A 104,461-nucleotide genomic window follows, 5' to 3' on the forward strand; every position below is an offset into this window, starting at 1 on the left:
TCTACACCAGTGATCTCAAACTGGCGGGCCGCGGCCCCTGAGACAATTTTTACACGAGCCCCTAACGTATTTCGTCTATGCATTTCTTGTAAATACAGTTTTTATAGTTTTATAGACATAGAGATATTTGACTGAATTTACATGAGAGATTATTATTGAAGAAAAAAAAGGATGGAATGAATACATCGGGCGTTACTTTATGCGTATATACTAGGCCATCTTATTGTGGTAAGGTGAGAGAACTTTCAACGTAGGTACAATTAGCACAGTTCATTTTTCATTTTGTGAGTGTGATCTCAAACCTTTTTCAAAAGCGAATCATCCTTTTTAATTCATCAGTAAACGCACAGTTTCTTTTTGGCATTTGGAAGATTAAATTAGTTCAATGTACAGTGAAAATAATCGCAAATGCCGTCTCGCCATTTAAACTCTACTAAGAGAGGACATGAGTAAATATGACGTGGCTGGTATAAATTTCAGTTTTGCCAGTTCTAACTTAAAGAAAATATCTAAAAAAGGAAATAAAAATATCTGTATCTCACAAGTTATGCTATTACAAATTTTGTGAAAAATATCTTGATGAAAAACTAAGACATCCATATTCATTAGACCAACTGCTATAATTTTTGTGGAAAACATCTAGACAGCATTAAAGGTACTTCGGCCTAGATACAGTTTTTAGATTGGAAGCAGTAAATCTAGCAAAGGGGATATTTTAATTGCCAAATCGCCGTTTTACCCGAGGCTGCGCTATTTTTATTAAAGAATTTTAAAATTTTACCAAATATCCGGGATAAAATGACAAACTGGCTGGGACGCAAGGACCATATCATCAAACCGGGACGTCCGGTAAGTCTATTAATAAATAAACATCTGTTACATCTTAAATCAAAATGTAAAAATGCGAAGTGGATAAAGAGCAAAATAATTTAAAAAGATACTTTTTTAGATTTCTGTAATTACTGAGGTAGACCTTTGGTTAATGACATATTTACATAGGAAATGATGCGGCAATTTTTTTCCTTTACGTCTGAATACTAGACGTTAGAACTTTTGAACACGGTTTCATTACGCATGATTAACAGATGAAATAAAATCTCTAAGTACAATTTGAAAATTGCACTTCCAATTAAACGCACTTTGTAGTTCGGTAGATGAACTTTATATTGGTGTTTACTCCCACACATCCTACCGATTCGTTGAAATAATTTGGAATGCTGAAGACAGATATTGTTGCATAAAGAAAAAGCTTGCAGTCATATCCGATTTTAATATTCCTTTTTATTCTTGATATGTGCAGCCACATATTACTCGATGCAGTAAGAGCGACTTTTCTTGAAGAACTTTTACATTTTTGAGTATATTGCTATTAGGAGAGAAGCAGCTGCTACGCAATAACAGTAGATAGTAATGCATACAGTAATGCTGTAACAGTATTATGGTAAGAAAGGAGCAGCTGTTTAGCTAGACAATCAAACACAGAGTAAATGTGATATATTCAGGATGAATTCCTGGTTAAGAATGATTTAATTTCGGTTTATTTTGATTGGTTTATAGTTAAGCTTCTAAATAAAATTATTATTGAGTGAAATCTTATGTAAGACTCTACATCATTAGCTTTATGTAGGAGTCATGTGGCATGGATTTTGATTTTTAAATGACGCAGTTTAGAGAGATTTATTATAAGAGGTTACTATTTTTTTAACAGGAAGAGGAAATACTTAAGTTAAAATAGAGTTAAGGGACTATTACAAAATAAAATTAGAATTTTGTTTTACATATTTTTTAATCTTACAGAATTAGTATCATTATTATTACATAATAAATGTTGCAGTTCCTTACGAAATTACACCTAAGCAATTTACATAGGCGATTTCAGTAAAATTCAAGTTACGCAAAGGTTTAAAGAGCGCATTACTTAACTTAACTCGGGAAGTTGCTGCCAATCACAAAGAAAATTGTTGATTGTTACCTTTATTTCTGTTATACACGCATGCTACACTCGCACGCAAGCTTGGTGTTTATATCTTATATATATCTATTGCATTTAGATATAGCCTCTTAGAACATACGCGAATGTGCAGATAGAAAAATATATTAAAAAAGGTGGGTATTTATTAGCTACTACAAACAAATAAGTATCCGCTCATCTATAACAAGTTAAAAACTACTGTATAAAGCGCATATATCGACGGCTTCTCAGTATCCATTATTAGTTATAGTTTGTGGTCATCGTTTATTCAGATAACTTATATTTTCTATCATTAGCACATGCCTGATGGGGTGTCTGAAAACGGTCGGGTCTTAGGACGGAAACAGATATCTTGAGAAACGCCTTTAAATTGTTGCCTGCTAAATGTCTGCTCAAAGCAGGAGCTTGGAAATGCTTACGTCAGTCTATATTCTCTCTATATATAATATACACAAACACGCTCACACAAATACTCTTACAAGTCGCAAATATAACATATAAAACATAGTGACTGAAAATGAAGAAAACTCGTATCGGGAGCAAGTTCAAAGTCGAAGCGAATGATTGATTGGTAGGTGGAGCTGAGGTCGGGATCAATGCTAGAGAGCTGCTTCAGACATCGACTGTTGCTTCGCTCGTAGCTGGTAAGTCGCTTTCAATCTTCCCTCTCAAGTATTTCGATGAATGGAATGCAGTTGATCCTTTTTTCGGAAAACATTTACCATTTAGATGCTATGATATAGATATGTTTTAACTTATCTGATAGCGACATAAATTAGTAAGCAGATTTTTATTGACACCGCATACGCATGTTTTGAAAGATACCGGCTGCATTAATTTTTTGTTCTATTACATGCTCGATGTATATCAATGTATATATATATATATATATATATGTATATATATATATATATATATTAGAAAAGCAAAGTAAATGATACTGAAATAAAGAATAATATATTATTATGCATTTTTTTAGTAGAATTTAAAAAGTTTTTTGTAAAAATCTTTTCCCCGTAGCGCACGTTTTGCTAAAAGATACTGTACGTTGTTCTACAGTCATTCTTCATTTTGTAATACCTGAGAAAAGCTGTAACAAATCACCAGATAACATATACCAGTAACTGCTGCCTGCCAGTAATTATATTTTAGAGCGTTAGAAAAATGTGTTATATTTTAAAGCCTTAGAGCATTTTGTGAAGTTTTTTTCGGTATCGCAGATAATGATGTGTCAAATAAGTATTTACTACACTTCTTATTTTAGTTCTCGGGTATTATATGTTTGCAATCATTGCTTGATATCTTTATAAACAATGTATGATTTTGTACATTGCTTACATTCTTGAAGTGCATCGCACATATTTTTAATAAATGTATTATGTCAGTCGTTTAGTGATTCCTACCCCGCTACCCCTTCATTTATGTCCGATTCAAAAATATCGACTTTAGCAACAAGTTATTGCACTCACGGTTCCATGTTTGTTAAAGAAATATTTTAAAATATTCGTCAGTGGCGGGCATTCATTTCACTTTCAACGGTGAAGCTATTTATAGCTTTATTTGAAATTTAACCCGCACAACAATAATCGTGATAAAAATACTAGTATAAAATGCATTCAGTTTAATAAGTCAGGAATTTTACGAACTTAATTTAATAGAACAAGTTATAGTTTAATTTATGGAACATATAAATTACAAACTGTTTAATAAACACTTAATTTTTTTGTCATTTGTTTCGATAGTTTCACATTTTAAAAAAGAGATTTTTTTAAGATACTTGCGAAATATATCAATAACTTCTCATTCTCATTTATTATAATAAATAAAAACAAAAAATATACGTTTAGTGTAGAAAATTGTTTTTGTGAAGATCATTTTTGATGGGAATAATTGTTGTATTCAATCATTTCTTATTGCATTTTATTAGAGTTTTCAACAGAAATAATATTCATTAAATGAAAGAATTTCGCGCTAAACTGAATTTCAGGCTCGATGTGAGAAATCCCCAGAATAATTTTGTTAACTATGAAATCTACTTACCTCGGAATTTCAAAATTTTCTGTAACTGATTGAACTGTTTATTTGTACTGATTCATTAAAGTAACTCCTTTTCCTGTCATACAGTTAAATAAAAAAAAAAAAAAAAAAAAACTGTTAATCTTCTATATGTTAATATTTTCTAAAGCCATTCGTCATTATCAGAATAGGATTTTAAATTATATTCGTATACTTGAACATGAAAATAAAATTAAATATATTTAAATGTTTAAAAGTTTATATGTTTAAAAGAAATATATTTAAAAGTTTTTTTTTCAAAATTGTATCCTTTTTTTTTCAAATAAATTATTTAAAAAAATTAAAAAGTTTTAAATACTTAGTTCTTTTCATTTTTGTTATTAGTAATTTCCTTTTAAGCCAATATCTGTCCGAGAAAATAAAGATCTTATTTATTTAAATAAATCGAAATATCGGAAACTGCTTTAACGAAAAAAGATATTTTGATTTCTTTCCTCATAATCCTTCGAAGCCAACAGGTTGGAATTACGTGAAACATTGCTGCATGGCGGCATTTAAAGTTGAACACAACGTATCTTTTTACATTTTTAGCATGAAAAATGGTTACATTTACTTTTAGTAGCTGTAATATAGAAGGCTTGATTAATCTTCAATAATTGTGATTAAAATCAACTTTTTCAGCAGAATTTCACCTAAAAGATTATATTATGGCGAGGTGTTGACCTTCAATAGAAGGATAGCTGTAACCATGACAACGGGTCGATCGCATCTCCTTTCTCATTATACGATGAAATGCACATTTTCGAGCGCTGCACGCGAACCATTACGATAAAAACTTATCAAATACCGAAGATCTGATAATTAGTCAATAATTTATATTACATTAAAGGTAAAAAATAAACAAAAGTCTCGCTTTGACTATTTCAGCATTTTGGTTTTCATCTGTTAAAAAGTGACAAGTAATTTCATTCAAGTAAGAATGTTTGATAAAAATACTCCAAATGCTAAATTATTTGTAGTTTGTGTAAAATAAAATGGTCTCAAGGCCTTGGTACTGCATCACTCATTTTTAAATGCATGATGAGTAATTTTCATTTCTGAACTATGTGCAATCATAAAAAGTGAGACTTTTTACTGATATTCAATAAAAGAAAATAAACTATAACAGTTTTTAGTAGAAACCAAACTCAAACCTTTTTTATTGCAGTTTGGCTCTCCACATTCATCCTAACATCTGAAATGTGTTTTAGTTTTCCTAGTTGACAGTTATTAAAATAAGCTGCTTTGCAGAAGAAATCATCAATTTAAAGTAATAATACTCGCGTTTGGTTACAATATGAATTCATAAAACATATACAATATGAGCCCTATGTTACAATATGAATTCATAAATACAATTCACTAAAACATTGTACTGTTAAGGGTTATAATTGATTTTAATTGAAACTGAGTTTTTTTTTAAAGGGGGGGAGGGAAAAAAAGAGCACCTTGAAAGCAAGCGTTTGTGTTCGTTATGCGAATTTTGTGTCCTGTCAAATCACAAAGTGACACTTCATTTGTGAGAAATATTTGTTGCAACAAATAAACTTTTTCAGGCAAAATTTTATTTGATTTGAAAATCAGATTTGAAAGACCTCTGCTGATTGAATAAACTGTATTACCTTATTACTATTTAAGCTAACAAGTATCATCTGAAATGCTTTGAAATATTATTTGTTGGAAGGGATATAAATTAAACGCTTCTAGAAATATTGAATCTAGTATAGCATCCTGCTTTCAAACTACTAATGTAGAAATTCATTTAAACCATAACATGCGGAGAGGAGGTACTTGAAATGAACCGAAAGTTGCAACTTAAAACTTTATGCTTAAGTTTGTTACGTATTTATTTATCGTATCTAATCAATTATTTTATATTCAGAATCTAAACTGCGATTTCTCCCTTTCCGTTTTTGTGCCAGAATGCTAATTTTATTTCGCGCGTATTCAAATGAGATAGAAAAAAATAGTATTTAAAGGGAGGATGTAGGTTGCTTAGATAGAACGTGTTCCGCCTGCTGAAGGCCACGTTACTAGTTGAAGTTCTACGATAGCAGTCTGTCTTTTGCCTTGCTTTATTCTTGCCAATAGTGCTTATCACATCGGGTTAGATTTGAGCCAACTTGAGAGTTAATCATATCTGTGTAGCGTTTGGCTAACTTATGACTCAGCTCAGTTTTAATTTGAAATTCCTTACCTCTGAGTTACTCCATAAATTCTGGCTGGTTTCGTAAACGCAAAGGCTGCCTTCTGTTCAACTATTTGACTTCTTAATAATAAAAAGGTCTTTTACACCCTTCTTACGTTCTCTGTTTGATTAAAAAGACACAGCGATAATAAGCTTAGTTCTTCAAGAGTCTCGACTCGGAGCGTGCTTCCCAAAATAGTGAAACTCCATAAGTTTATTCTCTTAACTTTTTTAATTATTCCCCCTTAAATTTGTTGTTTGTTAATTAGTTTTACTCTTCCTCATAATGTCATGCCTCTTGCTGTTTTGAGACCATGGTTCTTTCGATATTCATATGGTCAGTAGCAACAAAACACATTGCGATAAGAATTATTTTGCAAGTTTTAGAATTTGCATTAAAATATCATCGTTATGCACCATAGTCTTGACAATATCCAACTACACCGTACAGAAGCAATCTAACTTTAAAAAGAAACATGAGCTTACGTTATGATTCTTATTTTAGGAGCAAAATAATAGCTCATATTGTTAACATTTTCATGAAGTACATTGCATATTTTGCTGCAAGTTATTTCAAAGAAATTTGCTGCTGTTTTAATTTGCTGATATTTGAATTTTTGTGATAAAATTCATTTCATTTAAATGTATAGGCAATACCCTACATTTTGAGGGAAAAAATGGCTTAAGATTTTTCATTTCCTATGTATAGAATTAATGAGAATCTTTTTAAATTAAGAAGCTTAAAATGGTAAAATATATTTCATGAAGCTTACTCAATTTTATTTTCATTTATATTTATGTGCTGCTGATCCAAATAAAGCATGTTGTGGACTTGTGGATATATATATATATATATATATATATATATATATTTGAGACCAGATAGGTCTTTCGTCTAATTAGCAGTTCGCTTTACATTTTCTTTTTCAATCATATATATATATATATATATATATATATATATATGAGAATATGAAACCAAGAAACCAAGCACTGTTTAGTCGCATGGCCGAGAAAAACTGCTACGTAGATGATGACTGGAGGAAAACTCACAACTGGCTTAATTGTTAAAACGTTATTTTTATTTTGAACAGGAACAATTCTTCAGAAAACATTTTTCTTAAAACTGGTGCAACTCTAGGTGTGCTAAACGCTCCCCACAGTTTCTCTATAAGCAGCTTACGTTTTAGATAATAGAAAAAGAAGCTTAGCGAAGAGACGTCACTTTCCTAGGCAGAGCATGCAACAAACGAGCAACGCAGTAAGTAGTATTTATAATCTCGGAATGCTTTGTTTTAATCTTGAACAACGATTGGACAAAAGTATACCTCAATGTGATTACTGCAGCGAAAATCCAGATGCCTTGAAGGAGGCTGAGCCTTAACTGAAAATTAGAAATTTAAAGGTCTGTTGCGAATTTGATCTGATTAAGTTTAATTTGTAAATAAATTTCCATCATATTTTTATATCTTGCATGTTCCCTTCCCTTCAAGGTTCCCGTCATTTGTTTCATGAAATTTCTCATGTCTGAATATATGAAAACACATGAAAATGTAATTTATAAATAATATGACAATAGAATATATCATGATCTAATATCAAAATGTTACATGATCTAATAACAAAATATTATATGAAATGTAATATTGTGTAATAGTATAGCTAAGTTGTAATGTATTTTGTATAATTTCGTATGGGATCCAGATTTCAAAATGTTAGGCAGAATTTTCTCTGTTTTCATCTCCGTGCGTTAGGGAATGTACACAACAAATTGTGAACGAGAAAAATCTGGGAAGAAGGAAAGGGTTGGATGGGAAAGGAGCCACATTCACAGAAGTTCAAATTCGGGAGTAAAAATTCTCGCAATAACGGTTTAAAGTCTTGATCAAGTATAAAGGTTACAATCCGGTTACAAATTTTTCAAATGTTTAAAGAAATTTTAATTAATAATTTGGGAAAAAATTGATTAATTTTGAATAGGTATTTCTAACTGTTCTACTAACTACTTTCATTTGCTGGGTTAAAAGTTCTGAGCCTGCTAGAATGGACAACATCTGATTTCTTTTCAGTAAGAGAAATGGGTTCATCTGTTTTAAAGGTAGCTTCAGAATATTATTTTAAAACTTTGGGCCTGGAAAAGGGAGAAAAAGTTTTTTAGTTAGGGTAATGAAATTCCTCATACATGACTAAATCACCAGGCTTCAAATTATTTGCTTCAAAATAGAAGTCATAACTATTTTTGTTTACATTATGATAATCATCAGACACTTTTGAGCAATTTTCCTAGCCTCTTCAGATGGTGGATACAAGTCTTGATTTTCAATTAAAAGATCGTAAGATATTTTTCCATATAATAAATAAGATGGCTAGAATTTTGCCACAGAATGTGGTGTATTATTCTAGTCTTCAGTATCCTAAGGAACAGTTTTGTCAATGCAATATTACCTTATTATTCTAGTCTTCAGTATCCTAAGGAACAGTTTTGTCAATGCAATATTACCTTGACGAGAATTTAATTTACATTTTAGTATAATTTAGTTATAATCGATTACTCTTTCTCCTCCACTTTACCCTTAGTTTGGGATATGTTACACAGTTACAGAGTTATTAACTACTGCTAAGTAGTTAATAACTGTGTAATATTTTTTTTCTCTAAAAAATGCTTAAATTTTGTAGAAGTACTTTGGGACTGAATTTGAAAAATTTGTCTTAAACAATTTATGTAAGTATCACGATTTTAGAAGCAGAAGTCCATATATATCGAATAGCATGATCTATGATAATGTGAATATACTTCTAGTAGAATTATTATAATTTATACCACGAACAGTATCACATATAGTAACTCAAAAGTTTCACATACAGATGGTAAAGTTTACATTTAACCAAAGTTCTTTTATTTACTTTCCTTATTAAACTGGCATACTTCACAATGTTTACATTAATTTCGAATATCTTATATCATTCCTGCCCAATAGTAATGAAGTGACAGCAAATTTAACATTTAGGAGACACCAATATGCTCAAATTCAAAATGAGCTTTTTCAAGTAATTTAGTACGAAAAGATACAGGAATTATAATTTTATACAGTCTTTGTTTCTTTCTAGTTAACACATCATTAATTTTCTCATTCTTAGGGTTACAGACATTCTAACAGTAAAGGTCAGATATTGTAAATAGTAAGTATGTCTGTAATTCATTTCAATTTCTTCATTATGGTAGTATTTCGTATCTGCTAAATCATAAATCTTTTCCATTTATTTAAAAGTAAAATTTTTAGACCTTTTCCTTTCATTGACAATATTTCATTTGATTTATAGGTTATAGCTTGTTTAGGCGAAGCTAAGTACTTCTTATCTTTATAGTTTTCATAAAATCTATAAAAAATCCTCTTCCTTCAATTTTAATACTCTTTCTATATAATCTATGATTATTTTTATATTTTTTCTATATAATCTATGATTATTCGTTTACTTATAGTAAAGATCAGGCGATCCTAAATATTTTTCAAATAATTTTGGTCTACTTTAAGAATAAAATTATATGCAACTTATTGATTATTTAACCAATGAGGTCAATATCTTTATTACATATGAATATTACTAATTTCATCTAATTTAAATGGAAAAAATACCAATTTATCAAATATTTTTGAAATCATACTACCTTCTGGATTTATGTTATTAAATGAATAAATAACCTTAGTTGATTTACATTTACATAAGCGTATCTTACTATATCACAACGAATTTAAATATTATCATTTCCCTTAGCCATATTAGCAATATATTCACCTTTTATCTCTAGCAACGTATACGTTTTTTTTTTTTCTTACAACCTATAATTTTATGAAATTCGCCCTTTTATAAATTAATTTCCCATCTTTCAGGTAATTTAATAAACATTCTTTGTCTTGCTTTTAGAATACTAAATTTTATTGGAGGATCATTTCCTAATACAGCAAAGCACACTAGGGCTATCTGCCTAAGGGAAGGGATGCCTTCCTGGAGGACTTTCTAAGGGAAACTAGCTCGTATACACGTTACACATAGGGAAAACCACGAAAACGCCCATGCAGCCAGCCCATTCGCGGAATTCGAACCGAACTACCAGTGTTCAGCGACTTTACCGCTCGGCCGCTGGTGGTCTATGTATTTTATCAAATTGACTCTCTAATTGTACATTTACCATCAGATGTAGTTATTTCTTTAAAATCTATTGCAGATTCTGTGGTAAATTTATTATTACTGTAATTTTTGCTTATATTACGCCAAGAAACATTCATTAAAACTGAGTTTAAGGCAATTTTTTAAAAACATTTTAATGGGTGTGTATAGTAAACAATAAAATGTTCAGATGTTTCGTAATCTTTAGAGTTATGAAAAAACAATGAGAGAACGGGTACAGCCATTTATTATAGTAGTAAATTCTTCTTATCAATCCATGTATTAAAAGGTTCCGGTTAACCTAGCCAATTTACTAAATATTTACAACCTTTTTTTCATATTTTTTCAGTCTTACATATATATCATCTTTTTTTATTATATTTCACCATTTCATTGTCATAAAATATTCCTTCAGTTTTACCCTCATTTAAATATTTTATTCTGTAACTGTACGCAAGAAGGAATAATAAATATGGGAATATTTTTGATTCTATAATGTCTGAAACAATAGAAGTCTCTTCTTTAAATATTGGTCCTCTCGTATAAAATGTTTTAAATTTAGATATTCTAACACGATCTTCTATTTTATATTTAGGCCCTTTAAAGGTTTTTGGGTTATAGGATCTGCTTATAATTTGTAATAAACTTTTAACTTTTATTTCGTTTTCAGGTTTACTAGCTTGATAAGGTGTCATTTTTATAGAAATATGATATGAATTGTTATACTTTTTAAGCAATTTAGGTAAAACGTCGATATACGTATATCATTTAGTGTTTTTTTACAAGAAAGTATTTCATAATTTTTGTTTTGATAGTTGTATTAAAACTCTCTGCCTATAGTAGACAATTTCTTTATTTTTAGTGATAAACCATTTAATATCTTTAAATAACTTATTTAAAACTTTGCACTGCTTCTTCAGATGTTTTTCGTTTTACAGAAAAAGCCTAAGCATATTTATTAAATGCATCTAGAACTGTTAATAAATATTTAGTTCCATTATTATCTTTACTATAATTTTTAAGAAATAGTAAATTAGCATCAGATTGATTATTACTATTAGGTATATAAACTCTTCTTTTAAATTTACGAATAACAGATTTATTTCGAGTATCTGTGTATATAAAAATATACTCTTGTGTATATAAAAATGCTTCAGTATCTTTCTTTGGTAATCTTGCTTTCCTTTTCAGTTGTTTAATTCCCCAATATCCTGTTTCTGAATTATATGTTTCTTTTAGAAGCCTTTCGACTTTTTTTGGTCGAAAAGTACTCTTTTTACTTCCCCATTCTACACAATTGGCTAAATTGGCCAGATATAGCCAAGATGGCGACTATTTTGGCAATTAAATATTGTAGCCAAAAGTCGCCAAACTTGGCCAACATTTGAGGACATTTTGGTCCTGTTCCTGTATAACTGTAAATGGTATTGCAATTGAATAACTGTAATTGAGGCTCTGTGTAACTGTAACCGTATTCGGCCCTCATATTCCTTCAGTAATTTCGAGAAAGACTGCAGATTTCTCGGCGGCCGTGGGAAAACTATATAATATCGGAGAGAACATTAATTAAGTAGTTGTTAGTTGAGAGCTGAATTCGGAGTATTGAGAAATACGTGTCAGCTTCGCTCTTTAGATGCGCTTTACATTGCGTTGCGTGTAATGTTCTTAGTACTTTAAAGTGTAACTAAGGATTATACTATAAGATACTGTGAAGAGCTCTACGACTATTTTTGTAGAAAGTTCCAAAACTGCGAAAAAAGAAATTTTATCAAATTATCATCGGTTCTGTGTGCATTAAATCTGTTACAAACCCGTATGTACGCAACAACAAGAAATAGACAAGAAACAGATTTTCTTGATCTACAGATTTTTCAGTACAATAAAATTAAAGTGTTTGATGAATGAAGAGAATTTAAATTTACTACTGTTGAACTAATTAATTGTTATATCAACGTATCAAGAAAGTTATTAGCAATAAAATAATCAATGAAATTAGTACAATAAAAATATCTGCACAGAAATAAACTACTTAAAAAATGACCTTTTTACTCACACAATTTCCTTATAGGCAATGAAATTCCTCCCCAGTTTATTAATGATTCACTTAATAAAGCAGGCGTTAATTTTCAGATTTAATCTTTAAACTAATAATTTATGATGGGCTTCTCTTAGATTGTCCACGGAGCATGAGTACAGATGTTTTCTTAGCTTTGAAGACTTGTATATTCTGTATTTAATTGTAAATTGCTCTGGCTACTTTCCTTTTATTAACAAAAAGCCATCTAGTTTCTAAAGGCTCAGATGTCACTGATTCTGGGTGAAAACTTTTGACTGTTATTCTTACTTTTTTCCTATTTTCTTGACTTTGAGCTAGAAAATATTATAAATTTTTAATTCTGATTCATTTGTTATCAAAACAATTTATTGTAAATCCAAAACAATTTATTGTAAATCCAAAACAATTTATTGTAAATCCAAAACAATTTATTTGCATAATAACCAAAGGGAAATTATTCGCTATTCCTATCTACATATAACGTTTTCAACACTTTCTCAGACATCTTTCAATGGTAAACTAAACATTCCTGAAGGGTCGGGTTCAACGACGCCTTTTTGTTTAAACGCATATAATTTTCAATAAAATTCTGTAGTATGGAATTTAAACTGTAAGTTAGGATTAAATTTATATATTTTTTGGCCTACATTTTTGTTAACGCATATAATTAAGACATTATAATAAGTGCAGGAAATTTGTATATAATAGTTAAAAATTATAATATTTGTGTGCATTAATACTTCTAAATTCTCCATCAGTTTTTATAACAATATTTTTGTAACTATGTTCCTTTTTTGATCGCCCTGGGGAATTACATTCATGTTTGAAAGTTACTAATAATTCATTTAAACACAAATTTTATATATTAGTTTTTCGCTATTAAAAGAATTCATTTAAACACACAAAGGAAAAGAAACTCGATCATACCCAAATTATTGCGGATTTTTGGGGGAAGGGTTGATTCCCCTTGATACGTCAACCGTCTTCCGGGAAAGCATCAATAATTTATTTGCTTTTTGTCGTATGTTCTGCTATACCTTATTTTTATGTATATACTATTCTTCTTATTTTTTAAGATGTACGATATTAATGCATACCATTACAAATTCTAAACTTCTTTCGGGTTTATTGCAAGTTTTTGATAGTTTTAACACAGTTCTCTTAAGTAATAACATTTTTTAATTTCACTCTGCAGTAGTTTTACATTTCATTTCCTAGGAGATAATAGTAAATAAGAAATTGATAGTTAAATTTATATAGATCTGTATATAATTTGTAAAGAAAAACTTTAAAATTAACGAAGTTTAAAATTTATTAAATTTAACATTTTTCTCCTGGTGTTAAAAGTAAAATCTTGCGCTATTGCTGCAAAGATAAAATTTAATTTCATAGAGTATATATAAATGAAAATTAGTTCCTATGAAATTTGACATGAAATTTAAAAAGCAAATGTATACTTTGCAATGCAAATGTCTTTGGAAATTATTATCTGGAAATTTGTAAGTAATTAAAATGAAATTGTTAATTAAAATTTAAAATTAAAGAATAAAACAAGATAATTATTGCTGATTCCATGGAAAGATTCCGACTTATCAAGGGAAATAATCACACAACCATCATCAATTCATGAGAAGCGCGATTCGCCATTTCGCATATTTGAACAAAATGCCTATTCCAATTTTGAATTTCTATTCAGTTTTATAAAATACGAATTTAAATCTTAAAAGTTCAGATATGTTAAATAATTCTCCTACCCACGGATATACAATTTATTATAAATAATTTCAAAAATAAATATAATGGTCATACAAAATAATACTTAAAACTAAAAAATAAGAAAAATATATGAAAAATGAAATAAAAATCAAGATACAATGGAAAGAAAAAATAAACAAATAAAAGTCAAATAAACATGTAATTTTTACATATTAATAAACCAAAATTAATTTTAAACTTTACTTACATTTTGCTGTAACCAAAAAAGGATTTCAATATAGCGCTGTCATAGCAACAAGCTTGAGAAGCTATGCTTTGCCACGATTAAAGTCTGGGAAAGTCCATTGTACTGTTATTTTATAACTGCTTATGACTGCTCATGTATCGCATGAAATCGAGACAGGAAAGGGTTGCCATTGGCACAAATTTTCTTGTAGTGTAGCAATTCAGGAGGAAAAAAGAAAAGGCAGAACATAATGGTTAAAAACTGTATGTAACTGCAAAAATTAAGAAATGCAAATCAAAACTGATTTTATAATTAATTCTGGATGAAAGTTAATGCAAAAGAAAAAAAATTACATCTAAAAAGGATGGTTGCCAGAATATTTACAGAAAATATTTTATGCAATTTAATTACAAAATATACAGATCTTCAAAGCAAACAGGGTATCCTTTCTCACCCTCTTCTACGGTTTCGGAGAAGCTTATCATTACCTGTTTGTTTAAAGATTAATTTGATATTCAGCGCCAGCTTTTTAAAGAAAATAATTAATAAATTGTGTGGGTATGCTATTTTCTTTAATTACTTGTGAAAGTGAAACAATCGTTTTTAAGTCATCAGCATCTGTATAGGTTTTTTTAATCTAGTAACTTGGTTGAGTATTGTGTTACCGATGACTTTCCTAGAGATATTGGATTTCCAATTAATAAGCTTAATTACAGATTCTTCTTTTATCAAAAATTTAATTTTTTTATAATTAATAATACAAAGATTAAGACACTCTATTTCTTGTTGATTTTTATTGGTTTTATTAACTTTTAAGCAAAAAGGATAGAGTTAGAATTTTTATGACATCATAATGATTAAAAGTAATTGTATCGTCAACATACCTGTAGGTGTTTGCAAAAAGTTTTAAACTTGCTTAGTCAAGAAATTGTTGAAATTGAAATTTTTAGTAAAAAGTATAGATCTAAAAGCTGTGTCGAGAAGTTTGTTCCCATAGGAATGTTATTTATGTGTTTAAAAATGGTGTTAAATTTAGCATAGTTTTAAACAATGTGCAGTTGAGGTAAATATTTCTTGTATCTAATGTAATTATTGAAAGCATTTCTGGAAATAATTTTGAAAGTTACAACAGACTGCTGCATATTCCTTGTGAGGGTAGTGTAGTATACAAATTTTCAAAATCCTAGCAGTTAATTTGTTTAACTTCTAGTTACTTAACAGTAGAAATAATTGTTAAGTTATTATTTATGCTCTGACAAAATTTGTGTTCTTTTTTTTTTTCATTAATCAAGTCATTAACCTTTTTGAGGTGTTGGGCAAACAAGAAGTCAATGTACTTTTTATAATTTTTAGTTGCATTGGCAATAAATCTGAATATAAGCTGCGTTTTATGGAATTTAGGAAGATGATAGAGGTTAGGAAATTTATTGTTTTCCCTTAGGAATTGAAATTTTAAGTTCGCGGTGAAAAAGCTTTAAGATTGTTTACAATGGAGATTTCTTTTTCAGTGGTTTTTTTTTTAGTAAGTAATGGGTTGATTGAGTTCTGCTTCTCCTAGTTGCTTGTAATATTTTTTCAAATAATATTGAAGTTATTACTTGCCTTATCTACTTTAGTGATAGTAATGTTTTGCTTAAGTGCATGGATTTTGCGCTGAATCCTGTTTCTATTTAAATCCGCCTGAAAAATTTAACTTATTAATTTGTTGTTTGATTTTGTTAAAAACCTTGTCTTTCCATTTTAAGAATGCTTTATTTGATAGTACTTGGTAGTATATATTCTCTATTAGCTGTTACATATTCTATCTGTAGTTATATATATATATATGTGTGTGTGGGGGGGTGTTTTTAATCTTTAGTCTGTTCGTCATTTTTGTATTGTTTTAGACTTTGTTTTATTTTTGCATTTTCTTAACGATTCCAGTTTAATTATTTACCATCCAAATTTTTTTATTTCCACAATAGTACATATTTACTATGTCATTTCACTTCACATTTCATAGGAGGAGATTGTTTTTCATTTACTTATTCTCTATTATATTGTTCCGAGCTTACGGGTTCGTAGTGGATTGAATGCACGCAGAACCGACGATAGGTAATGACAAAATTTTTATCAAAAGAGACACTTTACAGTTCTGAAACTTTCCACAAAAGTACTCGTATAGCTGTTCTAAGTATCACAGAGCAAAATCATTGCTTACACTTCAAACTTAGAAAGTTAAACACAGCGAAATGCAAAGGCGCATCTCAAAGGCGAAGCGCTCACGGGTATCTCGATACTTCGAATTCAGCTCTGAATTAGCAACTCAAAAGTAATGCTCTCGTCGTGTCTTATATAGTTTTTCTACAACCGCCGAGAAATTTTTAGTACCCTCCACTTGTCGTGCTATTGAAGGTATATAAGGGTCGGATACGTTTATATTTACATATAGGGATCAATTATAGTTATTCAGTTACAGTAACAATTACAATTATACAGGGACTGCAACAAAATGCAAAATGGTCGCCAAATTTGGCGACTCTGGGGAATTTTTGCCAAATTTGGCAACAAAAGTTAATGTTAAAAACCATCGCCAGCTTGGCGATACCTCGCCAGTTCAGCGAAACAACCATTTGCTCATTGTTAAATTGACTTGCCCCCCCCCCCCCCGTAATCTTATTTTTTCGCCAGAGAATCGTCTCTTTCAAGCATTTGAAGTTACATTATACAAAAAAAAAAAAAAAAAAAAAGAATAATTTCACTAAAATTATTTACAAATGTACAATTTCCGTAACAATATATATATATAACGCTTTGTTACTCATATAATTTTATCCATTTTAAAATTTATTTTTTCAGCTGTCCGGCTTTGTATATCTTTTCGACGCGCTTTCCGCTTAGCACCGCAATATTGTAATTTTAAAGACATCAGATTATGTAATTGATAAGTTTATCTTGATTAATGTTTGAGTTATTTATTTAAGTTAATCGTTAAGAAGGAATTTTAAAAGCGCTAAAAGAAAGGAAATTTTTTAACTTGATGAATGAATACAGTAGCCTTGTGTAAAAACACAGCTTCTCCTACAAAATTTCACGCAGAGTAAAAGAAAATATAGCGTGCCATATTTAACTAGCACGTGTCTCCATTATTAGAGATTAGAGCAATTTTTATACCGGAAATAAACCACCGGTAGCTGATAGCGCGTCTGTTCGTCGAGTAGACGTTTAGAATAAATTGGACTAATCTGACTTACTGTGTGAGCTTCATGCTGGACGTAAAGCTGAAGGTTGAAGGGCGCGTGATAACATAGTCGAGGAAGCAGGAAAATTGAGGTATCAATTTTTACTAGATCAAACTTTCAATGAGCGCTCTCTTGACGCCATTGAACTATGATGAACTAGAAATCTTGTCGTTTTATCTTTCTTTTCATCATAAACAGTGACTGATTTATGAAATAACAAAGATTTCCTACTTCATAAATCAGCTGCTATTTACGATGAAAAAGGAATTAAAGACTTTAAAAACCAGATGAAATAAGTGATGTATAGTTGAATTCGAAGAGGTTTCAGAAATGAAAATTATGTCCAAAATTAAGGTTAGCATATTATTCAGTTTTTTAAATATTAAGTTCTGTGTGTTGAATTACTAATTGTTGATGGCTACTTTTAGCTGTTTAGGTACTTTTTTCCATTTATTATGATAACAATATTTCTCATAGTTGTTGCTCTATATTTTATAATTAATGCTCATATTCGATATGCAAAGTAAAGTGTGTAAGGAATGTATAATAAGACGGGATGAAAAATCACATTTTAAAAAATTCTGCTATCGCTATACCTCGGAGAAGATGTGCATCGCCAACTTTGCAAAAAAAAAAAAAAAAAAAAAAATGTTTTCGTACAAAAATATATCTTTCGTTCTTGCATTGAACTAAAAGTTTTAAAAAATAGCAAAAATTTGCTGTCTGTCGTAATTTATTTATAATTACTTATAAATTATTTTATTAATATAAAATTACTTATTTTATAATTAATTATTATAGAAATGCAATTGCTCCTAATGTGAATTTTAGGAAATGACGAATAGGAAAACGTTTTAAACCTACAATACTAAATTCTTCATTGTTTGCGCAAAATCTAAAAATACGCAATTTCTTGCAAAACCACCAATATTTCGTTATTTCTGATAATTTTACTTTTTCTTTTTTAGTAAACAAACGGTGAATATATTTATACTTTTTCATTTTGTAATTGGAAAGAGTTCAACATAAAAGTAGGCTTTGGGAAAAATTCTGGCACAAGATATCGTCACAGAAGGGGTCGTCCTAATCAAGCCGTCTCTTGCGTCAGGAGCACACAATTTTTTAGATACTTCAGTCACTTGTTTCACAAACCGTTTTACAACCTGTATGAGAAAAAGCAAGCATTTTAAATCCGATTGCGGCGATGTGCCAGTCTTTAATAATTTTTTTTTTTTTTTTTTTTTTTTTTTTTTTTTTGTCTTCGTAAATAAAGTTCCGTAAGAGTGGATGAGGAGAGGTATTACATGTATCCCACCAAATCGTGTTGACCTGTTCTGTTGTTTCGAAGTTGTGTTTTGGCGCAGTGAAGTTTCGAATAATCTTTTCCTTGGAAAGTGATCGAGCTTTTAACAATCGGAGCCACCCTAGTTCTCTAATATGTCTTCTTTCATCCATAAACATTGCAAGGATCAAATTTTTGGAATGACAAAGAAAGCATTCCGCTGAATTTCTTGATTGATGACGTGCAGTAAAGTTTAAGTTAGATATTGGATGGCTTTAAAACCGGTCTTTGGACCATCTGCGAAACTTTTGCTAAATTTGATTCTGAACCACAGAGGAGTGACATAATTCAAAATAAAAAGTATCAACTGCCTAATTAATCAGTATGTTTTTTAAGCTGATGTAATATCTGAGAACTTTGTGTACTATCACCTCGAGTGTGAAAGCCGACCGTGATCATGAGCTTCTAAACTTCTAAAACTGAATCTGCCTTTTTGGCAGCAGAAATGTCAATTAAGTATAACTCATCTTTGCTCAGTACTTTTCTATCAATTTGAGATATAAAGAATTCAACATGTACAAAGTGAACCATGGTAGGTTTACACAGATAGCGAGTTTTTTCTCAGGACCACTGAATAATTTTGGCCTTGCAGTAACACCATCCAAGCGATGAAATAGGAGACAGAACTGTAGTCCATTGAAATGTAGGAGACATGTAGCCCATTGCAGTGGTCCTCCCAACGTTCAGTTTGAGCTGGTGGGTAATACCATTTTCCAAACCAGTATTAATTACAGTCCCATTGTTCCCTACCACATCAAGTTCTTCAAGGCAAATCTCACACCTAGGCGAATGGAAAATTACGGTAGAAGCTATATCTTTAGCGAGTCCTGGTTGAGGGAGAAACATGTCCGGTAAATTCTGATCCTGGTTCTTGTATGAAGGAATAATAGTCCTCTTTTTCAATTTTTCGAAAACGCTTTGAATTAATTCTTTTAATTACGATCATGTCGTCTTTGCTTGCATCAAACTTACATACCGCAAGCCCTTAATAGATTGATTCTAAAAATCAATTTTGCTATTACAAATGCTTCCTTTTCCTATTTTGTTTCTGCCAAAGACGTAAGAATTGTATGAATCAGTTATCACACACATAGTTGCATACTATTTACAATACATATTATATTTACAATTACACAACATAGTTACATAGTATTTGATAATTATATTCACTGTTTAAAAGGGTTTGTAGCAGAAATTACAAAATATTGCTATTTTTTTTTAAATGTGCTTTTCTAGCTTTTTGCACAGCCAATAAATAATCTGAAATTACAGGCTTTAAACTTTTCCCGTATTCCACATGACCCAAAATTCACGTTAGGAACAAGGGCTTTTCGATAGTAGTAAGTTTAGTAATCATAAAATTTGACGAAAAACAGCAAAATTTCGCTAATTTTCAAAACTATCAGTGCTAAACTCGAAAGATTATATTTTTATATGAAAACTTTTACATTTATTTTTCATAGCTAGGAGATATGCAGTTTTTCTGGGGTAAAGGGATAGGAAAATTTTTTAAAACAAGTGTTTAGGAATGAAAATGCATTCTTTTAGTTTAAGACATCTTTCATTAGTTTCACATTTGTCTATATTTCTCACATTGGTTTTCTTTTGTCTCAAACTCTGGAATTCATATCTACGTTGAATTTATTTTTATTTGACTTACTTTTATTTACACTTACTACATATGTAATAACTAATTTCGGTTACCATCAGAGAGCATTAATTCCAGAGGTAAGTGATAATCCGCTTCGTTATTAATACACACACGTTTTATTTACAATATAATACAATTTTTACAAGCATTATTATTAGGCACACGTCTTCATCGTTATTAGGCTTAACACTTTCGTTCTTTCATCAAACTAAAGTTAAGTTACAGAATATCAACAGAGATAAGATGTTCGGAGCGCCACCTAACGACGCAAACTGTCAATTTATAACAACATATACTCTTAGAATTTAAATGATATTGTAAATTAGTTCGCAGCAATAATAATTAGTTTTAGTTTTATTTCTCTGCAATTAAAATTTCTCAGTTAAATTATTAATTTAAATTATATACTTTCTTTATACGAATAGAGAATATTTGTTATATTAGAACAATGGTATATATATAAATCTAATACATATCCCAAATCGCGCTTTCGAGACATGAAAAACGCAATTTGAATTTCGTCAATCGGCCCAGTTGAACGGGAGATACAGAACTGTCCCCCCTTTTTATTTTATTCATTTATTATTTTTTTTTAGCAGTGTACCTCTTGCTTTTTGATTTTACACCTGTTTTTTTAACTGAGATGACTATCTGAGTTTCATATACTTGTTCATCTCAGCATTCATCATTTTATTATTTATTCATTTATTCATCATTATTATTTCATTTGATTTTATAAATCTGCTTTTATTTTTATACTTGTGTTTAAAGATAACATGGAAGTATCTAACATGAGTTTGGCATCTATAACTTTCAAGTTTTGTGCCAAACAATGCTCTATGAACATGACCTATAATTTTAAAAAATGCTTAAATGTTCTAATTTTGTTCCCAAAATAAATGTATAAATAGCACATTACTCTGGTAATTCTTTAATTATAATAGCTAATTCTAGCTTAGCGATTACAATTTCGGCCTGCGTCAACAATCGCTGGTATGACTGAAAACAAATCGATAATAATGTTTCACCAAACAATGACCTTAGCCACAGCTAACGGCACTGTTATTTTAAACAAATTTTTGATGAAAGATACATGCGACAATGGTACATACGACAATGTTTATCAGTTTTTCTTATCATTCAGTTTCTGCTAAAGCGTACAGTTCTCTTATCGGATCGGATATAGCGAAACAAACTTCTGGTCCCTTGAATTTCCTTATAGCGGGAGTCGACTGTATATACTAAACATTTGAGGTTTATTGTTAATTTCAAACAATGATTTACCAGTTACAGAAACTGTTAAATGTATGTCCTTTCCTATTAAATATTGGTGTTCAAAGCAGTTTTGCACTGCGTACTTTCTTATTGTTATTTCCAGTAGCTTTGCATTGCTTTACTTTCTTATCACCGATATTATCTGGAAGATACAACTTTTTTAATGTAATTTAGTTTTTCAGTTAAATACACTGACTACCAATAAGTATTTGGACACCGGTGATAGAAAAGAAAAACTAACTTTATTCAAAATCAATAGTTGGTAGAGCCTCCACGAGAGGTAATTACAGCGTGGACCCTCCGGGGCATACTTTCCACAAGTCTTTGTATGACAGCTAGCGGTATTTTCTTCCACTCGGCTTGGAGAAGACATAGAAGTTCCTTCACCGATTTTGCACGAGTAGTGCACCCCTGAATTCCGCGATGCAACTCGTCCCAGAGGTTCTCGATAGGGTTCAGCTCTGGACTCTGGGCAGGCCAGTCCATTCGATGAACTCCATTGGCACCATACCAAGCCTTGGTTAACGTCGAAACATGAGAACTGGCATTGTCGTCCTGAAAGTAACAGGGGTCTCACCCGTAAAACTGCCACAACGTAGGAAGCACATTGTCATCCAAAATAGTGCAGTAGGCATCGGAGTTGAGCTTACCATGAATGGGGACCAAGGGTCCCAGCCCATACCGGGAGAAACACCCCCAGACCATAATTCCACCTTCGCCGAACTTAACTGTTGGCACAATGCATTCTGGCAGGAGACGTTCTCCAGGTAGACGCCAGACACAGACCCTGCCATCTGAACGGTAAAGGGTGAACCTTGATTTGTCACTCCAAAGAACCCGTTTCCACTGATCTCCGGTCCAATTTCAATGTGCTTTGCACCACATTAACCGAGCAGCGCGGTGATCAAAGGCTTATGGGCAGCAGCACGACCATGAAAACCAAGCAGATGTGCTTCCTTACGGATGGTATTCATTGAAACAATACTCCCGAATGCCTGTTGAAACTCCTCGCGGATGAGGGCTATCGGTTGGGTGCTGTTCTTCCGAATTTCTCTGAACAGCACTCGCCGATCTCTATCCCCCCGTTTCGTTGGTCTACCGACTCGGGGCACATTCCGACAATAACCCCTCACCTTCCACTTCTTAATCACATAGGCCACTGTCGATATTAGGTACTTCAGATCGCTAGATATGTCCCTTAAGGATCGGCCACATTTGTGATACCCGATAATTATACCTTTCTCAAAATCAGAGAGCTCCGAACTGCGAGGCATCTTGCATGCGACTAAAGCCGATGCTGTTTCCTACACGATATATACCGGCGGAGTCCGTGGCGTACCTTGGGATCGCAGATATCGTCATTTGCATAGGTGTCCAAATACTTATTGGTAGTCAGTGTACTTGAAAGTGAAAACACGAGTGTCTACCTTTGCAGCCTCATAGCCCAACTGCGCAAATCAAGGTTCCCCCCTTTGACTGCTCGGGAAATTTAACGAACTCATAAAGCGAAAGAAGTATTCCTCTCCCCTTAGACACTACAAGAAGACTCCTTCCTTTCAAAAAGCTGAGGTGTACTAATTAGTTTTACTTTTAGAAGCCTAACAGGAACAGCTAACAGGAAAAAGAAATACAGAAATGGAATTACATGTCACAAGAACAAGTGAAGCACATCTAATAAGCAGGCTAATTACTTGAATAACAGTAATAAAGGGAAAAGCTAACAGAGAAAATATAGGGTCATATAAAAAGTCTCCGCAGTTTTTTGACACTAGATGGTGTTGATGCGTATATAGCCGGCAACATTCACACGATTGTCTCAAACGAACATGTGCTAAAAAGGTGACCTTCAGCTTCCATTGTTTGTGCAAATAGTTTACTAATTCGTTGCGCATTTAAAAAGTTATATTGATTTGAAAATGGGTGAAATAGCTGAAGAAGTACGCTACACAAAGCGTTTTTACTATGAAAAAGTTAAAAATGCAGCGGAAACAGCCGAAAAATTTGTGAAGTGTACAGTGAGAATGTTGTGAGTGGACGAAGTACCCAGGAGTGGTTTGCTTGATTCCGTTCCGGAAATTTCGATGTCAAAGATGCACCTCTCTTTGGTCAGCCAGTCACTGAAAACGTTAATGAAATTTTGCCACTGGTGGAGCAAGGCTGACACGGAAGCTGTTAGGAAATAGCGGGGGGACTAACATCAGCCACATGACAGTTTGAGATCATTTGAAAAGAGTAAGCTAAAAAAAAAAGCTTGATGTTTGGGTGCCACATGAATTAACGCAAAGAAATTTGATTGACTGAAATACCATAAGTGAAATGCTGCTGAAACGCAATGGAATCGAATTATTTTTTGAAGCGAACCATTACAGGCGATGAAAAATGGATGAAATACGAAAACATCAAACTCAAGAGATCACGGTCAAAGCCTGGTGACCCTCTATAGAGAACTTCAAAGTCTGGATTGTCGCCAAACAAGGTTATGCTGAGTGTTTGGTGGGACTGGAAAGACATTATCCATTATGAGCTGCTTCAACTTGGCGAAACCATCAATTCGGCCCTGTACTGCGCACAACTCGACCGTTTGAACGAAGCAATCTAGAAAGAGCGACTGGAATTGGCCAAAAGAAAGGGAATTGTGTTCCATCATGTTAATGCGCGGCCATACACATCTTTGACGTCTCGGAACAAATTGCCGAAACTTAGTTGAAAAGTTTTGATGCATCCACCGTATAGCCCGGACTTTCCACCGTCTGACTATCATTTGTTTAGGTCTCTGCAAAATTCTCTTGATGGTAAAAAATTGCCTGACCGAAGCGCCGCTGAAAATCACTTGACCAAGTTTTTCGACGATAAACTATAGAAGTTCTAAACCGATGGAATTATGAAGCTACCCGAAAACTGGCAAAAAAGTCATAGATAATAATGGTCAAAAAGTACTTGATTAAAGCTGATTTTCAATAAAGAAAATTTTGGTTCAGAAACGTACCAAAAAACCGCGGAGTCTTTTTATATGGCCCTAAAAACACAAATATGACGATTAGAAACATCTTTCGTTAATTCAAATACTAGTGGAAATAGCAAATATAAATCAGATAGTTATAAAGCATGCGAATTATATTTCTTATAAATTATAACTTTTAACGCTATCATTGATTTAATATCTCTCTTTGATAATAATAGTCATAGTGTCTTTACTAGACTGGAAAATCTAAATATGGTTAACTGGCGTGCAAGCGATTATTCGGTTCCAGTGTATAGTTCCGGAGTAAACACGTTAAAGGCTATTACTTAATACTTTCAGGAATAAACATATTAAGCAAATTAGATGGAGAGATAATCCATGATTTATCGATATCCATTTAAAGTCTATGCTTTTGGAAAAATTTACGAATAATTTGCATGAAGAATTACAGAATTAATTTGCAATTACAGAAACCGAGTTTATTCATTTATTTATATTTTCGTATTAGAAGGATTTGCAAAGAGATACGCTGAGGTAAAGGTGAAATTTACCAATGAATAAAACTTTGTAGTATTTTTAAAGAATAAATTTTAAAAATATTTTTACTTCATAAACTGAAGTTTTTACAATGTATTTTTCCATGTTAAATATGCACAAAGAAAGAAAGAGCTGGGGTATCTCTGGGATTTGAAACTGCTCTCGAACTACCTATGTTTAGTGACTTTACCGCTTGGTTGTAAGACCGCTTGAAATTAGGTTGATGAGATGCTATGTGTTGAAAAATATATTAAAGAAAATAGAAGACACCGTACTAGTAAAAACAAAAGTCTGCTGAATTATAGATTTATTTGTTTGGTAAAGGAGTTAAACATATCTGTATGCCATTAGGAAATATTAAGCGTACAGTATAAAAGCTTCAGTGAAGAAGGCAATGGATATCCAAATCATTGTAATCTGAATGTATAGCATTAGGATTTTTTGCTGTTAATTCCAATACTGCTGCAAAATTTTATAAAAATTATGAATGAGCTATATTATAATTCTCATGAACTCGTTGCATTATAAATAATAACAGTTAGAAATATTATTAGCGTGATTTAGCAGCCATCTTTCTTGACAAATAATTTTAAATAATTAATTTTACAAATAACTAAATCTGAAACTAGATTGGAAGATAAGCTGCATATTGAAGATTAACCTGCACCAAGGTGTTAAAAACACCATCTGTTAACTAGAGTTATGATGAAAGCGTTTATGAAAATTATCATTTATATATAATTACAATACAGCAATATGCAAATTCTACATACGTGAAAACTTACAACAATATACAATACAACAATATCTGAAGAAGAAATGGATGAAGGAAAAATTAAAATCTCAAGATATGGATCTAAGGGAGTTCGAAATTTTTTTTATTAATTATGAAAATGCTTCAGATGCTCATAATTATCATCTATTATTAATTAAATGTATATTATAAATCAAATGTACGCCAAAGTAAAACAAGACTAAAGTACGGTTAGAATAATTGGAAAGCAGAATAAATATTTAAAAGTTCCTAATATTAAAATATGGGATTTGTAAGGCAGTTAAATGGCTTATATAATAGGAGAAAAATAACTTGAATGATTAAAAGTGGAAAGCTTAATAATATTGGTGTGAATTTAGAACAGCTTAAAAAGTCTAATTTTTAGATTTAATAAACGGAATTTTTGAAATAAATTAGAACTAGTTACCTAAAATGGCAAATTTGAAAAATAAAACCATTCTACTAAGAAGATTTTTTAATATTTATCTAAACAAGAAATCTGATTAACATGCTCTACAAATCCGATTTTTGAAAGGTTGACTTTATATTTATATATCAGTTTTATGTATGTCATTAATCTACCAGTTTTAAGTATGTCAAAATTAGTAATATATATATATATATATATATATATATATATATATATATATATATATATATATATATTTTATTTACTAAATAATATTGATAAATTGATTATATTAAGTCCTAAGTTTAATTAAAGTAGAATTATCTTAAAAGAGTGAATCCATACTAGTAAGTTATATTTTGAAAGATGTTTTAAAGTAACTTGAAAGTAAAATGTCAATAATGTTTTAATGGAGACTGGAATTAAATCATCATGAAGAACAAAATTTCAATTGTAAAAGGAATAAATTAAAGGCAAGAATTAAATTAAATTAAATGCATGTAATCACTGTCATTGATCGGAAATTAGTTGACTTTTCAAGGGGAACAAACCAACTCCCGTTCAATGAACAGTAATTAATAAATAAATACGAAGGTGTTTCGTCTTTACTCGAGCATTAAGGCTAAGCCAAACCGGCAATTCAAGTCAGGCCAAATATTTCCGTGAATAGAAGGGATTATGAACCAATGCTGATATTCAAAGAACTTATTCCTATGAAGCATTTTAGCCAATTCAATTTTAAGTGAAAAGCAATTTCTGCAGTGAATTTCGAAAAAAACTCGAGTAACCGTCCCCCGACACCCTCGTGTTTATGCATTATTTTTGATTTGTTTTTACAAAGTTTGCATTATTTATCTTATATTTTGTAATCTTCTAATGTTTATTTCAACTTTATACTTTGAATTCTATTTCATAATGACAATTTCCAATGTTTAATTTTTACAAATAATATTGAACTCAAATGCATATACACGAGGGTGTCGGGGGACGGTTACTCGAGTTTTTTCGAAATTCACTGCAGAAATTGCTTTTCACTCAAAATTGAATTGGCTAAAATGCTTCATAGGAATAAGTTCTTTGAATATCAGCATTGGTTCATAATCCCTTCTATTCACGGAAATATTTGGCCTGACTTGAATTGCCGGTTTGGCTTAGCCTTTAATGCTCGAGTAAAGACGAAACACCTTCGTATTTATTTATTAATTACTGTTCATTGAACGGGAGTTGGTTTGTTCCCCTTGAAAAGTCAACTAATTTCCGATCAATGACAGTGATTACATGCATTTAATTTAATTTAATTCTTGACTTTAATTTATTCCTTTTACAATTGAAATTTTGTTCTTCATGATGATTTAATTCCAGTCTCCATTAAAACATTATTGACATTTTACTTTCAAGTTACTTTAAAACATATTTCAAAATATAACTTACTAGTATGGATTCACTCTTTTAAGATAATTCTACTTTAATTAAACTTAGGAGATAATATAATCAATTTATCAATATTATTTAGTAAAGAAATTATTATTAACTTACTTTGCAGCAATTGCGCAAGTAGTAGTAACTTGTTTTCGCAATAAATAAATTTAAGATCATACAACATTATACTATATATATATATATATGCAGCTAAAATCTACAACTATGAAAATTTTTGAATTCCTGTGGGGAATAAATAAGATCTGACTCATTATTCTTTTAAGAATTGTAAAAGTACAATATGAGTGTAAAAGAAATTCATTTTTGCTTTAGCATATACCAGATTTTAATTTAATATTTGTTTTCTGTGTACAATGTTTACAATATCTGATAAAAGATCTTTAAAATATCTGATCTTTGCAAAATTTTTACACTATCTGATATCTCAATCAAATGTCCCATTTATAAAGATAAATGACATTTTGTAGCATCTATCTTCTTGAGACTTCAGGTTCTTAGAAAGAGTAGGGAGGAAGAGCAAAGTGGCGCAGTTCGTGGGTCTTCTTTGTTCACCGTTCGTATATAAGGAGGAGCTATCGTTCGTTGTAGAGGAGTTGGCACTTAGATAAGGATGGGGTCTTGAATTAAATTTCGCGCAGTTCATAGCCTACCCTTTGCAATATAAAACGTAAATAAAAGTTTTTTCATCAAAAGATGACATTTATTCACTCATATTTAAAATATTTAAACTAAACAGAAATGCTATTCTCAGAACTGAACTTTGCTTACCTACAGTAAACATATTTCGCTTTTTAAAAAAAAATAAAAATGGTTTGGTTTGGTTTATTTTTATCATGCCAAAGCTCTCGAGAGCTATCTATTTAAGAGGGGAGATACTTTCGTGAAGGAACTGTCTCTTAGGAACACGTTACACATGAGGAAACCAAGAAAACTCCCATGTAGCCAGGCTGTTAGCGTGGAATCGAACCCACGTCGAACTACCAGTGTTTAGCGATTTTACCATTCTGCCGTTGATGAGCAAAAATAAAAATAATATCCTCTGTTGGCCTGTTAAAAGTTATTGAATTTAAGCTTCATTAAAACTTTTAAAACTGTTGAAAAGTTGATGAAAGCCAGTATGGGTGTTGCAATGAAAATTTACCATTACCATTTAACTTTAACTTTTAATGTAGATCACATTACAAGTAAAAGTATTAGAAAGAAATTCTGAGGCCGCGATACGTTATATATGGTATAAAAATAGTATTAATTACGCTAATGTTATAAATTTTACGAAAACTTGCTATTCCCCCCCCCGAAAAAAAAAAACAAATTACAACGATATCATAGTGCTTTAAAATGAATAATTTTGTTGTCCTCATAAGCAATACCGTGCTGTAATTTTGAAATTAATTGAAGCATCTTATGCCTCAGGAATTGGCAGCAGCTTCCTATTTCTCCTGCACAAGACTTTTTTTGCAAAGTGCTGAAGGAATTAAAAACTCAGTTGTTTAAAAATTGGATTAATTATATTTATTTCAGCAAAAAAAGTCTTCGAAGCGTTATGTTGACAATTAACGTACCTCATTATAAATTGTTATTTCTTAATATTTTAAAAATTTAAACTGCTATTAAATATGCATTTTGAGTGCTATTTTTTTTTCCTTGCAAGAATATGTTGCTAAAAATGGTTTAATTGTTCATATGTCCTAAAATTGAAAATTTTATATGATTTTTGTATATATACTATTAATTTTAATTTATTTTCTTTGACCATCAACTTATTTCGTTGGGAAGTTTCTCCGATAACACATTTAAACTGCTATAGTATTCGAACAGGAAAAAAGAAATTGAGATGCACTTTAAGGAAAATAAAATTAATTTTTTCTGAGCAAAGCCAAAATCGAACCAAAATTACAAATGTTTACAAGCAATGTTTTAAATCGATTCCGGAGAATTTGTTACATACTGGGGAAAGTACAAATATTGCCAGTGAAATTTGTTCTTCAGCTAATAGAAGCCAAGCAACTTGTTGCATTTGGGAAAAACATATGTTGTCAAAAATATATGTTTTTCGGCCTGGATAGAAATGAAGGTTAAAATGAATGAGCTATGTTGACCCAAATACTGTTCTGCATCGAAATGAGCTTGCTACTTGAGTTTTTCCGTTTCTGGTAAGTGGCATAAACAAGAACAATTTCTTTGACCATGAAACGACTCTTCCCGAAATCTGCCAAATAATATTTCATCTAGTAGAAAGTCCTCTCATGTTTAATTTAAATAAATAAAAGCAAAACCAGGATTTGAACTCATCAAGTATGTTTCAAGAAATATTATTTTAAATTTAGTTTCATAGAAGATTCTTAAGCAACACAGGAAGCACTAAAGTGTATGTGCGTGGGGGAAAAGGGAAACACGTTTTATATTATAAAGTGGGTTGACAGTGTTTTTTTTGTGATAACGGGTTTTTGAAGCATGTATGTTTGGGAAATAATGATAAAACGTCAATTTGAGTACAACCCCTCACAAATGTAAATGGCTGTGCAATAAATTAGATTAGTGAGAATAAGCTCTCAAGGCTGCAAGCTTGTTCTTGATCCCCATTGTAGTGTCATCCATTGATATCGGTAAGTATCCATTTCCAATTTCGAAGAATTCGCCAAATCAACGTTAAACTGTGATTATTTTTAAGTCTGCTCATCTCTCCGTGACTTAATTTCATGCAATTCTTAACGTCTCTCGCCGCGTGTAGAAACGAGAAATGAAACGTGTTTATGCTTATAACTTATGCTACAATTGTCGACATTTTTTTAATTCGGCCAGACAAGAAATTTGTAAATATGTTAAGTTTTCTTTACAGCTGCTATTCTGTATGATAAATTAACTACTTTTTTTAATTGATGTTTAAAAACAAAATTGATCAATATTTTTTCCCAAAATTTACAGATGATCAAGGGACAACATGGCGGCCTTCGTCGCCAAGCAGATGATGGGCAGCAAACTGAATGCAGTTAAAGGTAAGTAAAATTGTATGTTCATGAACCTGTTGATAATTTTGAATTAACTAGTATATGAATTCGCTTTTATCAAAATTCATTTAATAGAAATAGCTGATAGTAATGAGTATATATTTTTTGATTCGAAGAAGAAATATACTATAAATTATGATGTTAAAAACAAAGTATTTATTTCAGATTACCTTACATAACCTTTATTATTCTGTTTATTTCATGAGTACGTCAGAAATACGTACAGGTAGCCAAAAAAAGAAATAAAATCTTCGGAGATCAATAAGCGAATTATGCTTCTGTCTGATTATACTAATTCTCTTTGTAATTAAGTTTGCACTCTATTTAAATACATATTTTTCAGATTTTACGCCTATTTATGTATAAGTTTGCGCCCCCTTATATATTTTCAGATTATAAGAATAATTGCTAATCTTAAATTCGGACTAAAATAGAGCATGCTTTCTCTTTCTCAAGCAGTGAATTTGATAATATTTTCCTCTTGCATGAAGTTAGTAACAATGTTCCCATTCGAGTGCAATAGTTTAATTAATTAAACCATTGCACTCGACAGGATAAAGTCGCACTTTAGTTTCAGCACGGTGATTTGTATTTTAATTTTTGATAATATTTTCCTATCCCATGAAGATAGTAACAATGTCCCCATTCGGAGTGCAATGGTTTAATTAATTAAAACCATTGCGATAAATGGTTTAATTAATTAAACCATTGCACTCGACAGGATAAAGTCGCACTTTAGTTGAAGCACGGTGATTTGTTATTTAATCCTATCTAGAAATGCTGGTAGCATAAAAATTTAAGTTGTATTTTAATAATAAATTCATCGTTAATTTGAAATTTGGAACATATAGGAAAACTCTTCGGGTTGTGAGACCGCATTATGATGGTTAAGGGTTCATCTACCCGAACCAGTGCTATTAAATATTCTTAATATTTTTGGGATAGAAAATTTTATGCACTGTAACATTTCTTTTACGGAAGTGGTGACAAAAAAATGCCTTAAGGAAAGTGAAAGTTGATTACGTACGATTAACTACAGTGTAATATTAATTATTTATTAAAGTATTTTATGCATTAATTACAGTTTTTCATTTTGTTTTTTGTTGCTGAGAATGCTTTTGCAAATGAAAATGTACGTTCAGCATTTGCTTTAATGCTAAAGTAAATCATTTATATAAAATAAAATCTTCAAATATTTGAGTTTCTGGGTAAAAAGGAAGAAATTTTCATGAAAGAAATAGTTTCAGATTTTAGCAAAATATTCTAATTACTTCAAACAGGATATTTACAGCTCTTAGTCTTTTCTATTTCGTGATAATTCCTACTTCTTTATAAAAATATTTGTAAATTTTCATTTATACTATATTTTCGGATTTTGTTTCTGAGCATATGACAGACTACATTAGAAAATGCCCTTTACTCTTAGAGTTTTCTAGTTACGCTTTCAATATAATAATGAATATTCAGTTTTATATAAATAATACAGTATTAGTCTTAGGGATATGAGGTTCCGTACGCAGTGAAGTCTTAGAGATATGAGTTTTCGTACGCAGTGAAACTTTTTCTTTTTGCAATAGTTACAAAAAACTTTTTACATTTTATAGGTTGAATAAAGCTGTACAGACATTAGGTATTTTTTGGAAGCAGGCAAGATGAAAAATGAGCAATTGCCTTTGCCGGCAATCGAACCACGGACCTCTGGAATACCGGCCCAGCGTGCAGAACCACTGCACCACGAAGGCACGCTGAGAGGGCGGGAGAAATACCTTATAACGCTTCGGATCCAAAATATAAAAATAGCTCATACACTTGCGTTTTCAGAGGTTCAAAAAATGCTGATCTGTTTAGTAAAAATATAGGAGACGTTTGTTTTTCGCATGCTCTTACAAAGAGATCTGCTGCTGGAATTTCTAACAGAGATTTTTAATATTAATTTTTTCAACTTTTTTATTTCTTTTTTTTTTTTTTTTTTTCTTTTTTGAAGGAAAGGAATAATCTGAAAATAATGACTGAGTCTTTCAAACACATTATTCTGAAATGTGATAATTGGATTAAGGAAGAAAAAAAAAATATTTATCTTTCTCCTGAATTTATGATGAAGTTGCATGTTATTTCTTTTGCAGCAATATCTTCCGTTTGTTTTATTAGACCATTTTATTTTAAATCGAAATCGATAATTTATCATTGAAATGCATATTCCAAGTATATGGATTTTTAAAACTCTGGGCATCGATAAAATTTTATTCAAAATATATACCGACTCGAGTTTGCCTTTTTGACTAAATTTAAGTTTTAAACACTTAAGACTCCTTGTTTTAAAAGCAAAAAAGAATGATTTCTTTGAAAATATCGCAAAAACACTATTTCTGCAATTTTTTGCATTAAGTAAAGTCAATAAAAAATAAACGAACATAAAGAGAACACAAAGCATTCCAGTTTACATCTGGAACTCGCAACGAGATTTTTCTTAGGATTAATAGCCAAATTCAGTGTCAGAAATTGTCTTATAAGATATACTTGTTGAAACATTTCTTTCTGTTTTGGCAGGAGAAGGTAGTTTAATTATTGGGCTATAGTTTAATGAAAAGAAGATGTCTCTTTTGTCCTTTTATTGACCAGTGATATCGAATGTAATTTTACTAGTTACTACAAAAACTTTGTCCTTTTATTGACCAGTGATATCGAATGTAATTTAACTAGTTACTACAAAAACTTTAACAGGCAAAAAGAAGAAAAAGAGAGTAGGTTCATTGTTCCTCTAACGTAAATCTAAATTCTTTAGTCGGTTCTAATAACCCGGGTTATTAGAAGGGAAAATTTTTATTCTCGTTAACAATTATTTTCTCATTTGATATTTAAATTATGTGCTGAGTAATACTTTAAAATAAAAGTATAACGAAAGTTGTACTAGTATGATGTACGATGTTAGTACGATGTTTTGTGCCACGACGTTTTCGCCTTGCGTTGTTTTCTCCGAGACGTTTTCGTCCGCGATGCTTTGCCGCAATGTTTTCGGTGGACACCGATTTAGTTGCTATAATCAAATAAATAAAACTTAGTTGAAATTTTTCTGGTAAATTTTTCACTTGAAATGTTCTGTATATCTTAATGTTTCATTGCTGGTTCATCATTTAGATTAGTGTCAAATGAAGTGTTTTGCTTATTACTGGAAAAAAATCAAGGTAAAGAATAGAAAAAGAATACTTATTTGCAACTGAGCTCTTTTAGAAATAAATCCAAGCACTGCATAGTTATTGCCGTTTGCTAGTTTCATTTTGTCGAAATAAAACGAAACCTATACTAAGCACTATTATAGATGATTATCGATTTATTTCGACAAACTGAATCATATATGACATTTAACTAGTCAGATCGCTAAATGCCATACCTTATTTCAATAAGTGAATTATTATATTCGGAACGTAGTGATTGTCAGTATGAGATATACAATGTATTAGGTAGATGGTCGGTGAATGAAATAGAATATAATCTCACGTTAAAATATAATTTCACGTACAAAGGGATTATATTAAATCACTTTCTGCCGACGACGAAAATTCAGCACGGAAACCTGTAACTAGTAATTGCGCTTTGTCTTTGATAAATAGTTACGACATCAAAAAGCAGTTCCTAAGAAATACTGAAGCATCTTTTCTACATGAAACATATTATGGGAATATTTTAAATCACTAACATTTTAAAAAGCATAATTCAAAGTGCAGTATAAATAGAGTAATTATGCTAAAATTTGTTTAAGTTTTAATCAAAAACTAACGAATGAAATGTATTTCATTCTCAAGCAACTTTTAACAAATTAATTTTGTCACATTTTCGTTAGCTGGATGATGAGAAGTTATGGATTACGTTCCCCAACCAGCCATTAATTGTCTTTCCTTCCCGATTTTATTTTTCACTTTTAGGTTAGAAAAGAGGTAATGTTAAATACAGGACGATACATCAAATCGTAAGGCACTCTTATCAAAAATTAACAACAAGCCTGAGTAATAATGAGAAAATGCATTATGTTCGCTTGTAGAAAATGCATCGAAGTGCTAAGAGGTTGTAAGTAATAGGATGAGGAAATATTAGGAAAGCTATTTATAGATACATAGGGCGTTGTCAGGAGATATATATCCCCTAGTGTCTAGTATCTGTTGATGAAAAGTGGTACACGAAAGTACGTTTTTTTCAAAGAAAATGCTTGCATGAAGAGATTTTGAGCGAGATTAGAAGCGATGTCTTTCCTCATCTGCTTTCAGACTTATCTAAATAGTTTTGATATCAGATAGATGAAGAAGAATGCTACCGATATCAGCAATGCCGTTAGAAATTTTAGAATAATTTACTAAAACAGTGGCAGAGGCTGTATTTATTTATTTCCTCATGGAATTAGTGATTAATGAACCATTGCTGAAAAATTTACGAACTAACGAAATATATTTTCTCAGATTTAGCAGTATGATTTAATCTGCTGCTAAAAGCATCACTTATATAAGATTTTGACTCAGTAATTTCTAAAAATTTAAAAAATCAATCCACCTTATAAATAAGTGATGAATAATGTACTGGGTATTAAACTTCCACGCAAAATTTTTTAATTACTTCTGTGTTTATCTGGAAAGTCAGTAATCACAATTGTTATGAAATTACAGTTTTAAGAAATTTGAGAAACACAAGGAATTATCCGATTCCTTCAAAGGAACTTAAAGGTTTACGAGAAATTTCTTTCCCAGTCTTCGATTAAATAGTCAGTGTATCTGAACCAAGTTACGATATTTTTTATGTTATGAAACAAGAATTATCCCCTCACTAGCTGATGAATGTATTCGCCTGTAATGTATGGATGTGAATTCTGAAAATATGAGCCTACTTCGGAAATAATACAGTTGGTCATTTTTTCAGATTATATAATACTTTTTAATCTCTTCAACAGTAAGCAATACTAATCCGATCGTGGATATTTTTCTTGGAAAGCATTGATAAAAATATTTTTCAGTGTTATGTCGAAATTATCTTGTGTAATAATGAAAGACCCGAACACTCAAAATAATGCAATAGTCGTCTTAGAGTCTAAATGCCACTCTGAATCTCAAAGGGAAGAACTTGACTTAAATATTTAACGAATGTAAATAAATATCATATACACTGAACACACTGAAACCTGATAGTTAAATTTTTGATAAAAGCTGATATATTCAATAAGCGAATAGTATGAAGAATCAAAGATTTACAGTCATAAAGTTTAATCTAGTTTCATAATTTATAAATTTAAAATAACTTCAGTTTCCTAAATAATATATTTCCCACTTCATTATCTGAAAACTTTTTATTGATTTGAAGGTAAACCTTTGAATGTTTTTAAGCTTATGAAGATTATACTTCTCTGTTCTGCGATTTAATTCTGTATGCGAATGATTGTCTTTTTAACTGCCGCCAAATAAATGCGATGAAAAAAAAACTTATCTTAGACTTTTATGACTTTAATGATTTGAATAATAAAACACAAAATGTGTTAAACTAAGGAATATTCTGTTATTTTGTAGAGTTACTCTTTAGGTAACGTACACTAAGTCAATACTACAATTAGACTTAAGCGAATTATCGCTATGCTTAGAATGCACACAGAAACGTAAGAAGGATGTGAAAGACTCTTTTATAAAGAACTCAAACAGTAGAACAGAAGGCACTTCTTATGTTTAAAAGCCAGCGAGTATTTATGGCGTAACTCAAAAGGCAATGAATTCAAATTTAAATTATATCTAAATCACGAATTTAGTCAGAGGCTACACAGAAATATTTCGCTCGCGAATTGGCTCAAATCTACACCGGTGTGACAAGCAGTATTGACGAAAATACAGCAACGTCGAAGACAAACTGCTAACATAGAATATCAATTAGTAGCGTGGTCTTCAACAGGAGAAACGCGCTCTTTCTAGCCAGTCTGAAACTTCCTTTTAAATCGCTTTCTACCTCCTTTAAATAGGCACGAAGTAAAATTAGCATTCTGGCAGGAAAACGGAATGGGATAATTGGCAGTAAAGATGTGTAACACAAAATAATTGCTTAGATAAAATTAAATGCTTTACAACTTTCCCTGCCAGAATTCAAGTAATCGCAATGAAGCTCTTTGACGACCTTGTAAAGATCTTAAATTTTAACTAACCATGATACAACTTCTTACAAGCAATAGAACATACAACTATCTTAAAGTTAATCTATATGACAAAGAAATGGATCTCCATAAAATAATTTTCTTCAAATTTCAGTCACTATAAATCAGTTTCTGATTTCCTTCCCGTCATCTGGAAGAAAAACGATTTTAGCAGAAAAATTCAACACGTTACATTACTTAAATTCGATTCAGCTGTTCTGAAACTTTTCTTATTTAAACATTTCATAAGTATTTTTTCATACAATTTTATCAGAACTTTCATTCATTTTCATTTATTCTAATTAAATTTCTCTTCCCCGCTGCTCTTCAGTAAAATGTAGTGTGATGTATGAGCAAGTGTCATTTGCATAAGTGTAGGAACGCTACCGTCTAACTCACATCTTACATGTTAGAAACTTGGACTCACTAGACTTCAAAAATACCTTAATTTCAAAACTGCGTCTAATCTGCTAACAAGATAAATAATTAAACTTTGGTGTTTGCTCGAGAGCCTGACCTTTAATTTCATGCGTACCGCTAGCTTTTGCTTTTAACTTAACTTTCTCTAATTTTGCTAGCTTACGCCTAAACATTTAATTCACACTGTGAGACTTTAATTCTGACAACTAGAAGCCTTTACTTTATTTTAACATATATATTCACAGAAATTTTAACTTTTTCAAAACGAAAGCATACTAAGTGAAACATTTACAATACATTATTTTAAGGAAATTCATTTGAAACGTACATCATATTCTCATAAATTGTTGAAAGTTCGTTTCCAATTTCGCCAAATTTTCCTCAGTCTCCTAGACTAAAACAGAATTTCTATTTTAGACTAATTTAAAATCAGTGCGAAAAAATTGCTATTTAAATTCTGAGCTTCTTGCTACGAAACTGAAATGACCACACTTGGGCAAAATTTAAAATAAATAGCAGGTGCTGCACTTTTCGGTATAAGACAGAAATTGAATCTGCGAAGAAAAATAAATTTCACTTATCATTTCTTTTCGGAACTCCTTCATCCGCTTGGTAAACAAGTCCTCCCACGAAGAGTAGAAATTGCACTCTAATTACTCTCCGGGGCTGTGACTCACAATTTGGTTGAATGTGCCGTTTCCTCTACTGGGCTCCTTCCCGAAATCTGTCCTACCTTCAAATTTAACCTATTCAAGAGTATATTAAACGATTAGCGGCAAACTTCTTTCGTTCAGTACAAATCCACAGTAATAGCCTCATTAGCATCCTCAGACACTCCCCGCATCCCGGTGAAAAACATGGGTACCCATGTGACGCATCCTCCCTACATAAGAATTACAACCTTAATTGACTCATTCATGCTAAATTGACTCTGCGGTCTGTCACCCGCTGCTTCATCTTGTAATGACACTGACCTCACCCCCCATTCGCCGCCGCTAGCGCGGACCTGACTCTCTCTCCTCCCTCCCACACCTCCTACTTCACTGTTCCTCTTGCTTTTCCTCCCAGATTATTATCAGAAGCCGAGTAAAAAGATGTTTCTACATCTTGATACTCGAGAATAAAATACGATCTGTGTGTGGAATCTGTCCTCCTTCCTCGAGAACTCTCCAGCTCCTCTGCTCGCTTGTATGTTGGCGATATGAACCAGACCTTGAGTTAAGTTTTAGGGAATGTTGTATGAATTCGAACTTGAAGTTTGCCCTGGCCCTCTCAGCTAAAACTTAAAACTTTCGAGGCTTCCTCTGCGGTGTTGGAATTTCTTTCGCTGTTCTCTTCCTCCGTAGAACCTTTGGTGCGGTCCGACGTTGCCCTCTCATGAACAAAAATAGTTTATTCAACGGGGTAATGAGTTTTCGTCCCAAAAATAATTCTGCAAGATTCTTCCCTGTCGTGTCAGGTTTAGCGGAGCTTAAGGCGAATAGTAATTCATTGACACAGCTATCTCAGAGCTTATGGTATTTACATAGCAACGTTTAATTTGTCAGGTTTAGCGGAGCTTAAGGCGAATAGTAATTCATTGACACAGCTATCTCAGAGCTTATGGTATTTACATAGCAATGTTTAATTTTAACTATATTCTTATTTACCAGCTCCGCTATGTTTGACTGCGGCCGATAAGGTACCTGCGCCGTATGCGCTAAATGCCGTATGCGAAGCCCTGCGCATAGTCTCTCAAATATTTGACTAATAAAGTATTTATAATTTTCCGCGATTACTTTTAACGAAGCTCCATATTTTAGAAAAAAATCTGGAACAATTTTAACCGAGGATTTTCTTAGGGGGACTCTTTCTACCCACTTAGAAAAATGATCTAAGGGAACGAGTAAATATCTATTTTTATTTATTTCACTACGTGGCTATGAACCTAATAAATCTATTCCGGTTAACTAATTTGTGAAAGTAGTTTTTATACTATCTAACGACTCGGTCGGTTTATAATTAGCATCGTTAAGTACCTGGCAAATATACCGCCACCTGATGTACCCGTTTACAAACTTTTTCAATTGCCGAAAATATACCGCTTCGCCAACTCGCTGTACTGTTTTCCTTATTCCAAAGTGGCCTGAAATTGACGAATCATACAACTTTTGTAAGATGCTTAACCTTAAACTAACTAGGCTAACCCGCCTAAATTCGTAATTCTGATTAGTATGTTTTACGTAAAATAAGAGAATATTGATAACCTCATAATTCGCCACTCTATTCCCGATTACCGTATTGATATGTTGTCCAAAATGAGCAGGATCTTTTAAATAAGCACAAGTGACTTTATATTCGGGATCCCTTTGTAATTCTGCAACAACAGTTTCACTCGAATTAAGGATTTTTGCAGCAAGTAGAGCACATTTTATTGTATTCCACTCGATATCCAATTTTATTCTTCATAATGCCACCACGTTTTTTTCCTAGGAGTATGTTTAATAATTACGTTGAATTCTTGAAATTTAAGGGCACATATAATCAATCTCGGCGATAAATTCTTTCCTGAGTACAAATGACCCGCACCTGCATGGTCGGAATAAATTGAGATGGGAGCTTTGCTAAAATATACTCTAAATTCCTGCACTGCTAACAAAACTGCTAGTGTTTTTCTTCAGGTAGCGGTATAAATTCTCTGTGTAGGATTGAAAGTTATGCTAAAATATGCAATCGATTAATTAAACAGTTTGAGTTGAAACGGCACCCATTGCGTTATTGGAGCCATCGGGCAGTTCCAAGTTTTCATCGCCTTCAGGAAACTTTAATACCGCATTAATGCTTATATGAGTTGTTCAAAAGCAGTACTTGCTAAGGCTGATAAAGTGAATATTTTTTTCTTTCTTCTAAGAATGAAGATAGTAATTTCTTTGCAGTATTAGGTAGAGGGTAACTTTTGATAGCTGTTATTTTTTAGTTTTCAGGTTCAGTACCATTTTTCGATGTTTTATATCCTAAATAACGAAGTTTTGTAACCGCGAAATTGCACTTTGAGGCATTTACTTTTAATCCTGCTTCGCTTAAAAGAGAAAAATATTCGTGTAAGTCTTTAATGTGTTCGTCATTCGTCTCACTAGTAATTATTATATCATCTAGGTAAATAAATGTGCTTTTATCTAGGACTGGTCTCAAAAGAGTCTCCATGGCCTTTGAAAATTCGCGAGAGCTCTGCGCATAAGCCGAACGACATTCTTAGAAAAGCATAAACGCCCGAGTTTGTGACACATGCGGTTTTCGGAAAGTCTTCTGTCTTTACAGGAATTTGACAGTATTCCCCTGATGCGAAATCGAAAGTAGTCATATACATAGTAGATTTCAGTTTGCGAATAATTTTTTCAGTTATGGGAAGAGGATAAACAGAATATTTATCCGAATGTGAATCGACACGCTTTTAAAATCTGTAGGTCGGAGATTATTTTTCTTCCAGCATAAAACCACCGGGCTAGCGTGAGAGCTACTTATCGGAATTATAATTTTATTTCTTAGCAGCTCTTGTATGTGACCTTCTATGATTAGCTCTTTTAACTTTATCGTAACGATAGGGCTCTGCTCTTAGAGGGGCCGCGTTTCCGGTGTCGATACTATGGCTCACAATCTGAGTGTGGCCAGGCTTTTTATGGAATAAAGAAGAAAACTGACTTACTAAATTCTCTAACTTTTCTTTTTTCCCCCCGCTGCTAAATGGTTTAGGTCAATCAACGGTGGCTATATTCTTATGTCTTCTAGTTTCTGCATGTCGACCTGCAGAGTGGATTCCTGAATGTTTAATTTTGCACCCTCAGCTGTTAAGAAACCCGTATCCAAAATTACTGACGCTTGGAGACATTTTATGACAACGAATATGATCTTTCGCTGTTCATTTTTAACCTGAATGTCCAGTGTTCTTTACCTATGCACGTGTACCGTTTGCTTTGAGCGGGAATAACGTTTGCTCCCTCTACGTCGAACAATGTGTACCTTCTAAAGTATATGCCGAAAACATTTTCCGATAGAAAAATACACTTAGACCTAGTGTCTAACAATGGATCTGCAGGGACATTTCTAGTAATACCTGGACTATTCGCAATGCAAAGTTTTTAACAATGACGGTATTCGGTTGAAGTTTAGGTGCATTTTCTTGCCTCCGGAGTAACTGCTGCTTCTTTTCTTCAATACCTTTGCCTAGTTTAAATTTTTTCTATTACTTTCCCCCTGTTTTCTCTTTTGACCTTCACTCTGGGGACCGCCACTCGCGGTTTAATTTTTTGCTTTTATCAAACTGCCTGTTCTGACCAAACTGTGGCTTTCGCATAAGTGCAGGTCTACAACTTCGCCTATTTGGCCTCTCACCATATCTTGCCATACGTTTACTTTCTGCCTCACACCTGCTTTCGAATTTCAAATAGATTCTCAGGTGTCGTTCGGTTTCTCAATTCAAAGAAATCTTGTATTTGAGGCTGCAACCTATACAAAATAAGTTGTATTATCTCATCATCAGGCCTCTTGTCGTACAGCAGATTGATTTTTTTTTTTTTTTTTTTTTTTTTTTTTTTTAAGAAAAGTCAGTTAGCTCTTGGACTTAAAACTGATGCTTGCTAACGAGTTCTGCCTCGAGCCTTATCTTTTACAATGGGAACGCCTTAAACGAGCGCATTTTTAAATATTTTAAATGTATAGATGTCGTTACCTGACTCACCCAACACAAATTTGCCAATGCATTTATAACAACTAAGACGTCTGTCCTTTTAGAGCGGCGGTTGTTATTATCTGGATAAATACAAATTGGGAATTTAACTGTTCAAGAATATTAGTTACCGAGGTTCTGCCATCGAAAGTGGTTGCGGGTTTCATGGCAGCCCGCATGGTATCCAAAATAAATCCAAATCCCTCCATAAGAGTAACTGGTGCCGTGCTTGCGATGGTGAGGGGACGAGATTTTCTTGAGATATGGTCTTTATCGATATTCTGGTCTCTTTTGTCTCTCTCTTTTGGGAATCGTGCACCGAGACTAAGAACTAAGGGAATTATCAATGTCTTGTTAATCAAACAGAGATCGTAAGAAGGGTGTAAAAGACCCTTTTATTAAGAACTCCGTATAGTTGAACAGATGACACTCTTTGTGCTTACAAAACCAGAAGTCAAGATAATGCCATAAACAAGTTTCCTTTCATAGTGTCGAAATATAGAAAAGAGACATTTTTAACATCTTTAAGAGATATTATTGTTTTCAATTAACAATAAAGCAAAGTATTATCGATGAGCAACAATGTATTTTCGTTTACTCAGTTTAATTTGTGATAGGCAGGGTTTTATTAACGACAATAATCCCTCTCGAGGTGTCAAAAATGCCTGTTCAGTCTGCACGGACATCAGCGTTTCACTGTGAAAGAAAACTCGTTTATGACATATTTCACGGGTTTTAAGCTCAAAACTTAAAACAGTAGTTGTAACTTTGTTCAAAAATGGAAGGGTGAGAGTTGGGGTAGTAAAGGGAATCTGATTGTTCTGATTGAAGTTTAAAATGTTTTCGGCTACCAATAAAATCCTGCGCATTCTAAATAAAGATCAAAAGCAATGTTATTAATCCACAATGGTTACATTTATCTTAGATATTATAAAACTGCATTGAAGACGTTATAAAAGTGCGTAAAAGTAATGTATCATTTTAAAAAGTTACTTCTCCGTACTTTCAAATAATATTCTTCAACAAGGATTATACGAGAACAAATAAAATACGTTTCAAATGCTCTATGATGCATCCATTGCAAAATTTTTAACTATAAATTTTCCTATACTTTATTCTCTGCATCTACAATACAATCGAATAATGACGATGAAATTTTATAGTAAGGTAAAGATTGAAAACTTTTTTTTTTTTTTTTAAATTCAAACGACAGTTCTAATATATTGATATTTTTCTGCTTATAGCATTAAGAACAAAAGAAAAAGAAAAAAAAAAGAAAGATTAAAAACAAACGCCCTTGTTTTTAGGCTGAAATTCTTCTTGAGTTAGGTTTTAATTTTAATCACCTACAAAGACAAAGTTTTAAGGCCTTATTCACGAAAGAGAAAGTCCAGTGCGAAACCTGTTAAAGGCCCACTCCTCCGTGAAAATAATATTTTATAATAATTAGACAATCGGATAAGATATCATAATTATCCTAAATTTATTTTTATGATATTTTTTATTACGATGTGATATGTTAATAACAAAATGGCATGATAGTTAGGAACTCTCTTAAAAGTTCCTAATTATCATAAAGTGTAGTAGATCACTTCTCAGTGTAGTAAATATCACTGAGGCGAATCTTATATACCATTTCATGAAATAAGCTAATAATTTAGCATTTGTCATTTAAAATTACTTAAATATAAATTCTATCGCCTTTCTATATGTTTTGTTTTTATAGTTTCAGTTTATTATATGTTGTGTAAAGTGTAAGTTTAAACCAAGGTCTTATTTCTTTTCCCTGGAAAAAAATTGTGATAAGGGAGGCTAAGAAATTCTTGTGATTTTATTACAAACCTTAATAACTAAATTACAGAGATAAGACCAAAATAATGCAGTTAAACATTTAATTAATTTAATAATCAAGTATAGGATCGCGCCTACGATAATCAAAATATTCCCACATTTAGGCGATATCGTGAGCTTTAAACGTGGTGGTCGCACAATAGCAGGGATCGGCATGCAAGTTGTGTTAACCGTCGCTTCTTCGCTAAATGATTTTCGTTGCCAATCCGAGTGCAAGACAAAGATCCTGTGTCTAATTTTTAAAGAAAGGCACAAGAAAATTAAAATAAAAAATTTAAAATTTTGCTCCTGCTTGAATTTTAGGGTTTTAAAACTAAAGAAATGAAAATACATATTAAAAGTATTGCAGAAGATTTTGGAGGCCTTTGTGAAAATGGAAATCCATTTGCCCTTGTGTTAATCAAGCCTTAGATAATATTTTTATTTAAAATGAAAAGCCAAATATTTTTAAAATTTTTTATCTTTCAATAATAAACCTATTTTCGACCGCAATGTGAAGTTCTCAGATACTAAAATGTTTTTCTTTTATGAGAAATATTTATTCCTACATTTCTATGATACGCAAGCCAGTTACAAAGCTTCTATATTCTGCGAGCCGAGTTTCGTTGAAATACGAGTAAGAAGTGTAATACGGATAACGAGCCAGATGACTTCATCAAGATGGCCCTTTGACATTAGCCGGTCGGCCACTGTAAAAGGCGAAGAAAAAGGTCAGTGAAAAAGAAAATCATTGATATTATAAGGTATTTTCTCCCTCCTTCCAGCATGCCTTCGTGGTGTAACGGTAACACACTCGACGCGTATTCGAGAAGTCCAGGTTCGAGTCTCGGCGAGAACATTGCTCCTTTTTCACGTTTCTGTTTCAAAAAAACGATAATGACTCTACAGTGTCCCCCGAACTAAAAGGTGGCGGTCAATAATTCGTCACCACCAGGATTTGGCGACTAAGTCCCCTAATCACCAGTCGCTCTTTAAAAGGGGGGTTATACATTTTCCCCCTTCTTCCAGCGTACCTTCATGGTGCAACGGTAGCACAATCGGCGCGTATTCGAGAGGTCCAGGTTCGAGTCCCGGCGAGGGCATTGCATATTTTACATATCTCTTGCAAAGTAACCTAATTACTCTACAATATATTTATGCCATAGTGCAGTATATTCATCTGATGACTGAGAACTTGTCGTTAAAATTTGTGCTTCACGATAAAAGGCCAAGAAAATAGTCCTGAAAAGCGAAAAATATGGATGTATTTCCATAGAGGTGCAGCATGCGCTAATTTATTTCAGTAAAATAGTAAGTTTTTAATTAGTTGTAGGAATAAAACGTATTTGTTGATTTCACTAAATAGTGCCTCTTTGACATTGAATATTTAAACTTAGAAAACTAAAATTCTTGCAAGAATTTATTGTTAATTCTGAATGCTTGATCCAACGGGGAAAAAATAAACTGCGTAAATCGTTAGTAAAGGTTATTTTCCATTTTAAATAGTTTCAAATAGATTTCAAAAATATTCTGCTACTAGATTTAAAGCAATATTTGCAATTGCGTTAGGTATCCAGCTGAAAGGTGTTTAAAGTAGTTAAGGTATGTGAAATAGGAAGAGACATATGCCAATGTAAAATTTAAATTTAGGGGGAAAGTGATCTTAGTTTGGCATACATTTTCAATTCTCTATCGATTTCAGACACAGACTTCTTTAGAACCAAAAACGTTTTGCCCCTCGCCTTGAGCTTATCTTGCTATTTTTCTGCCATAGTCTTTACAAGTATGGAAGTTTCACGTACGATTGGTGTAAAACAGCCGAAATTCTGCCAGTTATTGAAATAGAATATTCGCCTCTGTAAACGTTTACAATTTATCCGTGAAAACGCTCATTAAAATCTGTACCTTTTCCCATGACAGTTATCTCTTATCCGTCTTCTGAAGTTCTAATATGTATGCTATTCATCAAGTCCTTGATACATACCATTCATCAAGTACATCTTACCATCGTTGAATAGATACATTCTTGTCAGTTGCATGTTCCCACCAAAGTTGTGTATAGTAAAATTTATCCACTCAGTGTATAAAGTACTCGTGTTTTATATTCTGCTAACTAGGGGTATTATTAAAATGAAATTAAGTGATAGATCACTGGCTTACGCAAAGGCCGTGAGTCATATGTGGTTTATAATTAAAAAATCATCCTCAATCGATCTACATTTCACTGGTGACCATAAAATTGGCTGTGATGTATGGGTTGACTATCAGCAATGTGAGGTAGCACAATGAATTATTAAGAAGTTCGTTCATTGATTTCGAATTACTGAGTTTAATAAGCTTCTCCAGCATTAGTTTGAATCATGAATTAAATATCCTGTTCTGCAGTAAATGACAGTAGCTATTTTCTACAAGTGTGGAAGACAAAGATAGTAAGTATATCACGTGCAAAAGAATTGTCAGCAGGTAGTGTGAATGGAAGCGTCAGCGTAAGGTGATATGATGCGAGACAGCCTCTCAAAAATTTCGAATTCCATTAAAGACCTTCTAACGTCGAAACCTGACATTTAAACTTGATAACATAAAATAAGTTAATATTGCTCAACAAAGTTTATCAAAATAAAACCGCTTTCCGTTCCCTTAATGCCACATCGGTTATTCCAATCCATATCTATAAATTGTTAACAAAAGGTAGCCGCCGTTCTGTTAGAATTATGGATTTCCGGCGGAGAAACGGAAGCAGACGCAATTAGTCTCATCCAATAAATGAAACTTAATGCTTCATAACATAAGATGTAGTTAGTTACAAGGAATTTAAGTATACAACATTATATTCTGAAATACTCTGCTGAAAATAAAAATGGACTTCACTCTCCTAGATTTCCACTTAGATGCCTGAAATTTGCACAAAATTTGTATATTTTCAAAGTCCTGAAATGCAAAAGTAAAATTACATGATTATGAAATATGATTTTATTCTCCAGAAGAAGAGGAAAAAATATTATAAATGACTGTAGCGAAAGTTATATGAACTCAGAGCAAAATTTCAACAAGGAATCTGATATTTCCTGACAAAAACGCAAAACTGATAGTGATTAATCTCACTCTCCAATGCGTTTTATAAAGATATTGTTAGAAAAAACTCCATTCTTTCTTTAGGGACGCTTGCTAGCTCCTTGGGTGTGCTAGGAATAGTCTAGAGTTCTGAATTTTACGACCTAAAGATTCCTAAGCAATTCAATCGGATCTGAGCACGGACATATGACAAAACAGTCTGTTCTTTGCGTATCTTTTCTTCCAAATGTTCAGAAAAGAGTATAAGAGGTGGTGTAATACTGCATTTTAAGGTGGTGTAATATTGCCTGTTTGCATTCGGCGATGCAACCTCTACCTCATAAGTAAATTGTATGTTTTAATTCCCCTTTTTACGCCCATACCTTTTCTTTTAGCTTTTGTTGCTTATTTTTTTAACACGAGTATCTATATATCTATCTAAAATAATAATGAGAGATAGTCCTCTTATATAAAGTTACTAAAATAATTCCTTATGTAACATATAGTACATGTAGTTGCAATAAAAAACGAGGGAGGATAATTCATCTTCACCTGACTTTGGAGAAGTGGCTCTCGTTCTTCTCTTTCTAATCGCTCTTATGAGAAATTATTATCACTCTCTCTTCCCGTTCCTACTGTTTGGGTGTAATTGGTAGCACACGTGGTTGGCAATCCGAATATCTGTAGTTTGCCTCCCAACGAGAGCACAGTTGATATTTCTCATTTCTCGACCCTAAAATTAAATAACTATAAAACTTATGTTGACGGAACTCCAATTTCGAAGCTCGCTGTACTATTTCAACAAATTCACAAGTAATCTGTTGTGTTGTCATTCTTTTCTTTTCTGCCAACAGTCAAAGCCATGAAAACGTCCGTTTTGTAGCTTATTGGCTGTGGCCTAACAATACTCTTTAAATATTTCTGTACTCTACGCAGATATTTCTGAGCACACCTCAGAACTTTGAGATACCACAGAGATTCAGCTATTTCAATCGCCTATCGTTTTTCCTAACCCATTATAGACTTTTTCTTACCACGTTCAACCTGCAGTAATCAGAATATACTCGTGCTAACTGAGAACACATTTACTATAACAGTTTTCGTTGTTTTAGTTAGATTTTTCTGCATTACGCATAGGTAACATATTCTTCGATTGCATAGTCAATTGCATATTGCATAGACATGAATTTTACCTTGAGTGGATACTTCTGGTGTACCTTAGCACTTTGGATTGTTCGAGTTTTATTATTCTAATCGCCCATCGCTTTTACTATTATAATAAGCTTTTATTTAGCTCACTCTTGATGTCTATAGCTATTGTTAAAAGTTACTTTTAAACAACTATCTGATAAGTTAAGAGTTGAGATTTTCTACATATATTGTTTATGGATGATAATATAATGTGGTGGAACAAATTTTTCAAAATTCGATTTAAATTTCTTTAAATTTAATATTGAAAGGATTTTTTGCACACATCTTCTTTCAGATAACAAGCTAAAAACTCAGAAATTCACAGCTTGTACTATCGGACAGAGTGGAAAAAAATTGTGTAAATGAAATTTGCATGAATATTCTAACATAATTTCTGATTAAAACAATCACGATTTCTTTTATCTGTTTGTTGTTTATGATTTTAAATTTCAGTACCAAAACTATATCAGTCGCACAGTTATTTAAATTTTTACCCTCTTTTGAAACAAATAAAAGAAATATCCATTGAGCGATTTCCTACATTTTGTTTTTAGATATGCTACGATATGAAGAAGAAGGCGAAGTATCGGTTGTTCAATTTCAAAGTTATAATATCATTACGGCACACTATTTTTCTTCTTTATAGATTTCTCTAAGATATATTTTATTTATTATATATTAATTTCACTTGCCTTGCTGCAAAGAAATTAAGCTTGCTATAGAAGACTTTTGTCATTTTACAAAAGCTATTTATAAACTTTGATGCAAAATCTATCTATGAAAAAAGGCTAACATCCTTTTTTATAGATAGCTTTTGCATTTAGAATTCATTTCAATTTAGTAATTTCAAAAACAACATGTCTTGTTAAAGTTTGAAATAATTTACAATAAAAATCTCCCAAGTGATTTTTATTTATTATTATTATTATTATTATTATTATTATTATTATTATTATTTTTTTTTTTTTTCAGTTTCATAAACTTATATATATTTTTCTTACGATTTCATTTTAAAAGTGGATTATCTTAATTTTACTGAGGTGCGTAATATCATATTCGCTTATGAGGCTTTGATATTCTAACATCGAAAAATGTTAAAAATTTTCAAAGTTTATAAAACAAACTCTTCTTTTAAAATGAGAATGATTAAAAAATATTAACTCTTTCGTGGTGTTTGTCAGTATGATCAAAACTTAACCGTCGATTTTTAAACTATTGCCTCATAAGCTATGGAGCTCAAATTTTGGGCATACATTTCATTGTAGACGATAACACAACGTGGGGCAGCGATTTTTTAAAATTTAATGTTGAAACGATTTTTCATACATATCAACCTTTAACGAACAAACTAAAATTGTCAGTATTTTAATGCTTGCACTATCGACTAAAACGGAAAAAACTAATGAAGTTTATAAGAGATTTTAACGCAATTCCTGTTTTTACTTCCTTGTACGAAGTAAAAAGGAAGTATTGTAATCGCGAAAAGCTTTAGGCAGCATATTTCAACGAAAATATCCATTTTGACCGCGGCGTTTTTGACTACAAACGGCGAATCACTTTTCTAATTGTTGACACAAAGTATTATCGCCCTGTGTTATATTTAAAGAAATTAATTAATGAAAAATCTGCATAAATGTATGTATATTTATTGCATTGTGATAAAACAACGGTACATAGAGCCATCGAATTTTGAATGACGTAATCCTCCTACGATTATGGGCATGTGGAAGACCAAATTTGAAATTTGGAATTTGTTTTATTATCGATTTCCTATTTTGCAAAACTTTAACGAATTTTTGATTAACAAACTCAAGGATTTCAAAGCGAGCGATGGCAACGTTGTACAGAAAAAAACATTTTTTATCTCCAGCGCGTGAGTCTCTGTATCGGAAATTCTAAAGATATGCTCATTTTAAAACTATTTTGCGATATTGCTGTTGAACTGAATTTTATGATTTAAGGGCGAAGAACGTGATATTTAATAAATAAATGTAACACACAAAATGTTAAAAAAACACCCCTTTGGACGTAATTTAAAATCTGAAACATTTCAGTTTTTTTTTTTCAAAATTGTTGAATTTTTTTCAACCATATTTGGCATAACAGAAATATTGGGCTTAAAAGTGTGATTATAATTGTCAAAAATATTTTTTCAATTAAATAATTTGATTTATAATGCATCATTGAAACTAAAAAGATGAAAATAAAATATTAAAAAATTATAAAAAATAGATTTTGTAAAATAAATAAGCTTTTATTTACTTTAAATATAATATAAATTAATAATTTATAAATAAGCTTTTATTTATTTTAACGCTTAAAATTATGAATATTTTCTTTCATTTTTTTACAGCTTTTCATCTTGCCTTAGCCATGCATGCAGCAATCAGAATTTACTCTCTGTACCTGAGAACACGTTTACGATGACAGTTATTGATGCTTCAGTTCCACCGCTCTGCTATGCACTTACTTAACACATTCTTCATTTGTATATTCTTATATGTGCACTTATTTTACCCTAAGTGAATAAAGCATTTAAATTCTAGCGATACAGGCAAATGTGGAACAAAATATCCAATAAAGCGCTAGTTTTTAATCTTTTCCATTGATTCTTGATCTTTGATCTCCTTTCTTCCTCCACAGTATATTTATTTATAATTTATTATTTCATACACTGGTACATAAGAAACTCGAAAATTCAATGTAAATTTCAAACTCACTCTAGTCGAGCAGTAAAATTTAAGACTGGAGACATCCAGTTTAGCAACGAGTTACAAAGTCGTTAAAATAGAAATCCAGGACCAAGTTCAGCGTGCTTAATCTTGGTTAAAATTGCATTAGAGATAAAAATAAAAAGTATTAATCGATATCCTTTGGGGCAGTCTTTAATACCGACGTAACGATTAGCGAAGCTCATTTCCAGGAATCAAATGTTTAATTTCCTGCAGTATTAGAGCTTTTCGGACGTATCTATATTCAGCAATAAAGGAATAAAATATAACGCATTTAAACCCTTTTTTGGAGTTTTGCAGAACATTGTAAATAATTTTAAACAGCTTTGTGCTTTTGTTGTGCTTATTTACGATAAAATAAATCTAACGTTAACGTTTGAGCTATTTATCTGTGTTTTGCTCAGTCTTAAAGTCTTCCGTAATTTTTAGGACGTTGCTAATTTTCAGTTCCAGACAGTATCCTACTTATCATTTCATTACGTAATGTTGGTGATGCCCTCAGCTATATTTTTAAATATTTTGATTCTTACTCAACATTATATAAAATTTTTAAGTAGTTTTATATTTTTGTTTCATTTATTTATTATTAAAATAATCTGACGTTTACTTTTGATCGTCTACTTTCGTGTTTATCTTCATGCGTAGTCATCAATCTTCTTCAAATTTTAGCATCATTAATTTTCAGTTCTAAAAAAAAGTATCCTTTCTAATACCTGCTTTCGAGTGTGTTGCTGATATCCTCAGCTGTGCTGTTACGTTTTATGTAGAAAACTCCGGTTATATATTTTTATTTATATTCAGTTAGGTGGGTTTGCCATATCTTTCTTTCAAAGGTTTCTTTTCTCTACTCATTTCTTATAGTTTTGAATCCTTGTATGAGAAAGCGTGGATTTGTTATTTTTGTTCTCTTGAAATCACTTAATTAAATCTAACTAAATTTCGAAAAACTATGTAAGGTTTTACTTTATTTTTCTAGTAATTATTTCTATTTTGGAACAAGCTTTTCCTATACATTCTAATTTCTCACCTGTGTTTCCCTGCAAGAATGAGTTTTCAAGGTTACGATTTATGCAAATAAGGTAGAAACGAGTATTTAAGCTAAAGTCTAGGTCACTTCAATAGGACCAGCGTGTTCAGCCTTTCGGCCACGTTGTTGCTGTCAGTCTAAGTTTGCTATTCTACGAGCCGTCATTCTAAGTGCCTGCTAGTATACGCCGGTGATCTTTAAATAAGGGCCAACTCCGTTAGTTGATTCTGCGCAGCTTCGGCTGATTAAATTTATTTAATAGTAGTTTAGTGTCATATTTTCTATTTTGAGTAAAGCCCAAGGGAGGACTTATTGTACGCCCAAAATCGGCCATCTGTTAATTAATTTTGAGTTGGAATAAAGGGTACTTTAACCCATTCTTCGGAGTTGTTACACTACAAGAACTCAGCGAATAGTCGCTTCTTAGTTCTTCAATATTCTAGCTTTCAAGGAACTCTAGTTTAGCTAGGATATTACAAGTAAGTGATGAAAAAAAGAAATTTATTATTTATTAATATTTTACCCTTTAAATTCAGTTACAATTAAAATTATACAATTTTTTTTTATTTCATCGTCATCTAATTACAGGAAATAAGCTATCATGGGCAAAAAATTTCTTTCCAGATTTTTCTGGTATGCTTGTATTTTTAAGTATCTACACCTAATTCATATTTACGTCTCTGTAATGTATTCGTTTTTACGGTATATTCTTAAATCTAATCTTTAAAAATATAATTAAGTAATTATTTTGAGTTTCATTTTCATTAATTTTAATTTCTTTGTTGTCTTCGTTAAAAAATTTAAGAGGAACCAGAGACACCTAAAAATGTCTATTGTCAATATATGACCAATAAAATAATACATTACTTTTTCGTTGGAGCAAATTATTTAAAAAATTTATTCGACTCAAGGTATTTATAAAATTTCGTGAGCGACAAATTCAATTCGATAAATAATTCATTTATCTTTCGTTCTGTATAACTGTTCCTACTTAGGAACAATGGTAAATAAACGTACAATATTAAATAACAATAAAATAAAAGTTGTTTTTTTTTAGTCTTATTTTTTTTTTATCTTGCTTTTAACTCTTACATCCAAAAGCTTGTTTCTTTCTGGTATGTTGTCACTTAGGCGTGATGTCACGCTAGTTACTCATTTCACACAAATTTCTTTACAAATAAGTTATGATCTAGGGAAATAAGCTAATGGTGGAAGATATCTAATCTGATGACACCACTTAGCACCTGCTTTCCTTATTGCAAAAGTGAAAGAAACAAGGTGCGAAAGTTCAGATGGAATAGAACTGTGTAGTTTAACTACGAGTAGGCGTTGGGATGCTGTATGCTGCTGCATTCATTTAACACAGCTTAGAATGTATCTCGGCGAATTTAATGGATTATTTCCTGCATGAAGTAATTTTTATGACTAGTTTGATGATAATATTCATTTAGGTTAATACAGCTTATTAACTGCGAAGTTAACGGTTTGCTTTTATTTATACAGCTTACATTTTTCGTTCCTCCACAATTTTTCACTAGACTACGAATGTTAAAACAATGAACAATCCGCGCCGTATCAAGCCATATATAAAAAAAGAATTTCAAGGAAAATTTATTTGCATTTGAAAACAATGTGAATGTAAATCTCACTATATATTCCTCACTATGTATAACTTAAAAAACTGCATTTGTTATTTTCAAGCTGCAAAAGTTTGTATCTTTTGCTACTTCCAAAGCTGAGAAATTCGGTTCCGACCGAGTCTAAGTCCTAATTACAGGGAGAGTTTTCATATCTTAAAAATAAATATTAATAACGCTCTGAAACTGCTGAATCCATCATTAGTCTGTCATTAGTCATCTTGTTCTTGCAATATCAAACAACTGATCAGGCCAAAAGAAAAAAAAAAAAAAAAGATTAACACTATAAATTATTAACTAGCTAATTTTCTTGTCTAACGTAGTTTTAAAGTGCTAAATTTAATGGTAATAAAGAAACACCATCTTATGTTTTCATGGGATAACGAGGGCGCATCCAACAAGGAGAAATTCGTCCAGTCTGGCGCATTGTGAAGACGAAAGGACGAGAAGGAAGAATTTCTCTTTACCCGTGTAAAATGTTTCGTCTACTGATGAAAGCTGGACAGCATGCAGTTTATTAAGCCAATATCTCCTACATGGTAAAATACCTCTTATCTGTATTGCTAAAGTTTAGGTCACAGGAGCAGATTCATGGAATCTTAAAAAGTGATTCTTCCAAACTCTCTCAATTAGATGGAGAAGCATTTACAGCTTGCGAAATGAGGGTAGGTTTCTCTACTCTTTCAGGAGCAAAGCAATTAAATACAACAACTCAAAAAATTACTATTATAGAAACTGTAAAATTATCATTATAATCTGAAAAAATTAGCAAAATGCCGCACTTCCAGTGGTGGGCTTAACTTTCTATTATTTATATACATCTTTAGGGGGGATGATCGTGTCGCTTTTATTTCTTAATTTTTCGGGTCCCTTCTCCATCAATATCGATGAACATCCGAGCGAGATCAGAACCGTCGATGTCGAAGTCTTGAAATATCGTGTCTTAACTACTGTACAATTGGAACCCATTCACACTGGCTCTTTTTTAAAAATATGATGCTAACATTGCAATTTTTAACTTACATTTTTTCACATTTTATAAATATTATTATCATTTGTGTCTCATTTTTTAAACGGTTTTGTGTTATTTTAAATAATTTTGTTTTCAACAAAAATTAAAGTTTTCAACAATAAATGCAGCAAATACAATTCTCTTAAAAAAGATTCGTGGCGCAATCTAGTTAAAAAAATCTTTAATAAATTATATCTAATTATTATTAGATTACTAAATCACATCTAATATTTATTAAATTACTAAATTATTTCGGATTATTATTAAATATTATGAATAAGTTTAATCTTTTTTTTATTTTTTTAAAGGTGACCATTTTAATCTTTTTATTAAATTTAAATTATTAATTGATTAAATTATTAAGAATACGCAATTTACAAATACGTGCTTTTCAAGAGTGCTGCCATCTACTGACCAAAATGATTATTAAAAAGTAATTTTAATCTTTTTGTTTTTATTTTACTCTGGAATGGTCGATAAATGGTCTGAAAAAAATACGAAGCATTCCAGATTTAAGCCTCCTTTTTCGGGGGGGTTGGTATAATGATTAAAATTAAATTTTTAAAAAATTCTAATTTTCGTCTTTTTGTCGTGTTGAAAATTGTACTATTTTATGTTTTTTGGTATTAATTTTTAAATCTTTTTCACTTTTTTCACTGCCGTTATTTCATATTTTTAAAAGTACCTTTAATCTTCTTTTCATATTTTTTATTATTTTTATACAGAAATAATATATACTTTTATCTGGTCTTTAAATTCTAGCCGGAAACGCTTCCCTTCAAAAAAATTTTCGTAATAAATTGAGATGCAATTTATCACTATGAAACAATTACGTGAGTAAAGTAAAACTCATAACATTCTTAGTTATTCAAGATTTAATGAAAAACATCTTATGGATTTTGTGATAGATGAGAGAAAAAGAAGAGAATTTGTTGAAGCATTTAATTTCCAAAATGATTATTTTTTAAAACCAAAAATTAAATGTAAAATTTGTGGAGAATTTTGTAATCCATCTTATATAAAAAAAATCATTCAAGGTCATTAAAACATAAATTTGCTTTGTTTAATGATGAAAAGCATCTAATAACTAGATCTAAAAAAATGGTTAGATTATTGTAAAATAAATACTTTTCAAATTTCTGAATCCTTGAGTAAATCTGATATTTTTCAATTAAAAGATCAAACACAATTTTTTAATTTGTTTCCTTTCGATAAAGATTTATTTTCAAAACCAAGAAAGCCTAGAAAGTTGTAAATAAAATGCAATATTTGTGGTAGATATTACACTGACTACCAATAAGTATTTGGACACCTGTGTTACAAAAGAAAAACTAACTTTATTCAAAATCAATAGTTGGTAGAGCCTCCACGAGAGGTAATTACAGCGTGGACACTCCGGGACATACTTTCCACAAGTCTTTGTATGGCAGCTAGTGGTATTTTCTTCCACTCGGCTTGGAGAAGACATAGAAGTTCCTTCACCGATTTTGCACGGGTAGTGCACCCCTGAATTCAGCGACGCAATTCGTCCCAGAGGTTCTCGATAGGGTTCAGGTCTGGATTCTGGGAAGGCCAGTCCATTCGATGAACTCCATTGGCACCATACCAAGCCTTGGTTAACGTCGAAACATGACAACTGGCATTGTCGTCCTGAAAGTAACAGGGGTCCAACCCGTAAAACTGCCACAACGTAGGAAGCACATTGTCATCCAAAATAGTGCAGTAGGCATCGGAGTTGAGCTTACCATGAATGGGGACCAAGGCTCCCAGCCCATACCGGGAGAAACACCCCCAGACCATAATTCCACCTCTGCCGAACTTGACTGTTGGCACAATGCATTCTGGCAGGAGACGTTCTCCGGGTAGACGCCAGACCCAGACCCTGCCATCCGAACGGTAAAGGGTGAACCTTGATTCGTCACTCCAAGGAACCCATTTCCACTGATCTACGTTCCAATTTCGATGTGCTTTGTACCACATTAACCGAGCAGCGCGGTTGGACTTTGTGATCAAAGGCTTATGGGCAGCAGAATGGCCATGAAAACCAAGCAGATGGGCTTCCTTACGGATGGTATTCATTGAAAGAACACTCCCGGATGCCTATTGAAACTCCTCGTGGATGAGGGCCATCTGTTGGGTGCGGTTCTTCCGAATTTCTCTGGACAGCACTCGTCGGTCTCTATCTCCCAGTTTCGTTGGTCTGCCGACTCCGGGGCACATTCCGACAATCACCGCTCACCTTCCACTTAATCACATAGGCCACTGTCGATTTTGGGTACTTCAGATCGCTATATATGTCCCTTAAGGATCGGCCACATTTGTGATACCCGATAATTATACCTTTCTCGAAATCAGAGGGCTCCGAATTGCGAGGCATCTTGCATGCGACTAAAGCCGATGCTGTTTCCTACACGATATATACCGACGGAGTCCGTGACGTACCTTAGGACCGCAGATATCGTCATTTGCATAGGTGTCCAAATACTTATTGGTAGTCAGTGTATTAAGAATCTTATAAACATCATCATTTAAGAAAGTCAGTAGTCGAAATAGGATCGGGTTATAAGTGTAGATTAAAAACATACTGGATTATAAATGAATATGATATTAAAGAAATTAAAGAATTTTTATATATTAGAAGAAATGAAATTGCTAAAAATTTAATAAAAGAAGCTTTAAATAAGAAAAACATTTAAGAATAAATTTTAATCTGTTTTTTTTTTTTTTTTTCCATTATAAAATAATTTTAATGATTCTAATGAAGAACTTAAAGAATTTTCATTTAAAGCAAAAAGCTATGTTGTAATAAAGTATTCAGATTTACATGATATTTACGGTACTTGTGCTGGCAAGTTATTAGGTACTGCATATAAGAAGGATCAGGATGGAAATTATGCGCAATAAAATTTCTAGAATTGGCAATAAATATGATACTTTAAATGGCTCAAGTTATAGAATTACCTAAAGAATTAAGAAATAAAAAAGTAATTATAAATGTAAAATAATGATAATAAATGTTTCATGTGATCTATTTTATCTGAAATTCATCCGGAGATTATCTGCAATCATCACAGAGATTGTGAAAGAGTTTCAAAGAATATGAGAATGTATTAAATTTCAAAGAAATTGATTTTCCTATTTCTTTAGATAAAATTTGAAAATTTTAATACTATATCTGTTCCCCATGTGTATGGTTAGGAAAAGAAATTTTGCATTAGTATACAGTAAAAATAAATTTAAAAAACTACCGCGGACCAAAATACTAGCATTCAGCGTCTTTTACCGCTCGGCCGCTGCTAGGCCACGGCTAATGATTGACAGGATTTTAAGACAGAAATGAAGATGCTTCGTGTCTCTTTGACGAGAAGGTTAGGTTATTTAATTACGGCAAAGCCTCGAGGGCTATCTCGCCTAAGGGGAGGAATGCCTTCGTGGAGGACTTTCTAAGGGAAACGGGCTCGTATACCCGTTACACATGGGGAAAACCACGAAAACACCCATGCAGCCAGCCCGTTCGCGGGGTTCGAACCTCGGACCGAACCACCAGTGTTTAGCGACTTTACCGCTTGGCTGCTGGTGGGCCTTTGACGAGAAGAAAGACAAAACTTTCTTCTGCTTATCATCTATTGTTGCAAAATGCAGAAACTAGTTTGAAACCCATTAAAACTTAAATAAATAACTAAATGTTATGAATCTTATATCCGCTTAATCCTGATGTGGATGCATATCTAATGGTATTAAATACGATACCCAACACGAAGTGGTACTAAATACGATACCCGATGCTATTCCAGTGGTTTTTGGTGCGGGAGCTCTAAAAGTACGTTGTTACAGCTCACAATGCTGGAAGTAGACCTAACAGTATACAAAAGCATTCAATGAATTAAACACATTTATAAAATTTAATTTATGCAGACAATGTTGACGTCAGAAACCTTTCTTTTAAACTCCTATTTCAGTTTTAGGTACGTGTAAATTTTAATATTTCGCTGTTCAAGTTATGTGTGATTCTTGAATTTTCAGGAAGAAATTGTCTCAAATTTTAAAATTAAAGATCGGTGAATTTTTTGTCATGCAGACGTTTTGTGTTTTAATTTTTAGAACGAGTATAAATTCTTATTAAATATAATTGTATTAAAAATTTACGTTTCGTATTTTTACAAAACTGGTTTTTGAAATTAAAAAATGCCTTAACATGAATATTTATTTTCTTTAAAACATTTTTATGCTTTTACCACGAATAATCGTTGCAAAAATAAAGGTTGGTTTGGTTTGGTTTATTGAGATTACAGCAAAGCACACTAGGGCTATCTGCCTAAGGGGAGGGATGCCTTCGTGGAGGACTTTCTAAGGGAAAATGGCTCATATACACGTTGCACATGGGAAAAACCACGAAAACGCCCATGCAGCCAGCCCGTTCGCAGAATTCGAACCTCGGACCGAACTACCAGTGTTCAGGCAAAAATAAAGGTAGTTTTAAGATTTCATATGAATTCTCTGCACAGTGAAGTATCATTATTAGTATCGGTAGTTTATTATCATTCATGATGTAAATTCCCGCCAGTCACCCGGTAACTTTAAGCAATTAAAAAATAATGTATGCAAAAAGAAAAAAATGCCGACTGTGTTAAATTATATCCTACCTTATCTAATCTAAGCACTTGTTTTAACTTTTAACCTTCACGGAGACATGAATTATTTTTCCGTGTTTAAATAAGAGATCAAAAAATCTAAATGAATACAACAGCAGAAAAAGCAGATAAAAGTTTATTTGTGCTACCGACAAACTTACAAAGTGAAGAGTATTTTTATTTGTACTTACAAACTAAAGAGCTGACAAAACTTTTAAGTTTTAACACTTCAAAAAGCACTAAAATACTAATTTACTAAAAGCACTAAATTACACTTCAATTTTACTAAAATTTTACTAAAAGCACTAAATTACACTTCAAAAGCGTTAAAATTTCGAATTAAAAATAGCCTGTATATTTTGGCAGAAAATGAAAAGTTCGTCGCTTATCTATCATTAATAAATTTTGACCTCTTGAATACTTCTGCATCTTTTGTTTCCCCAAAACAATCCCAGAATCGGTTTCCTTATAGCTGTCCGCTTTATTAAACCTTGTCACCTTTAATATATGTGTTCAATTACAAAATCACTTTCTTTTCCTCAAAAGGCTAAATTTGAAATATTTTTAATGGTATAATTTCTATCGTCAGATAACACAATTAGGGCTGTTTTCTTTTTTTTAATAGTTTATTTATTCCTTAGTAATATATACTTTTGGCAAAATGTGTAGAATCGTTAGTTTTGTCGAAGTAGGGAGCATAAGAAATGATTTTAAATTAAACAATAGTAAAAAAGAAAAATGTTTGCAAGGCATGTGGTAAGGAGGAAGAATATACCTTACATTCTTCCCCACTGGAAGTGCGACTGGAAAAAGGAGACCCAATCTCCAGATATTAGTAGTGACGAGAACTTTTTAGTTCCACCAACTTTTTTAGTTCGTGCTTCACATGTAGAGTCATTAAGTTTGTCGAAGCAGGAAAACTAAGCTATACCCTCGCTGGGATTCGAACTCCATTCCTCACGACTGCTGGACGTGCTTCCAATTACACAGTGAAGGCACACGTTAAAGAGCGAGAAAATGCCTCTCAAATGTCGTCGATTTTTTTTTTTCCTTGAAGAAGAGCAGTTCATATCAATGAAGAACAACTTCTATTTGAGAGTGAATTTTGTCTAATTTTAAGTTAAAAAGTAGTAAAAAATGAAGTTTTGTTTACCATGAAAAAAAAGTTTTAAATTATTTTGAGAGATTTTTATTATTTATTTTTTCCATCTTTAAATTAGGATATGATACTTCTTTTCTTACTATGCTACTGACTGTGAAAGGTCACTCCACTCAGAGTGTTAATTGTTTGGTTTTAGTTTTCATTGTTGATACTGATAGAATTTAGCAATCTGATAATCATTTTCTAAAAGCATCAACAGTTTTAATTGTTAATATATATTTATAATTAAAATTCTATAAATAGCAACAACTAAAATTTGTTTCGTCATTTATCAACAATTTTAATTGGTGATGTTTATAGAGTTTAGCAGACTGGTGATCATATTTAACATTCTGGTGAACATTTTCTTCCAAAGTCTGAAGCTAATTTAAAAATAAATGTATTCATGCAGGCCAGATGGCAGGAGAAGCAGAAACGCCAGAGGATAGGGAAGCAGCAGCAGAAGAGGAGCAAGAGAGGCTAGAAGCTTTGCGAGAGGCCGAAGAGCGAAGGAAAGAAAAGCATAAGCGAATGGAGGAGGAACGAGAGAAAATGCGCCAGAGCATTCGTGACAAAGTCAGTCTCTGTTTGTTTTTCTCCACTTTTGTATTAAAATTAATAAAAATCTAATAGAAGGTATTTTCAAAATTCTTATTAGTAAGAAATAATTTAACAAAATGATAAGTTTCAGTTAAAATTAATAATAACTTGAAAACTCATCAAATAATTTAGGAACTAATTGAATAACTAGTAACTAACTAAAATTAATAGCAAAATGAATAAAAATCTAGTTATACATGTGTGTTAAAATTATTATCGATTTAAGAATGAGTTATGGAAATCCGTTTATTATTTAAATTAGTATTAGTTAGGAATAATGACTTAATCCCGCTTTTCAAGATAATAAATGCAGTCCAAAATTAAATAATGAAATCAAAATTCAAGATAATAATTAAAAACTAATAATATCTTAGTCCTGAAATTATAATTAATAATAAAATTAGTAAAATCCTATCCTTCTCTTCTAATTAATAACATATTAATCCTAAAATTAATGATAATCTAGTCCCGACGTTATAATCAATAAAAAACCTAATTATAACCTAATGTTAATACAATGGTTAAATATTAAAAATCGGTAATAATTTAATTTATTACATTATTATTAATTTTAAAATGTACAGACGGACGGAAAACAAATGGGAATTCAAATGAAACTTTTTGTATTTATGCTTGCGGTTATCTTTTATTATGTACTAAGTGGGTAGTGTTATCTAAAATGTCTTTCAGACCCTAGCAGACTGACAAAAAAGTTATTGCTCCATCGAATGCAAATACGGCAAACTCATGAACCTTTTTATTGAATTTAAACAGAAGGCATGCCGCAAACTCCGCCACTTACGGGTAGGAAAGTAACAAAACTGCATTTTCGATTTAAAATTATCATAACAGGAGACTACATAAATTTGGCCTAACTAGCTGTCTCAACTTTAATGGCGAGATTTAGCGTCGGCTGGCAAACGGTTAAATCCGGAATATCAATTAAGTGGCAGATCTGGCGGTTGCACGTAAAGCTGCTCATATCTAAAACTGGATACGGATACTGAGTATGAAGCTGATCATGTGAGCTCAAAAGGAGCCTTAATAAACTAGATAAGAAAATTAAGCCCCTGAGGATGCATGACTTTGATGAGCTTGCAGGTGAAATTGCGCCTGCAAGTGCAGACTGACAAAAAAGTTATTGCTCCATCGAATGCAAATACGGCAAACTCATGAACCTTTTTATTGAATTTAAACAGAAGGCATGCCGCAAACTCCGCCACTTACGGGTAGGAAAGTAACAAAACTGCATTTTCGATTTAAAATTATCATAACAGGAGACTACATAAATTTGGCCTAACTAGCTGTCTCAACTTTAATGGCGAGATTTAGCGTCGGCTGGCAAACGGTTAAATCCGGAATATCAATTAAGTGGCAGATCTGGCGGTTGCACGTAAAGCTGCTCATATCTAAAACTGGATACGGATACTGAGTATGAAGCTGATCATGTGAGCTCAAAAGGAGCCTTAATAAACTAGATAAGAAAATTAAGCCCCTGAGGATGCATGACTTTGATGAGCTTGCAGGTGAAATTGCAAGAACTTTTAAGAAAGTGAGATAAAAAGTGGAGATCATTGTCTCTTGCACTGCATGAGTGTCAATCAGATTTAGAGCGATGAGAGATAAACGTCCCGCCGCTCAAGAAAAGAAGTAAACTTTAGCAGTTAAGGCTACGTTACGAAGTTGCAGTCTGTAAGCATCTGAGAAGCAAATGATCTGACCATAGTACCTCAGAACGCTATGGTAGCTAAGAACCTCAGAAACATTACAGCATCATAGCTAAGTCGAGTTTTAAACTTATTAAGTTTATATCTGAAACCTTTGAAACCCTCATTTTAAACACTTTTTGATTATTTGCTTACTGGTAGGGCTAACGGAAACTAGAAGTTATAGTACAGATGGAAATCACAAAAATTGGTTACTTAGTATAAAATACCTTAAACGTTTTAACCCATTTTTATAATATTATGCATTACAAATATATTTATAGCACATTTATAATATTCTATAACTTAGAATAAAGTAATATAAGCTGAAAATATCGCTACCTGCTATAAAGTATTACTTCATTCTGCATTAAACTTATTCAGTTGATTCTTGAAATTATATGGATTTCATTTATAAGCTGATAATTTTCTAGGAATATTACGGAAATTTTGGGGAGACTTAAAGATACCCTCATGTCCAAATTTATCTTTACATAACTAAATATAATGATATTCCATAAAATATCCTATCGATGTAATCCATTTTTGCAAGTAATGTAGGAAAGACAATCTTAATTAGCATTATCCAATCAAAAATGATCGAACTGTTTCTAATATGGCAATCAAGGCGTTACATCATTTAACGGTGAATCAAGCGTTTTGCTTAAAGGGAATATCTGAATTTCTGCAATATAGCGTTTCATTTCTTTGTATAAGGACTCAAAATAGTTTGTTATGACTCTGAAGTATCATTTGGAAGAATCTGTGAAGTGTCGAATCATCGGCCGTTTAGAAGCAGGGTAAACATTCACAGAAGCAGTGAGATGTGTGGAATATTTCGCGACAGACAGTGTCTACTTTAGGAAAACAATTTTAGAATTCTGAACTTTTCTAAAAAGGCCTGGATAAAGTTGTAAACGATCAGCAACTCTTCTCGATTGTTAGATCGATATCTCTCAATAGCTACCCATGGTAATAAGCAGTCTACTGCAGTTAAGTTCAGAGTCTGCAGCCGCCAATGGAACTATTGTATCACGGCAAGCTCTATTCAGAAAACTTATTGAAAGCGATTATGCCAGAAAGCCAAGGGTATATGTTTCGATGTCTTTACAACAAAAGAGGGCGGGCTTCAATTGGTACAAATAACATCTGAACAGGAGTGAACACCAATGGTCCCATGTTCTCTTTACTGATGAGTCGATGTTTATTTTAACATCTGATTCTAAGGGTAGTTACATCTGGCCCTTAGAATATACCAGTTAGGAATATCCCTCTCACATTCTGCTTGGCAGCTAGAAATATGTAGGCAGGGATCATGTTCAGAAAGTGCTGCACATTTCTTTTTCACACCTACACATCTGCGTTAAAATTTCCATGCTCTTTCGCCCCAAAATTCTTCCCCTTTTTCCCGGTAACCCATTGTGATCCTCCATGAACATCCTTCTCGCGATTCTCTCTTCCTCCAGCACTTCTAACTTCTTCTCACCCGAATTATGGAGGTAAGAATAAAAGGAGACGCCATCCCCATACTACGTCTGACACAGTGCTGTCGAGCTTTGGTCTCCAAAGCGGATGTGTTTTGTTTACATCCAGAGCAAGTTGACAGCATTTTGGTGGTACTTCCACCCATGACGTTTCCGCACAAATCGAAAACAGGATTATTTCCGCATAAAAGAAGCATTCATTGCTGGATGGGTAACAGCAATTTGTATAGTTTAGTTTCATTCACACAAAAATCACATCTTAGTGACTTTTGGATAACTTGTAACAGCGATTTTGATTATGAATTTGTTTTATAAAATTTTAAGCTTCTGGGCGGCAAAAATATAGAGTTTAGCAAAATGTGTATGTTATGTGTAAAGAACGATAAATACCTTAAGCTTTAAAATGTCAAAATATCGCAAAAATAGCTCAGTTTCCTTATAAGTAACTGATATAAACGTAAAAATTTTATTCTTCTTTTCGATGCCATTGATAGTGTATTTGCTAATTTTCTTTTATGATCCAAATATCCAAATGTTTTAAATAAAATATATTTTTCATCATCCACAAAATACTGTAATATGCACTTTTTTTTTTAATTTTGAAAGTAGAGGCATAATAGTTGCTCATTTTAAACTCGTCATTTTATTTTTATGTAACAGAAAAATAATCACTTTGGGTTTATTTATCTTAACTGAAAAATGTAATTACTTCCATATCCTGTAATCCTTTTTAAAATTAATAAATGATATGCTGATAAATTAACTTTTCCTTCATCCGTAACCATATATTTGTAAAACATGGTATACAGAAACATTTTTCAATTCGGTGGAAGTGCCATATGCGGTCAATGAGATGTGACTATATGAACGTGCCATATTGTCATAACAACTTATTAGGAATTTGAAAATAGGGTGATGTCAGTGTCATTTACCGGTATATTAACACATTTTGCAAACTGCATTTTGGGTTACCTTGCAGTATGTAAATTCCAGGTATTTTTGAATTTAGATCAATTAGTTGTTTTAACTATTTAAAAAAAAGCATTGTTGGTATGCAGAGTAAGGCAATCAAAAGTTTGTAATCTGATGACTATGAGGTTAATGTTTAAATGTGAAATGAATGGTTGTTATTTATTATATTATCAGAGATGTATTAAACTGGTTAAAATTGCTAAGACACGTATTAAATGTTCTGCCAAAATTAGAAAATTCTAATTTTATAACGAATTATTAGAAAATTCGAATTGTATAATGAATGTATCTAAAAACGTGTTTTAAGTCGAAAATTTGGTGTTGGTTTATTTAATTATGGCAAAGCACACGAGGGCTATCTGCCTAAGGGGAGGCATGCCTTCGTGGAGGATTTTCTAAGGGAAACTGGCTCATATACACGTTACACATGGGGAAAACCACGAAAACGCCCATGCAGCCAGCCCGTTCGCGGGATTCGAACCTCAGACCGAACTACCAGTGTTCAGCGACTTTACCGCTCGGCCGCTGGTGGGCCAAATCGAAAATTTGAAACTTGATGCCTAAATGCAAATATAAAGTTATTTGTGTTAAAATATTTGTAATTAGGCGCAAAAGTCAGGTTAAGTTTCTTAAATAGGGTAAAGGAGGCAATGGCTATCTGACTAGAGAAAGAAATGCCTTCGGGGAGGAATTTCAGAGGAAAACTGTTCTTTGAGTGCATATTAAAAATAATGCATGTAATTTTTATTCAATTTATATTTACACATAGTTGTTATGTAAAAATAAAAAACATGTTATATGCTAAACTATATGCTCTGGTGCATGTTACTCGAAAAATATAATGAATGTGCAGAAATTAAAGATTTGCACATCCCGAAAGAGAAAATTATTAAACATACATGAGTATTTATGCATATCCTTATGAAAAGGAAGAGCATGAATTAACAAAATACGTAAATATTTGTTAAATTATTTATAAATGTATTTGGAAGTGAAGTAGTATTTATTCACTCATAAGCGCGTGGGAATGTTACTGCGAAGAAATCTAGTGATAAATGTATCTAAATTTATAATGATTTTAAATATTATTAAAATATATGATAACCTTGACATTTAATTGTAAACATAAATTGAAATTCTGTTCACAAATATATTTATAAAACTAGTAAAGCGATAATTGTTCGTACTGTAAAACAATCTATTAAAATGTATTGTAAAGCACAGTCTATGAGATCCGTACTTAAGAAAGTAGTAAAGTAGAATTTTTAGAATGTGCATTGTTGAAATTAAGGGTAAAAAAATGATAAGTATTAAAATAATTATTTCCTTATATTTTATAATAACTCAGTTTCAGTTTTAAAACAATATTAAAAAAAACCACCTTTTTTTCCCTCTTTCTGAAATACTCGTAGAAAGTTCACATGGAAATATTTAACATATTTTACTATTAAAATAAAAGGTACTGTAATTTGAAATGAACAGAACAGGGTATTATTTCTCAAGCGATTCTGATTTTTGATTTAAAAGATGCTTCAGAAGCTAAAAATCGTCTCATATTTGTGAGTATATCAGAAAGAAGCTCTTTAAATCGAAAAGAAATAATGCGTAATTTTAATATTAATAATACAATAAACTTTAATTTTTGTAATCGTTAACAGAACAAAATCAATTTACCTTAAAATTTCTTTTTAATGTAATTAACGAAAACTTGTGACATTATTTCATTCAAATTAAGACTGTTCTGAGCAAACTGTTCTGAGAAAAAAATATCATTTAATTTTGTTCAGTATAAAATTTTGTTTAAAAATGTATTCTTTCACATACTTAAAACTCTGAAATGTTGTAGAGAAAGAAAGTACATACATTTATACATATATTTACGACATAATTACGAAACATTTACATCCGATCGTTTCAAAACCCATTGATCTTAATGGCAAGTCACTGAAAGTTTTGGTCTCCAAGAAGGGTATGGCACTGTTTCGAGGTAGTATATGGGAAAATCCATTTCGGGGGCCTCTCTTCTTTTCTCATATCTCCATGTAGGGGACATCTCTCCTATAGCATCCGCTTCCTCCCTAATTTTTTAATTAATGTGTATCTGCTTGAAGCTTTCCTACAACTTCTTTGCATATTCCACATAGCAATGCAGTGTAAATAAGAGTATTTATTCTATATCGCATTGATATGTCCTGGTATGATTATAACTTAATTCGATAAACACGCTCTATGTTCTAAAACTTTAAATTGTTTGATAACTATGTGCCTGCATAAAACATTTTTATGACTTTTCGAAATTTATTTCGTAAAGTCATATATTATATGATGTTTGTTTATATGATTTATGATTATATTTATTATATGATGTTTGTTTATTATATGATTATATGATGTTTGCTTGACTCATTTATTAGCAATTTACGTATTGTATTAATAATGATGAATGCTTCAAAAATGTCAAAGATGAATCTATTGAGGTTGAACTTCCATTTCTGAGGAACAATAGTTTTTCAATTCAATTCTGTATAATTCTCGGTACAACGGAATAGTTTCAGTTTAAGATAATTTATTGCAACAGCATTATTCGTCATGTGTCTCGCGAATTATGATTTGAATTTAATATATAACCATGCATTTGTTATATTGTTTTTTAATATGAGCTTAAAAGGAAAACATTTTTACATGTGCTACCTAAAATGTGCTAACTGCGGTGACCTACTGGTAGCTCACGACTGAAGTTTTGATGACCCTTGTTCCATATATTACTTAACATAGCCTGAACAGAGAATGTTTTATTATACATGTTTTATTTTAGTTATTAAGAAATAATTCGATAATAATTGAGAAGACGAAAGCGAATCTAATTCGATATTTAATAAAATTGAACTTTAATTAAATCTTCGTATTTTTCATTGGGTTGGGTTTTTATTAATTGCAAGGCACACGTAAACTATAAGCCTAGCAGGTACCTAATTTCGACTCATCTTCAGATTATACCTATGGAAAATTCCGAGCAGCGTGTCCTCTGGTTAAGAAGAAGTTACTTTTCATAAAAATATGCTAATTTTCAAAAGCAAGGATTATAAGATATTGCTTTAAATTCAGACCGATAAAAAGAAATTCTTAGTGTCTAGTATGCATATAACCGCTTTTTAAGACTAATATTTATAAAAAATTCAGGTAATCTATATATCAAAAAATCGAATACTGGTTTGTTGATAATTCTAAAGAAAACGATTTCTCAAAATTTTAAAAGTAGTTTTAAGACATACTGGAACGAATAAAGTTTCACCATTATCTTCTCCACAACTTTTTATGCACACCGTAATCGTTTTTGATTAATAAACTTTACTGGACCACTCCCAAAAATTTCCCTTGGAAAAATGTAATACTTTAGATACATCAATGATATGAGCTAGTAACACATACAAAACAAAAGTTTACAGATATTGTTTTGATTTTATTCGATTATGCGCTGTCCTATTAGTAGGACAACAGTCCAATACTCTACTAAATATTACAAAAATCTTGCTTTCTTCAAATAGGCAATTAGCAATGAAATTTGGTAAAAAATCAACGCAAATTGAATACTGCCTTGAAACAGTCTGGAATCCCAAATTCCACTACTGCATAATCAGCAAATAGTTGTTAGTTTTTTTCTTACTTATTAACTGGCATTTTCTCTGGCGCCCTTCGGGATTTTTTATCAACACGTGTTCCTCGCAGAGACGAAGGAGCTCTTTATTATTTTGCAGCAAACCGCGTTGCTTACTGTTGTTCCTAAGTATTGCCTCGTCTAAATAATCTATGGTAATTGATCTTCGAAATGTTAAAATGCCTTGCGCTGAAGCAGTTTGGAAATTTTCCATGCTACGATAAGAGCTGTCTCAAAGCAGTCAGTTCAAGATAACGGGCCAGTACCACTTTTTTCTTTGGATAGAAGTCATGTAAATCCACCCCATTTTTGTATTTATTGTATGAAGTCACGCAAAATAGAACATCAATTTCCTTCCCTCTTCCTTTCACTTCGCGTTCCACTGTTTTTCACTTTTGTTTCTTCGGAAATGTGTCATTAAAGACACTACACGATTACCATTCCTTCGCACTGCCACTATTTTGGTTGTTTCATCAAACAGTGAATCAGAAGATCCTCTCTCCATTTTACTCATTGTTTTCGAAGACACGAGTGAACATTTTGCCATTCGATTATTTCTTATAGTTTTAGTTGCACAAAATTCTAAAATTATTCTTCTTTCAAATTAATAAGTAACTTATGAGATGTGAAAAAAATTGTCCATATAGATCCTGGGAAATTTCCGATTGTCCACTGTCGGAAGAAAGCTTTCCACAACGCGCTGGGAAAGTGGTTCCTTGCATTTTTTTTGAGTCCCTTGGTAAGGGAAAATATTGAAGGGTTATCCATCGTAAAATGTATCTTAATTTGTATCCGAATTTTACGGTTTATTCTTCATGAACATCATACAACCGTGCTTACCAAAATAACGCAGCATTCTTTCATCGATTGTTAGATTTTTTTAAAACACTCCAAACTGTTTTAAAGCAGTATTCAATTTTTCTAACAGTGGTCGAATTTTATAGCGAGGGTCATCTTTAGCGATTTTAGAGTTGTCATTTCAAATGAACATAGCGTTTGGTCGACGTTTGTTTAGGCTACGTCCAGGTATTGATTCTTGGACCTAGCCTAACTCACTAAAATTATACCAGTGTCGGGGACATTTTCACACCATATTTTCTCACGTGGTAAAATATAATATCCACCGTAAAACAAGACACCTTGAAATTACTTGAATTCACTTTCTGTGACACCAAAGGAATGATTATTTGCTTGTAATGCATACCGATTAGTCTGCAGCTGTATCTGGTATCAGGTCTTCAGCTATCATATGAAAAAGTCAGACAAGTGAGATAAGTCAAAACAACAATTTTTGGAAGGATTTCTCTGCATCATTGTTTGTTATTTCCCTTATTTTAATACGGAAAATCACGTGAGAGCTTTTTACCTCGGGAAGGTGTTAGAGGAACATTTCATAGCAGATATATGCTGCAAAATTCTCCTTTGTCACGAGTTTAATTAGGTCGCTTCCTGTGCTGCACCCTGGGAACGTTTTCAGTGATGAGACGGCTAAATGACCGATGGATATTCGCCGCACCCGACAAATCCAGTGTCAGGTCATTCGATATCGATAACATAACGAAATGTGAAAATGCTGGAAAATGCTCTTTTTCCAGTAGTCTCAAACTCAAATTACACTCAGGCAGCATGCACGACACGAAAGTAGTTGGAAGACCCGAATTTTTTTCCGAAAAAACTGATTAAATTTTGACTTAATTTCAAATTTCATTTGCTAAATATTTATCAAAACATGCTTAAAGAATACAAATAGTATCGCAAAGGAAATAATTCAAATTTGCCGTGCTTATTTTCGACCTGTCGCAAATTTCTGTTGGTTATATTTCGTAATTCACATGCACTAGTTGCTAAATATTAAATTTTGTGGCTAACATTTATTTCATGTAATCCTAATGTGTTAAATTAACCACTAAATAACTTACTTTTAACTTAAACTTAAAATAAACAAATTATAAAAACTTGCTAAAATTTCGGAGAAAGCTTCCCTAGTGGAACAAATCTTAAGAATAAAGGATGCCAACATATTCTCTTTTCTTTCTGTATTTAATTTTTCATTGTCACATTAGGGAAAAACATATATGATCGCATATAAATAAGTATACATTTTCTATTGTTTATAACAGCTTTAGACTTGACTACATTTCCATTCTGATAACGTTTGTAGCCTTAGAGAAAAATTACTGGTATCTATCTTAATTACGGATTGGAGATGCTCATTGGTTAATCGAGCCCTTTTGTTAGACTTGTTGATTTTGCACTTGGAAAAAAGCTATTCACATATAATACTCCCAAAACATACCGATTATTTTTATTGCAAAAATTCGCAGCTGAAGTTATTTGTCTTTTGACAAGTAAAAATAAAAGTTAATTAGATATGTGTTTTAATCTTTGAATAAGATTTATATAACACTGTAAATTTATTAGTTCCATTTGTAGATTTGTGGTACGTAATTTACGTCGGTTTTTAATGGTAATGAAAATAATTCAAAAATTGGACTCCAAATCTTTAAATTTCTTAAATCCGCCTTCAAACTCCTGTCATAATAATGTTGTTTTTGAGATTTTTAATTTGGACGGACTTAAAGACGGACTTAAAATATAGAAAACGTGCAATTTTTTTTAAATTGTATGTCCCATATTTGCAATTTAATTTTAAAAGCTTTAATCAAAGCATGCATGTCAGTGATAAGTTTATCTCTCCTTTCATCTCTATTGAGAATATTTAAATGGCCAGTTAAATCAACAAGAAATGCTGAATCTCTTATAGCAGAAATATTTTATAGCAGGTTTCAACCTAACATCCTGTTGAACCATCAGCCTCTCACCGTAGATAAATACCCAAAATATCTAAATTTTGTTTAGGATCCTGAGATATTGAGCAATAAAAATACAGATCACCTTGTGTTGAGGCAAGGAGACGCCTCAACATACTAAAGTATATCTCGGAGCGAGACTGGGGAGCTGACGTTAGTACCCTTAGAAACACCTATATTTCTCTCATTCGGCCTATTTTGGTGAGTGGATATCCGATTTATGTTTGTGCTTCTGACACAAATCTGCAGACACTTGAACAAGTTGAGCTTAGCGCTGCTCGAATTATTACTGGTCTTCGGAAGGTCTTGCCCCAATGGCATTGTGCTTTATGAGACAGATCTGCAGGCACTGGGTCTTAGGAGAAGTGCATTTCTTGTTAAATACTACAATAAACTGCGTAGTCTAGGTTCTCAGAAACGAAATTCTGATTTCCTTTGGAATTGGCCCAGCAATCAAAGGCTTATAAGGTATTTTCTCCCTCCTTTCTGCATGCCTTCGTGGTGTAATAGGTAATAGGTCCCAATGCCTTTGTGAAACAAAGGCTATAACCCCTGGTGTGATGGTGTGGGGCGCTATTTCTTATGAGAGCAGGTCATCTTTAAGAACTCAACGATATGTTGATACCATCCTGCGGCCGGTTCCATTACCCTTCATGACACGTCATCCTTGGCCATTTTCCAACAAGATAATTTCAGGCCACATACCGCTCGCATATCTCTGGACTGTCTCCGTGCAGTTGATGTTCTTCCTTGGCAAGCAAGGTCGCCAGACCTTTCACCAATCGAGCATGTCTGGGACATGGTAGGGCGCCAGATTCGGGCACCACAAAATATCGCAGATCTGGAGCGACAAATGATGAATGCCTTTCAGAATGTGTCGCAGGATGACATTAGGAACCTCTACCACTCCTTGCCAAGACGAATTCATGCATGTATTGCCGCCAGGGGCGGTTCGACCAACTACAAATTTGAACACTCATTGGGTGATTGTGAGCCGTGAACGGGTACTATGACCTTGATTTTTTAATCATTTTATTAGTGTATGAGCTATACACATATTCAATTTCATCAAAAACTATCACCTCTTTCACGGTGCTTCGATTTTGTTGCAAAAAAGTGTATATTGGGGACGTTTTTTATTGTATCCTGTATATTTTATGTTTTTCCCAACAGTATCGATACATTTGTTTTGATAGTGTGTCGGTGACATTGGTGGAAGGTTTTACTTTTAATGTGCGCCTGCAGCATTCTCATTAATTTTCGCATTTGGTTTCAATCTTTTGAATTCCCTTAAATAACCATTGTTATTATTGTAGAATGTATTCCAAAATATGTTCTGCTGCTTGAGTGTCCTCCCATGGGATTTTAAAGTGTTTTATATGATTTTGGAATAAAATTACAGAAGGAGACGCCATTAATTGTATCTTGTTAAAGATATCATGTAGCACTGAACTGGTTTATCATGTTCAAAGCGATACGATTCAGAAAACTGGGGAAATAATTCACAGCAGTTGGAAAACAAAAATTACAGATTTCAAAATGCATCAGTAAAGTAGGTTTACATGATTTAAATGTATAGGTAAATAACTCCGCAGTCAGTATCGAGGCATGCTTTGGAGACGATAAATGAAAAATCAGCTTGGACTGCCTCATAGTTCAACAGAATGGTTATGAATTCCTCAGTTATCCCTTGCTTCAAATCTTCGCTTTTTCAAATGTCATGGACAATGCTATTGTCATTATAAAAACAATAATATCCATTTTTACAGAAAAATTAGTGCAATTGTTATTGCATACACACACATCATGTATACACATATAAGAAATCTAAAAACGTATAAATTTCAATTTAAAACTGAAATTGCACAGCATATAATTATATTAAACTGAATTATAGTAAAACTAACCTTAAAATGTTTAAATTAGAATCCCAAAATCATTAACCGCTTAACAACCGCGCCCGAGATATCTGAGGAATAGGTGGCTTTTCGATTTTCCTATAAACGAAACTCGGCGGCTGAAAATTTTACGGATATTTGATGCTATCACTCGTAATATCGTGTGGCAATCGGCACTCTACCATGCACGCGTTTTCTTCGCTGTGGAAGGGGTTCAAGTGACTCTTGTGTTTGGTTTATCGACACTCTGCCATGCGCATGTTTTCTTAGCTGTTGGAAAGGTCCAAGCGGCTTTTATGATTGGTTCCCCCATGACGCTGAGCTACAGTCGGCGACATGGCCGCATTATATATAAACTGTAAATTCAGTTTGTTTTGTTAATCGATGCAGATTACCAGATTATCACGCTGTTGCAGACTGTGATGTGCCATTATGTATTACATCTTGTTTCAGACTGTACCATACTGTCAATGACATCTATAGATCGTAAAATGTATTTAATTGATCTTTACTTTAACTCTTATTACCTAGACCAGAGTTTTGTATTACTTTTGAGATTTTTTTTTTTTTTTGGGGGGGGGCTGCTGCTTCATTGAAGCCCGAGTTAACTCGGGTAATGTCCATGAACCATAATAAATATCTTGATTTTTCACCTCGACAATTTTTTTTCACCTTACAAAGCTGCATCTAGTGAGCTATATCTGTAGATGATAAGAATGTTATTAAAAAAATTCAGGGACTTTCGCCATAATTTTTCATATAAATTCGGTCATTAAGCGGTTAAGAAGTATTTTTATTTGCTTTCAAAGAACTGAATACAACAACCACAAAGCTAATGCAAAAAAAAATAACGATATTTAACCGTACTAATATGGTTTGAAAGACTTAACTTCTATAGTTCAATCTTAAGAACTGTACGCAATATATCATTGCAATACATTATTAGAAGAAAGAAAAAATTTCTTGTTTCGCCTCTAGCATTAGTGTTAATAAAAAATGCTTCAGCTGGGGCCTGCAGTTGGGAATTACAGACTCAATATATTGAAGAAGGAATCCGTTATTCTAGCACAAAAGCTGTGGAACAAAATGGCATAAATCCTTTATACTGGCTTTGTTCCACTGAAAGAGGGAAAAAGATTGGGGAAAACAACTTTTATGTATGGCTTCTAAAATAGACGTAATTTGGGAGGCAAGACAGTGGCCAGTGTGGCTTTTGTCTATTTTTTGAAGAACCAGCAGAAGAAATAAGATCCATATATTCTTTCTAGAAGTGACACAGATGGGGAAGGTAATTTCCCTCTATGAGATCGATACATTCCTATCGATCACCCATTATCGATACGGATTAGGTATAGGTATCTTTCTGTTAGGAGTTTATTGCAAGAGGATAAAAGAAGCTTTGTTATAAAAAATAGTGCATTGTGTTTAAGTATATTTTTACTAGTAGTATAGTTTAAGTATAGTATAAATCTTTTTGGCGCTAATATTGATTTATGTTATACGGCTCCAATATTTCCACCAAAAATAGTTTTAAACACGTAGCAGCGTGTAACAAACAAAAAAATGAGAAAAACGCTTTTCATAAATATTTTATTTTTAGCTATCTATTCTTATGAATTTAATAGTTAGATTTTTGGGATATGAACAGCTTTTGGTTCTTTTGTTAAAATTTTAGATTTCAAAATGCATCAGTAAAGTAGGTTTACATGATTTAAATGTATAGGTCAATAACTCCGCAGTCAGTATCGAGACATGCTTTGGAGACCATAAATGAAAAATCAGCTTGGACTGCCTCATAGTTTAGCAGAATGGTCATGAATTCTTCAGTTATCGCTTGCTTCAAATCTTCGCTTTTTAATAGTTAGATTTTTAGGATATGAACAGCTTTTGGTTCTTTTGTTAAAATTTAGAGAGGGTACTTTCTTTATACTAAAAACCTAATGTAAATTTAGTGTGTAGTGTGTATTTCTTGCATTTTAGAGTCAAAACAATACTGTAGACCAGGGGTTCTGAACCGGTACCACTGGTGGTACGCAAGAGAAGAACTGGTGGTACACAAAGAGGCAAAGTATTTTTAACTATTAAATTCAAAAATTAAAACCTCGACATCCTGATTGAGGATTTTCTCCAACGCTCCTAAACGTATGCGATCTGAGCTTTATTCAAGGTTAATAGCCGCTTATAGACTTTAGCAAGAGGCAAGCAATCTGTCAGCATGGCAGTTTTCGTAGTTCTTTCATATCGTACATTTCACAAATATTCTTTTAGCCATAGACGTAGCAAAATTTTCCATAAATAATGTTTTTAAAAGTCGTGATAGAAATGAATGCTGTATTTCAGAGGTTCTCAACCGATGATACGCAAGAGAAAAATGTGGTACGCAAAGAACGAAAGTATTTTTAACTATTAAATTCAAACCTTAAAGCCCCAACATCCTGATCTGAGTTTTTTCTCTAACAGTCATAAATTTATGCGATCTGAGCCTTGTTCAAGAGTGGTGGTGGTAGTAGTACTTTGTAGTGGTGGTACTAAAGGTTTTCAATTTTTGTTTAGATGGTACGCGTTAGTCAAAAGGTTGAGAACGCTGCTGTAAACTATACTACATAGATAGTAAGTGTATATTAAACCTCGTCCGTTATAAGGTAATATGTAACGAACAGAAGTATTTCAAGAGGTATCTCGTCAATAATCGTCCTTTGTTGATTCTTCTGAAGGTTGGTTTGGTTTATTTGACTATCGCAAAGCACTCGAGTGCTATCTGCTTAAGGGGAGAGATGTCTTTGTGAAGGACTTGTTAAAGCAAACTGGCTCATTCACACGTTACACGTGGGGAAAAACACGAAAACGCCTATGCAGCCAGCCCGTTCGTGGGGTTCGAACCTTGGGCCGAACTATTACCGTACAGTGAATTTATCTCTCGGTCGCAGGTGGACATTTCTGAACGTGTTTCATGTCACTTGAGTTAATTTTAACACATCATTGTCTTTACTGTTAACTTCAAGGCCTTGTATACAGATGTAGTATCATAGATAATAAAATTACTCTTCAGTGTCAAAGCTCTCAAAATCTCTGCCTACGAAACCACCTGGCCACAATTTTCTTCAGTCCAAATTCGTGGTCCTATAAGTAATTTGTTGCTAGCTTTTGTTATTGAGAGTTAGCAAAGAAAAATATTGAAATGATGTTTCTAGAAGCCCCTGAATGTTAATCTTGTGTCAGAAGTTGCCTTGAGGCACCTTTGACAATCATTGGCTGCTGACTCGAGTGTCCATCACCCGAGACTTTTTTTGTTCAGAAAATTTATTCATGATCCATTGTATTTCAAAATAAATTTTATTTGTCTAATTTTCAAATTTTCATGATAAATGTTTTCTCCATATAGTAAATGTAACTATGTGTCAATTTTCTTTTTAAAATTCATTGACGCTTTTTTCTGATTTTTTTTTTTTTTTTCGAAAATGTTTAGAATTTTACTTTTGCGAAGTAGCAGTTATGCTATATCGAAGGATTTAACATAGTGACTGTATTACTTCAAGGAGCTCTCTGATATTTCCGTCCACATAAAAGAGCCTGCCTTTTCACAACGTTGTAAGCATGTGCAAACTTGTTGTTTAGTAGTCATTTTTTTCCATAAATCTAATCCTTGAAAGCTTAATTCAAATTCTTACTCACCAATAATTCAGCGACTTTAAATTAGACAGTTTGCTTCTTATTAATAGATGGCTTGTAAGGAGCTGTTAATCGAATAAAACAAGTACCGTATAAAAGCAGAAAAACTCAAAGTTCTTATTTTAATACCCAGTCCATCTTTTATAAAATTAATTAACATTTTTCTCGAGAGAATATGAATGGCTTAGAAATGAAAGAGATATAGAACAGACTAAATAAAGATGCAACTCTTTGCTTAAAATAAATCCCTATGAATACTTTGACAATGAAGTAGGGTAATTGGCTTTTAGAGAGAATAATGACTCACAGAAGTTCTTAAATAACATATTAATTCTCCTGAAAAATAAAAGCTGTTAAATTCTTTGTGAATGTTTAGCTATAACTGTATCAATTAATATTTTTAACTTAGAAATGTTTATTGATTTAAAGGTGTTGGAAGAAATGATATAAACTGCATAATACACCGTTTCAGATGTCAAAAACAAATGACACTGAGCTTTATATTTTCCTTCTGTTGCATGCTGTTTTACATAATCGTATGGTTTATATGCATGCATATAACAAAAGCATTTTATTTTACTCTTGAAAAGTGCTTGTAAGTCTTGAATTGACTTGAACTAAAATAGTCTGTCTATAAAATAGACTTATCAGTGGAAAAGAGGTGAAGCCGCTCATCCCTGGTTGGTCGACGCAGGATCAAATCTCTGGTAAACGTCTGGCTGTAAGGGATTTTTTGTGTTTTGCCCCATGCGCAATATAAATAAGATCCACTTTCTTTAAAAGGCTTCCAAGAAGGGATCTCTCCTCTTAGGCAGATAGCCCTTTTATACTATATCGTAATCTTCACAATCCAATCCCTCCTCTTAATTTGGGACTATTTCATGCCTAAGTCATAATCAAGTCCAAAAGTAATAAAAAAAAATATCTAAACGAAGGGTTTTTTTTTTTTTTTTTTTTTTTTTTTTTTAATATATGATTGTTGCATTTCACTTTTGAACAAAACGGTTGGTTGTTTCAAACGAATCATTTGTCCAACAATATAAATGTAATTTTTATTTCTTAACTCTTTCTTTTATTTTCTGATCTCAGCATGAATCGGTGTTTCAGTCATTATTGTCACATTCCATAAATGAGTTGAATGAAACTGTTTATTAAACGTTTTTCCTTACTCTTTTAACGCTGCTGTTTCTTGTTACAGTATGGCATCAAGAAAAAAGAAGAGGAAGAAGAGGAGGAAGTAATTCCTGAAGGTACCAGTCTAAATCGGAAGAAGAAAACTCCTGCTGAAATAGAAGCAGAGGATCTTGATGATTTTACACGTACGTCTTTCGTTTTTCTCTGCGATTACTGGATCGAAATTTCTGTATACTAATCGCATATTTATCATTTTCTACTTTTCAACAATTTGGATAGATTAACTTTATTTATCATGTTCGATTAATTATTTGTTTTCAGTTGTTTTGTCTAATGTGTCTAGATTCTTTATGTCTGTCCAAATGTGTATATCTATATTTGTCAACAGATTCGGCGAAACTGGCTCAACGTTTCAATATAATAAATAACAATATAATTTCATAATATAAGTTACAATATAATTTCATTGATATACTACCTGATTACATTAATTTCTTACTCCGTTTCTCTAATTTCGCTATCCCGAGTGACTTTCCTAGTCTGTCAGACGAATTTTTGTTTAGTCTTTTCATAGAATCCTATAATACAAATGATAACAATAATTTGTAAAAAGAACATGGAAATAACATACCATGTTTTCTATATTTCGATTCTACGGCTCAAATTATGCCTAAATATTAAATTTTGTAAAATTTGGTGCGACATTTACGGAGAAATTCGAAAATTTAACTTGGCGCATTTTTTTCAGTTTGAACCAAGAATAATTCACTTGGCGAACTTTTTAATATATGACAACCTATTTTCCTTTCCCTTCCATTGTGCAGAAGCGGACAAAAAAGTGACATCGTTCCTACCTTCTTACATTGTGGATGAGCGGAAAAAGTCCTATCGTTCCTACTTTCAAATCATTTTTAAAACGTGCGTAAACCATATTTTCGTTATTATCGCTTTCAACAAATATGCCAAATTTCAAAACGCTCCAATATATAAATTCACGTATATAAATTTTGAACAAAAAGCTCCAATGTTTTGCAGGTATGCTTAGAAATACATCTACTTTAAGTTGATAATAAAAATTTTATAGGTTAAAATTCAAATTTTTTCGAAAAATTTATAAAAATGATTTAAAAAACAAATTTTAAAAATAAATCATAAAAAAAGTGAATTTTATTTGGAATGAACCTAAACTTCAAAATGTGTAGGAAGGAATCAAATAAGTTTCATAAAAATGAGGTGTTGATAAATGCATACCAAATTGAATTAACATTGAAAAGCTAAAATTTTGAGAGCTAATTCTTTAAAAACTACTCGTGCGATATTTACAAAACTTGGCAATTTGGCATAATTTGAGTGGTAGAATCAAAATATGGAAAAAAAATTGGCATGTCATTTAAAAAAAATGTCCAATTTTTTGTCAAAATACCTATATTTGAACAATGCTATATATAAATTTCATACATATCCTAAGTCGCGCTTTCGAGACATAAAAACGCAATTTGAATTTCGTCAATCGGCCCAGTAGAACGGCAGATATAGAAATGTCCTCTCTCTCTCCCCTCCCCCAGTGTACGTGTCATCTTTATATCAATTGAAAGCTATACAGATAGAAAACGAGAGACTGGGAAGTGTTGCTCAATACACTAAAATGCTCTGAAGGCGATAAAGTATCATAAATTTTATTACCTGAACAATATAAAATTATTCATACCTCACTCCTAAAAGTCATTTAAAGTGTTGCTGATTCCAAACGTTCTGTTTTCTTATAGGTTGGAAGAACAGCATCGAAGCTCAGCTCGGGGAGATCAGACAAACATTAGAGAGCAAATGCGTATTACAGTGATGGAGCAACGAATCAAGTGCCCTCTTTTCCTCTTTACAATTCACTCGTCTAGTCTCAATGCATTCAGCTCTCGAAGGAGTCATATTTTTTTATCCATTGGCTCAACGTTCAATCGGAACAGTCGACGTGAATGTTAATGTCTCTTTGCACTGCCTTACACCAAAATTTCAAGTGTGAACCTTCCATTTTCATAACTCACTTGATATTGTTTCGTGTTGTGCTGGTGATTCGAGAAATGTGAATTTAGATGTAATACAAAACTGTGAAAGCTTCTATAGATGTTTCCCAGATGCTGCATAATCAATACGTAGTTACCGAAGATGTAATTGTGGAACTAGAAACGAGACTGTACGAGTTGAACTGTATCTGAATTGATTTCCCTAAATGTGCAGCTATTGTTGGCTGTAGACAGAGCTAACCTTTGCTTCAGAAAATAGTTTAGGCATGTTTTGATGAGAAAAAGTAAACCCAACTTTTTGAAATTTGTGCAGTCGAGGAGCTTCCTACATTCCCTTTCGTATTGGCCGAAAATGTTGCAAAGAAGACTCAAAAGAAGAAACATTTTACAAAGCCTTATTATTTCAATACAACGTAAAATTAACAACGATGCATCATAAATTTCAATAAAAATGACACGCTTCAGGTTATGACAAAGGAACGGTCTCAAGTAATTGTTATAAGTTCGAGGTATTAGAAAACCAAGAAACTGTAAGCACACTGAAATTATCAGTGATAAAGGCTAAAGCATTTGTTTTCAGTTTTCCACTGAAATAACATTATTCATCATCTCTTATTTGTGCCTCATATTAGAGCCTATTTTTCTACCTCCGTATTCATTTAGTAACAAACGATAACCAAACATATCATATCCCTTGCAATTATCACCTGTGTGCCAGGCAAGTCCTTTTAGACCAGACTACAATAATAAATGGTAGGTCAGATGAATGTGAAACTATCTCTTTGAATGACTGACTGGTGCCGATTTAGCTTCGACAGCAGTTAAACAGTTGAAATGTCTGGTTTAAATTTTATCCCTATCACTTTATTTAAACGCGTAACAAGCAGTGGAAATTTTCTGGCTTCATGATCGATGACAAAGATTTTCGCACAAGTTTACTACACACGTCGACTAATAAAAATAAAAGTAATAAAAAGTCAAGAACGAAAATGACTCATATCATTCAAGAACTTTTCATAATTCTGTTATTGAGAGAATTTTCTGATTCACTATACAAAGTAATAATTATAATAACAATTAAAAAACTTTCTAAAGGAGTGATATTTTTTTATCGGAACTTCAAAAGAACTTAAAATATTATATCCTAGATTAGTGGTTCAGAACTTCTGTTATCAAATACATGATCTGAATAGAATTCAGTCCCAAAAGAGTTTTTAATATTTCGTAATGTAAATAAGTAAAGAAAAAGATTTTTTCTTGAATTTGCTGCGATTTATTAGTTAAAACAAACTTTTATATCAGTCGTATTTTTGATAACCAAAAAGTCGTTTCTTTTCTATCTTATACATATAATTCTACTTAAGCACTTAGTTTCGGTACTCCCGTATTTACCGGTTCCTCCAATAATCCACCTTTTGGCGATGACATATAGTTTCGATGGCAGCAGATCGATTAAATAGGTTTTTCGCTTTTCGGCGGGTACTGTTAGGTTGTCACTTTTAGACTCGCTTCAGAGTATTATATGAACTCAGTTTATTAAGAAGGCATCGGCTGTTGTTGACGTGATATTTCAATTGTATTTATTCCATCATGTACAATTTTACTGCATGGAAAGCTTCTGCTTCATTTCTCCCCTAATTTAGCATAAAATACAGTTAAAATTAACACAAGATAGACAAACATTATCTGGAGGATCTTTCCCGAGGAAAGGTTAGGAACAAAATGCAATGCAGATGTGCGCTTGCTCTAATTATTGTAAAGTTGACGTTGAAATAAACCAAATTATATAAAAAAAAAAAAAAAAAAAAAAACCCACTCAACCCCCAGCCTTCTTTAGAGGAAAAGAAGAACACTAAGAAGGGAGGAACATTAGAAAAATTATCTTTCTCGAAGAGTTCCGGATAGCTTCTAGGGCTATCGAACGATCGCAGGAATTTAATGAGAGATGGTAGTTTAGCCGATATACCGGCTAATATACTCGTATCGTAATTTAATTTAAATGATCGTCCAATTGATGACGTATAGGGATGTACCTGTAAAATAAGTACTTTGGTAATGTATTCCTTACTGTAATTTTTGACTTGAATTTTTGCGCATATAGTTAATATACGTATTCTGCGTTTATGTATTATGAAAGGTCAAATACTGATGATTTATTATTGGAAATAGCTATAGCTAAATTAGGATCCACAATTAACCAAACTATTCAGTTGTTTTGTTAACCGATAGCACAGGGCCTTCTTGAAACCATCCATGTTCGTAATCCATTCGAGGTTTTGATATCATTATTGCTTCAAAATAACTTTCAATCTTTGATATAACAAGCTGAGAAAAACTGAGTTGCTGTGATTCACAGCCATCATTTTAACGTCAAACTGAATTTGTTTCAGTTGCTTGAAATTCAAGTTCATCAAACTTTTTTGTCATTTTTGACCCTTGTCTTTAAATGGCACATATATGAAAAATTTAAATTATAACTTCTGTTTTGGAGTTTTCTGTTAGTTTGTTTCCCTCACGTTTTTGCTTTTCAAAGCAAGAGATAGCCGTTTTTAAGAGGTTAAACGCTACGAAGTTTTTGCATTTGTACGAAATGAGGATTAGGAAATAAATGACTTCCAGTTTGGTTAGCCTGGTTTCTTCAACTGGACACCCTAGCTATCATAAAATTAATTTATATCGCTTTGAACTTAACTTTACAGGCCACCGTTTTGCAAAAGCTTTGGTATTTATCCAAAATAAAACTGAATGTAAGTTCCGAAACACCGAATTACCTTTTGTTACTTATGAGACAATGAGAATTGTTAATCATTAGCAATATCAGTTTGTAAAAGTTAATCTCATGTTGCGTAACGCAGTGTCACTCAACAAGATGTGGCACACAGTGTGACACCATGTGACACAACAAGTATTTCCTATATTGCTTCGTAGTTTTTGTTTTATTTTCTTTGTTAAAAAACTCTAGGAATCTAGTTTTCTTTGAAATTTTGTTTCTTTTTCGTTTAACATACTATATTATTGTTTAAGATTACATATCAAACAAGCAACCGTAATTTTATTTGAACGATTTAAAAATTATAATGTATTCTTAAGACAGAAATTTCAGATCCACTATTCTAGTAAGTCATATTTGAGTTGCAATCGACTTTTAAAATTTGTTAAAAAGTAAATGGATTATTAAAAACGAAAATCATAATGTGCACGCTCAGCTGAAAGATTTGTTTACTTTTATCTATGTGTAGCACAAATATTGAAGAAAACGAATTTGCAAGCCTTGTACTAAGAATATGAAGAGAAGATGGATTCCAAGAACTGTGAAGAAGGCAATTCAATAAGGAATGCATTAGAGGACAGAGAGCACTGCATCTTTCAAAATTTATAATTTAGGTTTTAAAAAAATTGTAATGGTCTCCGCTCAATTTGTAAAACACTCTGTAATTAAATTTTGTGAAAAATGTTTCTTAATATTTCTGACCAACGTAAATCAGCGTTTCCTCTTTTTTATAATTAAAACATAATCTTCACAAAACCAGATTTATAAGAATACTTGACTCTTCAAGTATTTTTGATAGTTTAGTATGAATATAAATAATATACCAAAAGCGAAAAACACAAATTTCTGAATTAGCTATTGCAATATCTCTCTCTGTTTTTGCTTGTTGTGAGTTTAATGGGAATTAGTTTGCTATTTGATGTGTGATGTCTAACAATGTACTGAAAAGTTCTTAATGTATTTCTTTCCGTGCTTTTTCACATATTTTATGCAGTATTTTATTAACTGAAGATCCTTACTTAACTTGAGCAAAAAAATAAGCGAATTTATTCCGAGGTATTTATTATTCTTACAGGTTTCCTTGATTAAGAGACATGATAGTTTAATCCTTTCTTGGTCGGCGTCGAGTGTCACACGTTCGGCTGTTTTGCTCCCCTGTGGTCGACGTAGCTTATCATATGACTCAGAGTGAAATTTGCAGACATGAAATCATCGCTACTTACATGTCTCTTTATATTCCGTGATTTTTTCGTTTTTTAGTATTTCTGAATATTGATAAGAATTGGTGCTACTAGTCCTACTTTCTTCACATTTTTTACAGTGAGATTTCCCGCCTTGAACGGAAAGCATAACCATTTTGTATTTTCTATAATTTCGCTCTCTCTGGTTATTTTTGCGAGCTAAAATAGCTTTTATAATGGATTCAGACTGGGAGTCCTAAGGAAGTTAATTACATATTTCTTTTTATATATATTTCTTTATATATATATATATATAATATATATTTCTTTTTTGACGAAGTAAGTTTGACAAAACATGTCATGATTTTAACAATATTTTCGTAAAATACAATTGGTTATAAGTTCATAACTGACTACTAATTATCAGTATAATTTGAAATTCAAAATGAACGTTTTTTCGCAAATTAATATAATTCGAAACATAATATAAGCAAGCTTTGTTTTTCGAAGATTTTGAATGAAACTATAAATTTCGAGAGCGTTCAAACACAGATTCCTCTTCATCAGAAGCAAAAATAACTTTTGCACCGGAAGAACAGCTTAATTGCCTGATTTTAAGTTTACATTGGCGCGTTTCTGTTTCAGTTTGAACCAATACTTTGTGAGTTCAGCACCTGAGAATTGAAATCAAATTAAACATAACTACTTTAAGAACGATGACAAGCCTTTATGTTAAATACTATTATGGTTACTTATTTAACTACTATTACGGTTTCCTTGTTATATATTTAATTTAATTCAGTGGCTTAAATATGCAAGGAATACCGTCGTATAGGGGACCGAAGGCTTAGGGCCTTGAATGTCCTGCTGAACTACATTTATATGTTTAAATTTAAAAGAAGGTGGATATATATATAACAGAAGTCGTCATCTTTTAAGTTTTTAAAGGTCCTATACCTTACCTGCCTCATATGTATATATATCTATGTGTGTTCGCCTAGGGTGTAAATCGAGGACGGAAATATGTATACACACCTTCTAACCGAGGACTTTCGAAGAACCAAGGACATCCTCGGTTGGAAATATTGCCAGAATCGCAATCAGGGACCTCGGATCCATGTAGAAACCAATTATGAGCCAAATCCGAGCTATGTCCTCGGTATGAATATAAGTAGTTTATTTCTGTGTAAAACTGTGTATGGGCTGTGCATCTTTGTGCAAAAATTGGGGCCACGCTTCCATGCCAGAAAAAGCTAGTTCCCCTTACTGCTGTTCGAAGTGAACATATGCATTCCAAATATGGTCAGAATACTATCTAGTCCTCGTTAATGTGGTGTCGGATTAAGGATGAGTGTGTTTTTGATTAACCTTATTTGGTCATGTCACTATAGTCCTCTGTTCTGCGGTATCGAGGCAAGGTTTGTGTGTTTCCATTTCCTCCATATATGGTCATAATACAATGTATTGCACACGCGCTTTCTGCGAGTTTTATTTACGATAACACCGAGGACTGCTAAAAGAAATTTAAATAGTAATTATTCTAACTTTCATGGCTACGAAAAGGAATAAAGACCTATCTGGTGGATCTTCATTTTTTAGGAAATTTACAACACACTGTATCCAAAACGTGTCAAGAATCGTTTTCGTGGATTTGATTTTCAGTTTGCAGGAATGGAAATTGTGATAACTTACCTTTAAACTTCTATTTTTAGTCAAATGAGGATAAAAATAATGTTAAAGTACTAATAATGTTTCTTTTTCTGTCAGATATTTATCAAATAATGTGAATTTACATCAAAGATAAGAATACTGTGAAAATGTTTCGAAGGATTGAAGAAATAGCAGTGAGTAAATTTTAGAGGAAGTAATTCAATTCCATTTGAGAGTCACCAATATTTTTGAAAGCACATTATAATTGTTGAATGATTGATTGATTATAATGAATCAATATTAATAATCAAACATCATTTCTTTAAGAAACTAATTCTGCAGAATTTAAAAATCATTTGGAACCATGGATGGTTTTTATAAACGAGGTTAATCGCATTCTCAAAACTGGAGAGTTTTCCCTCTCTAAAATACAGATCTAGACAAACTGGTAGATAAAAATACCAATGTAATAAAGATAAAGATAAGGGTGGAAGATAAAATACCAATGTAAAATTTAAAATTCGGTAAAACAGCAGCATTAATCTGGCGTATGTTTTCAATAAAACTCTAGCGATTTGGAGGAGGATCAGAAACAGGGCTGTCTTCTTCAGGAGACGCATTTTTTTTTCTCCTCACAAAAAGGGACCTGAGACCGATAGAGTTCTGTTGGAAATCTATTCCAAACTATGATTGTTGCTTTGCCTAATTTCAAATCGAGTAAAATTTCAATTGCTGTCTGAACATGCTGTCGTAACACTAACATATTTCGATTCATTTTAGAAATGGTACAAAAACGACGTTGTTTATATAACTTCAAGAATGGAAAAAGTAATATGGTGCAATTATAAGATGAATTTGGTACCAGCGGTGAACGTCCAAGCCTCTAGCAATAAAACGGTCAATAAGCGGGTTGCAGATCGCCGTTTAGATAATTTTATAAAGAACTACCGTATTTTGCTCAGTAAATTTACCCTTCTTTTTTAATAATTACGTTATACTAAATGCGATAGAATGTTTCATCATCAAATTATTCAAAATGTATCTCAGTTTTCTAGCAGCGAGATTCAAAATTAAACTCTCGACCATCACTTTACTGAATGACAGTTATGTTATGAAATTCTGCACAAAAAAGTAATCTAAAATTTTTATTTCCCTAACAGAACAAAATTCTAGCCATGCTTCGTGTTATAGTTATAAACTAACTACTACTGTGCCACTAATTGCTATTATAATCTAATTTACAAGTATTATTTAATTTGCTATTTTTTAACTCATTAAGATGAATATGTTTCCCTCATAGTGTAGAGACATTAGGATATTTGGAAACAGGAGACGGGAAACGTGAGTGGGACTCGAACCTCGGACCTCTCGAATACGCACCGAATGTGCTGGCCATTACACCATGAAGGCATGGTAAGAAGGCGAAAGAAATACCTTATGTACCCCCCTTAAGGGCGGCTGGGGATTAGGGAACCAATTGCCAAATCCTGGTGGTGAAGAATCATCATCCACCACCATTTTTAGTCTGGGCGCCACCGTGGAGACATTAGGTTATTTCGAAGCAAGGAAATCGAAGAAATGAGCAATGCTTTCGCTGGGACTCGAACCTTTGACTTCTTCAATACGTGCCGAGCGTGATGACCATTGCAGCACGAAGGCATGCTGGAATGCGGGAGAAATACATTATAACAGAAACGGGTTATTTTCTTTACTTACCCTCCTTATTTCTAATCCATATTGAGACAACTTACTTTAATCACATAGTAGAGACATTAGGTATTTTTGAAGCAAGGAGAGATGAAAAATGGTCAACGCCTTCGCCGGGACTCGAACCACGGGCCTCTTGAATACGCGCCGAGCGTGCTGACTACTACACTACGAAGGCATTCTAAGAAGGCGTGAGAAATGCCTTATAACATTTTAACGTCTGTTAAATTTTTCAATGTTAATTTTATAATTTGATATAAAAAAGCGAAGCATTTTTTACTTTCTTTGGTACTTTTTAATAATGCATACTATTATTATGTAAACAGAGTCATTCTTCATGCTGCGCTTTGTTTCCCTGGAATACAAAAGGCTAAATATTTAACTCAACATTATTAGTAGGTACATTTTGTTTATAACGTTCTATTCAGTACATTTTTTCATTTCTTATATTTGTGGGCAAAAGCTATATTTCAATAAAATTTTAATAGGTGAAAAGATAACATACACTAGGATTTGCGTAAATCAATATTAAATTTTGATCGGAGAGGTATTTTTATTTGAATTGTTCCCGGCAGAAGAAATATTTTCTTGAATTTTTAAATATGTATGTCTGTTTGAAATTTTTATATTATTTGTTAGCTATTTATTAAATCTGCTGCTGAAGTATTTTTCAAGCTATGCTTCTCTAACAGTATTTTTGCTGTCTCCGAGTTATCGCAGTGGTTACAATAAGCATGCGGGCCAAAGTCATAAATTAAAAGTTCACTCCTGCTTGGTTACAATTAAAGCTTTTGCCTCCACAATAATGTTAGCATATAAGCATCCTGTCTTATACTATTACATTTCTCTTAAACAAAACACTTTGTTGTGTTCTTCAAATGGTCGTGATAAAGTCTCTTATCGTCACTGAAAAGCAAATGGCCTAGGAGGTGCTGTGGCCTTTGACAGAAACAAGCAGCAATAGTGAGTATATTTCATTACAATAGAAGTTATTAACGTAGCTAGCAATCGGATCCAGAAACGTGAAAATCTAGGTATGCTTCGCCAGGATTTGAAACACAAGCTTACTTTTATGTTAGCTGAACGTACTATATGTTATACAAGGTCACAAAGTGAGGAAGTCGATAATAAATTGTAAGTTCATCTTTTAATACCCTACGTTATTTTTATCCCTTAGGTCACTGTACCTAAAGCTTTGGTCCCAAAATATTCCCCCATTATCAATAACAAATTTTTATTTTTCATCATTAATTTAGAGCTTCGTACTGTATCGAAAAGTTGCTTAAAATAGTGCAAATTATATGACTTTTTTTTTAATCATCAGTATTGAATTTTAGAGAAAATTAATATTCCTAATTTCAGTTTAAGCAATACAGCAAACTATTTGACGCGTTTTAATAGAATATAGAATTTATACTGAATAACGAATTGAAAGCGCCTTCGCAAATGATCTTGGAGAACATCGGCACCCATGTTCCCTTTAGCATCGGCACCCATGTTACAGAATATAATTATTGAAAAGAATCATAAAAGTAATTTTGATAGCTTTTAACGTTAAATATCCAGCTCTATCAACAACCATATTCTATCTGCACACTTATTCAGAAATAAATGCAGTCAGGAATTTTCATTCCTGACTGCATTTCGAGCGGTGCAAAGTCTCTTATTTTATTCATTTCTAGAATATGAACTGAGCTTCCATATTAAGAATCAGACGCTATTTTCATTCGCATATATGTGAATGCTGCAACTTTTGAACTTTGAATAAAAACATTTCGTGTCGAACTGTTTATATTAATTACACATACACTACATGATACTGCTTTAAAAACTGCTTATTTAAGCGACTTTTTTATCGAAGTAACTGGTAGTGTTTGCGTGATTCATTTGTCAGGATCTGAGACAACTAATATGGATTGTGAAAAAGTGAAGCTCCAGAAAATGATGCGAGACAAGAAAATTGTCCCTCGTTTTGAGTTCGAGATGAGTTTCAAGTTTAGCTTATAAGGTTATAAGGTATTTCTCCCACTTTCCTAGCGTGCCTTCGTGGTGTAGTGGTTCTGCACGCTGGGCCAGTATTCCAGATGTCCTTGGTTCGATTCCCGGCGAAGGCGTTGCTAATTTTTCATCTTGCCTACTTCAAAGAAAAAAAAAAAAATAATGACTCTACAGTGGCGCCTGAACTAAAAGGGTGTCGGATGAGGTTTCTCCACACCCAGGATTTGGCGAATGGGTCCCCTGAAAACCCCAGTCGACCTTTAAAAAGGGGAGTATATAAGGTATTTCTCCCACTTTCCTAGCGTTCCTTCGTGGTGTAGTTGTTCTGCACGCTGGGCCGGTATTCCAGATTTGTGGTTCGATTCCCGGCGAAGGCGTTGCTTAGTTTTCATCTTGCTTACTTCAAAAAATACCTAATGTCTCTACAAGGTTATTTCTTAAGAAGAAAAATATTTTCCTCTTTGGCATACGATATGCGTTTAATATCTCAAAGTATGTTTTATCTACTCAAAAGTAGGGATTAATTCATATTAGCTTCCTTTATTTCAAATATTATTTCTGAATAAGTGTGTAGATAGAATATGGTTGTTGATAGAGCTGGATATTTAACGTTAAAAGCGATCAAAATTACTTTTATGATTCTTTTCAATAATTATATTCTGTAAGGACTAATTCAGTTCTCTTTTATTTGTCTTAAATATAGATATTTCATGAAATAATTTTAATTAGTAATTTGTAAACAACAGATTTTATCAAAATATTCATTAGTTACAATTATAGTTTCCTAAGCAAATTCCGTCTTTAATTTTTCTCTGTTGAAAGGCAAAACTCTCATAATTTCCAAACTCAGATTTGATTCAAAGCGACTAAAAACGTAAGATATAAATCGCAAACTGCATGCATATTTAACATGAATAATTTTATTATTTTAATTGTCTCATTGGAATAATGAAGGTGTTATTTACTGATCTAGTATATCGTTAGGACTTCAGACAAACTTTGAAGGCGTGAATAAAAGTGCTTGCTCCTTTACTTCGTAAAATGGTTTCGGTTAAGCTGATTATGGAAACGTCCACTAGAGCTATATACCAAACAAAAGAGATGCTTTCATGGAGGACTTTCGAATGGAAAATGACTCGTATACTCGTTACATACGGGAAAAACCATGAAAACACCCACGCAGCCATTTATAAAAATAAGTGGTGTATAATCGAAGAATTCAAATTAAATCTGAGGTATTAATTTATTCAATAGCTATCTTTTTTTAATTGTGCTCTTATTTAAATGTACTAAATTAGAGGGCAAAATGATCTCTCAGAGGTATACCTGAAGCAATATTCCAGCAAAATGATTTCGAGATGTTTTTTTAACAAATAATTTTCATCAGTTATATCTCTATGGGATAATGCTTACAGAAATTTGTCTAAATTGACTATTTAAGAACATAGAATACCGTTTTGTAGCAATTACTTCAGCAGAAGACTGTTAACAAATATATTATAAAATCACAATAACCAATAAACAATTTGTAATAAGTCTTGAAATAATTTGTGAAAAAATTACTTTGTTTCTAGATCGGGAACAATAATTCATTTCACTAATAGTCGCAATGCAATTCCGACTACTGAGATTCAGAAGAGTCGAATGACGAAAAAAAGTGAGAAATTTCGAGTTTACGAATCTCGAATATTTTTCAAGCCTGGCGGATTAGATTGTTTTACTTCTAAGGTATTTCTCCCGTTTTCTTGGCATGTCTTCGTGGTGTGGCGGTCTGCACGCTCAGCGCGTAATTAAGAGGTACGTGGTTCGATTCCCGGTGAAGGCGTTGCATATTTTTCAGCTTAATCTGCTTCCAAAAAATACCTAATATCTCTACAGTGGCGCCAGAATTAAAAAGGGTGGTGGATGATGAACCTCCCCACCCAGGATTCGGCGATTGGGTCCCCTAAAAACCCCAGTCGCCCTTTAAAAGGGGGGTATATAAGGTATTTCTCCCGCCTTCTTGGCATGTTTTAGTGGTGTGGTGGTCTGCAGGCTCAGCACGTAATTGAGAAGCTCATGGTTCGATTCCCGGTGAAGGCGTTACATCTTGCCTGTTTAAAAAAAAAAAAAAAAAACTAATATTTCTACAACCTTATAAATAATTATAGCAAAATATACTGTAGAATTGTCAGTGGTTAGTAATTATAAAATTATGAATAATGATTGAGCTATTTTTAAGCGTAATTTCGCTTGTATAGGAAACGTTATGCTCTATACATCAAGTGAGAAGTACGAATAATGTATTATGTCCAGATCTATGTGAATCACTTATTTCTCTTCTTACTACTTTTCTCTACATCATAATGTACAAGCCTTTCTGATATCATATGTTAGATGTAAAATGTGCAATATTTACTTCTAGGGCCATAAACAGATGATAGCTCCAACTATTTTGCATAAAATCTAGATAAGTGCATTGCTAGTGTAAAAAATTATATACAAGAAATAATCATATTTTGAGTTCAATTGTATGCCCTAATGCTGCGATATATAATTCTAGATATCACTGCAAATTTTATCCATGCTATACCTTAAGGCAAGGTAGTTAGCCGTTATAAACATTAAATTTCATATTAATTAATATCTAAAATTATTAGGTCTATTTCGAAAAATTAAGCTGATACGGAAAAAAATCGATGTCACTTTTGAAATGCAGTGTATATTCAAAAATAAATTTCCTTTCCAAAACACTAAAAAAAAAAACGTTTCTTTTCGACCAGCAAGAAACAAGAATCATCATAAATAAAATTTAATTCAAATCATAACGAATTAAGTTCTTTCTGGGTCAACATTTAACGTTTACACGACTCCTTTACACTTCGGACATAACAATTACGGAAATATCTAACAAAAGCTTTGGATTATTTTTCAAGGTGCTCGGTTTTAAAGCAATGATTACAGTAATATTTGTTTCCATATAATTTTAAAGACCTTTTTAGCAACTATATTATTTCACGTTAAAAAATCGATGAAAATAAGTACATTTAACATTTTAGAGAAAATGTAAAATAATTCAATAAATTTATTCATTCTTAGTGAAGTGAACAAAATAAATCCGATTCCGAACAATAGAAGAAAAATGTATTTTATTATTACTTACTAATTCCTAGTCTCGATTATTTACTAATTCCTAGTCAATTAAATAATGCTAATTTCAAAACGATTCACTTATTATAAGAAATGATGAATTTGAAAATTCCTATTTAAAAGAGGTAACCGAATGATACTGTAATTTGTGCTAATTCACCATTAATTCCACTTTCAATATGAAGTGGAATTAATATCCTTTTGAGAATAAAAAGTGAGCAAAATCGAGTTTGATATGATGACAAACTTTAACAACGTTTCTTGCAATACATAAATGTAATGTCGCGATGAAATTTGTTTTCAAAATCAATTTCTTTATCGGGGATACATAAAAATAATTCTGATATTGTTGAAATTTCATATTTCAGTCCTTTTGCACTAGTCTCCTTTGCACTCAGTCTCCTTTGCACTAGAACAATCTTAACAGCTTTCCTTAAAATCGTATTTAGCCTAATCGAAACCACAAAAATTCAAAATTTTAATTAAGTGCTGTATAGCCATAAGTCTTATATTGTCATAGTTCATAGGTAAATTATTATTCTGTATATTTGGTAAAGGAGTAGAAAGCAAAGCTCATGAATAAATATGCAGAAACGCTTACATCCCAGCAATTAATTTCAGGCTGCTCTTTTCAAACGTTGTACATTCACTTCGACGACTAGAAAGGCTAGCTTTTCTGTCGGAATATTTAAAACTTGCGAAGAATACAATGATTTAATAAAAATAAATTTTTGTATCTATGAATTACCAGCCAGTTCATTAATGATTTCAGAATAAATATTAATACATAATTTAATATTGTAATATTGGTTACATTATTTTACGATATAGTGTTAAGTTTCATACCTCCCTCCTAATTTACGAAAGGATTTCTACCGCAAAAGTGAAAGAAAATGAAGCTATCTTAATTTATATGAAAATTTACTTCAGGTTTCCCAGCTTTTCAAATTTTCCATAAAATGTTTCCAATTAATACATTATTATAAAGTAATAACAAAATAAATAGTGATATGATAAATGCGTAGACCATATGGATAACATCGTTTGGAAATCGAATTTCCGGAGTTGGAATCTCAGAGTAACAAATACCGAAATACAAGAAAGCATAGCTGGTTTTTGTTTTTCCTGATCAAAATAAATATCTAATAGCTCTACAAACTTCGCCTTCTGTGTCCAGAATCATAAGCCATATGTCTCCCATTAACGGACATCAGAATTCTCAACGCACCATCATAATTACGCTTTACAATGCGCTCTTTCTGCTAGCAAATTTAGAAGGCGAAATTAAGTCGTACATGTAAATTTGTTGGATAATTGTTGAGAATTCTGATGTCCGTTAATGGGAGACATATGTCTTGTGATTCTGGACACAGAAGGCGAAGTTTGTAGAGCTATTAGATATTTATTTTGATCAGGAAAAATAAAAACCAGCTATGCTTTCTTGTATTTCGGTATTTGTTACTCTGAGATTCCAACCCCGGAAATTCGATTTCCAAACGGTGAAGCTACTAGTTACACCACGAGATAATGCAGTGGGGAAGACGAAAATTCTTATACACTTCTCCACTTAAATAGCGACTGGGAGAATGGAAAAGACCCGATCTTCGAAATCCACGTGGTGAAAAATTATCACCATTAACACATTTTGTCTGATGTCACAGCAGAGATGTTATGTTTTTCAGAGCGAGAAGCGTGGATAATCAGCTATAACCTCGTCGGGATTCGAAACGAATTATCCAACTTAGCTGAACATGCTTACCAATTTCACAGTACACAATACAATACGGAGGGGGAAAATTCGTTATGCTTTCATTTTTAATATCTAATCATCATTTTACGTTTCTCTGTTTTAAAATGCGTAAAAAATTATTTGAAGCATCTTAATGCTTGCTTTTTGCCTTTCGGAATACTTGTTACAGAATACGATATTCTTCAAGGGCTAGATTACGAAGATATTATTGAACAAAGTTTTTGACAGGAGGGGGGGGATTGCTAAGCTCGGCAAGAGGTTTCACGCCGTAAGCACACTACTCGAAAGTACTATGTTTAAAAAAAAGTATGAGGAATAGAGATCGCAGCTTTATTCGTACAAGTGACCTTGTAGAACGTTCTCAACCACGCTTCAATTTCCCGCTGTTTATTGTAACGCCATACGCGCACAGTCAGCAGAAATTAATTTACATCTACTGTATGATGCAAACTGTCATTTCAAATAACTGACAACCATTTCCAGGGTATTAAAAGTCTACCTTTCATTCATCGCAAATGCGATTTGATTTACTTTATTTAAAATCAGAACATGTTTCTCTCATATCATACTAATGAGGCAATTATCTGAAGGAGAGTTCTGTAATATTATGAATTAGTAATCTTAACTAATTAATCTTAAGCATTTATCATCTATAAAGCTTGAATATAACATTTATCATCTAAAAAGCTTGAAAGGTATAATCTTTATGATTTTTCATAACAGTTATTAAAAATAATAACATACAAATACAGTTTTTTAAAGTACTACAAGTGTGCATTTCTCACTTTTATTCTGAATTAGTATATAAGTATATATAATAATATACTTTTTTCTGAATTAGTATATATTAGTTCTCCCCCCTTTTCTTGGTGTAGCATTAGCACACTCGGCCCGTATTCGAGAGATCCAGGTTCGAGTACCGGTGAAAGGATTTTTCGTGTTTCTTACTTCAAAAATCCTAATTACTGTACAAATTATTTCCCATTTTTTGTTCTTCTGACAATGTTTATTATTCTTTCATTTCAAATTTATCGCAAGTAGTAAAGTTTTTCATTCTAAATATTTTTGAGGGGGGGTGGCATCACCAGCGGCCGAGCTGTAAAGTCGCTGAATACTGGTAGTTCAGCCCGGAGTTCGAATTCCGGAGAACGGGCTGACTGCACAGGCGATTTATCTTTATCCCCATGAGTAACTTGTATACGAGAAAGGTTTCCTTAGAAAAACCTCCAAGAAGGCTTTCCCTCATGCAGATAGCCCTCGTATGCTTTGCAATCATACAAAACAAACCATTCAACATTTTATTATTACTAGATTATTAAAAGGCATATAACTGTGACCGCATTTTTACATAGGCTCCTTTTGTCTTCAGGATTAAATATGGATTACGACCAATTTTGTTACAAAAAATAATAATTCTGTGTTAACCCAGGCTTTATGTCTAAACTAAAGCTGTACCGATATTCTAAGGGACAGTAAAGCATTAATAATGATTAAAATGCGATAGGCAGATAAAATACGTTTTCGTAGAAAATTATTAAAACTAATAATATATATAATTTTATACATGAAATCATTTTGCTTAATTTTTCATGCAATTAGAAGAAAGCTAAAGTAATAATTTTGCATCCAGTACAACTTGATCAATCTATCCTGAGAGTCTGAATAAAATTACGACGTAGTCAAATGGAATGACAGTAAAGCTTTGAGTAAAGCTTAAAAATTCAGAGTTTACGGTCAGTGTTCATTAAGTCAAAACCATTTTGAATGGCAAATTAAACTCCAGTTTAGAAGACGATTTGGAACTGAGAGATGTTGGCCGTTGAAAGGCATACCATGTTACCTCTCTCACTTCCCTCACTTTTATTAAATTTTTCGTCCTGAAATCGAGAGCGGAAAATAATGTGAATATTTTAATTTCCGAAGGACGCGTTTACAGAAAAAAACATAACAAATAAAAGTATTTATTGGATAAACTACAGGTAACAATCACAATATTATATTTTAAAAGAAATCTACATTTCATCAAGAATGCATAGTAATATTAACATTAGATTATTTAATATGATATCTTCATTTCTACTTTCTTGTAACATGAATCTTGTCCATTCTTATTGTTATCTCCGCTACTCGTTATGCCTCAGAACGTCCATAAAGTATTAGAGAAGGTGAATATGCAGCTGACTGAGCGAAATAGTAGATTGAATGTCTGTTAGTGTTTGCTTCGCTCGAACTGGTCGGTTCCTGTATTAGCCTAGCATAAGTTTAAACAGTTAGAAAGGAAATTTTCGGCATGATCTTCGCAGTTATTTTGAGAGGATTTGTTAGTAAGACGAAGATTGTCACTAAATGGATAAACTCATTTTAAAATATAAGGAAGCTTGAGGAAGACAAAAATGGTGCGAATATTTTGTTAGTTTTCAGAACCTGGCACTTAAGCATTTGGAGGAAAAGTACGCGAGGAGGGAGGGAAATTACGCGGGGAAATACGGTAAATACATGGAAGACGTAAGAAAAAATAGTATTACAAGTTGAATGTATTTTATACAGGTAATCTCATCACACTGAAAATAATTTAAAAACGAATTTTAAAAAATCTTAAAATGTTTATAATCTCTGTCCTGTGGATGCACTTTAAAATAAGAATGTCAAACCTTTAGAAGCTTCTACGTGTCAAGCTGCCTCGGCTCCGCTAAAACTGTGTGCTAAAGGCCTATTCCACCGACAAATATAGTATACCAAGGAGCTGCATATTGTATTTAATATTCTATTAGCCGTTAAAATTGCTTCACAACGACGGAAGCTCACAATAAATTTGTTAACCTAGAATTGCAACCGGTTGGGACTGCTGATTATTGTACTGTGCACTTGCTGGTCCAGAATAAATTACTGTTATGAGTATTAGCAATTAATGGATTCATAAGGGCCACATAGACCGACGTATGAAATCAGAACGCTTCCTACTTTCCTAGGCCGGAAAGGTTCGTTGTCTTGTCCGCGTAGCTATTAGAAACTGCACAACGAAAGTGCTGAGGCTCAGAAAACTGTTTGTTCTGCACAGTATCAAATATCCCCGTGTGTGGTACTACAGCATCTCAAACGTCGCGGATTCTTTGCTTCAGCTTTTCTTAACTTTTTAGCACAGGAATCAACGTCTAGAGTGGCTCTTTGATCAACAACGCACATAGACGCATCAATAGCCAGATGAATCTTCCTTATGCTTAACAGGTGCATGTAAAAAGTAAAGGCTTAATTAATTAATGCGGATTCAATTCTGATCGAATTGTAGCCGCATTAATTGGATTCATCTCCATGCCCAGCAATATAGTATAACAACTGCTATTATTGCCAGAGAAGATCATTGGGACTTCTGCATGTTTTGTACCTCAAAAGTACCGTAAATCGTGATCGTTCCAACTTTCTTTAGCATTGAATTTATAAAATAAACATGATTTTACTAGCTGCCTACCTTCATGGCACTTTGGCTAACTATCCTCCTGTTCTGGAATAAAAATAATGGAAAGAATTATAAACTGTAATACGAAATATATCTCAAGATATCGCATCTGAAATACTAAAGGGCAATACTAACTGTTAAAAACAATGGTACTTCGGATGGCGACGTCTGTTATCAAGGAACAAATTATCTGTATATGAGACGTATAAAATATCTTGAATATGGAACGGTGTCTCGATTACGAACACCGAAGTAAGCAAAAAATGATTTTTATGGGTATTTTGAGGTAGCCTGTGACACTGAATTAACATTCGGGGTCTTCTTTTAAACGTCAGGAAAATATTTTCCTCTTAATTTTCATTTACAAAATTTGGCAATAAGTGATTTAGAGCATGGAACTCGGCCTGGAGGAAACTATGGTTAGACCGTATTGCAAATAGGTAATTTCGGAGCTCTGAGACAGGATACTTTGTTATATATGGAATTTTGTCTCTAAGCGAAGCCATAGGCTCAGAAATTAACAATGAAGACGTGAAGAATTATTACAAGGTTATAAAAATGAACTCAATAAGAAAGAAGAGAACATCTCTAGAAATAGCAATAAAAATTGATTGTGGACGAAATGGCTTTAGAAGAGTATCCCATTTCTGCGATCCATGGAATTTGGGCTAAATGGGGCAAGGAGCAAAGTTTTCATGTAAACAGTAGCTGATAAAGCAGTAGCAAGTTACAGCATAAGCATTTTCAATGACAATGCTATGTTCACTTCAGAAACATTCAAAACATAGACAATAAAATGCGTTGGATAAATTTTGAGTGAAAGAAGCTCATTGAGTCTAGAGTGATTACTAAAAGCTAAAGGAAAAATAAAATCAAGACCCTAAAAAAAGATCCGGATGTTTTCGTGGAGGAGAACTCTTCATTCAACAATAACATCTGTTCCTAAATAACGTTTCACTTATGCCATTCGCTCTCATTCTTACGATGCGTAAAATAAATTAAGGTTTTGCCTAATCTTATTAAGTTAATATTTTGTTTATTTTTCTTATCTTAGATTTAATTATTTCTGTTCGTTTGTCCATTTAATTATCTCCATTCGTTTCCATATATTTTGCACATGAGGTAAATATATAAAATTTCATGCAAGATCCTAATATTAATAAAATGTGCAGAAATAAAAAGGATAACTTCAGTATAAAACACATTTAACAAAACAGAAGAATTATTTACTTAATTTTAATTGGATGGAAAAAAATTACGGTTATATTCTTCAAGTATATCACTCAAAAAAAAAAAAAAAAAAAAAAAAAAAAAAAAAAAAAAAACCACAGAAATAGGCTGCTTATATGAAAGTGTGCACAAAATACAAAGTTTAAGTAGGCAGTCATTGGTGGTCCACGAACGGATTAAATTCATTTTACATATATTCCAATGGGGAAAATAGTTTTGGTTTATGAATATGTCGGATGGATCATGAACGTCCTTCTAGAAGGAACTACATTCGAGAACTGAAGTTCCAACTCATAAACATATCGCCGTAACTATTACACATTCGTGTAATTTTGCCGGCTCCTTCATAAATACGCCCTAAGGCACATTATAGTAAAAAGTTCTTGACGTGGTAATCTCACTACGGAGAAGACGGATGCTAGGAAGGGTGGCTGACCAAGAAGCCGGAGAGAAACTGTTGTATCTCTCAATAGAATTCTAAAAGGTAAAAAAAGATCTCTTACCTATTCTTTCACCCGGGAACCGAGCTTGTTCCATTCTAAATTCATATTCGAAGCTTTTGCATAAAGACTGACACTTCTGTATAATATAAACAGATTATATTTAGATACATTTATACATTTTATATACAATTATTAGGTTACATAAAAATTACGCGCTCTCCATCTAACAGTCATTCGAGTTCGGGTTCAGAGTTCTAACTACGTTCTTACATAGGATTATTCTCGAGTTTAGATGTAATGGTGCTGATAGTTCGGAGTTTAGATGTGGTGGCGCTGATAGTCCGGAGTTTAGATGTAACATCACCTCCCACCATTGAGATCCGACGATGCGAAGGAACTCAATACACACAGGTCCAGTCGATGAGAGGGCCGAACAACTCGTCCAGCTCTGGTCATCACTCGAGGACTTGAAGCAGGTTCTGGAATACTAGCAGCCTGATCAGCCTGACCAGTTGCATGGTCGTTTTTATCTCGAGATGCTCTGTCGGGGAACGGAGGGCCAACGGATTCGGAAGTAGAGATCTCCAAAGGGAAAAGCCGGGGCACTGGACGAAGTAGAGTTCCATTTCTTGTCTTGACCCTCGCTAGTCTAACAATCTCGTCTTTACTGGGGAAAAGCTCGACTGTCTTGGCTAAAGGCCAATGAATGCGTCGTCGCTGGCTGTCCTCCAACAGAATGACATCGCCTACTAGCAACTGTTGAAATTTTCCCTTCTTTATTGCCTGTTGTCTCAACAGACCAAGATATTCATTACGAAAACTGTTTCGTAGATCGTGTCTTATTCTCTGCCGGTATTTGGCTCGGCGGTTTAGTTCTTTGGAATCTACGTAGTCCATATCAGGAACTCCTGATGACGGCAATTCTTGGAGGAACATCATAGGGGTCAGTGGTGATGGATCTTCATTATCCTCTGATACGCATGTGATAGGTCGCGAATTAATCACTTGTTCACAGTCACATAATATAGTATATAATTCTTCATAATTTAAGGACGTTCGACTTAATACCCTTCTTAAATTTTCTTTCACCATTTGCACAAGCCTCTCCCACCAACCTTCCCACTAGGCCGCGGTCGGAGGGTTGAACTTCCATCGTATCCTTTGGATAGAAGCAGCTGAACACATGGCGTTCCAATTAACTTTCCTAGAACACTGTTAGTCCCTACAAAATTAGTTCCGTTGTCGGAATATATCACATAAGGTCTACCTCTTCTGTCAATGAATCTACGTAAAGATTGGATGAAAGTTTCTGTGGCTAGAAAAGTAACTAGTTCGAGGTGAATGGCTCTATAAATGGCACACGTATACAAGACTATCCACGCTTTAGACCCCTCACGGAGATAGAGAGGACCCGCTAGATCTACACCGACGACTTCAAAAGTCGCCCCTACTCTGACTTGGTCTTCGGATGGAAATCGTGGCTCGACTTCTACTCTTTGTGTAACAAATCTTTTACATCTTACACATTTTCTGATAATATTTCGAATACTTTTCCTGGATTTTAATATCCAAAAGTTTTCTCTAAGATTTATCATTAAAGTGCTGACACCAGCATGCTGGTGTTCTAGATGTTTCTAGTAAATCAGTCTCTCAACAAGAAGGTGTTTTGAAGGTAAAATAGGATATCGGAAATTTTCATTATCCTGACGCTGTAGGACGTTCGTGTTGGCTCTTAAAATTCCATTTCGGTCTACGATTGGTCTCAGCGCACGAATAGCGTGATCTTTTATGCCCGTAAATGATTCTTTCTGCATCAATCTACAAAGTGCCTTTTCAGCCTTCTCCAATTCATCAACTGAGACATCAGGAGTTAGGATTTTATCTTCGTTCTTTAAATTGTGATAAAACCTGAAAATCCAAGCGATCATTCTCACGGTTTTTCTATATGAAGAGAAGTATTTGTAGTACTAGTCCAAATTGTCTTCATGATCTAGAAGAGTCAGAATCGTTTTCCTTTTTTCTTTGTTTGTAAGTTCTTCATCAGGCTTTTCTTCTACATGAGGCCACTCGTCTTCTGGTAAGTAAAGCCACGATGGACCTTCCCACCATGCCGATTTCTGTAATTGCTCAATAGTACATCCTCTCGATAGGAGATCCGCTGGATTTTAACTTCCAGGTGCATGCCTCCAGTCAGATATTCTGGTAAGCGATCTTTTCTCTTGTACTCGATTATGTATCTCGATTCTTAGCGCGGGCGTCCCAGCAGGGATGCCAAAAAATTGTTGTATCTCTCAATAGAATTCTAAAAGCTAAAAAAAGATCTCTTACCTTTTCTTTCACCCGGAAGCCGAGCTTGTTCCATTCTAAATTCTTATTCGAAGCTTTTGCATAAAGACTGACACTTCTGTATAATATAAACAGATTATATTTGGTTTAACTCTAGTATCCGGTGCACACGGGATTTGGCAACTTTTGGCGACTTTTATGATGAGCAGTAAAAACGGGACATATACGATGAGTAGTAAACGGGTCATTCAAAGAATATATATAGTTATACAATGTTTTACATGTCTAATGATTTGCTTTTCATGTGTATTAATTTTTGAAAACGTCTTAAACCTTTTGGAGCAGCAGCTCTTGGTAACTTTTAGGCGAGCTTTCTACAATTTTTATTTTTTACTTATTTTGCAGCATATTGCGCAAGATGTTTTCTTGACCAAAATTGGTTTTTCAAAAATTGTTATTACTGCTTTGCTTGATAAAATATTATATACTATGTATATAGTGATAGTATATAATGTATAGTATATACATAGACGTTCTTTGGGTCATTTTTGGTGTTGGCGATAATTTTCAAAATCGCGCCAAGGCTGCACCGTATACTAGGATTTTACCTTATATTTAGATACATTTATACATTTTATATACAATTATTAGGTTACATAAAAATTACGCACTCTCCATCTAACAGTCATTCGAGTTCGGGTTCAGAGTTCTAACTACGTTCTTACACAGGATTATTCTCGAGTTTAGATGTAATGGTGCTGATAGTTCGGAGTTTAGATGTAACAGAAACCAAGGTCCGTAGAAGAACAGGCTAGCTCACTGGACCTTGCAGAGAAGCGATCTGATATATGAATGATTGAAGTTTCATTGTGGCCTATAAGCTTTTAACTTTACGACCACCACTAGATGGCACCACAAACTGATTTCAATTTAAATATCTATCTGGCTCAGTTTTAACATTAAAACTATTAAGCTCATCTACTAACTTGTACACATTTCTTGGCAAATAATTTTATTTAGCATATAATATTATGTGGATTTCTGAAAAAGTAAATAAATAAAATAAAAACATAATTTTTATGCCAGAGATAGTGTTTGTCTAATTCAGCGTTGTAGCAATGCTTTTGCCAACCGATACAATCTTTACGGTCCCTGAATTCCAAGCTCCATCGAAAAAAGGTTAGCTCACTTGGGTAAAACAAATAAAAAACTAGGGACTCAATCGGCTAACTTTATGACTACCAAAAGACCAGATGGGGAAACCACAAATTGATTTCAATTTAAATTCATATCTGGTTTAGTTTTAAAATTAAAACTGCTATACTCACCTCCTAGCTTGTATACATTTATTGGCAAATAATTTTATTTAGCATATAATATATTACGTGGATTTTTAAAAAAATAAAAGCATCAGCGAATTTTTATGTCAATAACAAGGTTTGTCTACGCAGCGTTTGTAGTAATGCTTTTTTCCACCCAATATCTTAATAAATAATTAAAATGAATTATAATTTATTTGTCTATATATCTACATAACATATCTCTCTTTAGCTTCATATTTGCCCAATATTTAACTTATTAGATACATAAATTAATTTGTTTTTAATTAAGATAATAAATAATGTTAAGCAATATATTTGGTATTCAATGCTTTCAGTATATTATTTCGCTTCGCTATAATATGAGTATAATTTTTAAACAAATATGTTTGACTGTGGGTTTTAACAAAGCACAAAATGTTAACATATTTAGAAAAATTAAAATATAAAATGCAATTTTTTCTTCATTTTAACACGGTTCGTACACAGTTCTGCACATGGAAAATAGGTACATTTAAGGACTTTTATGGATCATTAATGGAAAAATTAATAACCTATCAGCAAAGGGGAATTTTAAAAAATTTCATTAAAGATATTATCTATGCCTGAACTTCACTTTTGTAATAACATCCTAAGTAAGTAGATCCTTAAGTAGGATGCATTATTATTAAACATAATTTAATAAACATAATTCTAAAACAAATTTGAGAATAAACTTTACAAAATTATCAAGTAGCATTTAATATTTTACACTTATAATAGGTGGACATATTTGAAAGAAGATTAGTGGCATTTTTTTTTTTTTTTTTTAATATCTCATTTCGTCACCTATGTGCTCAGTCTAGAGGTTTCGTAAATAGCAGGCAGATTTTACGTCAAACGGCATCGGCGTAGGTTAAAATGAGAAATAAAATCATAATCAGCATGATTCATAACAGAAAAAGACCGGCTGTTGCCACCGTTGCTGCTTGCCTGAGAGAGCTGCTGATCTGAACAGACCTGAAAGCCTGATGTAAGGACGGTTGATAAGTTTTGAAAGTTAGTTATGCTCTGTCTTATCTGACGCAGTTAAG

At 32.5% G+C, this 104,461-nt stretch overlaps 1 protein-coding gene across 8 annotated transcripts; it reads left to right on the forward strand.

Annotated features, from left to right (window-relative positions):
* The first annotated feature begins 2,550 nt into the window (after positions 1-2,550).
* On the forward strand, positions 2,551-83,925 carry LOC118191648 (complexin-like). 8 transcript variants are annotated; one of them, XM_085810088.1, is made up of 6 exons: positions 7,343-7,476; positions 9,354-9,395; positions 30,918-30,988; positions 60,938-61,101; positions 78,518-78,638; positions 80,220-83,925. In XM_085810088.1, exons 3-6 carry the CDS (start codon positions 30,934-30,936, stop codon positions 80,291-80,293), a joined length of 414 nt encoding a protein of 137 aa, XP_085666214.1. In that variant the 5' UTR covers positions 7,343-7,476; positions 9,354-9,395; positions 30,918-30,933; the 3' UTR covers positions 80,294-83,925. The 8 variants fall into 8 exon arrangements, with proteins under 8 accessions (XP_035218369.1, XP_035218373.1, XP_085666214.1 ...); XM_035362478.2 differs by lacking the exons at positions 7,343-7,476; positions 9,354-9,395 and adding an exon at positions 2,551-2,616; XM_035362482.2 differs by lacking the exon at positions 9,354-9,395 and having other exon boundaries at positions 7,334-7,476.
* Positions 83,926-104,461: the final 20,536 nt, after the last annotated feature.

The sequence above is a fragment of the Stegodyphus dumicola genome, chromosome X2, assembly GCF_044657685.1.
Source record: "Stegodyphus dumicola isolate Sdum_Otavi_A_Nest chromosome X2, ASM4465768v1".
Classification (NCBI taxonomy): Eukaryota; Metazoa; Arthropoda; class Arachnida; order Araneae; family Eresidae; genus Stegodyphus; species Stegodyphus dumicola.

Excerpts from the sequence above, each read along its gene's own strand:
- LOC118191648 (XM_035362478.2), top strand. The coding sequence starts at position 30,934 with ATGGCGGCCTTCGTCGCCAAGCAGATGATGGGCAGCAAACTGAATGCA. Across the intron at positions 30,989-60,937 it reads CAAACTGAATGCAGTTAAAG|GCCAGATGGCAGGAGAAGCA; the intron begins GTAAGTAAAATT and ends GTATTCATGCAG. Across the intron at positions 61,102-78,517 it reads GCCAGAGCATTCGTGACAAA|TATGGCATCAAGAAAAAAGA; the intron begins GTCAGTCTCTGT and ends TTCTTGTTACAG.